This window comes from Sceloporus occidentalis, unplaced genomic scaffold (assembly GCF_023333645.1).
Source record: "Sceloporus occidentalis isolate IW3139 unplaced genomic scaffold, rSceOcc1.0.p SCAF_38, whole genome shotgun sequence".
NCBI classification, from domain to species: domain Eukaryota; kingdom Metazoa; phylum Chordata; class Lepidosauria; order Squamata; family Phrynosomatidae; genus Sceloporus; species Sceloporus occidentalis.
The window spans coordinates 5894727-6038905 of NW_028317018.1; the positions used below are offsets into that span (position 1 = coordinate 5894727).

The 144179-nt window shown below is 41.3% G+C and overlaps 2 protein-coding genes across 2 annotated transcripts; one reads left to right on the plus strand and one right to left on the minus strand.

The window, feature by feature from the left end:
* Positions 1–1072: 1072 nt before the first annotated feature.
* Positions 1073–48830, plus strand: LOC149290670 (integrin alpha-V-like). The gene is made up of 30 exons (XM_089488456.1): positions 1073–1224; positions 6464–6588; positions 7460–7551; positions 8123–8240; positions 8371–8432; positions 9213–9258; positions 9919–10044; positions 11597–11641; positions 15309–15352; positions 15449–15505; positions 16043–16095; positions 18461–18666; positions 19766–19957; positions 26739–26784; positions 27330–27431; positions 27668–27726; positions 27896–28050; positions 31044–31181; positions 31735–31802; positions 32532–32679; positions 33098–33190; positions 39193–39272; positions 43185–43265; positions 43570–43675; positions 45269–45427; positions 46347–46451; positions 47180–47293; positions 47984–48091; positions 48373–48495; positions 48735–48830. Exons 1-30 carry the CDS (start codon positions 1073–1075, stop codon positions 48828–48830), a joined length of 3099 nt encoding a protein of 1032 aa, XP_089344582.1.
* A 39372-nt stretch (positions 48831–88202) lies between these two features.
* On the minus strand, positions 88203–130086 carry LOC149290671 (forkhead box protein K1-like). The gene is made up of 9 exons (XM_089488457.1): positions 129716–130086; positions 114776–114958; positions 113331–113487; positions 112964–113110; positions 109674–109867; positions 96744–96904; positions 96366–96644; positions 95432–95662; positions 88203–88435 (listed from the first exon to the last, which is right to left on the minus strand). The coding sequence occupies exons 1-9, from the start codon at positions 130084–130086 to the stop codon at positions 88203–88205; spliced, it is 1956 nt and encodes a 651-aa protein (XP_089344583.1).
* Between the last annotated feature and the right edge of the window lie 14093 nt (positions 130087–144179).

Consider the following 144179-nt stretch of genomic DNA (forward strand, 5'->3'; position numbering starts at 1 on the left):
TGGTGAAACCTGCTGGCAGTGACACCTAGAACAACTAAGGTGGGGGAGTCCAGGGTCAACAAGCTCATAAGTTATGGATGCTGTGCTGGCTCTAGCCTCCATAAAATGCTTTAAATCTGTGCCTTTAAGTCATAGAGTGTTGGGATATGATGTCATATCCTGAAACTCCGCAGTAAGGATGGTAATAGTGGAGGAGGTGGCTGGAGGCACAACCCTGGGTGAGGCCTAAGGCATATGTCTCTGCTTGCTTGTGATGGCCCTTCATAATAAATAGTGAAGCAATGGATTTAAAACCACATTTTTAGAAAAACCAGTGATCCACAATGCTTGCAATATTCACCGATGCTCCCAGACCCTGTAGAATACAAACTGTATAATTCCATATAAAATTCCATATTCCAGGAAAAAATAAAATACGCTGAAACACACCTATCAAAGAGGATTTTGGTATATCTCTTCTCACATGACGTCTCTGGCATGCAAGTGTATACATTATATAGTATATTAAGGTATTAATTACATACCATAAAAAGCTACACTTTATGTATTAAATACATTGACAAACCGAAATAAATCCAAACCACGTTCAATTCATATTTACCTAAATCTCTCTGCTATGTATAGGATTTTCTACTCTTTATGTTCATGTCATTTTGCTATCAGACCTCCTCAATCTCTTATGGACTGCATATTAAGTAACTGCAAGGGAAAAGGGTAAGACCGAGAAAGAATACTGTAAAAGGACTGGCATCCAGTGTGAGCTGACATTCTCCGCCTCCCATTCCGACACATCAGGCTTTGCTCACATAGCTGAGGCTCCGAATCCCGTCTCCCGTCTTCCGCCCCTCTGTGAGTCATGCGGAAGTTTACTGCCCTCATCATTCTATGGGATCAGCACATTAGTTACAAGCACTAACATTCTTCAGCCCGACACCACTTTCCAGTCATTTCCAACACCCGCTACAGCAAACGAAAAGCAAGTCCTGACATATGGGTCACACGGAATAGGAGACACGGCCAAACATAAGCATCACCAGCGGAGAACCGAGGGCTATTTCACGTTAATAACGCTATGGCCGCCGCCGTTGTTCTGGGGCTACTATTTACGGGTTTGGGTTTGACTTCTTGTTTCAATCTGGATGTGGATAACCCCTTTGTTCAGTCGGGTAGCGAAGGAAGTTACTTCGGTTTTGCTGTAGACTTTTTCACGCCTGATACTTCTACGTAAGTCCCTCTAGGTTCTGCTATGTTCTGTAAACATGTTCTGATTTAATTAGCTTTTTTGTGTGTGTGTGTGTGGGTCGCTTGTTTATTTAAACTATTATTGTCTAAGGCCTTCCAGCCTGTGATTCATGGGATTTTTCGGTTATTTTTTTGTGCTCACTTTTAAAATATTTTCTTTAAAATGCAAAATACTGAGGAGTGGCATAAAGCTGTATTTTAACAATTATGGCAAAGCTTTTTTGTGTTCTCTCTCTCTCTCTCTATATATGTATGTGTATGTATATATATATATATATATATATATATATATATAAAACAATATTTACATGCAAAGCATAAATTAGAACAAGACAATGTCATTAATAATGTATGTATTGTATTGAGATCAAAACAGGTTTTTTTTTTGTAGGTTTGATTTCCTAAACAAGTACCATGGTTATATATAATTCTATTCTAAAATGGACCATGAAGACCTTAAAACATGGCTGTTTTGTAATGCTTTTTCATAGGACATAAACAGCTTAAAAAGGTGGCCACATTTGGGGGTTATGTCTAAAAGTTTAAAAAGTGTTCCTATCACTATGCAAACCAATGAAATGGTCCACTTATTGTTATGGCGATAAGGCCACATTTCAGAATTTGCCCTGATGCTCAAGCAAACCCCATCACTAAATTAAGCAATCCTTCTGTTCTGTAAGGAAAAAGCACACGGCCTGCAAGTGTTTGATGTGAGAGGTTAGTGAAACGAGTTTAATAAACTGCCTCAATACACAAAAAATATACTCATTCTCTCCAAATCTATCACTTTTGGAGAGTCTGTACAAGTTTATATTATTAAATGCCATTGATAAAGTCAAACAAAAACACAAAATATTGTTATGGTTATAAAACACCGGACTGCAACATATTGGTCATATTTTTCCCTGTGCTGTGTGGGGAAAAACCAAACCACAAATATATATATGGGAAACTGTTCTGTCACAGTTATTGGCACCATTGAGAGGAGTAGGCTGTGCAAGTGAGCCGCCCCAAATTCTGCTATTAGCGTATATTGTAGATAAGCTGCCATTATAGTGTTTGAAATATATGGCTCAGTCTTATTGCCATTGGCCTTGGCCCAAGCGTCACCCAACAAGCACTAGTGATGCAGCCATTGCACACTGTTGCTGTCCAGCTTTGTTATTAACATACTGTAAATCAGAATAATCTACAAAAAGGGCTCTCGGTACTAAAAGGTAAAAATGGCAGTGATAGACTTTCTGTTGGTTTATTATTTTATGGATGTCTGTGTTAATAAAGCGTTTTTCTGTCACAATTGAAAATGTCTGTCCTTGAAGCAAGAAATGATACTTTTGTAATCAATAACAGTCAAGCAATGACAGTCCCCTGAAGCCATGGTGTGGTGGTGTCTAAATTAATTTAATTTTATTTAGGAGTCTATAGAAGATATTGGTGAAATAGTTCTGCCTAATTTATGCAAATATTTCTTTAAAGTTGGAATTCTTTTTCCCCTTGAAATCTGATGCTGCTGTGAGACTCCATCTTTACCCCAGCAGATGTTCTAACTCTGTGTCCACTTCTGTCCTATGTGACATCAGTGTCAATTCTATAGTTTAAGTATGTCTGGCTTTGTAACATTAAAGTTTACGTGTTAGTTATTAAGCTAATCATCGCTACCTCCAATGGGACATGAATGCATTGATGCTATACAATTATTCAGTGTAACTTTAGGCTTAAGACTTACAACTCTTTTTTAGAGCTGGTATGTTTTTTGCTTTATAGAGGAGATACATTTGTTGTTGGAAGAACATGGACATTGGGCATTAAAATCAGTTAGTAGCAATGCAGATTGTGTCAAGTTAAGACACAATGTGAGCATACAAAAATGGAAAAATACCAGGATGTTTTACCATCTATGACAGGGGCGTCTAACATGCGGCCCGCGAGACCTCGAGGTGCGGCCCGCGTAAGATCGGCAGCCAGGGCAACTGATCTTACGCGAGCCGCACCTCAAGCCCTGCTACTTACTTGTGGGAGGGTCTTCTGGACTGCACAGAGGAAGCGGAGTTCACGTGACATCCTACTTCCTCTGTGCTTTAGCAGAGAAGGCAGAGGGAGGCCGCGCCCCCTGCTGAAGTCTGTGAGCGGCATCGAGGAGCTGCAGTGCAGGTAAGGGGGTGGGGAGGGTGTTAGAATGAGTGTGTGTGATTGAGGGAATGAATCTGTGAATGAATGATTATATGAATAAATGAGTGTCTGTGTGTGTGATAGCATGGATGTGTGCTGGAACCTAGGCATGATGGGACTGTGATTGCTGTTAGCAATCACACTCCTATCATGCCAAGTCAGCCAGTACATGCTGAAACCTGGCTAGCTGCCCCCCTTGTGTATTGATGCTGCCAGCAGTATGGGGTCTGCACATCACTTACAGCCACCCTGTACCAGCGTGTATTGGCTGACTTGGCATGATAGGAGTGTGATTGCTAACAGCAATCACAGTCCCATCATGCCTAGGTTCCAGCATTTACTGGATGGATGTGTAAGTGCTGGAACCTAGGCATGATGGGACTGTGACTACTGTTAGCAATCACACTCCTATCATGCCAAGTCAGCCAGTACATGCTGAAACCTAGCTAGCTGCCCCCCACGTGTAGTGATGCTGCCAGCAGTATGGGGTCTGCACATCACTTACAGCCACCCTGTACCAGCATGTACTGGCTGACTTGGCATGATAGGAGTGTGATTGCTAACAGCAATCACAGCGAGCACAGTCCCATCATGCCTAGGTACCAGCATTTACTGGTTGCCTGGGTATGATAGGAGTGTGATTGCTGTTAGCAATCACACTCCTATCATGCCAAGTCATATTGCTAATTTTGTCCAATTGTGTGTTACCTACTTTTATTAAACATGTGAGTTTTTATTATTATTTTTAAAGGTGGGGGTCATTTTCGATTTTGGCTAAGTGAACCCTGAATGTTTTGGTCCAGAATTTTTCATTTTAGTTCATCCCTAGAATAAATCTAGGGAATCCTGAATTTGTAGTCGCAAAACTTTCAAGGCCCAGAAATCAGTGAGAGGAAGAGTAAAGGTTTTGGGTCATTTTACTTTATTTTAATCTGCATATTTTATTAAAGGCCATATTTTTTGTCACAGTGAAAAATGAGTGCGGCCCGCGCACGTATACAATTCTGATGAAGTGGCCCACTGCAGAAAAAACTTGGACACCCCTGATCTATGAGATATAAGTTTCCAGTTAGCAATAGAAAAGTTAATGGAAATCATGTCTATATTTGTATGCATGTATATGTATTTATATATCTCACACATGATGCAAATGACTACTCATCTGAACGCATGAATGTTTTATAAAAAAAAAAGGAATAATAAGACTTTATTGAGTGTCAGATATTCTTTATACTAAAAGTGATCAGAAATGTGCTGTCTTGGCCTGTGGACATTTATTGCATGATATAACATGTCTTGATGTCTGCTTTGGTTTTGATGAATTAGTGAAATATGTGGCCTGTGGCAGAATGCTGCTTGGACCTGTTTTTGTAGGTGATATCTTTACTAAGCAGTCAAACTGGTATTTACTGCATCGATGCTTGGTGAGAAAGGATTTTCTTGTTTTATTATATATTTATATATATATATATACACACTCAAAAGTACTGCATTTCCAGAATGGTGCCTGTAAGCAACATTTTCATTGTAACCTTGCATGAGGAGCCCTCTTTACCTAATGTAACAATTTGTTTTAGTCCATCCATTTTAGTTGTATCATACCCTTTGAATGTATGTACTATAAGAAGCACTGTGTAAATTGTTGGCAATATATACAGTAAATAAAAGATAACTTCTTAGAAATGTAGGAACATAGAATTTGACAACACCTAAGAACCACCCTGCCCATCTATTTTTTCAGCTCTCCAAAGCTCTATGCTTATTTGGTCCTTGGTCCTATCTTATAATCTTTATAATACAAAATATAAAAATAAAAAAAAACCAATAAAAATAGTTTAATGATAACTAAGAATGTAATAAAGTATAAAAAAATAGACTCCTGTGATGTCGCCACCTAGTTTCAAGAAAATATTATATATATATATAAAAATAGAAGCCCAAACACCATGTACCCCTTCTGCTAGAAATCAATTTAGCATTTGTAGATGAGTAAAGGGGGTTCAAATAAGTCATATTTTATTATTTTTTAATATGATATGATCAAAATGATGGTGTCTAAAGAAAGCCCTTCTTGTCCTGAAAAAAATATAAAATTTGCATTGGTACACTAAACGAGAGAGAAGAAAATTACAGACAAAACCAAACACCACAGAAATTGTAAAATAGCCATTTTCACGAAACGTACAAAATTTGAAAAACAGTCTGGTCACGAAGGTGTTAAAGTACACTCCAGCCATTGCATTGATATAATGTTTTATGTTGTGTCCCGTTTGTAAAATGCACATGGAGATATACCACGAACGTTATTTAAAAAATGTATAATAATGTATAAAATGTATAATAAAGAAGATATTGTATTATGCATTCTTCTTTGTCGAGGCAGTCTGGAGCATTAAACCACCCCATTAAGTCTTCTGAAGTAATTATTCCCAAATCCCTTTTTTAGTTGTCAACAGCACAACACCCTTTATACTGTGTTTGGCCTTTGGATTCCTATGTCCTAAGTGCATTATTTTACATTTATCAACATTAAACTGCACAGCCACATTCTCTATTCTTCTGATTTAAATAAATCATTAGTCATTTTGCTTCTTCCAATAGTAATATCTACCGCATTGTGTACTTCTGTGTCACTTGTGAAAAGACTTACATTTGAGACCTTTTGTAAATCACTACAATTTGTTTGAACCTTCTGTTAGAAATATATAAACATAGGATATGACAATAGATAAGAACAATTCAGCCCATCTAGTCCGAATGGTTTTCGGACTAGAAAACTTGAATCAGTCCTAAGTCTTGACTAAATCTAAGTCTTGACTTAGATTTAGGATGTCCATATGCCCATACCACGCATGTTTAAATACCCTCACTGTATCCACGTGTGCTGGGGACTGTCCTACTTATCGACCATCCTCTTACTAAGGTAAAACTTCCATACATCTAAACCTCTTACCCTCTGTTAATGACCTTGTATTAGTCTCCGTTTTAAGCATTTTCCGCTTTGCTAGTGGTATTATTTTCTTAGTTTACGTATTCTATCCTTTATGCATAGGTCATTCTTGCTGATCGGGGCTCCAAAAGCAAACACCAGCCAGCCTGGCATTAATGAAGGCGGAGAAGTACTTAAATGTGACTGGAAAAATTTGAAGTGCCAGCCCATTGTTTTTGACTCAACTGGTAAGTCTTTATATGTTCTGTATAGTTCCTCTATAATACACTAGCAAATACATGCATCACTTTTACAATATCCTTGAAACAGCAGGGACACAAATAGATTACATGCTGAATTCAGGATTGATCATATCTTTTATTAACAGTCATTTATTCATACCACCCAAGATGTTAAATGGCCAAAGAGAGACACTTTTAGGGTCTGTGTGTGGTTTAAACTTTGGTTTCTGTATTTCTCATTTCCTACATGGTTGGGTATGTATGGAGGAATCGATATAAATACATACATGTATACATATCATTCTGTCTTGTGTTACCACATTCTCATGGTATGGACATGGGACAGGTCAATCATTTTGGGAAAGTTTTAAGTTACAGACCAAACTGTTTACGTGATTGGCCTAACTTAGGCCAATCTTGTTATGCTAGCCCAACAGCAAAGAACACCCAGTGTAACTAGTTAGGAGCTCCATAGCCTAAGTAGGGTAGGTAGGTGGTGTTGTACAAGCTGATACAAACCTAAACACTAACCTAGATCGTCTGCAATCTAGAACGAGCCAGATGTTGGGCCCAAGTCAGTGCTGAGGCACGCAGTTGCACTTTATTGTTACTATTATTATTTATTATGTTTTAGGATACCTAACATTCAGAGGTCCTGAAAAAAAGGGCCACTTCATAGCAGACATTTGAACTTCAAAGTGTTTTTGTCCATTTTAGGGGGGGCACACATGGAAAGTATGTATTGGGACAGAACAATATAATAAAGGATTAAAGGGAATTTGTATAGTTTTAGTGTGTGTGTGTGATTATGTATATAATTGTTTAACATGCGCAGCCAATTATTGCCAAAAAAAAGACTGTTTTACTTTTATCTTAGGAAACCGATATTATAGCCAAGATGATCCTATAGAGTTCAAGTCGCATCAGTGGTTTGGGGCATCCATACGGTCAAAGCAGAATAAAATATTAGTAAGTATGTTTTGGGTTTTTTTTCTTTCAAAATATTTTAACATAATGAACATTGTGGGCTTTGATTTGCTGTCCGTTGACGTTTAAAATGTTATTTTACAAAAACCTTTTATAGATTAAACATTTTTGTGCATCATTTTTAATTAACACTTTCTGAGTCTGAAGTTACTGTTTTGACATTATTACTGGTATTGTGGGGATTTCTAGGATTTGTAACAGTTAAACTAGTCTCGAGTACATATCAAATCCTTGAGTAAATCTTCCTCTGCCCAAATACCGTGGATGTTTGTTTAATCTCCTTATTTTATAGATGGTATGGCTAATCTGTTCCAGTTGCATTGGGTAACATGATAAGGGTTATTAAATGTAACACATTTCAGATGTGAAGTCGGTTCTGCGTATCACATTCTCATTTCAAACACTGTTTTTTTTTTTGTTTTTTTTTTAAATAAATAGTATTTTAGTGTCATAGGTGCATGAATACTTTAACATTGTATGTGTTTGACTTAAAACAAACTACTGTGCTAGAATAGTATTTATTTACATTGTTATATATTTCTGGCTTTCACAGGCTTGTGCACCACTTTATCACTGGAGGACAGAAGTAAAACAAGAAAGAGAGCCTGTCGGAACATGCTTCTTACAGGACGGAGATAGGGTAGTGGAATATGCCCCCTGCAGATCCAGTAGTATGTATCTAACATTGCCTTTTCTTTAAGTAGTTCTATCAGCTTAATTCTCACACAAATCGTGTTTTTCTTGCTATGAAAGTCACTGGATTTAATATTAATTCTGTAACTAATATATCTTTTTTTGTAGCAAAAAATGATGCGCAAGAACAAGGATTTTGTCAAGGTGGATTTAGCATTGACTTCACGGAGGTATTTTGTTTAGAATATTGTTTTTAACATATTAGAATTTAAGCTATAAATTAAAATGACAAAAACACAATTTTGAAATTTAAAGATGTTTAATGCCAGTGATATATTTAGGTTGGGAACTGCCCTAGGTCCAACCCCTCGTAACTTCCCTCTGCTCTATGTTGGCATATGCATTACTGTGATCTGAATTTAAAGGACACACAGCTCTGGAAAGGTAATATGGAGACTGGGCCCAGATTCAGCACTAAACCCAGCATTGTTCCTGCAAGGAATGTTAGTTTTCACTCAAATCAGTAATTAAGATGCTGTCAGTTGATTTAATTCCTAAAACTTATCATGATAGGATTTGTGAATGACTGCAAGCATGCTGTGTTAATAGAAAGTAACTATTAGAGCACAAGATGCTTTGTCAAAATTCCAAGTCCTTTCTAAAAATTGCTCTAGTGTCCTCCAAAGAAGACACAGTTTGGCGGCATCTCATAAGTAACATTGCAATCTTTACTTTCTAATGTAATTGTATTATTTACAGTGAGAAATGTCATTCAGTATTAAAATCGATGTGCTCTTTGAACAAGGCCACCGGTGATCTCTAAAGGCATCAATCAGGAAAAAAGTGTGATTTCAAGGAGGCTGTGTGTTCTAAGAATTTAAGTGGCAGTACTTAAACAGTGTTAGGCTTCATGTTAAATGTTTTTTTTTTCTTTTTTGTATAATTTTGCTGTCTTATATTAAATGGAATGCATTGTTTCCCTATGTTTAACGTGTTTTACTTTCCCATAGGCAGAAAGAGTTCTTCTTGGAGGTCCTGGCAGTTTTTACTGGCAAGGTACTGTAAATTACACTGCATGTCATTTTAAAGCAATTTAATACATTAATAAAATAAATCTGTAAAGATACCATTGTTTGATACCGTATTTTAAGTAGTCTTTGTGTATGACATTAAAATGTGTGTATTTATAATGCAATTTATACTGCAAGTTGATGTTTGTGAACGATTTTAATACCTATTCATGCAAAAACAACACATGCACACTGCAATAATGCTCTTTCGGTCTGGCGCATCAGTCATTGGCAATGTTCTTTCTAGGCTATGGGCTCACACACATGTTTTGTATCCTACACAGAATTGGGGGATAATGATGGTGGGGATGTGAATGAATTATAATGTGGGGGTTTGATGATGGTCAGGGACAGCGCTCCACTTGTGCATACATACAAACACACACACACGCTCACTCTTACACCTGACATATACATACACACACAGCCACTCTAGCATACATTTACTCCTACATATGTACATATACACACACAATCTTACAACGCACTCTTACACATACATGCATGCATACACACAGACACACAACTTTTGTGGTTTTTCTAACTCTTTACTTGTTACCGACTCTTCATTCTCCAGAACGAAGAAAGAGTGAAGTGTGTAACTGCAAGACACTGTAACAGTATAATTAATATATTTATTTTTCAGGTCAACTAATTTCTGACCCAGTAGAAGACATTGTGAATAAATACAATCCAAGAAAATACAGCATTATCTATGACAACCAATTGGCAACGCGCCCAGCTAGTCCCCAATACGATGACAGCTACCTAGGTATGTGAAATTCTAAAAAAATACATTCAGATGTGTTATGGTTTCTAAAATGATACGGATATGTTTAGGTCTTTCAGGGAAAACGAGTCACTAGGGAAAAAAGAAAACGCAACGTATATGTGGTTTTACTTGCACCACCAACATTTTATTTTCTATTCTTTCTTTTCGGTTTTTATTAATGAAGCCACATTAAAATTTGTGTTATATTCTCTTTAAAGGTTTTCTGATGTCTGAACTGTTTGAGGATATTAAAGGGGTGGTGCGGCTCAATCTTGTTTACTACATCTGGCTTTCTGCAATCTTAGCAGGGTTTTGGTGTGAAACACTTGGTAACTTGAATTGTGACATCCTGAGATCTGTCGGGTCAGCCAGGAGTGCTTTTTTGGTGCTCATGCATGCATGTTTAAATACTGAGAATGCACATAAGCATAGGTAAAACCTTACAGCTGGCTTTAGCACTGAGCCAAGTGGAGGCCCCCCGTTCTGGTCTTAGCTAAACTGAGGTCATTTTACTGATCAGGCTACCTGAGATGAGTCATTTGTTGACATCCAAGTTGACATATTACCTATATTTTCAGACAGCGTGGTTGACCTGGTGGTAGACCCAGACATTACTCATGTTGTGTGTTTAAACTGTGGGCATCCTCGATCAGCAGTCTGTCCATAAGCCAATAGTTGTATAGGCAGTAGGATTGGTGAAATTGTTAATTTGACTATTTGCATTCTATATACTTGCCGTATATGGGGATTTTGTAGAGATTTGCAAAACTGTTTGCACAAGTGTGCTTTCAGATGTTACTTTATTCTAGCATGGGGATTTCCACAGCATGAGTAATAAAAATTCTGCCTTTGTCTGGCTTTATCACTTGTCAGCCTTACACTGTTTGAGTCTTTTAGATGCTGACCTGTTTTGATCCAATTGTCATGTACTGAAAAGGGAATTTTTTATAAAATTTTCCCAATAGTTGTATTCCTCTCTTGGTTCATCAGCTACATTGTTTAGCTTGAAGTTTAGTTAACGATAAACCCAAATGAAAGGTGTGTTGCTATACTCCACAGCTTTCCAGACAAACATAGTCCAGATTGCTTGTAGGAGCTTGTTTTTCACATGTCCTTTACCGTAAAGAATGCATGCACGCTTATCAGCTTTCCCGAAACTCTTGCTTGAGTCAGCACTAGAACTGACTGGCAGTGAAGTGAGTATATGGTGTGTGCTCTTTTCAAAAGCAGGAGAAATGTTTGGCAAACACATCTGCTGTAAGGCTATGATCTTGCGAGCGAGGAAAGAGGCACATTTATAAGGTTAGATTCTGATGAACCCCTTCGAATTTGCAAAGGGGAGAAAAACCCTAATTTAAAGGGGACACTCGGCTATCATATGCATCAAAGTGCATATAACGTGAAGTGTTTCCTTAAATAAACTGCAATTTTGGTGACTAAATTGTTCCTTTAGCCAGTCTAAATATGGCATTTGGATAGAACTAGATATTGATGTTATTTAAATTGACCTATTGTAACACTTTATATATTTTTATTTATTTTTCTATTTCAGGATATTCTGTAGCAGTTGGAGATTTTAATGGTGATAATATAGAAGGTATTTAACATTTGATAAAATATTTTTTTATGCACCATGTTATACTATGTAGTTCAGGATATAGTATATTTTTCAGCAGTGACTTAATATGAAATACCAAGTTTGATGTAGTGGATTTGGTCTCCAGCTCCTTGATTCAGTGTCTCTGAACCTTGTTGAGGTGTCTCTTCTACACGATGCAATTTTATATTTGGTCAGTAAATCTTGCCTACTAAACGCCTGCAAACAATAATAGTCCTTGAAATAGAATGTTAATTCCACAAATAATAGAATCTCTCACATTCAGGATACGAAAACTGTGGAACATACAAGCCACAGCATAACTACATGACTTCCAGTATTAACCCCTTCAGGACCGGGATTTTGATACTAACGTGTCGCTAAAGGACCGGAGCCGTTTTTGTGTTTTTGCCATGTCTTTCTTCAACTGTAATTTCTCTCTTATCAATTGGTGCACCCACACAAATCATATATTGTTTTTTTCAGCACAAGTAGGGCTTTCATTTGAAACCATAGTAAGCTGGGTAGTACATTGTTTTGTTTGAAAAAAACTGGAAAATGTGGGGAAAAAATGAAAAATTTTTACAGTTTTGTATACATACAAATTGTACACACATTAAACCAATGGGAAAAAATTATCCCAAATATATTCATTAACTTGTCCTGATTTGGAAACCACCCAACATGGCCAGGATTTTTATCTATTTTGACCAGTATAGGGCAACTATTGCAAGTCATGCATCACGTTTTTGAAATGTAATTTTTTTCAAATTTGGCATGGTAGTCTAATAACTGCAATAGTTGTCACAGATACTGATTACCCCCCCAAAATTATATGTTTATGAACAGAAGATAAGTCAAGGTGTACAACTAGGGTCATTTTGACACTTTTCAAACAGGGATTTTATCGCCAATTGCTGCCAAATTTTGAGGTATTTTTATATTTTTGGTTTTTTTTTGCATATGTTGCAATGTTGCTTTAGATTTTATATTATATTTTGTATAGAATATGTGCAACTGCAGAACAAAACACCAAATTGTGTTCACCAACATCCCCCGGTTCCAACAAGGCCTCACATGCATGGTTCATGCATTTTTTGAGGAAGCTATGAGGGCAAAACTGGAACATGCGCATTTTCGTTTTCACATTTGGAATTTTCAGAAATTGGTTTCCTGGGCCCATATCCCATTTGGGACATTTTGGAAGCCCCCTGCTGTAAATTACCCCATAAAAGTATATATTTATGAACAGTAGACAAGTCAAGGTGTTCAACTAGGGTAGTTTTGACAGTTTTCAGCTAGCCTTTTCTTCACTGATGTCTGCCAAAGTTCACGGAAATTTTATTTTATTGCGTTTTTAACAAATACATTTCAATGTTAAAATTTATTTCTTGCACAGCATATGTGCAACAGTGGAAGAAAGCACCACATTTTGTTCACCAACACCCCCCGGTTCCAACAAGGCCTCACATGCATGGTTCATGCATTTTTTGAGGAAGCCATGAGGCCATAACTGGAACATGCGCAAGTTTTCAGAAATTGGTTTCCTGGGCCCATATCCCATTTGGGACATTTTGGAAGCCCCCCCCACTGTAAATTACCCCATAAAAGTATATATTTATGAACAGTAGACGAGTCAAGGTGTTCAACTAGGGTAGTTTTGACAGTTTTCAGCCAGCCATTTCTTCACTGATGTCTGCCAAACTTCACAGGAAATTATTTTATTGCGTTTTTAACAAATACATTTCAATGTTAAAATTTATTTCTTGCACAGCATATGTGCAACACTGGAAAAAAACACATTTTGTTCACCAACACCCCCCGGTTCCAACAAGGCCTCACATGTATGGTTCATGTATTTTTTGAGGAAGCTATGAGGGCAAAACTGGAACATGCGTATTTACATTTTTTAAAATATTTTTTTTCATCAGATTACTTGTAAGTGACAGGTTTAGGCCGCTGACATCAATCAGGGAGACCGATCCATAATCAGCGACTTAAAATGTCACCGACAAGTGATCAGGTAATAATTATGATTATTTCATTTATTAATAATTTGTGTTTTTTCATAATTACCCTAGATGACCCCTCTCTCTTTGTAGAGCAGGGTCATCCATGGGCTGCCATAATGATCCGATCACTCCTATTGGCCAGGAGCGATCTGATCAGCCCAGCATTTGACCTGGAAGCACCCTGGACTTTCAGGTCAGTGCTGTTATTTTTTTTTAATTATTATTATTTTTTACATTATTTTTTTTAACTCTTTCAATGCTGATGCTCCATTGAAGCACAGCATTGATTGATATTTAGTCCCCACAAGCTTGTGGGGACTAATATTAACCCCTCCAATGCTGCGATGGGGGTCATACACAATCGCAGCATTGAAGGGGTTAATTGAGGAAGAGGGGGGTAGGGGTTAACTGAGGAAGGGGGGGGGTCTGGTCTCCACACTCATGTGGAGACCAAAGAACCCTGTCTCCCTGTCCCTGAAGCTGCCTCTGGCAGCTGGGACACAATCTCCAATAGACTGGAGATTGTAGGGGAGGAGTCTCTCTGATCAGTCCTACAGGACTGATCAGAGGACTTCTGGGGGCTCGTTTTTGCTGTTGCTGGTCTGCCTGGGCTTCCAGGCAGACCACCAGCAGCAGAACCCCATAAAAAAACGGGAATTAACCCCTTCAATGCCGCGATCGCGGCATTGAAGGGGTTAACGCTGCACTGACGCTCTCATGGAGCGATCAGGCAGCAGGGGGGTGTTGGATCAGGTCCCCACACTTGTGTGGGGACCCATTCAATACCCCCCCCTTCCCTGAAGGTGCCTGTGGCAGCTGAAACCGCGATTGCAGATTTTTCTGCAATCGCAGTTTCTGCCTAGAGAATCACTCCGTGGGAGTGATCGTGGGCTTGGGGGGGCGGGCTTAGACAGGCTGTGCTGTCTGCCCAGGACTCATGGGCAGACAGCAGCAGCAGCGCCCCCACGATCACCGCGATTGTGGTGATGTGGGGGATTTTTTGGAGGAGACGTACCTGACCCTAAAAAAAAGTTTTCTATGTCGGCCTTAAAGGTTAAAGATGCCAATGTAGTTTGTCATATGCGCTTGCCCTGGTACATTCTTCAAGTGACAGGTTTTTTTTAAAAAAATTCTTTTTGTGGAAGGCTGTGAGCAAAGGAAGAATAAAAGGCTTTTTGCCAGTCTCCATCCATCAGCTATAGAGCATGTCCATCAACATAGTACAGACCTCAAATAAATATTTGTTTTTATTAAGTGAAAATGAATGTGCCATTGACAATATTTCTGTATCACTGATCCTGTAGATTTCTAGGATGAAGGCATGTTTCTCCCTGTCTATAAATGCCAGTCAGTCTAAGAAAGCAGCTTGCACTTTTTTCTGCATTGTGAAAGTAACCTTGGCCTTGGCCTCAAAAGCTAAACTTTTGTAACGTTAGCGGCGTTTTAATACAGGGACATGGTGGTAAAGCCACCGTAAATTACAGTCCAACATGTACTGCCATCTGAATTTCTAGAAAGAGTAAACTTGATACAATGTATAGTATAGTTATGAAATAGAACAATGAACCAAACTCTGAAAAGCATTAGAAGTCAAAAAAACTTTTGAAACAAAATACAATTTTCTTTTTTTCTTTTTAATTTGATTACCATTACAGATTTTGTGTCTGGTGTTCCAAGAGCTGCAAAAACATTAGGAATGGTAAGAATAGCATATTATTTTCATATTATTTGGTAATAGCATATATGGTTTTTTAGTTTGCAATTTTTTTTTAATCTCTTCCTTCTTTTAATACAGGTATCCATTTATGATGGAAAAGCCATGACATCACTGTACAATTTCACTGGAGAACAAGTAAGTTTAAGTTTATTGTAATATTTGTGGAGAATAACACAACAAATGGGTATCCTTAGTGCATTTTTTAAAATAAAACCCAAGGATCAGAAGAATCTACATCCCTGCTACAAATGAAATTGATTGGTTTAAAATGCTTCCATGTTGTATTCCAAGTCATTGTCTACTATAAAATCATTTACACCTACTGTTTGCCCCTATACTCTCCTGTATTTTCTCAATTTCTTTATCTGCTGTTGTTAATTGCACTTAACCACCTAAAGCATCGTCTGTTGTAAACATATGAATGTTTACTTCTTTTCTTACTATGGTCACTCCAACTTCCACCCAGTTTAACTCCTTTTCTAGTTTGTTGTTACGTTTTTCACTTGCCGTCATTTCTGTAATGCGCACCCTCCTACCATTTACAACTGCCTTTCATTCTAATTGTATTTTGTTTGCAAAAGATTTTTGACTTCTGCAGTTTTTTAGAGTTCAGTTCATTGTTTTATTTGATAATTATACTATACATTAAGTTTAATCTTACTTTCAATTTAGATGGCAGCATATTTCGGTTATTCAGTTGCCACAACAGATATCAATGGAGACAGGTAAGCATAGTTCTTCTTTTTTGTTCAGAATTATGTTCTGCTGGAAAACCTATGTAACCCATTGTGTGCCTCATATTTTTGTTTGAAAATTCAAACCAAAGCAAAAAAACTAATTATTTTTTCTTGTGTTTGTAACACCTGTTGCACATTTAATGAAATACTATCTAATAATAATGAATTTCATAAAAATATGGTAATTTACGGTGACATTACACAAGTCCATTTCATTGCAGTTCAGAACACTTATTTAGCTAAAGAAAAATCTTTCATCTAGGTATACATGTGTGTGTGTGTGTGTATGTATATGTATATATATATATATGTATATGTATATATATATATATATATACACACATACATACACTCACTGGCCACTTTATTAAATACACCCTGCTAGTACTGGGTTGGACCCCCCCTTTGCCTTCCAAACTGCCTTCATTCTTCGTGGCATACTTTCTACAAGGTGCTGGAAACATTCCTCGCAGATTTTGGTCTATATGGACACGATGGCATCACATAGTTGCTGCAGATCTGTCGGTTGCACATCCATGATGCGAATTGGAGTACAGTGAACTCATTGTCATGTTCAAGAAACCAGTTTGAGATGATGTGAGCTTTGTGACATGGTGCATTATCCTGCTGGAAGTAGCCATCAGAAGATGGGTACACTGTGGTCATAAAGGGATGGGCATGGTCAGCAACAAGACAGAGATAGGCTGTCACGTTTAAACCATGCTCAATTGGTACTAAGGGGCCCAATGTGTGCCAAGAAAATGTCCCACACAGCATTACACCACCAACAGCCTGAACCATTACAAGGCAGGATGGATCCATGCTTTCATGTTGTTTACACCAAAGTCTGACCCTGCCATCTGAATGTCGCAGCTGGAATTGACCAGGTAACATTCTTCCAGTCTTCCATTGTCCAATTTTGGTGAGCCTGTGCGAATTGTAGCCTCAGTTTCCTGTTCTTAGCTGACAGGAATGGCACCCAGTGTGGTCTCCTGCTGCTGTAGTCCATCTGCTTCAAGGTTTGACATGTTGTGCTTTCTGAGATGGTATTCTGCATACCTTGGTTGTAATGAGTGGTTATTTGAGTTACTGTTGCCTTTCTGTCATCTCAAACCAGTCTGCCCATTCTCCTCTGACATCAACAAGGCATTTTCGTCCACACAACTGCCGCTCACCGGATATTTTCTCTTTTTTGGACCATTCTTTGTAAACCCTAGAGATGGTTGGCATTAAAATCCCAGTAGATCAGCAGTTGCTGAAATACTCAGACCAGGCTGTCTGGTTTTAACAACCATGCCACGTTCAAAGTCACTTAAATCCCCTTTCTTCCCCATTCAAGTGCTCAGTTTGAACTTCAGGAAGTTGTCTTGACCACATCTAGATGCCTAAATGCATTGAGTTGCTGCCATGTGATTGGCTGATTAGCTATTTGTGTTAGCCTGACCTCGGGAGGGGCACACAAAGACACCACCAGACACTCATCCAACACCAACAAATCTAGAGATTCAACACACATATCCATACACTCAGCGATAAAACACAGACACTTGACACTAACACATATGCACACACACTAACATAGTCGCCCAGGCATATACCCAGATACATAAACTAACACAGCCAGACACACACATACTATTATACCCAAAGACACATGTTGACACACTAACATACCCACACTCACATAGCCATGTTCATACACTAAAATACCCAAGCAGACACACATATACCAAGACATACATGCATACCCAGAATGGCACACACACCCAGACATAGGCAAAGCTTCAGCGTGACCCCAGCTCCTGCTGGAAGTTAGGGAGATAAAGAGGTAAACCCTATAAAGATGCTCCTTATTTTTGTTGCACATGTTTTACAAACTGCATGTTATGTAACAGACAGTTTTGGCATGAAAGGCCAAAAATGCATTCCATCTCATTAATTCATCCTAAACCTTCCAATAGATTGTAACCTTACAAGATCAGTGTCTTCTTCTCTGTCTGTACAAATCCTGTTGTGAAATTGTATATTGTTAATTTTCCCTCTTTCCTATTGTGAAAGTGCTACAGAATCAGCTGGCTATCTATAAATAAATAGAAAGTGATGACTAAAAGTGGAGGGCAATGTGTATTCTACATTTTTATGTATCTGGTGATATTGTGAAGAATTATAAGAATGATTGGGGTAATGCTAATTAAAACCTTTATAAAAAGTCTACCTCCATATCCAGCGGGAAAAATCTTTAGTGAATCTGACATTTCTGTGCTCTATAATTAGCATTTAGTAACAGAATTTCTTTTCATATATTGTGTGTGAAACTATTAGGGTCACTCTTACATTTATATTTTCATTGCAGCTTTGTGGATTTGTTCATTGGGACACCACTTTTTATGGATCGTGCCTCAGATGGAAAACTTCAGGAAGTTGGTCAAGTATCTGTTTATCTTCAACAAAGAGCAGGTGGACCTCAGCTCTTGTTGAGGCTAACTGGCTATGAAGTGTTTGCAAGGTTTGGAAGTTGTATTGCACCCATAGGAGATGTGGATCAGGATGGGTTTAATGGTAAGGTTACTATTTCAACACATGTAAGTTTAAAATTATTCTTTGTGATGGTACTGGGGATTCCCCAGACCTAACCTCTGCCCTTTAGGTATTTGTTGGAAAGGTTGTGCATAGTTACAAAATGTTTGTCATTTGCATGCTGATTGACTTATTATATTATAATTTAATTTAAAATGGGCAAAAGAGCCATTTCTGTAAATTGAGGGCTTACATCTTTGCCATACAGAAGAATGTGTTTTGTAATATAAATTGACGTATAGACAATATTGATTTCTAGATAAACCTCCAAAGGTGAATTCTGAAAATATAGTCAAATTTGTGTTAAATAAAAAACCTCAAATTACTGGTAGACAACATTGCATGAGATGGTAGATATCGACATATGCCTACATAGTAAAATTTCCTAACTGAGGTGTCAGGATTGTATTTTCTGTGCAATCAACTTTGACTGGGTTAGTGCAGTTCTCTTCTTGTTTATGCGTACAAGGTGTGAAGTAAATACATTTATTTAAGGTATTAAATAAAGACCCTATTTCTGAATAGTTCCTGAATAGTAGCATGTTGCCTGTCATCATCCAGCCTGTTAAGGGCATTTATTATTGTGTTGTTAGAGGGCAACAGCAGCTCATAGAAAACATCTAATTCCGGGTATTAAAATTTGGCAAAGCAGTTCATGTGATATAGCTACTCCCACACAGAACATGAACTTGTCCTCAAAGAGAAAAAAAAATCCTTTAGATGAGATGAACACACAACTCCTATTAAAACACCTACAGATGTTTGAATCTAGAAGGTACAACACCATTCAACAAAGTAAGAATCGAATGGTTAAAAAAAAGAAATCAACAACAGTATGGGTTACGCTCAAAAGGTCTTGATGTTCCATGAATTACTTCCCCCTTATGATCTCAACGAATTGTAATTCTTAATAACCTCTTTTTTATTTTATATTTATAAAGCGAGCACAAAGGTTTCCTATTGGAAAATAGTTCTAGAATGTGTTACCACTGACCTGCATATGTTCTAAATAATTATTATTTTTCAGCTGTCGAAATTTGATTCATTAAGTAAATATTTTTATTTCATTTTTTTTATATAGATATTGCCATTGGGGCGCCTTATGGTGGTGATGGCAAGAAAGGGCTTGTTTACATATTTAATGGAAGAGCTTCTGGTATCAGCACTGTGCCTTCTCAGACTCTTGAGGGTCAATGGGCCTCAAAGGCTTTTCCATCGAGCTTTGGTTACTCCATAAGAGGAGATACGGATGTTGATAAAAATGGATATCCGGGTAGGTTGCTAATGCTTGTATGTTGGTAGTTTTTCAACTGTTTTAAATATTTACTACACAATATGGTTTTTTTGCCATCTGTCATGTTTAGTACTTGAATGTAATTCCTACACAAGTAGTGAGCGTGCTTAACTTTTCATTGCCTTTCTTTTGATTACTCTTCTACATGTTTTATGTAGATACATTCTTACAATACTTGTTTTATTAAGGAAGTAATACTGCATTTTAGCAAAACACTAATTTCCTTTTCTTATATTAATTCTATAAAATAGAAATTTTATAGCAAGACAGGAGGCTTCGTATTTTGCATTAAACCTTCTTTACTGTTAACCTCCAGCAGCAAAACAGTTAACAGAGAAACCTTAAAAAAAAACAACCAATAGGAACACATGAACAGTCTATAAATGTCAGCACATCCAGAAACTCCTCCTCTTTCTTTGCTGCTTAACCTCCAGGTGAGAACATTCCTTTTTATAGGTGGATATTCTTATATCCATTATTAGATTTTATGTGAATTATTTTTTCTGATTTGGTGTATATTTCTGTGTTTTTGGTTCCTATTTCGGTACCTTCCTATCGGATTTACTTTGATTTTAGTTCCCTTTTCCTTTTACTTGTGCTCCACCTTGTGTCTTTGGCCTTTACTTTATTTTACCTGACTTTTATCTGGCTCCGCTGTTTCAGCGTTTCCTCCGTTGCTATCTCTGCCTTCGGGTGTTCCTCCTGCTCGTTTCTGTCCTCCGCTCCGAGGCCACGTGCTGCCTCGCGCTTCTGCTACTCCCGTTCATTGCCTCACGCGCCGGCTTTCGGCCGGCCGCGTGTGTTTTTTGTTCGGTCTCCCGGTCTCCCGGTCCCTCGTTTCGGTGCCGCTTTGCGGTTTTTCGGTCCGGGGTCGGTTCTGCACCCCCGTCCTCGGCCCGCGGCGCGGTGATTTCGGCGGGCTTGTGCTGCGGCCGTTTATTTCGGCCGTGACGCACTTGTCAGTTTTTCACCGCGCTGCGCGCCATTTTGTCAAGTTGTTCCCCCATATCGGTATATTTATATATATATATATTTTTTGTGTAAGTTTATTTGATTCTGCTATTTTTCCCTGCCCTGCCATTAGTGGCATTTTGTAATTGCTTTTCAGGTTTTCTAGCAGGTGTTTTATTTTTAGGTTCATATCTCGGGCTATTAAGTGGTATTACCTCAGGGATTTAATTACTGGAATTACACTACTGCCTATCTTTAAGGTGGACCCCTGCTGCCTCTGCTTGGGGTGACCCCCACTGTCATTGGAATTTGATCCTAGCCTTCCCCGGCTTCGGAGTTTGAAATTTGCTTTACAGGTGCTTGCCACCTTGCTTTAGGGGTGACCCCCTACCATTACACCTGACCTTTGTGGGCGAACCCCATTTTCCTACGGGCGAACCCCGTGTTTTGTTCCAGCCATATGATTATGATTATTTCCACTCACCGCTTGCGTTTGTGTTATCCATAGAGTTTCACCTGGGTGTAAAATGGCTGATGATTCCCAAGCTCAGATTCCGGCCGCGGTCCAGGCCTGGCTCCGCTCTGCACTGGCCGTATCCTTCCCTGACCACGCTGAGGAGCTCCAGTCTCGCTCCATCCAACCTCCTTCCCCTACGGACGTGGAAGATGCGGAAGCTGGCGGCTCCGCTTCGTCGGTTGTGGCCAGGTCTTCTCTCAAACGCTCCTGGACTGATGCCCCCTCTACATCTGGCAAGGGGAAGGCTCCGCTCAAGAAGTCTGGCGGCGCCATTCTCCCTATCATCTCTCCAACTGAGGATCTCACAGAGTATGAGATATTGGACGAGTACAGTGCGGGCTCCTCAGGTCCGACCTCGCCTGTTCGGGCTCAGGGCCTAGTGCCTGAACTCCCTAAGACCCGGCACACCCCGTTCAACGCACCAGACCAACCTTTTGAGGTGACGGACGATTGTGGCACTCCACTTTTCGACCCCAGGGCCCTGCGCCACCCACGCTCCTCTGAATGGACACCTTCGGCCCATATTGCCGAGTTTCTAAGATTTTGGATCCGTCGTCCTCTTGACAAGGAGGTTCGTCAGCGGCTGCGTTCCGAGTGCCCTCGTCCCACCATTCAGGACAAGGTGTTGCACACACCGGAGTTTGATCAACCGTTTGTTACATTCCTCACCAAGAACGGCAAGGACCCTCGTAAGGGCATTGAATTGGGGCTACGTTCCGCACAGGACAAACTGTTGGATGTTTCTGGCCCTTTAACTCAGGTGTTCCAAATGGCAGATGAAGCCATAACTGACGGCTCCTCCTTGGATCCCCATTTGGTCCGTGACTGGACCCAGAGGGCCCTATGTCTATTGGGCAATGCAAACTGTGCAATCTCCACGGAGCGGCGCAAGGCAGCCTTGTTTAAGTTGGATGCCAAACTGGCAGACCTCGCACCCAAGGAACTCGGTGCGGACGCTAAGGGCTTACTCTTTGGTGAAAAATTTATTAAGGACCTTAGCCAGCATGTTAACGTGTTTACGTCACTCACGAAGGCCCAGAGCAACATGAGGCGAGTCTTCAACACGGGGAACCGTTTTTCCTCCAGAGCTGGTCGGCAGAGGGGTCGTGCCACCAGCAGATCGGCCTCGTATGGCGCAAGACCCCGGTTCCCGGAAGCCTCCACTGTTTACCGCTCACAGTACCGGCTCCCTTTCCCCAGAGGTGGATCCAGAGGCAGAGGCTATTCATCCAACAGAGGAAGATCAGCCTCAGGTAAGACTCACCTCTTTTCTTCCTCATATTCCTATCGCTGGTCGTCTCGCCCATTTTTCCCATGTCTGGTCCCGGCTCACGTCGGATCCCTGGGTTCTGCAGACCGTAGAGGGTTTCCGTCTGGACTTCCTCTCTCCTCCCCGTCAGGATTTTGTCCCTCGGTTTCCCAGGTTGTCTCGCGCGGCGGCGTCCCTGGTTCATTCCGAGCTTTCGTCCCTTTTGGTAAAAGGAGCCATAGAAAGGGCCGAGTCTCCGCCTCGGTTCCTCAGTCACGTCTTTCTGGTGCGCAAGAAGTCGGGGGATTTCCGCCCCGTCATCAACCTCCGGTCCCTCAACCGGTACGTTGTGTATCGACATTTCAAGATGGAGGGGATCCATCTCCTCCGCGATCTTCTCAGGGAGAACGATTGGTTCTCCCGTCTCGACCTCAAGGACGCTTACCTGACGGTTCCTGTTCATCGCGACGATCGAGGTTTCCTGCAGTTCCGCTGGCAGGGCCGCCTCTGGCAGTTCACTTGCCTCCCTTTCGGCCTCAGCTCGGCTCCATGGTGCTTCACGAAGCTCATGAAGCCGGTCATGGAGTTCCTCCGGGCGCGCGGTATCCGCTCCATCATTTACCTGGACGACATCCTTCTCATGGCCCAGGATGTCGATTCACTTCGGCGAGATACTTCTCTCACGGTTCATCTTCTGCAGGACTTGGGCTTCGTTATCAACGAGACCAAGTCGGTTTTGACCCCGACGCAGACCATACAATTCCTCGGTTTCTCGGTAGATTCGGTGGCGGCGGTTCTCCGGCTCCCTCGCGAAAAGGTCCTGGGCATCAAGAAGGAAGTTCGCAGGCTCCTTCGTGGCGGCCTGGTCTCTCTCAGGAGCTTGGCCAGGGTCTTAGGGCTTCTCTCTGCGTCCATTCAGGCCATCTTCCCGGGCCCGCTCCACTATCGGGCCCTCCAGCGTCTGAAGACACGACACCTTCGGGAGTCGACCTCCTACGACTCTATGATCACTTTGTCGGACGAGGCTCGGCTAGAGCTCCATTGGTGGTTGGTCCACATGGACGCGTGGAATGGCCGTGCCATTTTCGGGTCAAGCCCAGACTTTGTCCTAGACTCCGATGCAAGCCTATCTGGTTGGGGGGCTGTTTGCGGGGACGTGGCTACCGGGGGTCCTTGGACCACGGAGGAGCACGGTCTCCATATCAATTGCTTGGAGCTCATCGCTGGCTCGTTCGCGGTTCGCAGCTTCATGAAGGATGTCACTCATTGTTCTCTGGTGCTGCGCATGGACAACGTGTCGGCCGTCCGTTACATCAACAGGCTGGGGGGCTCGAGATCCAGGCTTCTCACGGAGCTCACCAAGGAGCTTTATCGCTTCTGCCTGGACAACCATCTGTCTATTCGCGCGGAATACCTGCCTGGCAAGGAGAATCTCGTGGCCGACTGGTTTTCTCGCCATTGGAGAGACGTGAGCGACTGGCGTCTTCGTCCGGATGTGTTTCACTCTCTCCACCTTTGTCGCGGTCCACTCCATCTAGACCTGTTCGCGTCCAGGGCGAATCGTCAGACCGACGCCTTTTTCAGTTGGCTTCCGGATCCGTTGTCTTCAGCGGTGGATGCCTTCCTGCAGTCGTGGCCACTCCAGGGAGCTTATGCCTTTCCCCCGTTCAACATGATCCTGCGGGTTCTCCATTCCGTCAGTCGTCAGGGTGTTTCGATCCTCCTGATAGCACCCCTGTGGAGGACACAGCCGTGGTTCCCTCTACTTCTGGAGCTCTCGTGTGCGGATCCACTGATCCTTCTTTCATCCTGGGATCTGCTTCAGGATCCGGGGGGGAACCCTCATCCTCTCATCCTCCAGAATCGTTTGATTCTGGTGGCTTGGACTGTTTCCGGGGATCCTGGCATGTGCCAGGCTTATCGGAGTCAGCTCGAGATCTGCTCTGGGGATCCTGGGCCCCGGGCACCAGGAAATCTTACCTCCAGGCTTGGCACGCCTGGGGTAGCTGGTGTCTGGTTCGACACCTTGATCCCCTTACGGCACCTGTGACGGCGGTCCTTAATTTTTTGGCCCATCTTTTTTCCCTCGGCAGGTCCTACCGCACTATTAACTTGTTTCGCTCGGCCATTTCGGCGGCTCATGTTCCGGTACAGGGGCTGGGCGTTGGTAAGGATCCTGCAGTCTGTCGTCTTCTTCGGGGTGTTCGCCTCTCCAGGCCCCCTAGGGCTCGTTATGACTCCTTTTGGGATGTCTCCCGTGTACTCCGTTTTTTGGAGGATTGGCCGGATAACGATGGTTTGTCTTTCCGTCAGCTTTCCGCCAAGACCGCTCTTCTTTTGTGCCTCGTTTCGTTTCGACGGGTATCTGATGTTCGTGCTTTTGATGTTTCCTCGTTTGTGTTTTCTCCCGAGGGTGTTTCGGTATCCGTCTTTCGGCGGACAAAATCTAACTCTACGTCGGTTTCTTACCCTTATTTCCCCGACCGTCCTCGTCTTTGTGTGGCTCGGTGCGTTCAATCTTACCTGGCCAGGTCGGCGGAGTTTCGCTCTTCTCGGTCAGGTCCGTTTTTCATCTCTTATGTGCGTCCCTTTCGCCCTGTCTCGGTTCCCACGCTTTCCAGGTGGATTCGTTGGCTTCTCATGCTGGCTGGCATTGAGGGTTCCTTCGGGGCGCATTCGGTTCGTGGTGCGGCCGCCTCCGCGGCATTGTCGGCTGGCTGCTCCCTCTCGGATCTTTTGTCGGCGGCGGATTGGTCCAGGGAGTCTACTTTCCGGACCTTTTATTTCCGGGCCCCGACGCATGCCGCTTTGGCCTTGATTTAGGGGCGTTAAAACTGTAAAATACGAAGCCTCCTGTCTTGCTATAAAATTAGGGATTAATCTAGCCTTGGTGCAGTATTAATCTAAATTTTATTAAAGACAGGAGGCGAGTATTTTCCCTCCCTTCATATTGTTTTTCCCTCCCTTCTTCTTGACTTCGGTCTCGCTGGTTTGGGGGGGTTAGTAGTTGGATCTTGGTTTGTTTCTATTGATGTACCTGTTATTTTATGTCATGCTCGACATTTTATTGCTTGGTACTGTCATGATCTCTGTCTTTTCAGGTCGTCCTCCAGTTGTTTGAGGTGTGGGAGCGATGGTTTTCATGTTCGGTTCTGCTCCTGGGTTCCTGAGTTCGTCTGCTGGGAGGTTATTCCTGTTGTTGCAGTTTCTTCGCAAAGAAAGAGGAGGAGTTTCTGGATGTGCTGACATTTATAGACTGTTCATGTGTTCCTATTGGTTGTTTTTTTTTAAGGTTTCTCTGTTAACTGTTTTGCTGCTGGAGGTTAACAGTAAAGAAGGTTTAATGCAAAATACTCGCCTCCTGTCTTTAATAAAATTTAGATTAATACTGCACCAAGGCTAGATTAATCCCTAATTATATTCAACCATGTTACTTGGAAATCTTGGGGTATATTTTAAAGCCCCGTGGGGTTTGTAAAATACAGTTCAGTTTTGCTGTTACAACACAGATAAATCCTTACAAAACGAAAGCATTTTGAGATAAATCATAACGGCACAGAGCATGGTTGCTATTTGTGAGGAGCATATAGAAGAGGGCCTATCCAGAAGCCCAATGTTATGACACCATAGCACATGATTATACTTGTGAAACATAAATAATCTTTGCCACCTGTGCTGCGCACATGTATGAGTGATGTAAATGTTCAGGATTTTGTGATGCCTGTACTATGTAACTGCCGCCTGAATGCCTGAAACCTAGATATTCCCTCGTAAATTGCCTCCTGTTGGAGACAGAGATGCAAGATTCTTATCAAAACCGTGTCTAGATTTTATTACATCAGGAACACAGAGTCAACACTGTTCTCTTAAATGCCAGCATGCAGGTTCAGTCTACATTGTTTCTTACTTTACTTTAGAACACAAGCATTGTTTGGTTTCTCTTATGATCGATATGGGTTATATTTGTATGGACAAAATAACTTTCTTAATTTCCAGGTAAATGTAATCTGTAATTTAACAGCTGCTTTCTTCTTTGCCCCCAGATTTACTTGTTGGTGCTTTCGGAGTTGATAAAGCCGTATTATACAGGTATCCCTTCACTAAAAATAAGTAAATCAGAGATATTGATATCTGAAATTGAAACAAAACTAGGACACTGAATTATTTAAAAGCTGTGAAAGAGTGTGGAATGCATTTCTATTTAATAGATCATACCATTACAATCTTTACCATGGTCTGTTTTTATGTAATTATCCTCTATGGCTCTGAAGAGACATTTTATTAAGTTGTATATCGATATATTTTTTTAAGCCCTTTTAAAATAGATTGACATCTATAACGTGGTAAAGATATAAAGAGCTACTCAGTGCATTGTTGCTTTTGCTTTGAATTCACATAGATATGGCAGTGATATCCCATAAAAGGTGTAGTAAACAAAAGCTATTTGAGTATCCTGCAAATAACTGAAATCTTCATTTAAAATTATTTTAATTAATTTATTACTGACAACAGCATTGTTTTGACTTGTGTCATAAACTGATATCTATAATGTAGTCTTACCAGTGATCTAAAAAGAAACCTACTATAATAATCTGTTTTAATCCATTATAAACATTTGAATATCTAACTCTCAGGGCTAGACCAGTCATCCGTGTAAATGCCATTCTTGAAGTGAACCCATCAATACTGAACCCAGATAGTAAAACCTGTAACCTGGATAATACGAAAGTTTCCTGGTATGTATTTTCTAACTGTACCTATTAAGTATTTGTTGTGTTTCAAAACTGGTAAACATGTTATCTTAATAATTTTTTCAAAAGATGTTAGTATTTTTTTCTTCACTTATCAGAATTTAGCATTTTCATATAATTAGTAGATTAAAATTAGCAATCTCACATAACAGTAATAATGTTTTGAAGTTTCTCAGTGTGATGTAGATGTTAAAGTAAGTTGCCCTGTTTTCCTTTTGCAGTTTTAATGTTAAGTTCTGTCTGAGGGCAACTGGTAAAGGGAGGGTCCCCAGTGATCTTAGTAAGTATAAATGTATATTTAAATGTACTTTTCAAATACAATTGAAAGAAAAATGGATGTCTGTTTCTGTCCTGCAATAAATTGCCCTGTTTGAAAATTGAAATTAATATTATTAAAAGGAAAGAAATATATATGGATTTTAAAAAAAAAAACATTTTCTGTTTAATAGCATTCCATGTAGAACTGTTACTGGATAAACTGAAACAGAAGGGAGCTGTACGCAGAGCATTATTTCTCCACAGTAAACAATCAAGTCACTCCAAGACTATGACTATTTCAAATGGAGGAATCATGCGTTGTGAAGAACTACAAGCATTTTTACGGGTAAGTATTGCAGTTGTTTTTTCCTTTGAGTATTTAATGCGGTGTTTCGTGGAGTTCAAAAACTTGTTATTGTAGTATTTTAAAATTCAGAAAAAGAGAGTACCCACATTAGCAAAAAAAACCAAAAAAAACTTAAAGCAGCCCATCAGTGGTAGGATAGTGCTCCCATTGAAATAAGTTGTTGCGCTTTCTAAACACGCATGGAGTTCTCATTAGACCGCTGCCCGGAACGCTGATCGACTGACAGTAAGTGTACCATGTGTCAGGAGGTGTGTTTTGCCAAACACATCTTCTGTAATGATTGTGGATTAGTTTTAGCAGAATGTTGCCCCTAGCGTACTGTATGCCTGCATGTCTCCCCTAATGAAATGTCCAGTTGTAATATCTAGGTCAGAGAGTTTCATTATCCTGTTTTTCATTGGCACGGAAGCAAATTTCATCATTAGCAAAACTCCCTCTCAGTCAGTGGCGTCGCTACAGGGGGGCAAGGGGGGACAATTGCCCCCCTGTTGCCCCCCCACCGAATTTGTAGCCACCCAGGACAGTCCCGCAATGGGACTTTAAACCCTTGACTGCTAACGACGGCATGGTGCCGTCGCCAGCAGTCCCAGTCAGGTGCTAACGATGGCACCATGCCGTCACTAGCACTACCCTACCTTGATGGAGGTCTGTGGACCTCCATCACCACCTACCCCGGCGATCTGCCCCTCAAACTGAAGGGCATCACCGGGGCCACCCGATCCGGCCGGTGACGTCTCGCGCAATGACGCGATGACGTCACCGCGCAACTTTATTAACAACTGACAATTGTCAGTTAAAGAGGTATGGGGGCATGCTGCTTAGATGCCTGTATCTCAGGCTTCTAAGCAGCTACAGACCCCCAACATATACCGTTGGAAAGGTAATTAGCTCACCTTTCCGGTATATAGCTTGTAAAACAATAATAAATAAGAATACAAAATACTAAGTTAAAAAAATAGAAATGTAAAAAAAAGTTAAAATTATTTAAACATAAAGTAGTTTAACTTTAAAAAAAAAAAAGTTTAAGTATTCTAGCTAAATGATCACTGTGGTAGCCAATGTTACCACAGCGATCATATAGCTATAAAAAGTCACATTCCCTTTTTAAAAATGGCCGATACTAATTTTTAATCCCACGATCCCTTTGATCATGGGGTTAAATTTAGCCAACAGTTGAGGGAAGCAAATTTTTGAAATCCTGATGAACTGCAAATATTATTAAAATCAGCCATTTAGCCTGTGTGGTACGTGAGTAACCATCTCATCCCTGCAGCGCCTTGCATTTTTACTGCAAGACTTATTTTTGCTGTAAAAGTGATTTTACCATCATTTACCATCATTTCTTTTGGATTGTAAGGGGAAAGAATGGTGTGTGCTTCTGTGAGTGAATGTATGGAAAGTATGGTGTGTGCTTCTGCGAGTGAATGGAGATATGAAAGGCGTGTGAATGATCAGTAATTAGGGTTGAAGCCTTGACGTGGCATTACTGCTCACATAGGAAGTTAAATTATGGCACAAAAAGTACACATTTGCAAGAACTACACCCCTTGGCGCATCAAATGAGGGGCTGTATGTGTTTCTAGTACAAACCTGGAGTGCGCAAGACACAAATGAACATGTCGCTATGGTTAGAAAAAACATATTTTCTAGCCAAAGCGACATATTCCATCATTATTTGTGCACTCAACTTTTGTCCTAGAAATACATGTAGCCCCTCATTTGAAGCTCCAAGGGACGTAGTTTCTTAAAATGGATGAATTGTCTGAATGAGGGAGAGCATGAGTTAATATGTGGATGAATTGTCTGAATGAGGGAGAGCATGAGTTAATATGTGGATGAATTGTCTGAATGAGGGAGAGCATGAGTTAATGTGTTTGTGTGTATCATAGATGTATAATTGTGGAAGGGCAAAGATGGCACTAGCAGGATGTTTGAGCCTTGGGGACCAAGATGGCACAGGCAGGGTGTATATGGGACAAAGATGGCAAATCTTATGTGTGTTATCTGGGTGCTGGCCAGGTTCTATGTGGGCAGTGTGGACGCCAGGGCTTGCTTTGGGGTGTGCAACCTGTGATCTATGCCTGTAATTTAGGGGGTTTTAAATATACTTTTAATGCTGTGTTTTTATGTGAATTCCAATTGATCTACACCTGCAAAGCTGGGTTTCTGTGTTATTCTGTAGATCCATATCTGCTATGCTATGTTTCCATACATTATTTATGTATACCTGCAAATACAGGGTTTGTATGTCTTGTTCAGTTGATTAATACCTGCAATGCTGCTTCCATGTATTTATTTGATCTATACCTGCGATGCTACGTTTCATATATTATTATTGTATACCTGCAAATACAGGATTTGTATGTCTGATTCTGTTGATTTGATATATACCTTTTAGTGCTGAGATCACAAGTGAATTTCAATTGATCTATACATGCAAAGCTGGGTTTGTGTGTTAATGTGTTGCTCTATACCTGCTATCGGCAGCAGGGTCAAATATTTATGTATATATTTATATATATATAGTCAGCAGGGACTAATATTAATATATATATATCGGCAACTGGGGCTAATATTAATATATATGGGCTTCCCATGTTGAATGATCAAGTATTGTACTGTTCAATAACAAAAGTATCATTCCATAGCACATTACTTTTGGCAATATATATATATATATATATGTGTGTGTGTGTGTGTGTGTTTTTTCAGTGGTATGATTAAATGGTGGAAATTATTAATGACCCTCCCAGTTTGACTGTGGTATCTTGTGTATCCCTATATATTGTTTCTAGAGTCGCCGCTGCTCTCAGTCCTAGGCCCGCAGAATGACCTAAAAACGTAATGCCCTTTCAGAATGTCCGTTCTGCAGAATTTGTTCTCGTGTGGCTTGTACTCTGCGCCCTTCTTACATTAAGATATTTAATAATCCAACATGATGTTTTTTATTTTTTCCTTCTTTTATTCTGTAGGATGAGTCGGAATTCAGGGATAAACTTACACCTATAACAGTTTTTATGGAGTACCAAATGAACTCAACTTCAGCAGCAGATTCATCTGGATTGTTACCTATTTTAAACCAGTTCACTCCAGCCAACATTACAAAACAGGTATTTGTAATCAGTTGTTCCCTTTAATGTTTCATTTTTTCCATCTTAAACAGTCAGTCAGTACAAATTACCTTTGTACAGTGCTTCGAAATTGACAGAATTCCATTAATACTGTATAAATACTCCCCATTTCGCTTATTTTTAGCACTCCTAAATGTACCAAAATGTCACATGAACGTGATGATATTCCCCACGGCTATGCAAAGAAATTCAGTAAGCACATGCTGCATTCTGACCGGTGCCTGTCCCTCTCAGCGTTTTAGGTCCCATGATGAGAGGTATTTTATATGAGTCTCATGACATCTCTCCGTGACATCCCAGTCAGGTCCTTTTTCAATGAAAAAGTAAACTTTTTTTAGAATTATGTTATTTATTTAATAGTATCCTTCTAATGTGGTATTTGTTGTGTGATTACAAAATATCAATAAATATAGCAGACAATATAAAATTTGCAGAAACCCAGAAGAGGATTGATCCAACAAATAACAGTTGTCTTAAAGTGAATAGTTGTAATGCAAGATATAATATAATGTTTTTGTTGTATCATTCCCAGGCACACATTTTACTGGATTGTGGTGAAGATAATATATGCAAACCAAATCTGATTTTATCAGTAGAAAGGTTAGTGATTGTACTTATTTAGTTACAAAATATCTAAAATGTTGAAGGTTCAGAAAGGGATACACAGAATGACGCATTTTTCAATGAGATTGTTTTGGATGCTTCCCATTGAATCCTTCGTGTCAATATCTTTTACTTATCTTGTTTTTTTTTATCATTTACTTATCTTGTTCTTTCTGTAGTGTGCTACATATTACCATCTGTAACTGATTTCTTTTTGCTGTAGTTTTGGAAATTATTGCAAGGATATGATATAAATAAAATATCAGTTTTATGAGGTAGCATTTATGATCAAAGTTTTTTTTTAACTAAGTTGACAAATGTTTGTCCACCATCACTGGTAAAAACAGCATACCTCCTAAGTGTGCTTCTTGATGTAGTACAGTCCCTACTATGATGTATGTATAAAAACAGCATAAATCTGTAGTATAATAGTATACAGTAGTATAATATAAGATAAAATTTGCTGCGTTTCTCAGATTCATATTGACAGCCACTCTTTTAAATAAACACAGGCTGATTATTAATCTCAATATATGAAGTCAAATTAGCATTTGGTAACACACCAGTACAAAACTAAACGATAAAAACATTGTGTTTGTAAAAGCTTGATTTGATTAAAGATGAAAAACAGAATAATAAAAAAAAAAACAGTCAATAAAGGGATAAAGATTGATTTCTTTTGTCTGATTTCTTTCATGATTTATCTTGTCTGATTTCTTTCAACAGTGAACAAAAGCAGATTTATATTGGTGATGATAGTCCATTAACATTGCTCGTACATGCTCAGAACCAAGGGGAAGGAGCTTATGAAGCAGAGTTATTTATACAGATTCCAGAACAGGCTGATTTTATTGGTGTCATTAGAAACAATGAGGTGAGTTAAGATTTGTTTAGTTGTTTAGATCCCCTCAACCATAAAAGTATAAGCCGTATGTACTGTGACTTGAGTTCCTCTAAATATCAGATCAAAACTTATTTAAAATATACGTATTTGTATATAGGCATCGGCCATTTTGTGGTTTTATATGTTAATCCCCATGATGCTGCATTTCGACAATCCTTATTCTGGGTCTTGGTTAACTGTGCCTGTGATACCTTTCCTTCAGACCATATATTTTAAGATCTTTTCCTGTTGACACCTATTCTATTTGTAGCATCACGCATTGATGGACTGGCCTTTCAATTTCTTCTAATGTATAAATACAGAATCATTGTATTATTATTAATACAATTTCGGCATGTTGAGTAATATATAGGTTTTTTTTTTCGTTTTTTTTTTCCTTATTTTCTAGACTTTATCTAGGTTATCTTGTGCATTTAAGACTGAGAATCGAACACGCCTTGTGGTATGTGATCTTGGAAATCCAATGAAGGCTGGAACAAAGGTAAAAAAAAAGTGTATTGTTCTGGTATGAAAATAAGTTAGCTGTACAAAAAATCAAAATGCATGTATTGTATCTTTTTTTCAGTGAAGGTTTTTTACTTTGACTACAAACAAAAACAAACATTCACATTATATGAAAGTACAAACAAGTGTATTTAAGTGGCCCACATGTTACTAGCATCAGGCCCGGACTGGGACAAAAAATAGGCCCGGGCATTTAAGCCCGAGCAGCCTATTTTTATTTATTTATTTATTTATTTATTTATTGTTAAAGCCCACCCTTCATGTACCATCTTTGCATTTACTCATTCACACAAATCGTTAACACATTCATTAATGCAGTCTCACAAATCATTCAAGCAATTCATCCACACATGAATTCATTAATTGTCATACGCATTCACACAATTCATCCACACATTTATTCATTCATTCATTCTCATACGCATTCACACTACCCCCTCTCCCCATCTTATCTGCCCCTTCTCACTATGTTCCCCCTTTTCACTATGTACCACCTCTCACTATCTATCCCCTCTCCCCATTTATCACTATCTAACCCCCCTCTGCCCCTTCTCACTGCACCCCCCTCCCTCACCCTACTTACCTTGTTGCCGGAGCAAGCAGCAACTGCGGCCGGGCCCGCGGCAGGACCGGACTGACTGGGCCTATGCGGCCTCCACGGCCGCATTAACGGGGGCATAAGGGGCACTAGCCCCTTAAGCCCGCCGCAACTGCGACCGGGTCCGCCACTCTAAGGGGACGGGAAGCCCCCACCAGGGCCGGCCTTAGGGGTCTGCGGCCGCACAGGGCTTACATTAAAACATCGGGGGTTTTTTAAACTTTATTTAACATCCTCCATGTTAAATAAAGTTAACAAAAACTTTATTTAACATGGAGGATGTTAAATAAAGTAAAAAAACAAAAACCCGATGTTTTAATTTAAACCCTGTGCGGCCGCACACCCGTAAGGCCGGCCCTGGTGGGGGCTTCCCGGCCCCTTAGAGTGGCGGACCCGGTCGCAGTTGCGGCGGGCTTAAGGGGCAGGTGCCCCGCCTCAACTGCGACCGGGTCCGCCACTCTAAGGGGCCGGGAAGCCCCCACCAGGGCCGGCCTTAGGGGTCTGCGGCCGCACAGGGCTTACATTAAAACATCGGGGGGGGGTGTTTTAACTTTATTTAACATCCTCCATGTTAGTTTTTGTTAACTTTATTTAACATGGAGGATGTTAAATAAAGTAAAAAAAACAAACCCCGATGTTTTAATTTAAATCCTGTGCGGCCGCACACCTGTAAGGCCAGCCCTGGTGGGGGCTTCCCGGCCCCTTATGCCCTTATGAGGCCGCATAGGCCCAGTCAGTCCGGTCCTGACTGGGCCTATTTTAAGGTAGGGGCCTGGAGCTGCAGCTCCATCAGCCCCTAAGTCAATCCGGCCTTGCCGAGGCCCGGCCAGTCCGGGCCTGACTAGCATCCTCCATCAAGACCATCAGAAAGGTTTTCTTAAACCAATAGGAACCCATTCTTAAGTTTTATCTTTGTCTCAAAAAGAGGAACTCATACCAATAAAAATATACTGATATCAGTTAAAAATAAGTTTTAGGTGAGAACATATGCTGTTTTTATGAATTATGAATGCATTCAAAAACTGACAAATTGTAACAAATGTAACAAATTGCAAAGTAAGTCAACAGAAAAAAATCTTAATCAGTATTTGGTGTGGCCACCCTTTGCCTTCAAAACAGCAGCAATTCTTTTAGGTGCACTTGCACAAAGTCAGAGATTTTGTACGCATATAGTCAGGTGTATGATTTATTAAGCAATTATACCAAATAGTTGCTATTGATCATTAAATCAAAATGTAGGTTGAAAAATCACTAACTGAAACAGAAACAACTGTGTAGGTGAACAGTGAGCAACAGCCAAGCTCGATATCAAGACAGTTTAGTGGAAAAGTCATAGACCGTAGCAAGACTAAGCACAGCAACAAGATACAAGGTAATTCTATTGCATCAGTGAGGTCCAAGCTTCTTTTGAAGAAACACAAGGACATGGGCAATATTGATGACCGTAGATGCAGTGGTCAGCCAAGGAAACCCAGTGCATCAGATAAAGGCACATCATGCTTACTTCCCTTTGCAATCGGAAGATGTCCAGCAGTGCCATCAGCTCAGCATTGGAAGAAAACAGTGGGACCCTGGTACACCTATCTACTGTCCAAAGAAAGTCTGGTCAGATGTGGTGTTCAAGAAATATTTGCAGCCAAAATATCATACCGATGCGACTATTCACAAAAAAAAGTGGAAAATTGGCAGCAGGTGCTCTGGACATTTGAAATATTTGGCTGTAGCAGAAAACAGTTTGTTTGCAGTTTGAGTGTTTGCAGGCAACAGCGAAGTTTGGGGCTGGATTTCTGCAAAAGGAGTTTAGTTAGAAATAATGGTCTCCTTAATGCTGATAAGTACAGGCAGATACTTTTCCATCAAGCAATACCATCAGCAGTGGCGACTCTAGAAACAATATATAGGGGGGGCACACAAGATACCACAGTCAAACTGGGGGGGCATTAATAATTTCCACCATTAAATCATACCACTGAAAAAACACACACACACACACACACACATATATATATATATATATATATATATTGCCAAAAGTAATGTGCTATGGAATGATACTTTTGTTATTGAACAGTACAATACTTGATCATTCAACATGGGAAGCCTGAAGCCACAATTTAGTACAACTAATCCTTGAAATCCTTTAAACACAATACCTTAACTTTTCCACTAAATGATTTCAGGGCCTAATATTAGTCCCTGCTGCCGATATATATATATATATATATATATATATATATATATATATATATATATATATATATATATATATATATATATATATATATATATATATATATTAGACCCTGCTGCCGATAGCAGGTATAGATCAACACATTAACACACAAACCCAGCTTTGCATGTATAGATCAATTGAAATTCACTTGTGATCTCAGCACTGAAGGTATATATCAAATAAACAGAATCAGACATACAAATCCTGTATTTGCAGGTATACAATAATAATATATGAAATGTAGCATTGCAGGTATAGATCAAATCAATACATGGAAACAGCATTGCAGGTATTAATCAACTGAACAAGACATACAAACCCTGTATTTGCAGGTATACATAAATAATGTATGGAAACATAGCATAGCAGAAGAACACACAAACCAAGCTTTGCAGGTACAGATCAATTGGAATTCACATGAAAACACGGCATTAGATAGATCACAGGTTGCACACCCCAACCATGCTGCCCACATAGAACCTGGCCAGCACCCAGATGACACACATAAGATTTGCCATCTTTGTCCCATATACACCCTGCCTGTGCCATCCTGTTCCCCAAGGCTCAAACATCCTGCTAGTGCCATCTTTGCCCTTCCACAATTATACATCTATGATACACACAATCACATTAACTCCTGCTCTCCCTCATTCAGACAAATCATCCACATATTAACTCATGCTCTCCCTCATTCAGACAATTCATCCATTTTAAGAAACTACACCCCTTGGAGCTTCAAATGAGGGGCTACATGTATTTGTAGGACAAAAGTTGAGTGCACAAATAATGATGGAATATGTCGCTTTGGCTTGAAAATATGTTTTTTCTAACCATAACGACATGTTCATTTGTGTCTTGCGCACTCCAGGTTTGTACTATAAACACATGCAGCCCCTCATTTGATGCGCCAAGGGATGTCGTTTTTGCAAAAGTGTACTTTTTGTGCCATAATTTAACTTCCTACGTGAGCAATAATGCCACGTCAAGGCTTCAACCCTAATTACTGATCATTCACACACCTTTCATATCTCCATTCACTCACAGAAGCACACGCCATTCTTTCCATACATTTACTCACAGTAGCACACACCATTCTTTCCCCTTACAATCCCAAAGAAATGATGGTAAAGGGAGAAGAAAAAATCACTTTTACAGCAAAAATAAGTTTTGCAGTAAAAATGCAAAACTCCAGGGATGATATGGTTACTCACGTACCAGGCTAAATGGCTGATTTTAATAATATTTGCAGTTCATCAGGATTTCAAAAATTTGCTTCCCTCAACCGTTGGCTAAATTTAACCCCATGATCAAAGGGATCGTGGGATTAAAAATTAGTATCGGCCATTTTTAAAAAGGGAATGTGACTTTTTATAGCTATATGATCGCTGTGGTAACATTGGCTACCACAGTGATCATTTAGCTAGAATACTTAAACTTTTTTTTTTTTTAAAGTTAAACTACTTTATGTTTAAATAATTTAATTTGGGGGTCTCTAGGCAATTTTGATCTTTTTTTATCTGCCTTTAGAGACCCCCAAATATTTTTTTTTTACATTTTTATTTTTTTAACTTGGTATTTTTTATTCTTATTTATTATTGTTTTACAATCTATATACCGTTGGAAAGGTGAGGCGATTACATTTCCAATGGTATATGTTGGGGGTATGTAGCTGCTTAGATGCCTGAGATACAGGCATCTAAGCAGCATGCCCCCATACCGCTTTAACTGACAATTGTCAGTTGTTAATAAAGTTGCGCAGTGACGTCATCGCGTCATTGCGCGAGACATCACCGGGCAGATCGGGTGGCCCCGGTGGTGCCCTTCAGTGTGAGGGGCAGATCGCCGGGGTAGGTGGTGATGGAGGTCCACAGACCTCCATCAAGGTAAGATAGTGCTAGTGACGGCATGGTGCCGTCGTTAGCACCTGACTGGGACTGCTAGCGACGGCACCATGCCGTCGTTAGCAGTCAAGGACTGTCCTGGGTGGTTACAAATTCGGCGGGGGGCAACAGCAATTGCCCCCCCTTGCCCCCCTGTAGCGACGCCACTGACCATCAGGGAGGCATCTGATTGGCCCCAAATTTATGACAATGACCCCATACATACAGCCAAAGCCATTAAGAACTATCTTAAGCATAAAGAAGGAATCCAGGTGTTGGTATGGCCCACACTGAGCCCTGATGTCAACATCAAGTCTACCTGGGATTATATTAAGAGAGAGAGAACAGAAGAACTGTGTAGTTCTCGAAGATATATGGAACAACCTAACTACCGACTGCAAGCATACTTTGAAGAATTGATGCTGTTTTGAAGGCAAAGGGCAGTAACACCAAATATTGATTTGTTTTAGATTTTTCTTCTGATCACTCACTTTGCATTTTTTTAAATGATGAAAATAAACTATTAGCATGTCTATTTTTTTTAATGTGTTTTAAGCATTCTTGTTTTGTTTTCGAAGGCAATGGCCTTTCCTATCAAATCACGATGAGGCCTATTCACCCCCCCCCCCCCCTTTAGCTTCTATTGCAGGAGAAACGTGGCTTATCCTGTATAATGCATAGTAAAGGTAGTGGCATTTCTTTGCCCTTTGCCTTACACATTATACAGGGCCAGATCAGCCTTTTGCTGGAGGAACTTGCCAGTGTTGGCACTGCATAGTGAGTAGTGGTAACTCGGCCCTTATTGAATAAACACCATGGTTTCTGTGGTGTTCAATCCTGCTTCCATGCACCAACAACCTTGCCTGTCTTGCTGAGTAGCATGACAATTTCATGTTTTTTAAGCTGAATTCTGCTTGCCTTATATGGACAGCAAAGCAAAAAGTATGACAATTTTTTCATTATGTATATTTCATATCAATACCTTGAGTGCTTAGAATAATTGCAACTAACAAACATGGTAATATTACAAAAAAAAAAATCATGTCATTAGGGTATGAAAAACAGCGGTCCTAAAGGGGTTAAATATTAAATGTGTGTATATGTGTGTATGTGGTGTGTGTATATCTATATATATATATATATATATATATATATATATGTGTGTATATATATATATATATATATATATATATGTGTGTTAAGAATTAGAAAAAAAAATATTAAAATCAGAATTCCATAAATGTTCCATATTTTTATAACTATCTCAGGTATTGGCAGGCCTGCTTTTCAGTGTTCATCAGCATTCAGAAATGGACAACTCTGTTAAGTTTGACTTACAGATTCAGAGGTATGTTAAAAAAATGAGTAAAATTAGTTTAATAATTTTCAATCCACCTGTTTAACACTTCAGAGCAGTCATATATTATGAATGTAAGGGCCTGTGGGAACATGGAACTCATTGCCTGCAAAAGCATCATACAGATCCTCACTGCAGCTGGAGTACAATGGAGTATCGTGATAAATTATATATTGTATGTTATATTATTATTGGGAGAGGGTTTTTTTTGTCTTTTTTAAAAAAATGTCTATAAAAGTAGACATTAAGAAAGTAACCCCATCAAGCTGCAAAGGGCACATTTATTCAGAGGTGTACCGAGAGTATTTGGCACCTGGGGCGGATCCTATATGTCACCCCCCCCCCCCCACACACACACACACACACTTCACACTTTAACCCCTTAAGGACAATGGGCGGTCCCTAAGCCCATTGAAAACAATGCATTTTTAGCCCGTACATGTACGGGCTTTGTCATTAAGGGGTTAAAACAGCATAGCTATTATCATTATATATTGAGGCACGCATGACAGTGGAACAGCATATCTACTATCACTATACACTGAGCCAGACATTGATGGTGGTACAGGAAAACTGCTATCATTATATACCGAGAGTAGGGTGACCACATCAGCCATGTTTTCCAGTACAGATATAATTTTTACATATTGCTGACAACACCAGCTAAAGAGCTGCACTGCAGTATGGATAATGTATAACCGACTAATTGGTCCCTCCCATGAGTCTATATATCCCACATATTTCAGGGCTGCATTTTATCTGGGCTGGTCAGCAATATGAAAAATGTATACATGTCGATGTGGTCACCCTGAGTCAGACATTGACGGTGGTATATAGTTTATAGGAGTTATGCTGTCAGCTAGATTTTAAGCTTGCAAGAGCAGGGCACTCTTCTCCTTTTATGTGGGTGTATGTGATTTTAAATTTTACTGACTGAATGTAACAGCGCTACATAATCTGCTGTCGTTATATACATTAATATAATGTAATGTCTTAGTATAAAGTGATGGGAGCAGAGCCGTAGCTAGCTCCTTTTGCGCCCGAAGCAAGAATGGAAAATTGTGCCCCCAACTATTTTTTTTAGAGGTTATTTTATTTACACTGTCCTTACACACACCTGTCCATAAACTCACATTTACACATACATACTGCCTTTACATACACATCTGCCCATTAACAGGCATATACGCATGTACTGCCCTTACACACGACTGCCCATATACACATACACTGCCCTTACACACACACCAGCTTACAAACATACAAATACCTGCACTACTCTTGCATACACACTGCCTTTACACACACACACACACACATGCCCATAAACATACATATGCACATACACTGCCCTTATACAAGCCTGTCGATACACACATGTATACACATACACCGCCCTCATACTCCCCCGCCTTTACACACACACATATACACACACTTATAAACTAGCTTATAAACACTGCCCATACACACACACACACTGCCCATACACACACACACTGCCCATACACACACACTAGGGTGACCACATTGAGGGAAGCACATGAGATTACACACTGTATATACGGTGTGTATGTGTGTGTGGGTATATATATATGTGTGTGTATATATATATATATATATATATATATATATATATATTACACATATAGTAGAGGTTGTAGCCATATTAGTCCAGTGGTGTCAATATCAAATAACAGATGGAATAATTATCTTGTGATAATTTTTTTTTTATTCGACTAACAAAGTTTTGAAATGACAAGCTTTCGGGAGAAAGGGAGAAGAGCTCCGAAAGCTTGTCATTCCAAAATTTTGTTAGTCCAATAAAAAAGTTACTATCACAAGATAGTTATTCCATCTGTTATTTGATATATATACGCTAGACATGCATTTGTAGCTACCTAATATATACTTATCTCTTTGAAGTAAAGACTGTGATTCAAAAATCACTGTAGTTTTCATTATTTAGTATTAGATCCTGCTGCCGATGTATATTAATATTAGCCCCTGCTGACAATATATACTGTTAGCCACTGCTGACAATATATATAAATATATATATATTGACCCTGCTGTCAATTTTATATTGAAATAATGGACCCTATGCAAGCATTTCCTTGGGCCCCCACTCCACACTCCCTAGCATGCAATAATTCCCTCCACTACCACACCATAAAAATATATGCCACACTCACTACAGATTAGATGAAGACTGTGAGAGTCAGTGCAGTCTTCCCTCCTTCTGACCCTACCGTGACATTGAGAGGTCTTCTTCCCCATAATCATCCCCAAAAATCTCTTTGTCCCCTCATTCACTAAGCCATACGTCTCTTTTACTTACTCCCTGTAGTTCTGGTATAGATCAAATAAACACATAAAACAGCACTTCCATGGATAGATCAACTGAATAAGACATACAAACCCTGTATTTGCAGGTATGCATAAATAATGTATGGAAACATAGCTGGTACAGATCAACACATGAGCACACAAACCCAGCTTTGCATGTATAGATCAATTGAAATTTTCATGTGAACTCAGAATTTAAGGTATAGATCAAATAAACTGAATCAGACATACAAATCCTGTATTTGCAGGTATACAATAATAATGCATGGAAACATAGCATTGCAAGTATTGATCAATAGAACACACAACCCCAGCAGATCAACTGGAAATCACATGTAAACTCAGCACTGAGGGTATAGATCAAATAAAAACCACGGAAACAGCTTTGCAGGTATTGATCAACTGAATAAGACATTCAAACCCTGTATTTGCAGGTATAAATAAATAATGTATGGAAACATAGCATATGGAATTCACATAAAAATTTAGCATTAAAGGTATAGATAAACCCCCTAAATTACAAGTATAGCTCACAGATTGCACACCCCAAAGCTCGCCCTGGCGTCCATGCTGCCCACACAGAACCTGACCAGCACTCAGATTACACACATAGGGCTTGACATTGTTGTCCCCAAACATCCCATCAGGAGTTAACTTTGTCCCCAAACAGCCCGCCCTGTGCCATCTTGGTCCCCAAGGCACAAACACCCTGCTTGTGTGATCTTTACCTTTCTACAAATCTATTATACATCTATGATACACACAAACACTTTTACAGTCACTCACTAATTCACACAATAATTTTATTTCACTCATTCACACTATTCATCAACACAATAATTCCTTCTCTCACTCATTCTCACTATTTCAGTATTCTTACTACCCCCTTTCTCTCTAGCTACCTCTCCTCCCTTTCTCTCTAGCTACCTCTCCTCCCTTTTCTCACTATCTACACCCCACTTTTTCTTACTATCTTCCCCCTCTCCCTCCTTCTCACTATCTACATGCTATCTATACACAGTCCTTACAACCCTTTCTCCCCATCATATGCTTTAAACATTTCAATGCCCAGTCTTTACTGTGTGTGATAATAATTCAAGTCGGTGAATCTGTCCTGTAAGAAACGCTATGTTGGTGTTTTATAATGCATAGTTAATTAAATTTCTTAAAAGTATTCTTACTGATTTAACTATGCATTGTGTAGATCCTACTCAGTGGGTCTTTTAGAAGATGCCTGCTGTGGATATTCGGGAAAGTGAAAGCAAGCAAGAGTCAAAAGGCATTTTACAATTAGAGATGTGTTAGTCCTGTAATATTGTCATAAAATATAAATATAGAATTGTCTATAATGTATGATTTAAAATTATGGCTGCCTTTGACACAAAATTTGCATTCCAGCATACTTGTTTAGCCCCTCCTGTCATTCATTCTGATGTTGTAAAACCAATATGCAAAAAGAGTGATATGCAGACATGCGTTAAAAATGTATAGTTTTATTTATGTATGTATTAAAGTTGCTCCACGTTGATGATTCTGCATTTTCTGTACATTTAGCTCAAATCAGTATGACAATTTGAGTCCAGTCCAGTCAATCCAGATTGCCCTTGCTGTGTCATCGGCTGTGGAAATAAGAGGGTAAGTGTGAACACAGATAATATTGCAAAGAATGTGTATAAAAAAAAATATTTTTAAAAGTTGTATCCAGTTTCACATTTGTTACAGTGATATATGGGTTTTTTGTATTTTTCCAACACAAATCTTTGTGAAAAATATAGTCACGTCCAGCCGATATCTTTAGTAAGCAAAAGGGTTTTTTTTAATTGTTAGTTTAATAGGGAAAAAATGTTTGTGTCAATACTTTGAACAAAAAAAGATGTAAAGCTATAAAATATTAGTACTTGTTTCCACATTTAACATTTTACTGTATATACCTATTCAGGGTCTCAACTCCAAATGAATTATTCTTGCCAATTGCAAATTGGGAAGCAAAGATGAATCTGGTCACAGAAGATGACATTGGTCCATTAGTTCAGCATGTCTTTGAGGTAACATTACATGCTTACAGGGATATAAATGAGATTTTATTCAGAAGATGGTGTCCCCCCCCCCCCCCCAGTGATCTCTGAGAGTTAAAAGGGGTTTACCATTTGAAATGCCATTCATTTACTCTCTTGGCTGTTGCTGCCTCCTGTCAGATGGTGACATTAGACGTCTGCACGCACGTGATGTTTCATTGTGTGCGCAACCATTGACGTGCTGCCAATGGTTGCGCACACAATGAAACATCACATGCATGCTGCATTCAGGTTCTCCCAGAAAATATTCCCAATCAGCCATAACATTATGACCACTGACATGGGTGGGATATATTAGGCAGCAAGCGAAAATTTCACCTTCAAAGGTGATGTGTTCAAAGAAGGAAAAATGTGCAAGCGTAAGGATCTGAACAACTTCAACAAGGGCCAAATTGTGATGGCTAGACGAGTGGGTCAGAGTATCTCCAAAACTGCAGCTCTTGTGAGGTGTTCCTGGTCTGCAGTGGTCAAAAGTGGTCCAAGGACGGAAAACCAGTGATTGATACATTTGGAGGGCGAAGGCTGGCCGGTGTGGTCGAATCCAACAGACAAGCTACTGTATCTCAAATTGCTGAAAAAGTTAAGGCTCTGATAGAAAGGTGTCAGAACACACAGTGTATCACAGTTTGTTGAGTTTGGGGCTGTCAAGCTGCAGACCAGTCAGGATGCCCATGCCGACTGACCCCTATCCACTGCCGAAAGCGCCTACAGTGGGCAGGTGAGCAAAAGAACTGGACTACGAAGCAATGGAATAAGGTGGGCAGGTCTGATGAATCACATTTTCTTTTACTTCACTTGGATGGCTGGGTGTGTGTGTGTTGCTTACCTGGAGAACACATGGCACCAGGATGCATCCAAGGAGGCCCCACCTCGTGTATTACAGGACTGTAAGGATCTGCTGCTAATGTCTTGGTGCCAGATACCCCAGCACACTTTCAGAGATCTAGCGGAGTTCATGCCTCTGGGCTGTTTTGGTGGCAAAAGGGGGACCTATACAACATAAGGCAGGTAGTCATAATGTTATGGCTGATCCGTGTATATAAGACTTTTTTCATAAGCCAATCTTTAGCAAAACTTTCTCATAAGCCAAACGTATATATTTATGTCTCAGTGCTACATTTTTGTTTTTTGTACCCTGAAACAATGTGACCTGCTAGTAAGATTTAGCAAGATATTTTCGATTAAGGTCAAAACATGGATTTACTAAGATTTGCCTAATACTGGTTGGCTAAATCCACTTACCAGCAAAGCAAAAGATATTTGAAAAGTAAATGCACAAGGAAAGTTAAAACCAATTTCTTCAAAAAGATGTGATTTATTTACACTACTTGACCTGATGTATTGCCTGCTGGGCAGAGAGAGAGAGTGTGTGTCTGTAGCTGTCCCCTCACATGATGTGACGATAAATTTGACCACTATGAGATTTCTTTTTTTGTAAAAGAGATATTTATCACAATTAATCTTAAAAAAATAACCTAGGGAAACGTTCATTCATTTCTTATAAACAGTCTATTTTTACTGTTAATGCTATCAATAACTTATTGATATTTTTGTTCATGCTAGCTGAGAAACAATGGCCCAAGTGCTTTTAGTAAAGCCATCCTCACTCTTCAGTGGCCCTACAAGATTAACAACAATACCTTATTGTATGTTGTTACATATGATATTGATGGTCCCATGGAGTGCACTTCCAACCTGGAAATCAATCCATTAAATGTGAAGGTAAATACATCTTGTTCATTTTTCTTTGTTTCCTACGTGTTGTTTGACATCTCAGTCTCTAGTGCAGATGCTTGGTGTTTTGTTCACCATTCCAGTTTCTGAACCGTTCAGTTAACATCTTTTCCAGAAGCTTGATACTCGGAGCTTTTCAAATCTCTCATATGCCCCACCACATTTGGTCCTTCTTTATTTTGACCTGTAGTATTATTGTTCCTGTAGTTATTGGTGGTTTGACAGGGCCATTTCTGGCTGTTATGGTGGGAGTTCCAATAGTATGTGTGCAGAAGGTTTCATGGGATGGTAGTACATCAATTTGCATGTCCTTTCATTTTTTATTTTTCCAATGTCATGCAAAACTCTGCAGCAGCACATTTGTTTTTAATTCAGTTTTTTGATATTACTGTAGCTCCTCCAGAAGTTTTCTTCAGTAAAATAGTAAATTAGAGAAACCTATTGACATTTCTGTTTCTCATACATTTTAATTGTGCAGGAGTAATGGGTTGGGCAGGTATGAGATCAGCAGTTACCTCTGCAGCTGGTTCCAGAAGGTAGTGTATGGCCAGATTACCTGGTATTTATATCAGGGTCATAGACCACAGTGACTGGTATTGATGTAATTTGTGATCTAAATTCTGCAGCACGCTCGTGGATAGACTGTGCCATTGAGTAATTGGGAAAAAGTAATCTAACCAATATTTAAGGCAATTGAGAAAAGCATATCAAATGACTGGAAGTTAATTTTTCCAGGCATGCTCCATGTACTAATTTCTTGCTACAAGTTTGTGGCTGATTGGTCTCCCTTCAGATTTTCCAACAGTGAGCTTGAGACTTTACCATCCTTGCAATCTGTGATGCTACTGATTTTGTTATATCAAAGTTGATAGTTCCCAAGAATAATTTTCTCCTTTTTGTTTTATAGCTTACAGGATCACAAGGTGATGATAAAAATGAAACACGTATTACTGAAAATCGCCAGCGTAATCGTCGTGATTTAACTGTGACCGAAGGAGAGATCCAGACTCTTGTAAGAACTTTGATACGTGAAATTGTAGTTGTACCTTTTCTGTATATAACCTAGCAGCATCATGTAGAAATCTGTATACATAATGCTCTCTCACTTTAAAGGGATGGTTTAATAAGCCAGGCAGCCTCACCAAAGATGAATGTACGTTGTGAGTACTTTAATATGCATTATTAATAAATCTTTCGCAGGAGAGCAACTTCATTAAATTCATTAATTTCAGTATAGGCAAAATATCACAGTTTAACCTATTAATATTACATACTCTGCTGTTATCACCAATAACAGATAATTTGAAGACCTGCAGCAGCCAATAGGAAACGCTTCTGTGCATGTGTGACTGATATCTGATTCTCTCTGCCTCACTCTGATTGTGAGCCAGACAGATCCATGATACAGTACCGTGGTGAGTTTTTTTTAGGAATTTGTATTTTAGCTGGTATTTTCATTCCATGGCATAATTAAATCGATATCAAAAGATAGGAATGAAAATGAAATAAGCTAGTCTTTGAGCCAGCCTCTGACTAATGCATCATGCGTGTGACATCACATATGTGGATTGCATGTAGGGAAAGACCAGTCTGCTCATCCTTTGGTCCTTGTTTATTGGCACCGGCAATATACTTACAAAAAGCATTACATTATAAGTGGCAAGTGGTGCGACTGTCACACACCCTGTGCAATCCTGTATGTATGGGATATACCATTCACAGCTGTTTCTTTCGATTTAGGGCTGCGAAACAGCTGATTGCCTGAAAATTGATTGTCGTGTTGGACGAGTGGAAAAAGGAAAGAGTGCAATTTTATACATTAGGTCAAGACTGTGGACTCCAACTTTTCTAAATGTAAGTTATTGTATTTCATATTTTTTGCTTTTAGTTTTTTAAAAGTTACACACAACTAGATACCAAATTTTATTGTATAGCATTTATATACTCTGGTTATAGCAGTCTTTCAATGGTGTGTATAATGTTTTTTTAAAAGATAGTTGAAAGAGAATACAAAGGGCTGACATGCACCAGTTAATTTTTTGCATTTTTTGGGTTGTTTTTGCTTTCACCTAGTGAGTTACACAAAATTATTGTAAAAATGTGTGTCTGGTAAAGTAAATTGCACTTTACAGTTTACACTATGGTATAGCAGGGCGTATTGTAGTTTGGTGGGAAGGAGTTCCATAAATCAGTGAGAAAAATTATCTGCAATCATCCTCTGTCACTGAAGCTGCATGCTGTGAAGTGAGGTTATTTTGGGGCGCACAAAGTCAGTAAGGGAGGATGACATGAGCAGATCATTGCTTCATGGGACAGGTTGAGAGTTATGGGCTCATCTGAAAGCCAGCAATTGCTCCACCATTAATCAGGCCCTGGCCCTATACATAATTGTATATATTATCCTGCATTCACTCTTTTTTACAGTATTCATTTTCTAAGTTGAAGGAATTTACTCTGAATACTTAAAATGCATTCATTTAAATGACATTTATGGTTAAGCACCACTGCTGAAGGCACAAATTTCTATTTTGTTTTCCTTCACAGACGGAGAACCAGAATCATTCATATTCACTGAAATCAACAGCTTCTTTTAATGTTCTAGAATTTCCCTATAAAAACGTGCAAATGGTTGATATAGCCAATAACACAGTGGTAAGTGTTTTCAAATATCACAGTTATTGCATGCAACACCAAGTAATATGTACTCTAATTATATCTAAATTGTAGCCAGTAGTTTTTAGGGGAAATGGGTGTCAGGTGCCAGTTCTATAAAACTTTAACATGGGGGGTTAATATATCAGTGTATATCGGTAGACTAATTTTGACTTTATTTCACACACCATCACTGCAGCAGGGCATGAAATGCTGTGTGTTTTAAATGTAGTTGGTTAGAAGTCATTCTGTAATATTTTCATGTATTCACCCTTTTTCAGGTTACTACAAATATTTTATGGGTTAATCAAACGGCCAGTTTGCCTGTACCAGTGTGGGTGATTATACTTGCAGTGATATCTGGTTTACTGTTGTTGGCACTCATGGTTTTCATAATGTATAAGGTAAGTAAATGCCTTTATATATTATATATTTATATTTCATGTGTTGAACTGGATCCATCCCTAGATGGTGTCAATGACATTCTGGGAGTGAGCAAAAAGGTATGATATCGCGTGTATAGAGTTGGTCTCTGGAAAGCTAAACCGCTTCTGCGAAATACACAAATCTTAAATGTATCTATTTTAATATTTTGTTAAGTACCAATTTTTGTATTTCAAATTTGCTTTCACAACTGTTTTAGGTTGGCTTCTTTAAACGTGTTCGACCTCCACAAGAAGAAACAGAAAGAGAGCAGCTTCAGCCTCAGGAGAATGGAGAAGGAACAACAGATGCATAAACACATGTTTTTTTTATTATATTAAGGATATCTAACTCTTAATACTTATTGGTACACCAAAAATCAAATGCTTTCAAGCACTCCAATGTACATTCTGTAATCTGGTTATCCATTCATTATGTGGAAATAATAGATTGATCTACTTTTTTTATTTCTGTAACTACTTTGTGGTAAACTTTGTAATTCATATTTTAGGTACTGCACTGTAAGATGCACAAATGTATAGTTTTGTAGTGTAAATTATACTACTTTGTAATGTCTCCACAAATATTTTGTAACACTGGGAAGATATTGTTTTTAGAAATATTATTTTACTTTGTAATCTTAGAAATAGCACTGGGCTATGCAGCACCACTGTATCTTCTGGGAAGTATTAATTTAAAAAATATGTCTTTGTGCCTTCAGTAAAATGGCAATATGATGCAGCTCATGGTAAAGGAAAGTTCCAGGTTTGTTTCTTTTAAGCTTTTTTCTAGTTTGTTTTGCTAACATTGCATGGGTAACTACTACTTAAAGACTTCCAGTTTCTCCATCCTGAAAATTCACACAGCCATGCAACTCACTGCATCCCGTTCCCTGAATCTGAGAATCTTAAAGCTGATCAAATAGATTATCTAAAGATCCAAGATCGAAACTATCAGTGCTATTATCTACAATGCATTTTTATACTTTAAGTGAATTGAACTTTTTCAGCTGTCTTAATTCAAGGAGTTCATTTGTAGCACAAAAACTGGTTCTGTAGGGACTTAAACAAAGATAAAATTATCTGCTGTCTATGTATTATGCACATTTGGTACAATTCTGTACATTACATGGAGATTAACATGATGGTGTGGTAGGTGGGCCAATTGTGGTATATTAGAGAATTATGAGCATTATTGGGCTTTCCTTAAAGGCCCATAGCAGCCTTACTAATTTGTTAAACAGTGACATACTTGTAATGTATTTCATAATTGTTTGGAAGAATGTTGTATTCATCAACATAAGTCAATGCACACAAAACAGGTTACAATTACTATGTACGTTTTCCTTAAATTCCTTAATTTGTGTTCATGTTTGAAGGCATTGCAATTCATTTTCGTTCACAGTAGTTTTTATTTAATTCAACTCCATGCAAACCAGGGTATTTTAAAATCTGGTACAATGCTTCCATATAGTAGAATACTGATTACAAATAGGACATTCATGCTCAGTTTTGTAACTGAATTTGAAAACATGCCTTGTCACATGTATCAGACTTTATTTCAGACTGTACATTAAAACAAATATATTTCTTTACCTTTCATATTTTATAGGATTTCTAGTTGCTTATGTATTAAATAAAATAACACAATTGATTTTTTTATGTGAAAAACTGCACTGCTGTAACTTTATACTTTTGTAGTTTTTGTAGAGAAATTCCTTGTGACAGTTTCAGTTTCAATAAGGTTTGATAAAGTCACAGACCAAACTTTCATCTTGACATGGTGACAATAAAAATAAAGAAACTACTGGATTTAGCAGTTGGTTTTTTTTTTTTGTTTTATAGAGAAGTTGTAAAAGATTTGATGTCTTTATTTCCAGTCAAAATCATTTTTTCCAGTTTTACTTGATGAAGACTATATTTAATAAGAGGTAGACTAGGCGGAGACAACCAGTATACCTGGAAATACATTATATGCCACACAGGAAATCGGAACTGTAGCGGTTTTAAGCACAATACCAAGTGAAGGATAATGGGACATCTTAAAGACTTTTTTAATGTAAACTGGAACATTTTATTTGTTTAAGACATTTATATACTCTTAACCTCCTGGTATCTCTTTTTACTCACTTCGACAAGCTATATAGTGGCAGGATGGCCCGGTTACAAACAAGAAACTCCAAATACCAGCAGAATAAAAGCAAAATGTGGTTTATTGTAGCTTTCTTTAACCCCTTCAATCCCATGGGTTTTTGGTACCTCAAGTCCCAGAGCAATTTTGCCATTTTTCGGTTCAGCGATTATTCTCCTTTCCTGTGAATAGTGTACCCATGTAAACTATATAAGTTTTTTCTAGGGGAGAGAGAAAGAGCTTTCTTTTGATACCATAGTTGGATGATTAGCTGAAAATTTAGAATGAGAAATTTAGTAAAAACTAGCCAAAATTAGAAAAAAACACCATTTTAAAAAAATATTCCCTCCGAATCCTCACAAAATGTGATGGAAAATCCCCTCCAAGTTTATCAATTCAGGTGTCCTGATTTCAGAAATACCTAATTTATATAGATTTTTCAAACTTTCCCATCACAGGGAACATACTATAAGGTGTACATTTTTTGTACAATATTTATGCTTATGGCTTAACGGGTTTGGGGGTTGTAAATGGGGTCAGGAGGGTTATACTGGGTAGATGTTATGCTAGGGCAATGGGATGTAAGGTTTTAAATTTTTTGGGGTATTTTTTATTTATATATATATATATATATATATATATATATATATATATATACCGTAATGATTATAAGACGACCCCCCAAAATCTGAATATTAATTTATGAAAAAAAGAAAAAGCCTGAATATAAGACGACCCTATAGGAAAAAAGTTTTACCAGTAGATGTTAATTCATATAAACTATTTTTTTAATAAAAGCTATGATTGAGAAAAATATTTTGGTTTTATTTCCTTCTATTTTCCAACCTGCCCCCCCCACCCAGTTATGCACATCTGCCCCTGAAATGCCTTATACCCCCTATATGCCTCTGTACCCCATGATATGCCTTTTGACCCCCTATGTGCCACTCTGCCTCTAGAAATGCCTTATACCCCTATATGCCACTCTGGCATTTAGAGGGTTAAAAGGCATATTATGGGGTAGAGTGGCATATAGGGAGGTTTAAGGCATTTCAGGAGGCGGAGTGGCGTATAGAGGGTTAAAAAGGCATTTCTGGATGCAGAGCGGCATTAAGGGGGTTAAAAGGCATTTCACAGAGCACTCTGCCTACAGAAAGGCCTTATGCCCCCCATTTAACACTCCCTTACCCTGCCCCCCCAACTTACCGGAGCTTCTGAGTCCCCTGTCATGTAGCCGGGGCAGCGTGTATAGCTCTACGTGATTCGCATAGACAACTTACGCTGCAGCCGGAAGGAGGTGCAGCTAGAAGCGGGGGTTGTCTGCGTCCATCGCGCAGACCTTCCCCGAATGTCAGAGAGAAAATGCCGCACCGGTCCTGGGAACTCTGATCTCTGACAGCCGGGGAAGATCTGCGCGATGGACGCAGACAACCCCCGCTGCTAGCCGCACCTCCTCCCGGCTGCAGCGGAAGTTGTGTACGCGAATCGAGTAGAGCTCTACACGCTGCCCGGTGCTTAGTCTGGGCAGCGTGTAGAGCTCTACGCGAATCGCATAGACATCTACACGCTACCCAGGATATACACCGGTAAGTGGGGCGGGGGGGGGACACAGGAGGATCCAGGTCCCCTGCAGCTCTGCGGGGGATCTGAATCTTAGTCGTCTCATAGTCAGACCTATTTGAGGTCTGATTATAAGACAACAACGATTATAAGACGAGGGGTCTTTTAAAAAAAAAAAAAAAAAAAAAAGTTTTTTTCTTTAAAAAAGCACAAAAAAAACATGCTGCCACTGTCCCCCCCCCCGAGATATGCTGCCACTGTCCTCCCCCCCCGAGATATGCTGCCACTGTCCCCCCCCCCGAGATATGCTGCCACTCTGCCCCCCCGACTTACCAGAGCAGACTCCCGGGTGTCTTGCGGGGCCGGCGGGGGACATCTACGCAATACACGTATACAGCGTGTTGCGTAGATGTCCCCCGCCGGATCCGCAAGACACCCGGGAGTCTGCTCTGGTAAGTCTTGGGGGCAGAGGTAAAACGCATCGTGCGGACGCTCACCGGCTGCGGCGATGCGGGTAAACAACCTCCGCCGCCGGGACATCTGCACGATGTGCTTTAACAATCTCCCTTGCCGGGACTCCCCCTGCCGGGAATTCCCGGTGACCATCCGCACGATGCGCTTAGACAACCTCCAGTGCCGGCACTCCCCCCGTGGAAAGTGCTGGCAGGGGAGGCTGTCTGAGGGTATCAGAGAGCACCGCTGCGGGGGATCTGTATCCTAACCCTGCTGCCTGCCCGGCGCCCGGGACATATAGTTACAAAACGTAAAGAATTCTAGTGGTGTTTCTCGTTCAAAAAAATGTTTAGCCACTGGCTTATCAGTTGTTCCATCACGGAACGCTATATCGATAGCTGGTGTCCCGACCGGTAGATATATATATTTAAATTTTTTAGAACTGGAAGGTTCCCCTGATGGTGACGTCAGTAGAAAATTATTTTTACATGTTATTTTTTTAACTTGTTTTTTCTTTCTTTATGTTTTTTTTTCACATTTATTTAACTAATCACATAGTAATTAGAAAGCTTGGCTCCATTGACTTGCTTGGTTGAATGCAGTACCTGTATTCAACCTGCAAGGGGAGTCAGACTTCTCTGGAGGGTCTGGAGAGACCCTCTGTGAAACTTTTTCAACTTCCATCTTGCGAGTGGCAAAATCGCAACCACCACTGCGAGTGATTTTGCCAGTTTGCGTCCTGGGGTGGGTGTTCGCTATCGCTGATCGCCTCCTAAACTCTTTTGAAGCGGGCGTGTATGGCGGACGTTGACACCCCTGATGCCGATCTCAGTGTTGCTGAATGCCTCAACATCGTAAATTGCTTTCTGCACCCGTTTAAAGCCATGTAGTCAGGCAAGCCGGGTCGGTACACAGGAGCAGGTAGTCAGGCAAGCCGGGTTGGTACACAGGAGCAGGTAGCCAGGTTCGGTACACAAGAGACACTGGCAGAAGCACAGAATCACTAGGCAAATGGGAGGTCAGACAGGCAAGGGTCAAAAACAGGAATCAGCAATAAACATAGGTAAAAGACCACAACAGGTTGCCTGTGAGAAGCACAGCAAGGGTTTTTAAATCTGGCACCAATCAGAAAGCCCCGCCTCCAAGCTGCGTCAAGACCACGCCTCCAGACATTCATCACGTCCACAGCACCAGCCAGGAGGATTAGCTACGCCCCCAGTGGACGGACCGGAGACCTGACAGCAGGTAAGGGAACCCTTCCGGGAACTCCTGCATTGACGGGCAACCTTTGATTTGCCCATCGAGGAGTTCCCGGGACCGACCTTCCATCCTTCCATGGATGTTAACCCAGGAGGGGTGGATGAGACTACGGTCTGGGTCCTCAGAATGCTGGGCAGTCCGCCCAGTTCCCCAACCCCCAGCTGAAGCATTGACAAGAGGTCAGAGCACCGCTGGCCTCTGCCTTGCACCAGTTTTGGGAGGGCATTGATGTGCCAAATGAACTGACTGACTACGGAGTCAACCCGTCTGCGGTCTCCTCCTGGGTCAGTCCCATTCGGAAGGAGAGAAATGTGACAGAACTCTCCATCACTGGGCCGCTGGAGAGGCCTGAGAGCCAGCCTTCTCCCTACAGACTATAGGCCCTGGCTTTGTAAAGACTTCTCTATCTACCCCCAGAAGTATATCATCCCATTACTAACTGAGGGTAGTATCTGTGACAGACCGCCAGGATCTGCAACCAGGGAGTGACAGCCAATGTTTCAGTTTAATGTCAGACCTTCCCCCACCCCAAGGTTCCTGTATAAGTTACATAGTTAGGCTGAAAAAGGACATGCATCCATCAAGTTCAGCCTTTCCCATATCCGTTTATTTCTTGCTGTTGATCCAAAAGAAGGCAAAAAAAAACCCCAGCTGTGACTCTTTCCAATTTTGCACAAACTAGGGGGGAAAAATCCTTCTTGACCCCAGAATGGCAGTCAGCTCTCCTTGGATCAAGAAGCTGTTTCCCCATAATTTAAAAACTATATCCCTGCATATAATGTTACAACAAGTATGCATCCAATTGTTGTTTAAATGTCTGTACAGACTCTCATAAAAGTACCTCTGCAGGCAGAGAATTCCACTATTATTGTCCTAACTGTAAAAAAACATTTCCTTTGCCTTAGACTAAATTTCCTTTCTTCCAGTCTAAATCTGTGACCACGTGTCCTATGCATAGTCCTGTTTATAATTAGATTTCCACACAATGGTTTGTATTGGCCCCAAATACAGTTATATGATGCTATCATATCCCCTCTGAGGCGCCATTTTTCTAAACAGATTTAAATTAATTAACCTTTCTTCATAACTAAAGTTTTCCATTCCTTTTATTAATTTTGTAGCCTGCCTCTGCACTTTTTCCAGTGCTATAATATCCTTCTTTAGAATAGGTGCCCAAAATTGCACAGCATATTCAAGGTGTGGTGTTACCATTGATTTATACAGAGGCAAAATTATATTTTTATCCCGCGAATTGATGCCCCTTTTTATACATGACAATACCTTACTGGCCTTAGCAACTGCTGATTGACATTGCACATTGTTTCCTAGTTTGTTGTCTATAACAATTCCCAAATCCTTTTCATTTGTTGTTATTCCTAATTCACTACCATTTAGGGTGTTAAGTTGCTTGTGCATTCCTTACCCTGAAGTGCATAACTTTGCATTTATCTACATTAAATTTCATCTGCCATTTGTGTGCCCAGTCCCCCAGTCTATCTAAATCCCTCTGCAGCAAAGTAATATTGTGTTACTTTACAGAGTTTAGTGTCATCTGCAAACACAGAAACATGACTTTCAACGCCTATTGCAAGGTAATTTATAAATATGTTGAATAAAATTGGTCCCAGGACAGAACCCTGAGGAACAGCTTGAAAATGTACCATTTATGACAACTCTCAGTACTCTCTATCACTAAGCCAATGTTCACCCAAGAACATTTGCATCTAGACCAATTTTTTTCACTTTGAATACTAACCTATTGTGTGGAACTGTGTCAAACGCCTTTGCAAAATCCAAGTAGATTACATCCACTGCAATACCCTGATCTACACTTCTACTTACTTCTTCATAGAATGCAATTAATTTAGTTTGACATGACCTATGTTTTTTTTAAAACCATGCTGATTTTTGCTAATGACACTGTTCTTCCCAATGAATTCCTGAATATTATCCCTTAATAGCCCTTAAATTCTTTCCCAGCCACAGACGTTAAGCTGACAGGTCTATAATTTCCAGGCAAAGAGTTTGAACCCTTTTTGAATATAGGAACCACATCTGCCTTCCTCCAATGCAATGGTACGATTACTGATAGAAAAGAATCCCGGAAGATTAGAAAGAGAGGTTCACTTATTTCCAGACTCAGCTCCTTAAGTACTCGAGGGTGAATACCGTCGGGCTTTGTTAACATTAACTTTCTTTAGTTGCTGCAGCACCTTGTCCGGAGTCATCCAATCATGCTTTGTCTGTAATTTTTTTTGCAGTAGTCATTTGCAGGGGAGGGCTGGCAGCCTAAGGCCTGGGGGGGCAAGTCTAGTCAAGTGGCCCATTGCGCCACCAAAGCGGCTGCGAGCGACATTGAAAGCGGCCATTGCGCGGCAGTCACTCCACCGGCGCCTAATGAAATTAAAGCGGCCGGCGTGCACGCACCGCGCCGCTCAATAGCCGTGCCTCAGCTCTTTATCCCACCCCTTTTAAGACGTGGGACGAAGAGCTGAGGAATGGCCATTGGGCCTGACTGCCGCACAACGCAAGGGCGTACCTAAAGTATTTGGCACCTGTGGCAGATCCTGTATGTGGCACCCCCACACACGCTTTAAAACTGCATAGTTTCTATAGTTAGGCAAACATTGACAGGGGTACAGCAAAATTGTTATCATTATATACTGAGGCACACATTGACGGTGGTACAGCATACCTGTTATCATTATATACTTAGGGATTATGCTGTACCACCGTCAATGTGTGCCTATACTTTGAGCCAGACACTGACAATACTGCAGTACAACCCCTATCACTATATACTAAGCCAAACATTGATGTGGTGTAGGCCTAATACTTCAGTGACTGACTTAGTACATAGTAGGGATGCACCAAAATGAAAATTCTAGACCAAAACTGAAAATTCAGCATTCATTTGGCCAAAACCGAAAAAAAAACTTTTAAAATACTTTATTAAAAAAAATCAATAACAATATTAATATATATATATACATATATATAATTAACAGCAATCACAATCCTATCATGCCCAGGTATTAGCATGTACTGGCTGACTTAGCATGATAGGCGCGTGATTGCTTTTTGCAATCATATATATCTATTAATACTGTTATTTAATTTTTCTGTCCAATTTTGGTATGTAATTTACTTTTAATAAAAAGTTAACACACCACAGTTGGACAAAAAAAAAATTGATAACAGCAATCACACTCCTATCATACCTAGACAGCCTCCCTATGCCATGCTATCCCCCCCACACTTCCATGCAATCTGAAACCCTCATTCGCAAACATTCATTATAAACTACAGCATAACACCCATCACTCTCACACACTTACTAATATTTTCCTACCTTTCCTCTGGCACTGTCACTTTCCCTCCTCCTCCTCCTTCTTCCTCTTGTTCTTCCTCTTCTGTGTGTCGTCCTTCCGGTGCAGAGAGCGCGGAAGACGGTGAGCGTGGCTTCAGTGTTGTGCGCCGGGATTTGACATCAAGTCCCGACGCACAGCCACAGTTGCCGCGTGCATCGTTTTTGGAGGCATGCCGGCACCCCTCAGTGAGCGGCACTCCAGGCGGACCGCCCCCCCGCCAGGTACGCTACCGGCACGGCAGCTGGTCCCGGTGGCAGCCGCTTAGTTTTTAACTCTGCTGCTGCCATGAATGTTCGTCTGCCGGCCGACCGGCCAGCCCGCCAGCAATTGCCCCCCTGCCCCCCGGCCCAGCCCGCCCCTGGTCATTTGCATATCAATTGCCATAGGTTCCTCCTTAATATATACTAAGGAAAAATAGTTACCGTATTTGCTCGATTATAAGACGACCCTGATTATAAGACGACCCCCCAAAATCTGAATATTAACTTAGGAAAAAAAGAAAAAGCCTGAGTATAAGACGACCCTAAAGGAAAAAAGTTTTACCAGTAAATGTTAATTCATGTAAACTATTTTTTTAAATAAAAGCTATGATTGAGAAAAATATTTTTTTGGTTTTTATTTCCTTGTATTTTCCAACCTGTCCCCCAGTTACGCACATCTGCCCCCAGGCTTGCCACACCAATATGGCACTGTGGCCCATGATATGCCTTTTAACCCTCTATATGCCACTGTGCCCCATGGTATGCCTTTTGACCCCCTATGTGCCACTCTGCCTCCAGAAATGCCTTATACCCCTATATCCCATTCTGGCATTTAGGGGGTTAAAATGCATATTATGGGGCAGAGTGGCACACACACACACACACTTACCGGTGCTTCCAATTTCCTGCTGTATTGCCGGGGCAGCGGGTTGACGTCTCCTTCCGCTGCAGCCGGAAGGAGGTGGAGTTGGCAGCGGGGGTTTGTCTGCGTCCGTCGCGCATACCTTCCCCGGCTGTCAGAGATCAGAGTTCCCCGCACCGGTGCGGGGAACTCTGATCTCTGACAGTCGGGGAAGGTATGCGCGACGGACGCTGACAACCCCCGCTGCTAGCCACGCCTCCTTCCGGCTGCAGCGGACGTTGTCTATGCGGATCACGTAGACGTCAACCCGCTGCCCCGGCAATACAGCAGGAAGCACCGGTGCTAAGTGTGTGTGGGGGGGGAGACAGGAGGATCCAGGTCCCCTGCAGCGGTGCGGGGGATCTGGATCTTAGTCTCATAATCAGACCTCTATTTGAGGTCCGATTAGAAGACGACCCCGATTAGAAGACGAGGGGTATTTTTCAGAGCATTTGCTCTGAAAAAAACCTCGTCTTATAATCGAGCAAATACGGTATTTAAAGTTTCTGCCTTTTCCTGGTCCTTGTTAACTAACACTCCGATTTCTGTTTTTAGTGTACCTACACTTTACTGATTTTTTTTTTAGAATTTATGTACTTAAAGAATTTTTTAATGGTTGCTTTTGCTCTCTTTGGCTATCCCTCTCTCATTTTCTAGTTTAGCCCATCTAATCACCTTTTTGCATACATTATTGGCTTCCTTATATCTTTTATAAGATGCCTCTGATTTTTCTGATTTAAATGCTTTAAAAGCCCTTTTCTTATTATGAATTTCTTGGTTTACTTCCCCACTTAGCCACATTGGTTTCAATTTGTTTCTTTTATATTTATTACCCAATGGTACATACTGAGAAAGTGTACCTTTCTAATATTTGTTAGAGGATACTCCATTTTTCCTTATGCCCTTATCTTATTGAAATTGACCTTTTTAAAATTATATGTTTTAGTATTCTCCATGGGCAATTCCATTTTTGAGTTTATTTCAAAAGACACCATATTGTGATCACTATTACCCAAGTGCTCCCCCACAAATGTTTGACAGTAAATCAACATTGTTTCTTATAACAGGATCCAGACAACAATCATTTCTAGTTGGTGCTTGTAGCAGTTGTGACATGAAGGTGTCATTTAACAGGTTCAAAAACCTGAATCTCCTTGCAGAACTACTAGTCCCTCTATCCCAATTTATGCCCGGGTAATTAAAATCTCCTATAATTAACGTGTTACCCAGATGTGCAGGTTTCTCATTTTGCTGTAACAGGAATACTTCCTCATCAGTATTAACATTAGGTGGTTTATAACATATCTCAACCAGCAGTTGATTTCCTTTTTTTTTTGCCCAAAGCTGATTTCTACCCATAAACCTTCAACATTTTCCTTGTCACATTCAAGTTGCTTAATATTTGCTCATTGTTAACATACAAACATACTCCATCTCCCTTCCTGCTTTTTCTATCCTTCCTTACCCATTTAAGTTAACAGCCCAGTCATGCGTCTCATCCCACCATGTTTCCGTTACGCTGTTATGTCTTGTTGCTTAGTGTATGCTATTGCCTCTAGTTCCCCCATTTTGTTATTTAGGCTCATTGCATTAGTAAGCATACATTTATTATCCTGAGTCTCTTGTATTTTATGTGAATTTTTATTATTACATACCTCCTCTGTTCTGATCTTGCCCATCCCCCCATCTCCGCCCCTCTTGTTCGGATCTAAAGCCCCTCTCCTTTCTGTGCTATCTCCATTTTCTAGATTTCTGTGTCCCTCCCCCCCACCACTAGTTTAAAATCCCCTCCGACCGTCTAGACATCCTGTCCCCTAGCACAGCAGACCCTCTTCCGTTTAGATTGTACCCAAGCACAAAATGAGTCCATTGCTCTAAAAAGCCAAAACCCTTCTTCCTACACCATGACTTTAGCCACGCTCCCTAATGTCTCCCTAATGGGACTCCCTAATGTCCCGCTGCCTTTCTACTGTTGCGCACAGGTAATATTTCTGAGAATACTACTTGGAGGTACCTGGTAGCCACATACTGTGACTGTGTCTGGTCTACCAATTCATGGCTGAGCTATTGATAGATATACATTCATCAAAACACAAGTTGCTTGAGCATTAAGTGAACGATGGCTTGGGAGGAGCTGTCAGACTTATTATATTGCTTTATATTGTTTGTTCTTTTCTCTTTCTACTTATAGGATTTCTCTTACATCTGCCCTTTTTTGTAAGCAATGTAAATTGTTAACTGTAGCTAAAACACTACTACAATGTTTGAGCTTTATATAACCTTTGAGTATTACATTTGTTTTTAAATTGGCTTTATAGGCTTCCCTGTAATACCGTATTTGCTCGATTATAAGACGACCCTGATTATAAGACGACCCCCCAAAATCTGAATATTAATTTATGAAAAAAAGAAAAAGCCTGAATATAAGACGCCCCTATAGGAAAAAAGTTCATGTAAACTATGTGAACAATTTTTTTTAATAAAAGCTATGAGTGAGAAAAATATTTTGTTTTTATTCCAACGTGCCCCCCAGTTATGCACATCTGCCCCCAGGCTTGCCACTCTGCCAGAAATGCCTTATACCCTCTAAATGCCACTGTGCCCATGATACGCCTTTTAACCCTCTATATATGCCACTGTGCCCCATGATATGCCTTTTGACCCCCCTATGTGCCACTCTGCCTCCAGAATTGCCTTATACCCCTATATGCCACTCTGGCATTTAGGGGGTTAAAAGGTATATTATGGGGTAGAGTGGCATATAGGGAGGTATAAGGCATTTCTGGAGGCAGAGTGGCATTAAGGGGGTTACAAGGCATTTCACAGAGCACTCTGCCTCCAGAAATCCCTTATACCCCTCATTTAACACTCCCCCCCCTCCAAACTTACCAGTGCTGAGTTGCCGGTGCTTCTGAGTCGCCGGTGCTTAGTCCGGGCTGCGTGTAGAGCTCTACGCGCTTGAGCGGAAGTTGTCTATGTGAATCGCGTAGAGCTCTACACACGCTGCCCGGACTAAGCACCGGGGACTCAGAAGCACCGGTAAGTTGGGGGGGCATAACACAGGAGGATCCAGGTCCCCTGCATCTGAGTCCCCGGTGCTTAGTCCGGGCAGCGTGTAGAGCTCTACGCGATTCGCGTAGAGCTCTACACGCTGCCCAGACTAAGCACCGGGGACTCAGAAGCACCGGTAAGTTGGGGGGGGGCATAACACAGGAGGATCCAGGTCCCCTGCATCGCTGTGGGGGATCTGGATCTTAGTCTCATAGTCAGACCTATTTGAGGTCTGATTATAAAACGACACGGATTATAAAACGAGGGGTGTTTTTCAGAGCATTTGCTCTGGAAAAAACCTTGTCTTATAATTGGGCAAATACGGTAGTTAAAATAGACTTTGAGAAGATTTGGGCTTTTATAAATCATTAAACATCCTTAAAAAGTTACTTTGGCAACTGGTTCAGAAACCAGGCACTCCAGGATAGATCATACCAAAGGTTATGTGATGCCGATGCTCCATCATAGCATCGCACAGACGACTGCTGGCTGTCAGGAGGATCCCCTGCAGTGCTGCGGTGGTATCTGGCTCTTAGAGTTAGTATCCGACTTCTATTTGAGGTCGGATTATAAAACGAAGGGTATTTTTCAGAGCATTTGCTCTGAAAAACCCCTCATCTTATATTCAATAAAATCAATTCAACTAATCGATAATGAAATTCGTTGGCAATGAATTTCATTATTGATTATTGATTTTATCGATTAGTTGTTGCAGCCTTAATATATGTATATATATATGTGTGTTAGAGATGCATTTTTATCTACATAATATATGTTTTCAAAATAACAGCTGAACTGGCAGTTCGTTTTCATTCTTTAATATTAGCCCCTGCTGCCGATATATATAAATATTAGACCCTGCTGACAATATATATATATATATATATATATATATATATATATATATATATATATATGAAGCACTCTCAAAGGATGGTCAGCACTCCAGGCACTTCAAGTTAACAACTTCTCTTTATTCAAACAAAGTCAAGTCGACGTTTCAGTCATTGCTGACTTTCGTCATAAATAAAGTCCCAAGGGTTATGTTTAAATGCGTTCCATAAACCTCCTCACTTGCCAGACCTGTGGGGGCTAAGTCTATCGGTTATCTGGGAGTTCCCAAACGCCCTGCCTCTTTCTATGATCTGAATTACAGACCATTGATTAAGAGGCTTTTAAAGGAATTAACGGAATGGCGAAACTTGCCGCTTTCTTTCTCGGGGAAGATTTGCCCTCATTAAAATGGTATCCTTTCCCAGATTATTGTATTTTGATTCAGTCCCTTCCTCTCTTTATTTAAAAGATGGATGATACCGCTCTGACAACAGCCTTTCGGAAGTTCATCTGGTGCTCTAAGCGCGCAAAAATAGCTACACCCACTTTACTGAGAAAACAACACCTAAACTCCTCCTCAACTATAATGTCGAGGCTCATTATCATTACGTGGCAGATTGGATCTCGTATTCGAACACTTACACTGATACTCACTTAGACCATTAATTTAGCCCGGATGTAGCGCTTCCAGCACTTTTACACATTCCCTTGCCGCAACCTCCATCCTTGATTGTGGAAAACCCGCTCCTGCATGCGACTATACGGGCATGGAAGGTGGTAAGACTAAGACCGGGACTCTAGTGGAAGGTTTCTTCGTTTCAACCCTTTTGCAATCATCTGATTTTTCAGAGAGGGGTGGCAACCCTACGGGGGTTGGGCAAGCCACAGTGTTCGAAACTTGATTCTTTTTGTGGATTTTTGTAATTTCGCTCTACTGTCTTTCTCAGCTTGTAGGGATAGTCTCTACATGATTAGTGTCTCATGGTTTGCCTACTTACATAGTTTTGCTAGTTCCCAAGTGACGTTTTTTGAACGGGTGGACTGGACTAACCCTCCGGATAGGCAGCTTTGGTTGTCTTCCTCAAGGCATATCACCACTAAATTTGTTTATGGGTTACTGCGAGACCCCTCTGGTGGTGCCCACATTTCTAAAGGCCTGAAGGCGTGGATGACTCGCTACTCCGATGTTGACAGGTCAGATTTCATCAGCTCTACAGTATCGACGTGTAGGCTGCTTCGGGCCAGCACTTATGTTGAAATGCAGTTAAAGATTGTTCATTAGGCATATCTCTCTCCCCATCACAAATTTCTTATGGGAATACTGCCCTCAGATTCTTGCCCCAAGTGTGGTCTGGCAGGAGCAGACCTTTACTATAACTTCTGGTCGTGTCCCCCAATTTGCTGTTTCTGGCGTAGTGTCCAAACTTTTCTTTCCGCCCTGCATGGCCGTGCTCTTCAAATTACCCCAGAGGCTGCGATTCTTGGACTGTTGTCATTACCTGTTTCTCTTACCCGTATCATTCTGGCTGTGGCCAGGAAGACCATACTACATCAGTGGATACACACTCATTGCTTCTATTACGTACAAAGTTATTTTTTCTGTTTAGAATGGACTGGTTAGACACGTCATTGAACAAAGAAAGAGACACGAAATCTTTTTTTAATTTATGGGGACGTTTTATTGACACGTTGGACAATGCCTTCAAACTTCAGGTATGACAAACATTCCAGGATACGTCTTGGTTTTGTGTACAGTTGCTTCAGGGAAGAGACCAGTGTGCGTAAAACGTCCAATGGTTTACTTGACGACAGACTTCGTGACTACATAATTATCTTTTTTTTATTACCATGATGCAACGGTTTGTTTGGGGGAGGGGGGATTACTGTTTGGAGTTTTCTTGTTAGCCTCCCTGTATTGCAGTGTTCTTTTTTTTCTCATTCGGTGGACATTTGGGGGATGTTACTGGGGTACTTCGTCATTTTGCTCTGCTATTTGTTTCCTATTATGTTGTACCCTGGTTTCCTTGTTTTTGTTTTTATCTTTGAAAACTCAATAAAAATGTTCAAAAGTAAATCTCAGGAATAAAGTAGATGTCTTCTGAAGGGCCAAATTCTAGAGGTCTCCAGCAAGATGTGTTTAATCCAGGGATTAAGAGCTAGGCTTTCATAAAAAAAAAAAAAAGCTGTTGTGGCCGTGTGAACCTTCAGAGAGACAGGAGACTCCTGAAAACCCAACTGTAGAAATTCCAGAATGAGGCTGTAACGATTGGATGAGGAGGACCCCAGATGGCGGAGTGAGCCAGGCAAACAGGAACCAGGAGTAGCCAGGAGAGAATCAGGTCTGGTAACCAGTAAAGCAGGAAGCCGAATCAAATCCAGAAGAGTAGTCAAACAAGCCGAGTCAATACCAACAATCAGAGAACAGGAGCCAAATCAGAAAACAGGAGCAAAGTCAGCAAGCCGGGTCAAACGAAGAAATAGTCGCAGCAACTCACACAGGAAAACCACAGAATACACCAACCAAGGGTGACCCAGAAGAGGAAGTCCAGGTTTAAATAGGGACAGGTGGAGGTGTGTCCTGCATTAAGGAGGTCACCCGAGGTTATAAGAACACGTTACAGATATAACGTGTAATATGTTTTGACCATAGCGGTGGCGCTGTGCTACCTGTTTGCCGTGTGGTCGGCCACGCGGTGAAGACACCGACCGGGTAGCGGTGGTACTCGCGGCCCAGGAAGCCGGCCAAGGAGGAGGCGTTGCGGGACCGGCCATGGCGCGGGACCGGAGAGGCAGGTAAGTCCTTACAAAGGCCATGAGGTATATCTCTGGTGTGCCCCACTTTTCTGAAATCTTCCGGAAGATCGAGTGGGGAGCAGCTGAGAGACATCGACCTTTGCCCAGCTTGTTACGGTCTGAAGAAGATTTCCCAGTGGAAAGCTTCTTGTACCTCCTTGTCAGTTAATATACGCTAACACGGTGCGGTTGTCGGATAGCAATTTTATTGCTTTTCCGCAAAGTCTGTTTGGCCAGGACCAAAGAGTTTCCCAAACTGCCAGTAGATCGAGAAAATTGATGTGAAAATGACTTCCCTTGAAAGATCGCTGACCTTGTAGGAATTGCCCTTCCAGATATGCACAGGGAGTATCATACTTCTGTAGGAAGCACAAATCTCTTTTCCAGAGAAACAACCAACCAGTCTCGTACCCTGGGGGTGAAGCACTGAAGAAGTCACATGTTAAGTAATACCCAAGGAAGGGCCAGTCTGGCCAAGGTCATCAGTCCTAAGAGTCTCATCAATGGTCTAAAACCACAACTGTGATAGTTCAAAACCGCAAGGGTAATTTCTGTACCGTTTCTTCTGCAGGTTTGTATCTATCATTATATCCAAAAAAGATTACTCTTCTAGCTAGTTGTAGACATGACTTTTGGAAGGTTATAATCAGGTTCTAAGAAAGGGACACAGTCCTTTGTATCTGGAGTGCCAGAAGTTTCACAGAGCTTTGCTGCCAGAAGCCAGTCATCTAAACAGGGAATGACTTTCAGACCTTGTTTTCTGAGAATGGCCATGATCTGGGTAGACCCGAAAGTAGAAGCTTGAAACTGCAGATGGAGGATCCTGTAGAAGAAGGTACTGTCATCCGTAGAATCTACTAGAATTCGCTTTTAATAGGTATGTGATGGTCCAGGGTAGCTATGAAATCTCTCTGAGAGAGAATCTCTACTGTGGATTTGTGGAGAAATTTAGTAAAAACTAGCGAAAATTAGAAAAAAAACAAATTTTGTTTTAATTTTCCCTCTGAATCCTCACAAAATTGGGTAAAGTGATAGAAAATCACCTCCAAGTTTATCAATTTAGGTGTCCTGATTTCAGAAATACCTAATTTATATAGATTTTCCATACTTTCCCAGCACCAGGGAGCATACTACAAGGTGTACATTTTGTGTATAATTTTTATGCCTATGGCTTAACGGGTTTGGGGGTTTTGAACGGGGGCAGGAGGGTTATACTAGCTAGATGTTATGCTAGGACAATGGGATGTAAGGTTTTTTGGTATTATCTTTTTTATATATTTTTTTATTTTATTTTTTTTATTTGTTTTGCATTTTTTATATATATTTTTTTACACACAAATGGTTAGAGGTCCTCTTAGGGACCTCCTGAACATGCCAGTGATGTCACAATGACATCACAGCTCACATTATTATTTTAATTATTTATATTATTATTTTAATTATGTTTTTATTATTATTTTTTAAATGAATTAACGGCTTTTTTTTTTCCTTCACTGTTTCAGGGCGGGAGGGGGAAATTAGCGGTATATCTTCAAACAATTCTCACATGGAAAGAGTTAAAATACTGGCACGTTTAATGCCAATGGGGTTTCGACCAATTTGAAAAATTCACATGTCCCAAATGTGGCCTTTTAGCTCCCAAACAACCCCATGCATGTGGGGTATCACAGTACTCAGGAGATGTTGCTGAACACATATTGGAGTGTTGTGTGATATAGAAACATAGAAAGTGACGGCAGATGAGAACCATTAGGCCCATCGAGTCTGCCCAACCTCCAGTGGCGTCGCTACAGGGGGGCAAGGGGGGGAAATTGCCCCCCCTAGGTTATTCCTTGCCCCCCCTGTTGCCCCCCCGTTGCCCCCCCGCCGAATTTGAAACCCCCCAGGACAGTCCTTGACTGCTAACGACGGCATGGTGCCGTCGCTAGCAGTCCCAGTCAGGTGCTAACAACGGCACCATGCCGTCACTAGCACTATCTTACCTTGATGGAGGTCTGTGGACCTCCATCACCACCTACCCCGGCGATCTGCCCCTCACACTGAAGGGCATCACCGGGGCCACCCGATCTGCCCGGTGACGTCTCGCGCAATTACGCGATGACGTCACCGCGCAACTTTATTAACAACTGACAATTGTCAGTTAAAGAGGTATGGGGGCATGCTGCTTAGATGCCTGTATCTCAGGCATCTAAGCAGTTACATACCCCCAACATATACCATTGGAAAGGTAATCGCCTCACCTTTCCAATGGTATATAGATTGTAAAAAAAGAATAAAAAATATTAAGTTAAAAAAAATAAAAATGTAAAAAAAATGATTTGGGGGTCTCTTAAGGCAGATAAGAAAAGATCAAAATTGCCTAGAGACCCCCAAATTAAATTATTTAAACATAAAGTAGTTTAACTTTAAAAAAAAAAAAAAAGTTTACGTATTCTAGCTAAATGATCACTGTGGTAGCCAATGTTACCACAGCGATCATATAGCTATAAAAAGTCACATTCCCTTTTTAAAAATGGCCGATACTAATTTTTAATCCTATGATCCCTTTGATCATGGGGTTAAATTTAGCCAACGGTAGAGGGAGTAATATTATTAAAATCAGCCATTTAGCCTGTGCGGTACGTGAGTAACCATATCATCCCTGGAGCGCCTTGCATTACTGCTCACGTAGGAAGTTAAATTATGGCACAAAAAGTACACATTTGCAAAAACCACATCCCTTGGCGCATCAAATGAGGGGCTGCATGTGTTTCTAGTACAAACCTGGAGTGCGCAAGACACAAATGAACATGTCGCTATAGTTAGAAAAAACATATTTTTAAGCCAAAGCGACATATTCCATCATTATTTGTGCACTCAACTTTTGTCCTAGAAATTTATGTAGCCCCTCATTTGAAGCTCCAAGGGATGTAGTTTCTTAACATGGATGAATTGTCTGAATGAGGGAGAGCATGAGTTAATATGTGGATGAATTGCCTGAATGAGGGAGAAAATGAGTTAATGTGATTGTGTGTATCATAGATGTATAGTTGTGGAAGGGCAAAGATGGCACTAGCAGGATGTTTGAGCCTTGGGGAACAGGATGGCACAGGCAGGGTGTATATGGGGAAAAAGATAGCAAATCTTATGTGTGTTATCTGGGTGCTGGCCAGGTTCTATGTGGGCAGTGTGGTTCGGGTGTGCAACCTGTGATCTATGCCTGTAATTTAGGGGGTTTTAAATATACCTTTAATGCCGTGTTTTTATGTGAATTCCAATTGATCTGTACCTGCAAAGCTGGGTTTGTGTGTTATTCTGTAGATCCATATCTGGTATGCTATGTTTCCATACATTATTTATGTATACCTGCAAATACAGGGTTTGTATGTCTTGTTCAGTTGATTAATACCTGCAATGCTGTTTCCATGTATTGATTTGATCTATACCTGCAATGCTACATTTCATATATTATTGTATACCTGCAAATACAGGATTTGTATGTCTGATTCTGTTTATTTGATATATACCTTCAGTGCTGAGATCACAAGTGAATTTCAATTGATCTATACATGCAAAGATGGGTTTGTGTATTAATGTGTTGATCTATGCCTGCTATCGGCAGCAGGGTCTAATATTAGGCCCTGAAATCATTTAGTGGAAAAGTTAAGGTATTGTGTTGTTTAAAGGATTTCAAGGATTAGTCGTACTAAATTGTGGCTTCAGGCTTCCCATGTTGAATGATCAAGTATTGTATTGTCCAATAACAAAAGTATCATTCCATAGCACATTACTTTTGGCAATATATATATATATATATGTGTGTGTGTGTGTGTGTGTGTGTGTGTTTTTTCAGTGGTATGATTTAATGGTGGAAATTATTAATGCCCCCCCAGTTTAACTGTGGTATCTTGTGTGCCCCCCCTATATATTGTTTCTAGAGTCGCCACTGCCAACCTCTGAGTACTTTCCTTAGTACCTGGCCTTATTCTATATCTAGCTTGGCCTTATGCCTATCCCATGCTTGCTTAAATGTCTTAACTGTGTTAACATCTACTTGCTGGAAGGCTTCTGCTGGAAGGCTATTCCATGCTCCCACTACCCTTTCCGTAAAGTAATATTTCCTGATGTTACCTTTAAACCTTTGCCCTTCTAGCTTATGGCTATGTCCTCTTGTTGTTGTAGTATTTCTCCTTTTAAATAAACACTCTTCCTTTATCTTGTTGATTCCCTTTAAGTATTTAAATGTTTCTATCATATCCCCCGTCATGTCTTTCTTCCAGGCTATAAATGTTAATGTTACCAATGAACCATTTTAGTAGCCTCTCTCTGAACTTTCTCCAACATATCTATATCCTTGTGGAGATACAGTCTCAAGTACTGTACACAATACTCCAAGTGAGGTCTCACCAGTGATCTGTACAACGGCATGAGCACTTCCCTCTTTATACTGCTAATACCCAGGGCCGGCCCAACAATGGAGCCGAGTGGGGCAACTGCTCCAGGCAGCACTTTTGAAGGGGCGGCACTTTGTCGCCCCAAGCCCTTTTTTTTTTTTTTTTTAAGCCGAGAAGAGAGAGAGAGTGTTAGAGATATTAATGAGACAAAATAGGCAAAACCAATATTTTATCACCCACGCAAAATAACGACGCTATCAAATATTGTAGTACCACATCCACAATATTAATACATAGAGATACCCTATATTTTATCTCCGATCCTAAATTCTTTCAGAACGCCGAAAAGTATAATTCAAATTAGATATATATCATCGCGATAGTCAATCAAAAAAATATTATTTATTGTATACACATGCTATTTCTTCATGGATGTCACAACACTACCTGAAACTTAATCTTTCTAAAACTGAACTCATTATCTTCCCTCCCTCCATCTCCACTCCACTACCTGAATTCTCTATCACCATTAACAACACGACTATCTCTCCTACTAACCAGGCCCAATGCCTTGGGGTCATCCTTGACTCAAACCTCTCCTTCATCCCTCACATTCAGTCCCTCGCCAAATCCTGCCGCTTGCACCTAAAAAACATCTCTCGTATCCGCCCGTTCCTCACCCAAGAATCCACAAAAACACTCGTTCATTCCCTTATTTCCCGTCTTGACTACTGCAACACTCTTCTGGTTGGCACTCCACTGTCTCGACTCTCTCCTTTACAGTCTATCCTAAATGCCGCTGCTAGGCTCATCTTCCTTGCACGTCGCTCCTCTTCTGCTTCCCCCCTCTGTGAAACCCTCCACTGGCTCCCAATTACCTTTAGAATTAAATTTAAGATCCTGGTACTGACATATAAGGCCATCCATAATACTGCTCCTCCGTACATTTCTGACCTCATTAGCAAATACTCTCCTACTCGATCCCTACGTTCCTCCCATGGGCTAAGGCTCTCCTCCTCACTCATCACCTCTTCCTTTTCCCGTCTACAAGATTTCACTCGAGCTGCCCCATATCTCTGGAATCTACTCCCAAGGAACCTTCAGCATTCTCCCTCCCTCCCAACTTTCAAGAAACATCTAAAAACCCACTTCTTCAGAGAAGCATACCATCTTAGCTGCTAGAACTTCCTTGTCATCGATACAACCCCCACAATACCTCTCACCCTTTCTCTATGCCTTATGTTTGTCACCCCATTTCCCTCTAGATTGTAAGCTTGCGAGCAGGGCTCTCTCCACCAAATGTATCGGTTTGTCTTAGTCTGTCAATTCTTGTCTTGTCATATCCCTTTAATTTATGTATTGTATTAAGCGCTGCGTAAACTGTTGGCGCTATATAAATAAAGGATAATAATAATTTATAAAATATATATACGAGTCACACAGTGCATAATATAAAACACAAAATTCTTAAAACATGTCAAATTGAATCAGTTCCAAATACAGTATATAATCGAAAGTTATCAATATGAATTACTACTTTGAGTCTAACACACAATTAATTTCCAGTCCACTCAGCAACCAATAATGATAATAATCAGGGCAGTAATAAAAAGATCACTAACTATCTATATATTAGTTCTACTAATATGACATTAAAATTATTAGTGAAGTTCCTAATAGATGCAAATAATGTCAAACTTCTTCTACAGGTAAAAATACCTTTTCATTATTGTCATTATCACGGGTTATAAGCTGCAGTCTCACAAGCCGTCATATACAATAATATCAAATACTTGCTATTTCCCAGAAAAGGGAATTCTATATGAAGAAGACAAAATTCACCTCTATTCAGAATAATAAAACAATTATAATTACCACCACTTGTTGCTGTTGTCCAACTGGTCCTTGTAGAAGTTAATCCAGGTTCAGTGGCAAAAAAAATTAAGTGGGAAGAAATATAACTTTCTAAAAGTTATATATGTTAGTACTCCAAGTAACTCTGAGAATAAAATATGGTGCCAGGATCTTAAGATGTTCCAAATTCTCTGGGGTAAATTTGGTGAATAAGTCCGTCAAGGTCTGTCTGTTTCAGGGTGCCTTTGTTTCAGGGTGCGTTTTAGGGTGAGTTCCGTTTGTTTAGGTGAGTCCCCCTCAATTATTAAAGACATAAGCTTTTAAAGACAGGGCTTATTATCATAACCTCCACCTCTTGATTGGAATTCTCCAATCATAACGGTGGGTTTTACCCATTATAATTAGGACTTCTACTCATATTTACACTGTTGTAATTTCTTAATTTACCTCAGAGAGACGCTCTGATCTAAGAGACCATTACCCTATGTGTTTGGAATTTATCCATGGTCACCCTTATCTTTAGATGTTACCTCCTAGATAGTACCATTACATAAGTTATGGTGGGTAAAAGGTGATGGAAACCCTTCCACTTAAATGTAAGGGGTAGTAGAAATATTATTAAACACTCATCTACAGACACCAGACAAGCCAGAAGGCTTGTTTTTCCCTCAGAAATTATTATTATTATTGTTAACCTTATTTGTATGTGCCTACCCAGAATCCCTTGTGGTTGTGAATGCACCATGAGATTTCTGAGGGAAAAACAAGCCTTCTGGCTTGTCTGGTGTCTGTAGATGAGTGTTTAATACTTCTACTACTCCTAGATAGTAAATCAGGTCTTTGTAGTCACCCATATCTCTAGACCAGTGATGGCGAACGCGTGGCACGCCGAGCCGTCTCTGTGGGCACGCCGTGACTACAGTCATACACTGTAGTCACGGCGTCGGCTCCCGCGGACTACATCTCCCACAGTTCTCTGGGGAGAACCCTCCCCAGAGAACACTGAAGCCACGCCCCCGCTCTCAAACATCTGACGCACCTGCGTGCAGTGGCGTCGCTACAGGGGGGCAAGGGGGGGGCAATTGCCCCCCCTAGGTTATTCCTTGCCCCCCCCTGTTGCCCCCCTGCCGAATTTGGAACCATCCAGCGGATTGCCCAGGACAGTCCCGCAATGGGACTTTAAGTCCTGGGCAGCCTGAAACGCTTTTTTTTTTTTGGACCGCTCGGCCCCCCTCACTCTCCTCCACGAGGCCTCTACCTCCGCCGCAGTGCCGACGTTTCATACTGAGCGCCGGTATATGACACCATATCCAGCGCTCAGGAGTGAAGACAGAAGCCTCGTTCTCCCGCCGCAGGACTTTAAAGGTGAGTGAAATACAAAGGGGGTGAGTAGGGAAAGAGGAGGGAGAGGGGTTAGAAAGTGATAAGGGAGGGAGAAGGGGTAGAAAGTGATAAGGGAGGGAGAAGGGGTAGAAAGAGATAAGGGAGGCAGAAGGGGTAGAATGTGATAAGGGAGGCAGAAGGGGTAGAATGTGATAAGGGAGGCAGAAGGGGTAGAAAGTGATAAGGGAGGGAGAGGGGGTACATGTTAATGAGTGAGTATGAATTAATATGTGTGGATGCATTGTGTGAATGCGTGAGAGTATGCATTAATGTGTGAATGAATTGTCTGAATGAGGGAGAGCATGAGTTAATATGTGGATGAATTGTCTGAATGAGGAAGAGCATGAGTTAATATGTGAATGAATTGTCTGAATGAGGGAGAGCATGCGTTAATATGTGGATGAATTGTCTGAATGAGGGAGAGCATGAGTTAATATGTGGATGAATAGTCTGAATGAGGGAGAGCATGAGTTAATGAGTATGTGTGTATCATAGATATGTAATTTCAAAGATGGCACTCACCGGGGAATTCTCTCTGACAGCGAGTCGCCACTGCCTGCGTGGGATATCACCTGACACACGGACATCACAGGAGCAACTGGGGACTGACCCCACACCGATTCCCGCAAATCAAGTAAGTTTTATAACCAATTTAAAAAAATACATGCACGTGTACAGTTGTTTTTTATTTTTTTTTGTTTTTTTCAATAAAAAAAATGTTTAATGGAAAGCTCTGTTATTGTGTTTTTCTTTTTAAACAAAAGCTGTTAATTAGTTTGAAAAACTGTACGAATTGTTTTTTCTAAACTAAAACCTCGTTATTCAGGTTTAATTGCAGTGTTGGCACTTTGAAAAAAATAAGTCGTTTTGGTTTGCAGTTTGGGCACTTGGGCTCAAAAAGGTTTGCCATCACTGCTCTAGACGTTGCCTCCTAGGTAGTAAATTAGGTTTTGGTGGTCTTACGACGTATCCCCCATTCCAATTTACATTCCTAAGGATATGTAGTGTCTACTCCTTGACTTTCTCATGGAAGATAACGTTAATTAGATCATATATACTGAAGCATCTATATACATGTATACTTCTTTGTTCTCAATTATAGAGAACAGAAAGAAATAATCATTATACGATTAAGTAAAATAAAATGGCTCTGACTCCATTTTGTGTTCATGTATAATACTGTTACAGGCCTCAGTAGAAGTTAAGGTTAATGACTGTTACAGGTCTCAGTAGAAGTTAAGGTTAAGGATTTAACTACGCAGTACTAGTAGTTTCTGCTACATAAGATTTTTTTAATGTTTTAAGAATAGAATGTTTTGGCTATTCTATAAAAATGATCAACAGCTTAGCCTTGGTGATTTTCCTCTCCTGAGTTTTTTATGACCGTTAGTACTCTTTTTGAGGTAGCGATACGCAGGTCTAGTTACAAAATCTTATATATATGTAGACTTTTGTTTATACTCTGGGGCAGACCGAGAGACTGAAGCTAGACTTCATATCGAGACTGACTGGTATGTTTATTTTTATTTTTTATGCATATAAGCTTTAACAGGCATTCTATGTTATACTCTGTTTTAATTTTGGATTTCTGTAATTTTTATTATTATTAAATAAATAATTACTATTTTGAATTCTCAGTCCTTTCTTATAATTGTGCTCACGATTTCATCTATTGAATGTGAGACCTATCCACATGTATAAAATTGAAATTTGGTAACTTATCACTTAGGGTGGAGAATAACCTCTTTTTAAGACATTACATGGGAGGAAAGGTGTGAACCTATCACAATACATATATAGAATACATGTTTTTCATCATAAAATATCTGACAAGAGATGACGTCTTTCCAGCGCTCAGCATTTCAAGCCGGCACCGAGACCGAGCAGGGAGACTCACCGCAGGACTGCTGAAAGGTAAGTACGGGGGGGGAAGGGTAGATAATGGGGGGGGGTATTTTAAACTTCGCCCCAGGCGGCATTTTGTTTTGGGCCGGCCCTGCTAATACCTTTCGCTATACAGCCAAGCTAGCATTACCTGCTGCTCTACTACATCGTCTACCTACCTTTAAATCCTCAGAAATAATTACCCCTAAATCCCTTTCCTCGCACATTGAGGTTAGGACAGCATCAAATATTCTATACCTTATTGAGGTCCCATTCCCTCATTTTCATTTGTAAAAACTGAACCAAAATATTCATTGAGGCAGTCAGCTAGACCTTTATCCTCTTCTACATACATTCCTTATTTTGTTTTTAATCTAACTAATCCTTGTTTTACTTTCCTTTTCTCATTTATCTATCTAAAAATGTTATATCTCCCTTTTTTACTGACAGGGCAATTCTCTCTTGTGCATGTTATTTGGCAGCACTTTCTGCCTAATTTTATATTTATCTATCTTCCTCACTTTTGGTATTTTTGTATTTACTAAAGGCTAACTTCCTGTCTTTTACGATTTTGGCCACTTCTGCAGAGTACCACAGTGGTTTATTTAATTTTTTTACTCTTACTGACCAGCCTAATACAAAGTTTCTGTTATCTTCAGTAATACAACTTTTACATAATCCCATTTCTCCTGGACTCCATCTGATGACTCCATTAATTATTATTATTATTATTTATTGTTTTATATAAGGCCATCAAATTCCGTAGAGCTGTACAATGTTCTCATTTTAGAATTGTGGTCAGGGCAAATTAATAGAATTAGTGGAATGGAGACATAATGACGAAAGGGCCATTCGGTCTAAGGTATGCCAAACCCGACGTACCAGGTAAGCCTAGAAGAGGGCAAAAGGAAGAAGACAAAGTTAGTCCAACCATAACTTGGTCATAAGTAAACATGACAATATGTAACAATAAACAATAGAGCGAGTGACATAAAGGCATTGCGAATTTCAGATGTATTTTTTGGAATATATAGTGAAAAACAGGAGGATTGCCATCTGCCTAGCTGCTTGATTATAAGGGCAGGAACTATATTCTTCAAAGCCGCCAAGGCTGCCCTGAAGGAGTGACCCAAGTATGCAAGCAGGTTAAGGCCTGGTTAGTAATAACCTAACATATCTTATGAACACAACTGACGATAATGGCTCCCTGGGAAAGGGCAAAATCGGTTTACCAGCTCTCAGAACTGCTACTGGGCACCAGGGGGAATTAGTAGGAAAAAGACATAATTTTTGTACTCAGACCGGATGTATTCGTCTTCTTATAACTGAGGGACAGCACGTAATGATCAGAGATGCAACACAAGTTGGAATTTTTTTCGAAACAAAGTCGAATTCCCAGTCCTCTGCCCACTCATTTTTGTCCCTCTACCAACAGCCCTCCCTCCACTATCTCTGCAGGAACATCCGCTCCTACGCCCCTTAAAACGCATGATAAGTTGGGTAGACCTATCTCTTTTTGTAGGCGGGTCTTAGATTCGTAACACCTTCGACACCTCAGGTTGCCATTTTTGTCAGTGTAGGCTACTTGATGCATCATGGTGGGTAGGTAGGTACAGACAGGCACCCAACAGACAGAAAAGCAGGACTGGAATCAAAGAATAAGGGGGAACTGTAGCGAGGACAGGGGAACTGTAGCGAGGACCAGGGAAACCAGAGTGGCAGGGCACATGGCTTGGAAGCCCTCAGACAGGGCACACGGCTCGGAAGGTAGGTAAGCCTGGGACACGCTGGGGTCTGCTACACAAATCAGGATTGAGAACGTAGCCAAGGTCATACACAGGAAATCAGAACAAGTAAACAGATCTTTAGCTGAAAGCAGACTAACAGGGACCCAAGCCAAACAAATGCACGGGCCAAGTCTGTAGGGCAGAGCAAGAATATAAGGGTAGGGCTAAACTCAGGTAACGTGGCTCAGCTGTCCCAAGTAATTACAAAGGGGTGCTCCAGAGAGGGAAGGGTGGCCACTAGTAGCTGCAGGTAGACATGTGAATGAATAATTTTTACATGGTCCAGGCTGGTAGATCTGTGGAAATCATAAAAGGCATGACCCCCATATCTGCAACCCAATTCCACAATTTTAAATAAATAATGGTCGAATTCCTCCCTTAGGGAATGCTAAGCAGATAACGTCCCTGTAAAGGCTGAAAGCCAGGACAAACTCGGGAAGATAATTTCTCTTTTCCTTTCAGGACCCCTGAAGGGGTAGGTCCAAAATTAGGTAGGGGATGGGCCTGCCCAAGCAGGCTGGCTTCCAAATTGGCCATGTTCTCGTGAATGGAGACCGATGCCACTAGTGAGGTGAGCATGTCCCTCATTTGAGCCAAGTCCACAGAACAAGATTGTCGAGGGCTGGACCTAAGAGAAGGAGACAGGCCTAAACAGTAGGCGAAAAAGTTCTGCTATCCTAGCCGAGGCCAAAAATGGAATGCCTCTCCTTGTTAATTCTGCCATCAATTTGGGAATCCTCCAAGCACGTAGAGAAGGTGAGGCAGCAATGTCTGACCCTTGCGCGGGTGAGTGGGGAATGGAAGACCTTTCCTCTTGTTCGATTGATATGGCATTAAATGAATATATAAAAGGAGCCACAGACAGATACCACAGGCCCTAGGATCTAAAACCCTATACCTAAACGAGCTATGCGATAAAGTGGGATGAAAAACATAGGGGGAGGCCTACCTAATAGTGAGGCACAAATGACTAGCTCGAGTGACGTAACCTCCAAACGAGGAGGATAAAACCAGTACCTGAGGTGGAGGTCCCCTCTGTCACTGTTTGAGAAGTACCTAGGTAAAGGAGACCTATCGCAGAATAGTACTGGGAGACCTAAAGCAAAAAAATACACAACCACATGACCTGGGACCTTAACCTAAAGCTGACAGGGTTAACCGCCTCATCAAAACCCCCAAAACCTAAAGCAACCGTCTCTGTCCCTAACAACAACACCACATAAAAGCAGAACCAGCACAGTGAAAACATGAAACAATCACACGGACAAGCTGTAACGTATAGTTAGTAATGTGAAGAAAGATATAGCGAAGGAATGTAAACACACTAAAAGTGCAGACATAGTAACATGAACCCAGCAGTATAGAAGTATAGTATAGTATAAGACGTATTGCCAACAATATTATGTAATATAAGTGCACAAAGGCAAGTGGGCGTGCTTAATAATGTGTAGTGCAGGACTATCAGAATTGAAAGGGATAAACAAGCTTGGGAAGGTTTATGTTTGATGAACAGCCCCTGTGTAGTGCCATGCATACACAATGGAGTCTGTACCAACAACAGAACCCTGCATAGACCCCGCAAATGAGTCAACAAACAAGCAACAAGAAAACAAAGTATAACAGGAAGGTGGTGCCCCCCCCCCTCGAATAACCTGGAAAAACCTGATTTACAGGAGTTGTTTGGCTTGTAACGGTTCCTGAAACACAGAACCGCCACACTACCAATACTAGCCGAAAACCGCGATGCCACTTCTGGAAGTTCCTTGACATCACTTCCTTACAGCATCAGCAAACGTGAGACGCTGCAACCACAGCCCCTCCCACAACTACAGGCTAATGCCAATTAGCCTTAAATCAGCTTTTCTAAAATCTAAAACTTTTGTTTTTGTATGATGCGATTCGGTTCTGATCATATATTAAACCCTTCAAGACCGGGACGTACCTGGTACTTCCTGGTCAAAGGTCACCGGCTGACCGGGACGTACCAGGTACGTCATCGATGATGCGCGATCCAGCGTCGCTATGAACGCTGGGATCGCAAGGAGCGGCTGCTACTGACCGCTGGGTGTCCCCAGCGATCCGTAGCAGCCACTCCCCCTCAATTCCGTGCACGTGATCGCTTTGAAGCGAATCACGAGCATGGAATTTAAATATTTACAAAAAAACTGCGCTCTTCAAGGGACCTGCGTCGGACCTGAAGGGGTTAAACCACACAGACTGATGATCACTAGATCCTAAACTTTTCAAATTAAAGTCACCCATGATTATAACATCCCCTTTCACTGTCATTTAGCTATTTCCTCCACTAGTAGATTATCTCATTTTTCTACTTGTCCTGGGGGTCTATAAATCACACCTACACGAGTTACTTTACTTTTGCCAAATTGTACTGTAACCCAAACCGACTCTATGTTCTCCTCACCAACTTGTGTTAAGTTAGATTTTATGTTATTTTTCACATATAGGGCCACCCCTCCCCCTTTCTTGCCCTTTCTGTTTTTTCTATATAAAGAGTACCCCGTTATTGATATGTCCCAGTAACAGCTACTATATCAACATTCTCAGTTGCCACTACTGTTACAAGTTCATGGATCTTATTCACTAAACTGCAAGCATGACCTTTAGCTTGTCATTTAACACTAATGCTGTAATCGCTTTCTGTCCTTGCGTCTCCCTATTATCTGTATAGACCAAGCCCCCAGATCCACCCACCTGGTTTCTAAGTAAATCACCTTCCCTTTCTATACCGTCTAGCCCGGTATTTATTCCCGCCCCCCCATTCCTAGTTTAAAATCTCCTCCAACCATCTAGCTATTCTCTCCCCAGGTACATTGGACCCTCTTGCATTTAGGTGCAATCCATCATGACTATACGAGATCATACCCCAAAGCAAAATCAGCCCGGTGCTCTAAAAACCCAAAGCCCTCCTTCTTATACCAAGACTTCAGCCATGCATTTAGCTGCGTAATCTCCTGCTGCCTTTCTGGTGTAGCGCATGGCACAGGTAGTATCTCTGAGAAGACTACCTTAGAGGTCCTTTTTTAATCTTACTCCATAAATTACCTTTTAGGACACTCCATCTTCCTGTGTCATTGGTGCCAATAAGCACCAAGACAGCTGGGTCCTCACCACCCCCTCCCAATAATCTATCAACTCTGTCTGCAACAGAGAGTGACATTTACCAGGGGCTGTACATTCATACCTAAAGTACAACTGAAAAAGGCTGGTGGTAAAATGTGTGCATACAAAGAGTTAAAATACCAACATTTAAAATACCCTGGGGTGTCTCATTTTCAAAAATATATGGTTTTATAGGGCACATTGAATTGGCCAGGCTCAAAGATGTACGTAATAGGGCATGGGCACAGGATCACCAAATGTCAAAGTTCAACACTGAAAAATGTGGGGTATCACTGTACACAGGAGATGTTGCTGAACACATATTGGGGTGCTGTGTGACAGTGACATATATCAGGCGCTATAAATTTATACTTAAAGTACAACTTGTGTGGGAAAAATACACACAAAAAATACTACTACATACGTTGACAAGGGCTGGTGATAAAATGTGTGCATGGAAACAGTTAAAATACCAGCATTTGAAATACCATATCTAGTTTTCAAAAATATATGGTTTGATTGATTAAATTGCATTGGCCGGCTTCAAAGATACCCGAAATAGCACATAAAGGCAGAATTATCAGATTTGGAGAAAATGGTTTTGAAATAGGAAAACACTACTTGTACTTATTGCCCAATAACTTGCAGAAAAAAAGCAAAAAGAAAACCAAAACAAAACATAAAAAGCAGGCTTTTTCATTAGTTTTTAAAGATGAGTAAAAGATTTTTCAAGTAAGTTAGAAAAAGTCCTTTTTTCTAAATTATTCACCATAATTTATTTATTAAATGATATGATACAATCAAAATAATTACATCTAAAGAAAGCCCTTCTTGTCCTGAAAAAAACCCCAATATATAACTCGTGTGGGTTCAGTAAACGGGAAGAAACTTACAGCTAAACACGAGCACTGCAGAAATGTTAAAACAGCCATTGTCACAAAGGGTACAAAAATAAAATCAGCCATTGTCACAAAGGGGTTAATTGTTTTACGTAAATTGGTTTTTCTACATTTTTGACTTGTCCAATGTGGTACTGTGCGTTACTGAAGTGTCCATAAGCTGTAGTCAGCTTAAAATATAACTTGGTGGTGGCAGCGTATTACCAGTCTGGGGTGGTATGTGTGGAGTGTTTATGGGTTAAGTGAGGGACCAAAGGGGTGGTATCGTTAACCCTTGCACACCCTATGTGTCCGGTTATCCAATATAAACGTGACACCATCCACCAAAAATAATAAATATATATATATAAAAAATACACTTTTTATAAGTGCTAAAATTATTCCCAGAACTCCTGGCATGGAAAGAGTTTAAATACTAGCATTTGAAATACCCATGGGGTGTCCAGTCCTCAAAAATATACAGTTTGATGGGGTAAATTGAACTTGCCTGCTTCAAAGAGGTCCCAAAATGTAGCAAAATGCTTGCACTCTTTTCCCTATAACTTGCAACATAAAAACATTGGGTATTTCTAAACTCAGGACAAATCGTTGAATCTATTTAGCAGTTTTTTCATTAGCTTTTATAGATAAATAAAATATGTTTTTAAATAAAAGTGAAAAAGGTGCCTTTTCACCATATTTTATTATTTCTTTTATAGGAAATTAGATGAAATGATCAAAATAATTGTACCTAAAGAAAGCCCTTCTTGTTCTGAAAAAAAAGGAGTATATAATTTGTGTAATTACACTAAACGAGAAAGAAGAAAATTACGGCTAAACACAAGCACCGCATAAATGTTAACAGCCTTGGTCACAAAAGGTACAAGAAGAAAAAAACAGCCTGGTCCTTAAGGGGTTAAACGGGTTAGGCCAAAACTGAGGAAGATGTCTTCTCCTGAGTAAATAATTCTCATCCCCAGTAGTTATCTTTAGAATTACTTCCCCAATAATTCTTTACCCTCAAAGGAGATGCTACACAAACAATGTTTAGACGCTTTAGCTGCTGCCAAGGATTTTAGTCATAGATTCCATCGCTTAGAATATCTTTCTTCTTTGTCTTCATTGAATCTTTGAAAACAGCAGTAACATCATCATAAGCTTTAATGCAGGAAGAGCATAACTTCCTAGTGGGGTCAGATAAAGTAGCCTTGCAATTCTTACAGGCTGTATGTCCCGTTTCAGAGGTAGCTTTTTTAGGATCTCCAGTGTCTTCAGGAAAACCCCAGAAAAAAACCTAGCCCAAAACCACTGGAGTCAAGCTATCAGACACTTTCAAATCAGTGGTCATGCCATCAGACACTTTTTCTTTAGATTAGCAAAAGGTGCATTAGACCTGCAAACGTGATAATAATCATATGTTACAATTCTGAGTGGATTATGCAGAGTTCTCACACAAATATATCTCCCTGTAAAATCAAGCTAGTGAACCCCAAGGCTCCCACAAGTCCAATAGAAAATAAAAAAAGGCAGAAGCCCCTACCCAGGATAGGGCCGAAAAAAAAAGGTTTCAGGAGTTTGATTTTCTGCCCTACCTGGATCGGCAGAGACTTTCCCTCTGCTACAAGAAGTGAAGTAGAAAAATATAATATAATACTGAAACCAAATGTAAAGGTAATTGATTTAGCTTTTTGTATATTGTGGCTTATGTGGTTTGTTCACTGAAGCTGTGCTATTAGGTGGGACAATACATTTCACAGGCAAGGTCTCCCCCTCCCAAACTCAAAGCCTCACTCACATGCCGTGACACATATTAAAGTACTTTGTAAATAACCTTTTTAAATACCTTCTTTAGTTGTGCAATCGAAGTCAAAGGGGGAGCATTTGTGTGAGGTGTCTTGTTAAAAACCCTGAAACTATTGTTCAAGCTGGCTGGCGGCGAGTCTATTCTGCATAAGCAGGAACAAAAAGGAAATATGTTTGACTGAACATATCTAGAGCTAGAGGACATGGAAAGAGTGAAAATGCATAATGTGGATTCGAAAGTCTTCCATAGATTAAATGATAATTTAAAGGGTACACTCAGCTATCATATACATTAATGTGGATATGATGACTGTGTCCCTTTAGTTGATATGTCAACATATGCTCTTAATCATCCCCCCAAAATGGGCTATAGGCAAAACTTTAGCTTCTTGTTCTACTTTATTAAATACAAGTGAAGCTGAAAAATAAACCTAATTAGTTGCCTTTTGTCCATCAATGAAAATTTAGGGGTTGCGACCACTCACAGTGCTTTGCAAAAGTATTCACCCCTTGGCATTTTTCCTATTTTGTTGCATTCCAACCTGGAATTAGAATGGATTTGGGGTCATGAGAGGTGTTGGGTTTGCGTAAGACATAGCGTTTTCCTTGATGGCCAAAAAGCTCAATTTTAGCCTCATCTGACAAAAGTATCTTCTTGGGGAGTCTCATACATACCATTTCGTGAACAGCAAACATGTTTGCTTATTTTTTTTTCTAATAATGGAATGTTCTAAGTTTTGGATATTTATAACCCAACCCTGATCCGTACTTCTTCACAACTTTGCCCCTGATCTGTTTGGAGAGCTCTTTGGTCTTCATGGTGCTGCTTTCAGAAGAGGTGAGAATATACTGAGATCATGTGACACTAAAATAAAGCCCACCTGCATGTGCTATAATTACATAACTTCTGAAGGCAATTGGTTTAGGGGCTTCACAGGAAAGAGGATGAATTCATACGCATGCACCACTTTTACGTTTTTTTTGTGATAATTTTACTTTGCCAATTTGGACTATTTTGTGTATGTCCATTACATGAAATACAAATAAATATCTATTTTAATTCCATGTTTTAATGCAACAAAATTGGGAAAAATGCCAACAGGGGTGAATACTTTTGCAAGGCACTGTACCAACTATCTCACATTACTGCATTACACATGCTGCATTTAAGTTTCACAGTGTATTACATTTTACCTTTAAACACTGAAACTCGCTGAATTGTTGCAAGAAGAGTTGTTTTAGTTGGTAAAAAAAAATAAAAATATATATATATATATCCATCCAACCCTGTGTTCTGGAAGCTGCCTAGTAAGTTGCCCCAAAAAGAACACTTTTACCATATCGCTGACCTTCATCTGTGAACCACAGGCTCACTAGTGACAATGTGCTGTCAAGTTTCAGGATGGAATCCTAATTATTGTAGGATCATAGGTCAGGGTGTGAATCTGAAGGAAAATGAATACCAAATAACTGAATATGGATATGAAGTAACACAGATGCACAAATTACACACAAAAAAACAAAAATATCCAAGTGGTTGGAACCGGCTTTTCAAAATGCGCTATCCCTACAGTGAAATATGATGATGGCAGCATCATGTTTTTGATCTGCAGGGGGTATAGGATAGCACAAGATAATGCATAGGGCAGGGGCGTCCAAGTTTTTTCTGCAGTGGGCCACTTCATCAGAATTGTATACGTGCGCGGGCCACACTCATTTTTCACTGTGACAAAAAATATGGCCTTTAATAAAATATGCAGATTAAAATAAAGTAAAATGACACAAAACCTTTACTCTTCCTCTCACTGATTTCTGGGCCTTGAAAGTTTTGCGACTACAAATTCAGGATTCCCTAGATTTATTCTAGGGATGAACTAAAATGAAAATTCTGGACCAAAACATTCAGGGTTCACTTAGCCAAAACCGAAAATGACCCCCCACCTTTAAAAATACTAATAAAAACTCACATGTTTAATAAAAGTAGGTAACACGCAATTGGACAAAATTGGCTGACTTGGCATGATAGGAGTGTGATTGCTAACAGTAGTCACAGTCCCATCATGCCTAGGTTCCAGCACTTACACATCCATCCAGTAAATGCTGGAACCTAGGCATTATGGGACTGATTGCTGTTAGCAATCACACTCCTATCATGCCAAGTCAGCCAGTACATGCTGGTACAGGGTGGCTGTAAGTGCAGACCCCATACTGCTGGCATTATCACTACACAAGGGGGGCAGCTGGCCAGGTTTCAGCATGTACTGGCTGACTTGGCATGATAGGAGTGTGATTGCTAACAGCAATCACAGTCCCATCATGCCTAGGTTCCAGCACTTACACATCCATGCTATCACACACACACACACATTTATTCATATAATCATTAATTCACAGATTCATTCCCTCAATCACACACACTCATTCAAACACCCTCCCCACCCCCTTACCTGTACTGCAGCTCCCTCGATGCCGCTCACAGACTTCAGCAGGGGGCGCGGCCTCCCTCTGCCTTCTCTGCTAAAGCACAGAGGAAGTAGGAAGTCACGTGAACTCCGCTTCCTCTGTGCTGTCCAGAAGACCCTCCCACAAGTAAGTAGCAGGGCTTGAGGTGCGGCTCGCGTAAGATCGGTTGCCCTGGCTGCCGATCTTACGCGGGCCGCACCTCGAGGTCTCGCGGGGCGCATTTGGCCCGCGGGCCGCATGTTGGACGCCCCTGGCATAGGGGGATTCCACAGAATATATGCTGTTCAGCATGTGATACACCTTCAGTCAGCCCCATTGTGGGCAGGAGTCTTTAAGCGGCCAATCAGTTTTAAGAGAGATCAGATGACAGACAACATCTGCAGGGCTCCAGCTTCTACCACAAGCCAGTGCTTAATTTTGCTCACGCTTGGAAATATGCATTCTGCTTTAGTGTGAAACCATTATTGGCATGGCCGTCTTTAACACAAGGGAAAAGCAACCACGGTCACAGGGGGTCGCAACTGCGACCAAGCCTGACACTCTGGGGGGGGGTCCAAGTGACACCCCCCCCGCACCCACTTCCGTACAGACCTGCTGCTTAACTCAGCGTTGCTCACACACTGTGGGAATGCATATGGGTGCAAAAGAGCGTGAAAAAATTAAAAATAAAAGTGAATAAATGAGTATGCGTGATGGCATGGATGTGAAAGTAGGGGCAAAGATGGAAGTCCTACGCGTCCAATCTAGGTCCAGGGACAAGTCCTATGTGTGAAATCTGAGTGCCAGGGCTGTCCTTTGGGGTGTGCAACCTGGGACCTATGTCTGTTGCGTTACAGGTTGCAGGCATTATTTATTTGATCTCTACCTTCAATTCTGAGTTTGCTTGTGATTTTTCAGTTGATCTATACCCAGTGTCGGCTGGTGGGTAATTCCAATGGGGTTTCGCGCCTTGCGTTGTTAGACCCACCTCCCCGCTTGCATCAGTCACTGGGCTGGGTGGTGAGTGTGTTGGCTGGGAGTGCCTTCCCCGTTCGCACAGCCTTTACGGTGTGAACGGGGATCAAATGAGCAGCTCAGCCAGCGCTTTGTAATGTAAGCAAGGTTCTGGCAGAAATTGAGCAAATAGGGTCTTTCTTCTATCTCACGTGCGCTGCAGCAGTGCGTTAGAACTATGAACAGGCTGCCTGTTCATAGCTCTTTCTTGCATAGGCAGGCAACATCAGTGGACAGGAGGCTTTATATTAAACATATATTTATTATAATACTTATTTCTATTTAACTTAGATTAAAATGGATTTTTTTTCCTTTTGCGCTTGGGGGTTCATGTGCACGTGTGCTACTATGGAGGAGCCTCCACTGTCTATACCTGTAACACTGGGTTTGTGTGTTACTCAGTTGCGCTGTATTTGCAATGCTATGTTTCATGTGTTATTTATTAATACCTGCAACTACAGGGTTTGTATGTCTTGTTCAGCTGATCTATACCCACAATGCTGCAATTCCATACCTGAACTACATGAGGGATTAAAAAAAAAAGTTTAGACAGAATTAAATTTCCATTTAACATTTGTGATTCAGCAGGATAAAAACGGTAAGGATTTTGAATACCTTTGTATAGAACTAAACAGTTACACGTAATTACATACAGAGTAATGGTTAATGTATTCTTAGGAACAAAACAAAATCGACAGAAAAGGTAATTTGTGAATAAATTAAGCCCAAACGAAAAAGGGAGATAGCTTTATTCTAATACCGTATAGCCACTGCAGGTAAATGCACCCAACTAGCATTCTTTAGGTGCTAACTAACACATACAAAGAAGTGTCCAGACCCAAGGTATAAAGGGCCAAAGCAAACATTTTATTCATGTTTTCCATGTAAAATACGGAGAGAATTATCTTATTTACTAAAAAAAAGTCTTGCATACCTTATTAAAATAAAGTAGTGTTTATTCCTTGTGGTGAACACTATACACCAAATCTATATATCTATTATATAAATATAATCTTTCCGGGTTCCATTAGTGAATGTTTTTATTTGTGCTACTGCTGCCCAGAAACAAGACTAGTAAAGCCACATTATCCTCTAGTGGCAGTTTTAAAGTGGTATAAATCATGGCGATCAGTCAGTCTGTTCATTTACTTTGCAAATTCCCACGTTAAGAAAGGGTGGACAATTATAGTTACGTGATAAAATCATAGACCCCAGGTACACAACATATTTTAAACTACCAGCTTTGTGAAATTATATACTACAACTTCACGTTATTTGGCAATAAAAGTGTTGCATACTTGGATTTTTGGCTACTCAAAACTGATGCTTCATATTTAGAGGAAAACATTGATATTTAGTTTTTACAAAGGCTTATGTTTCAGGGAGCCTATTCTGCTGGCCCAAGCAACTTCAATACTGCAGGTCATAGAAAGATCACATACACAAACTAGAACATCTGAATGGGCTACAGCCCAAAAATATCAGTTCATTAACAGCCTAAATACACTAATGACTCAATATGGCATATGGTTTTTAATACATTATGTTATGGGTGGTTGGTTTAGTAAGCTGGAAGAATGAGGACAAGCACTGAATGGATGGTATCAAGGATGAGCATGTAGGAACTAAAAGTGCACATTACATATATTTAAAAAAAAAAAAAAAAACAAAAAAAAAAAACACACAAAAAAAAAACAAAACCCACAACACAAATATGTAGGTTGTGAGTGAGACTTTGAAAACAAACACAACATGATTAGATCTTAAGTTAGAATACACTGCTTATATTTAGGGTTTCAATGTGTGATATCCCAAAATTCAGATATTCATTTTTTATGGCAGTCAAAAGGACAGAAAGCACATACATTAAGAACCAGTAATATCTCAGTCACTTTTAACCAGGGAGCGAAGAATGTAATATAATGACACTCACTTATTCAACAACGTACAGGCTCTCTAAACATCTTAAAGGGGGTAAACAAGGACATGCATTCGGCGTAAGTGGTGCTGTAGACAAGATATCACTTTGCTATTTAAACCAAATTAATTCCAATTCAACAAGCAAGCAATGCAATGTCCTACAGAAAACCTAACAAGCTTTCCTAACGGACAGAATACATAAAATGTCACCAGACATTCATTAATCTATAAATTAATGCTCATTTTTAAAGTTGAAAATGACTCCTATTAAAACACCAGTGGTGTCTTAATTAAAATTATATAGTCCCTAGTTTGCGAACATTCCTGAAAGCAACTCATCATACACAAACTCACACAATACACCCTTGAGACAATGCCTCTGGGCACTTCCTTTAATGTTGGTAAATTAGTGTTACAACTTCCAACATGCTTTCACACAACACCAACTGGAGAATTCTACAAAACATCTCTGGAATACAACCACTCTTTACGCTTCATGTGCCCCTTGGCTGCATACAAACAAAATGATCTTGAAATGTTAAAAGGATGGATTTGGTAAAGTTCCTCCATATTTTCACAAATTATGGGAAAGTAGGTAGCATTTTGGTTCTTAACTCTTGCTATGCCAGTACTCTGCTAACCTATTTCCTGCTTCAATAGCAACATTGATTTGGCTTTTAACTCTCTCAGTGCTGACATGGCTTATAATGGTACATTCTCTGCTTCATGAGCAGTAAACTTAAGACACTTATTTCATGGGCAGTAAGCATGGTGATCTTCTGAGAACAAGATATTCAGTTCCTCATGGTTGTGCCTGGTACTGTTAGTTTGTCCAGTTTGTATTGTATGATTCTGTGTCATTGGTTCTGATCTGTCACCCAACCAGTAGATTTATCCTAAACATTCTTCTGCACATCCTCATATTCTCTGTTCCCATCAACTTGTGTTGAAGTGGATGTGATCACCCCTGCCTGTACCACATTGTCCTCCTCCAGACGTACTTTCTTGGGGGCAGGCTCTCCCCGAAGATTTGGAGGAGTTTTCCTGTCTCGGTCCGTGCCACTGATAACGCATACAGGAGGAGATGAGCTAGCTTGATTAGCCAGTAGATGCAGGGGGCTGGTAAGAGCTAAAAAGAGGCAAAAGGACTTTATCAGGTAAATAAAAAAAGCATTGTCCATCAAATTAAGCATACTTTAAAAAAAAAAAAAAGTGTCTACACTACAAGCATCTATTGAATAACTAGATGAAAATGTAATACTTGCATTTAAAAATATAACTGTATAGAAAACAGGACATTACGCATTTCTCAGCTAAATGGCGAAATAGGATGGAGAAACATACTTAAGAGCGAATCTTCAACCATGCACACAAGGAGACACTAAGATCACTTTTTGTTATATCTATGGGAAATTGCCATTTATATGAATATTCTTTTCACACACCATCTGCTTATACATTTTCAAAACTGTTGTGACAACATATAGTTAAATATTGTAGCAAACATCTGAGTAGTATTTTTTCTTAACAATGAACACCTGATATCACTTCTATAAATTAGAGTCCCACTTATGTTTCTGTTACTGCTCTTGTAAGGAACTTTGAAAAAGGCCATCTGTTGAAATACCATATCACGTCAACATTTATGAGTTTAGTGAAGCAATTCAGTAGGGCTTTCTGGAGGCAGAGTGACATATAGGGGGTTAAAAAGAATATCAGGGAGGCAGGGTGGCATATAGGGGGTTAAAAGGAATTTCTGGGCGGGCAGAGTGGCATATAGGGGGTATAAGGCATATCTGGGGGCAGGTTGGCAAATAAAAACAAAAAATGCATATTAAATAGTTTACATGTGAATTAATATTTAGTAAAACTTTTTTCTTATAGGGTAGTCCTAAATTCAAGCTTTTTTCCTAAATTAATAACATTTTGAGCAAATACGGTGTATATATATATATATATATATATATATATATATATATATATATATATTCATAAATCGATTAGTTGGCCGATTATTTGTCGATTTGGGTTTCCTATCCCACTACACAGGTTTTACATAACCCCCCACCTGCTATATGTACTGTATTTTTAAGTGCACCATGTTCATCTATATGTACCTGTATATATGATAACATGTGTAGACATATACATTCCCATCCCTATATTCATCACTGCACTCCTATTCCCTGTATGTGAGCACTAGCATCTTATGGTATTTTTTTTTGTCTATTTATCTTCAGCAGTGCTAAAACCCCCCCTCAAAATTCCCCACTCAGAACATTTATGACCCTCTGGAGGGACACATACTTTTACAACATCTCACCCTCTCTTATCAGATCTGGGTAGTAAGCCCCCCTCCCCTGCCACACAACATTGAATTCTATGTGTCGTTTTGCTCAGAAATGTTTTAGACTTGAGAAAGGGAGAAGAGCTCCCGAAAGCTTCTCATTCCAAAATTCTGTTAGTCCAATAAAAAAGGTATTATCACAAGATACTTATTCCATCTGTTATTTGAGAGATTATATATATATATATATATATATATATATATATATATATATATATATATATATATATATATATATATATATATATGGGCTGCAACAACTAATCCTCTGACAAATACCCCTCGTTTTATAATCCAACCTCAAATAGAGGTCGGATAATAACACTAAGATCCAGAGCTGCAGGGGACCCGGATCCGCTTCTCTGAGAGGGGGGGGGGGTGCCTGTGCGATGCTCGCAGACAACCTCCGGTGCTCCACCATAGAAGCCCCGGCGGAAGTATCGGGCAGCACAGCGGAGGTGGTCTGTGCGCATTGCGCAATGTTCGCCGGCTGCCAGAGAGGAGGATCCGCCACAGCGCTGCAGGGGACCCAGAGTCTGGAGCACGGGGGTAAGTTTGGGGGGGGATATCAAAGGCACAGTGGTATATAGGGGGTTATAAGGCATATTTGGGGGGGCACAGTGACATATCTGGGGGTATGTGGCATATAGGGTATAATAGGGCATATGTGGGGAGGGCAGAGTGGCATATGTGGGGTATGTGGCATATCTGAGAGGCAGTGTGACAAACGTGTATAACGGGGGGGGGGATAAAACAATTTTTGTTAAAAGTAACACCAACAAAAATTTTTTTGTTGGTGTTACTTTTAATAAAAATTGTTAACACACCAAAATTGGAGAAAAAAATGCTATATATATATATAGTCACACTCCTATCATGCCCTGGCAGCCAGCACATCCTAGAACCTGGGCATGATAAGAGTGTGATTACAGACTCCCTATGCCATGCTACCCCCCCCACTTACACACTCATTCACAAACATTAATTCATGCATGCTTGCTCATAAACTCCCCCACCCCTTACCTGAACTGCAGATCTCTCACTCGCAAGGGCCCAGGTTCTTCCCTCTGCAGCTTCTCTTGTCCCACCCACAGGGGAAGGAGGAGGGGACCAGGGTCATGTGACGCGCATTCACGTGACTTTGCTGGGTTCCTGTTCTCCTGGCTGGCACAAGAGATGCTGCTCGCACAGGTAAGCAGCCTGGCCCCTGCAGCCGATTATTTTCGGCCGTTTTTTTTTTTTATTTCGGTATTTTGCCGACCATGCCCTTTTCGGCCAATATATTTTGGCCACCGATATATCAGTACATCCCTAGTAACACACTATTCTGCAGAGACATTTCAGCTCTTCTAGCTTAAAGTTGTGTGAAATTTGATTTTCCAGTAGGACAATGACCCTAAAACACACATTGAAACTGTGTCAGCATTCATAAAGTGGAAAAAAAGAAAAAGAGTGCTAACTTTCCCACCACAACCCCATTTAAGATTATCGGAAACATTTGAAAATGTGAGACACACCATGACGTCTCTAGACACTCTCTGGGATCCTCTAACAGGGAGTTGGAATAACATGGATTATATTGATGTAAAAAAAAACAAAAAAAAACCTAAACATCTAAACATTGAAAGGGACACCAGTGATAACACCATGGCTACAACATCTAAATACAGTGGGGCAAAAAAGTATTTAGTCAGCCACCAATTGTGCAAGTTCTCCCACTTACAAAGATGAGAGAGGCCTGTAATTTTCACCATACTCCATAAATCACATTGTCTGATTTTTAAAGAATTTGCAAATTATGGTGGAAAATAAGTATTTGGTCAATAACAAAAGTTCATATCAATACTTTGTTGGCGATGACATAGGTCAAACGTTTTCTGTAAGTCTTCACAAGGTTTTCACACACTGTTGCTGGTATTTTGGACCATTCCTCCATGCAGATCTCCTCTAGAGCAGTGATGTTTTGGGGCTGCCCCAAAGCATGATGTTTCCACCCCCATGCTTCACCATAGGTATGGTGTTCTTTGGATGCAACTCAGCATTCTTTCTCCTCCAAACACGACAATTTGAGTTTCTACCAAAAAGTTCTACCTTGGTTTCATCTGACCATATGACATTCGCCCAATCCTCTTCTGGATCATCCAAATGCTCTCTAGCAAACTTCAGACGGGCCCGGACATGTACTGGCTTTAACCCCTTAATGACAATTGCCGGTTCTGGCACGGCACGGAAAAACAAGTCGTTTACGACAAATGACGTGCCAGGACCGGCACGTCTTTAAACGGGTGCAGAAAGTGATCTACGTTCGCTTTCTGCACCTCGAGGCATTCAGCAACGCCGCGATCGGCACCAGGGGCCATGTCTGGCCCCTCCCCGGGGCGGACGCCCGTTTTAAAAGCGTTTAGGAGGCGATCAACGATCACCTCCTAAACTTAAATGGTGTCGCTGGAATGCCTCGATCAGGAGGCATCCAGCGACACCAAACACTTACCTCTGGATGGACTGTGACCGCTCCGGAGAGCAGTCACAGCCGCTGCTACCGGTGATCTTCACCATCAGCAAGATGGCGGTGGCTGATGAAAAAGTTCGCTAGACGGTCTCCAGACCCTCTAGAGAACTCTGGCTCCACTTGCAGGTTGAATACAGGTACTGCATTCAACCATGCAAGTCAATGGAGCCCAGCTTTCTAATCACAGTGTGATTAGTAAAAATAAATTAAAAAATAAAATTAAATTAATAATAATTAGAAAAAAAATAGTAAAAAAAAAACAAACAGTAAAATGTAAAAATAATTTCCCACTGATGTCACTATCAGGGGAACCTTCAAGTTGAAATTTTTTTTTTTTTAAAAAGGCAAAAAAAAATAAATATATATATATATATATATAAAAAATATATATTTTTGTGAGCAAGCCCTAAAATTAGCACATTAGCTTAAAACAATTCTCGCATGGAAAGAGTTAAAATACTGGCATATTAAATGCCCATGGGGTGTCTACTTTTAAAAAATGTATGATTTGATGGGGTAAATTGAATTGGCCGGGTTCAACAAGGACCTAATTAACACGGGGGGGGGGAGGAGGATTGCCACACATCTAATTTCCAATTAGAAAAATGCACACGTACCAAATGTGGCCTTTTAGTTCCCCAAAAAATGACAAACCCATGCATGTGGGGTATCACTGTGCTCAGGAGATGTTGCTGAACACATATTGGCGTGTCGTGTGACAGCGGCATATACCAGGAGCTGTAAATTCATACATAACATAGGTGTGTGGGGGAAAAATACACACAAAAGAATACTACTGCAAACTTTGAAAACATTCTGGTGGTAAAATGTGTGCATGCAAAGAGTTAAAATACAAGCATTTAAAATACCCTGGTGTGTTTAGTTTTCAAAAATATATGGTTTTGTTGGGCACACTGAAATGGCCCGGCTCAAAGATGTACCGAATAGGGCATGGGCAGTGGATCCCCAAATGCCAAAGTTCAACATTGAAAAATGCGCATGTCCCAAATGTGGCCCTTTTGCCCCCAAACAGCCAGGCAAAATCATTCACGTGAGGTATCGCTGTACTCAGGAGATGTTGCCGAACACATATTGGGGTTTTTTGTGATAGTGACATATACGAGAACCTTTTAATTCATACCTGAAGTAAAATGTGTGTGACAGAACAAATGCAAAAAAATGACTACCACAAAGTTTGACAAAGACTGGTGGTAGATATGGTGCATGGAAAGAGTTAAAATACTAGCATTTAAAATACCCTGGTGTGTCTAGTTTTAAAAAAATATATGGCTTTATTGGGCATACTGAAATGGCCCGGCTCAAAGATGTACCAAATAGGGCATGGGCAGTTGGTCGCCAAACGCCAAAGTTCAACATTGAAAATGCGCATGTCCCAAATGTGGGCCTTTTGCCCCCAAACAGCCAGGCAAAATCATTCATGTGAGGTATCGCTGTACTCAGGAGATGTTGCTAAACACATATTGGGGTGTTTTACGATAGTGACATATACCAGAACCTGTTTATTCATACCTGAAGTAAAATGTGTGTGAAAAAACAAATGCAAAAAAAATTACTACCATAAAGTTTGACAAAGGCTGATGGTAGAATTAGTGCTTGGAAAGGGTTAAAATACTAGCATTTGGAATACCCTGGGCTGTCTAGTTTTCAAAAATATATGACTTGATGGGGTAAATTGCATTGGCCGGCTTCAAAGAAATGGCACATGGGGGGAAGAATTACCAGATTTGGAAAAAATGGCTTTGAAATAGCAAAACGCTACTTGTACTTATTGCCCCATAATGTGTAGAAAAAAACAAAAACACATAAAAACATTGGGTATTTCTAAACTCAGCACAAATAGAATCTATTTAGCAGGTTTTTTCATTACCTTTTATAGATGAGTAAAAGATTTTTCAACTAAAAGTTAGAAACAGTAATTTTTTTCTAAATTTTACCATATTTTTAATAGTAAATCATATGATACAATCAAAACAAATGTCATCTAAAGAAAGCCCTTCTTGTCCTGAAAAAAAACAATATACAATGTGTGTGGGTTCAGTAAACGGGAAAGAAGAAAATTACAGCTAAACACGAGCAGTGCAGAAATGTTAAAACGGCCATTGTCACGAAGGGTACAAAAAGTAAAATCAGCCTTTGTCACGAAGGGGTTAAGCAGGGGGACACGTCTGGCACAGCATGATTTGAGTCCCTGGTGGCGTAGTGTGTTACTGATGGTAGCCATTGTTACTTTGGTCCCAGCTCTTTGCAGGTCATTCACTAGGTCCCCCCCCTGTGTGGTTCTGGGATTTTTGCTCACCGTTCTTGTGATCATTTTGACACCATGGGGTGAGATCTTGCGTGGAGCCCCTGATCGAGGGACATTTTCAGTGGTCGTGTATGTCTTCCATTTTCGAATAATTGCTCACACAGTTGATTTCTTCACACCAAGCTGCTTGCCTATTGCAGATTCAGTCTTCCCAGCCTGGTGCAGGTCTACAATTTTGTTTCTGGTGTCCTTTGACAGCTCTTTGGTCTTGGCCATAATGGGGTTTGGAGTGTGACTGTTTGAGGTTGTGGACAGGTGTCTTTTATACTGATAAGTTCAAACAGGTGCCATTAATACAGGTAACGAGTGGAGGACAGATGAGACTCTTAAAGAAGATGTTACAGGTCTGTGAGAGCCAGATATCTTGCTTGGTTGTAGGTGACCAAATACTTATTTTACCGAGGAATTTACCAATGAATTCATTCGAAATCCTACAATGTGATTTCCTGTATTCTTTCCCCCCATTCTGTCTCTCATAGTTGAAGTGTACCTATGGTGAAAATTACAGGCCTCTCAAATTACGGCTGACTAAATACTTTTTTGCCCCACTGTAACTACAAGAAGGACCTTGTCTCTACACGTCACTCAGGGGGATAATTTGCAATTATGGCACTAATTCCCACAATGAAAGATCTTATAGCTGAAAAGGGCTGACCAACTACATATTAATGTCTATGTATTTAGAATGCAATGTCAAAAGTCCCTGTTGGCGAAATGGTCAGGTGTCCAATACTTTTAGTATATAGTATAGTTTGTTTTTTTTTGCATTAACAATGTATAATTTATAAATGGGTGAAATGGTGAAAAATCCCCTCATGTATAAAATAAAATGAAAGATTATCTTTCCTGAAAACAACTGTAGTGGTCCCAACAAAACCATGATAATTGTCATGCTTTTATATTTTTCTGCTCTACTGCTGAATAAAAAGAAAAGGACTGTTACCATAAGCAGCTGTGCTGTTACTGGTTGGAACGTCATTCCCATTGGATGTCACCGTTCGCATGGGCAGTTGGTGTGGACTCAGGGTCAATGGTGCAGCCTGCTTCAAGAAAGCAACGGTTTGGCCAGGAACTCCTTGAGACATCTGGCTGGCTACAGTCTGAATAACTCTACTGGTATTAGGGAGGGTAGGAAGTGTAGCAAAAGTGATGGTCTTCTTCTCATCCTGGCTTCCTGCAAAAGTAACAATGTTGCGTCAAAAATTGCGCTCACTGAGGCAAAAATGCCACTTTGAAAATGTTTTGGTTTTTTTTGTGCTTATTTTAAATTATCTCACGCTACCTAATCCGCCCATAAAGTAGTCAAATGTCACACGGCAGAACCCAATAATTTATTAGCAATATTTATAATAAACAAGATTTATAAATATACACAGTTGTAAAGTAGGGGATGCTACTAGATAACACTTCTATGACACATGAACTATATGAGATGTTGCCAAAATATGTAATGCTTTATTTATTAAAAAAAGAAAAAAAGTTGGTGGGAGTTTCCTTTTAAATTCGTACTGAACGTTACAGCTCAACAAGTTTACTTGCTAACGCAGGGAGCAAGCAGCTGTGTGTGCCTGGTGTTTTGTGGGGGCTTAAACTCCCAGAGTTTTTTCATATAGAACACTGTGCAGGGAAGAAGAACTTAGATAAAAGGAAAGCATGATATAACACAGGAACAGAGCTTATGAGTCTAAGCTCACATAAACAGAGGCCTATGCACTACATTCATGGAAAAAGCAAATTGGTTACTGGGTTTTAGAGTTCCTATGTCATAGCACATATTTATCCTTAATCGTGAAATAAATCTTTAATATACACAGAACATCAAATAGAAAAGGATCCTGATATCACTAAACAATATTATGCGAGTACAACTCAGTTACCTTTTCCTTCAGCATTCACATCCAATATAGTTCCATGTATCTCTTGCGTGGTACATGTTGACCCTGGATTTGTAATTATGTATCCATTAGCAGAATTATTGGACGTCGTCAATACACGCACCATGGTGACGGTGGGTGCTTGTTGCATCACGTGGATTGTGGGGCCAGCAGATTGTGACGTTACAATTGAAGCAGGCACGTATGCCATTGGCTTTGCCATAAAACTGGGCTGTCGTTGGGGTAATGCCATGATAATGGACTGAGAACTCACTGGAGACCCTGAAAGATAAAATGTGTTGAGGCGAAAAATAATTAGTTTGAAATGCTGTAATTGATATATGCTATAGAACTAATAAAAGCCAATTAAGAAAATGTTACCTGGAGCACTCTGGGAGTATCGGTATTCTGGAACAGAACTTAATTTAGAGCCAAAGTCATGTGGCATAGGGGAGCCCTCTCGAGAAAGACATTCAGGGGTCTGTACACCACTGGAACTAGGGGACATCAGACCAGGATGTGTGGGGGAAGCAGGAGCGCTCCTAAGACAGATATTTTATTATTTGTACAGTCATTTTAGCAACTTACTAGGAAAAACCCTAATATTTATAAACAGTATGATCTAAATATCCCACCTTTCCCAGTTAGTCCTTTGAAATGGACATTTGCAAACATGTAGCCCAATTAGCTTGAGTTTTAGACTTTGAAGCAATTTACTATAAAATGCATTATTCACAAGCAAATATGAGAAATATATAAATTGTAATTGCAACAAGCATTTTTACACTGCAGATTTATGGCATCATGGTGTCTAAACATATAATCTGAGTACAAACGGTATTCTAAAAATACACATAATTCTATTTTTTAATATAAAGTCTGGTTTAAATTGATCAAAATAAAAATAGCTTAACCCCTTAAGAACAGAGATGGGTTTTTTTTTTTTTTTTTTATTTGTTTTGTACAATGGCCATTTTACATTTCTGCGATGCTCATGTTAAGGTGTAATCTTAGTACACAAGCTATATATTTTTTTCCACGAAAAGGGCTTTCTTTAAATATTATTTTGATCATATATAATTTACTAAAAATATTTCTGCCTTTTATTTAATAGTTAATAAAAAAACCTGCTAAATAGATTGATATTTGTCCTGAGCTTAGAAATACCCAATGTTTTTTTTTTTTAAAGTTATACGGCAATAAGCACAAGGAGCATAATGTTATTTCAAAACCATTTTCTTACATGGTCATACTGCCCCCATGTCCCATTTGGGACATCTTTGAAGCCAATTATTTCAATTTACTCCCATCAAACTATATATGTTTGAAAACTAGATACCCAGGGTATTTCAAATGCTGGTAAATGCTGCTCTTTCCATGCACACATTTTAAATCCAGCTTTTGCCAAATTTGCAGTAGTATTTGTTGCGTGTCCCCACCCCAACATGTATTAAACAACATCTCTTGAGTACAATGACACCACCCATGCGTAGGTTTGACACAAAAGAATCAAATTGCAGTGTGTGAAGAATGGTTGTAGTTAATGGTGAAGGTGGTCTTGTTAATATTAATATTTTATTAACCATATCACAAACGGTATTAATGGTAAGGTACCACTTAATGCATTTGATATAAAGGTTTGCAACTGAGTAGACCTTCCTGGTGGAACAAGCAAAATAGCAAATGATTGAATTAAATTAGAGAGCAGCAGCTACAATTTAAGGCTGATCAATTGAAAATAATGCACTTAGGATGTAAAAATCCAATGTCAAACCAAAGACCTGAGGGCACTGTTTTGCCAGAAACAATAGATTATTCCTGAGGACTTAAAAGTAAGCAGGAAATACAATAAAGCATTGGAAAAAGCAAGTAGGACACTAGGTACAGCTAGAGGGATTAGTAGAAGAAGGGAGGTGGTTTTGCCATTTCACAGATCTCTGATCAGATCTTGAGACCGCATCTCCAGGCAGATATTTAAACTCAGAGGAGAGAGTTCCTAATCTCTGCTCGTTACCTGTATAAAAAGACACCTGGGAGCCAGACATCTTGCTGATTGATAGGGGAGTAAAATGCAAACCAATGTTAATGAATTTATTTGAAATGCCTTATTCTGGATTGTTATTCTGTCTCTCACCATTAAAATTAAAATAGACTGATCATGTCTGTCAGTGTGAAATAGTACAAAATCAGCAGGGGATTAAATATTTTTTCCTTCACTGTACATGAAAGTGCACAATAGATGACTATTCTACAGAGGGACTAGCAAATGCTTTTTCTTCATGCGTCAATTAAAAATTGTTTTATTTGTCAACCCCCCACTAAGCTAACAATGATTATATAGCCAATCTCATTGGGCTATACCGATATAAGCAACAATTCATAAACAGACAATTTTGACATTAGATAAGAACCATTTCTACCCTTTTATCCTGATGTAAAGATTCAGACTTTAACCCATTGACGGTTCAGGCATGTTACGCAAAATGGTCACTTAATGACCAATGACGTGCCTGACACGTCATTTCATTAAACCAATCTACGATCACTTTCTTCGCTTAAATGGTGTTGCTGTAATGCCTTGATGTTGAGGAATTCAGCAACACTGAGGTTGGCTTCAGGGACCATGTCTGGCACCTCCCCGGGGCATCAACATCCGCCATACACCGTATGGTGACGGGCGTCAACATCCGCCTTACACCCTATGGTGGCGGACGCCCGATTTAAAAGAGTTTAGAAGGTGATCAACGATCGCCTCCTAAAACTTCAATGGTGTCTCTGAAATGCCTCGATCACGAGGCATTCAGTGATAACGAACACTCACCCCAGGACGTGCTGTGACCGCCACTGCAAGTAATTTTGCCACTCGCAAGATGGCGACGCGTCCTGTAAAAAAAAAAAAAAAAAAGGAAAAAGAAGTTGGAATAGTTCGCCAGACCCTGTAGAGAACTCTGGCTCCACTTCAACCATGCAAGTCAATAGAGCCCGGCTTTCTAATCACAATGTGATTAGTAAAATATATATATATAGGGAAAAAAGCTTTAAAAAAAAAAAAAAAAAAATAATAAAAAGTGGTAACATTTAAAAAATTATTATGCATCCAGCAAAATGTCAAAAAAAAAAAAAGTCCAAAAAGAATAAAATAGTTTATAATGAGCACTGTATCTTCCCAAAAATCTTGACATGGAAAGAGTTAAAGTAAAAGCATTTCAAATACATAAGGAGTGTCTAATGAATGGTTTGATGGTGTAAAATTGGAGTGGCCGGCCTCAAAGATAGGGCATAGGCACAGACTGACCAAAATGGGGAAAAAAAGCGCACTTCCCAAATGTGGCATTTTAACCCCCAAACACCAGACCGTGCTGGTGTGGTATCACTGTACTCGGGAGATCTTGCTGAACACACATTGGGGTGTTATAAGATAGTGATGTATACCGGGAGCTGTAAATTCATACCTGAAGCCCAATTTTAGTGATAAAACCCCCCCCAAAAAAACAATAAATTACTACCACAAAGTTTGACAAAGAGTAGAAGTAGAATTGGTGCATGGAAAGGATTAACATACCAGCATTTGAAATACTTTGAGATGTCTAGTAGGGCTGCAACAGTGAATAGATAAAATCGAAAAAAATCGATTCAACTAATCGATTAATCGATTTATAAAATGAGTTTTTTCAGAGCAAATGCTCTGAAAAACTCCCCTCCTTCTATAATCCGACCTCAAATAGAGATCGGATTATAACACTAGAATCCAGAGCCCCCTTTCTGCCACCGGGTGAGGGTCTGTGCAAAACGCGCAGACACCCTCCGCTTCTCCCCTCCCCTCCCCTCCCGCTGGGGCTTCTATTACTGAACCCGGCGTCACGTGACCTTCTGGTGCGGCTTCCATCACAGAAGCCCCAACGGAAGCGGAGGGGAGAAGCAGCTGTCTGCGCGGATCGCACAGACCCCTACCGGCTTCCGTGCAGCACTGCAGGGGATTTGGATTTTAGTGCGCGATGTGCGTAACCTCCGTTACTTCACCTCACCAGTGGCGTCGCTACAGGGGGGCAAGGGGGGGCAACTGCCCCCCCTAGGTTAATCCTTGCCCCCCCTGTTGCCCCCCCTGCTAAATTTGGATCCCGTCTTTCTTTCTTTTTTTTTATTTATTTTTTTAACGGGGAGGAGAGAGAGGGTGCGGCCTGAGTAAGATTGGCAGCCAAGGCAACCAATCTTACGCAGGCCGCACCTCGAGCCCTGCTACTTACCTGTGGGAGGGTCTTCTGTACTGCATAGAGGAAGCGGAACCTAGCAGAGTTCACGTGACATCACATGACTCTGCTCCAGTCCCGCTTCCTCTGTGCTTTACCAGAAAACGCAGAGGGAGGCCGCCCCCTCTGCTGAAGTCTGTGAGCGGCATCGAGGAGCTGCAGTGCAGGTAAGGGGTGGGGAGGGAGTTTGAATGAGAATGTATGATTGAGGGAATGAATCTGTGAATGAATGAGTATATGAATGAATGAGTGTGTGTGTGTGATAGCATGGATGTGTAAGTGCTGGAACCTAGGCATGATGGGACTGTGATTGCTGTTAGCAATCACACTCCTATCATGCCAAGTCAGACAGTACATGCTGAAACCTAGCTAGCTGCCCCCCTTGTCTATGGATGCTGCCAGCAGTATGGGGTCTGCACATCACTTACAGCCATCCTGTACCAGCATGTACTGGCTGACTTGGCATGATAGGAGTGTGATTGCTAACAGCAATCACAGTCCCATCATGCCCAGGTTTCAGCATTTACTGGTTAAATGTGTAAGTGCTCAAACCTAGTAATGATGTGACTTTGATTGCTGTTAGCAATCACACTCCTATCATGCCAGGTCAGCCAGTACATGCTAAAACCTAGCTAGCTGCCCCCCTTGTGTATTGATGCTGCCAGCAGTATGGGGTCTACACATCACTTACAGCAACCCTGTACCAGCATGTACTGGCTGACCTGGCATGATAGGAGTGTGATTGCTAACAGCAATCACAGTCCCATCATGCCTAGGTACCAGCATTTACTGGTTGCCTGGGTATGATAGGAGTGTGATTGCTGTGTGGGCAGTGTGGACGGCAGGGCCGCCTTTGGGGTGCGCAACTTGTGATCTATGCATGTAATTTAGGGGGTTTTAAATATACCTTTTAATGCCGTGTTTTTATATGAATTCCAATTGATCTATACCTGCAAAGCTGGGTTTTTGCGTTATTCTGTAGATCCATATCTATATATTTCCATACATTATTTATGTATACCTGCAAATACAGTGTTTGTATGTCTTATTCAGTTGATTAATACCTGCAATGCTGTTTCCATGTATTTATTTGATCTATACCTGCAATGCTACGTTTCATATACTACTGTATACCTGCAAATACAGGATTTGTATGTCTGATTCTGTTTATTTGATATATACCTTCAGTGCTGAGATCCAGTGGCGTCTCCAGCTTTCATATTTAGGGGGGGCACATGGGGGCCAATTATAAAACGGTACATATACACTATATATATATATATATATATATATATATATATATATATATATATATATATATATATATATATACACACACACACATATACACACACACGTTAGGCAGTTATTTCTCATTCTTTAATATTAGCCCCTGCTGATGACAATATATAGAAATATTACACCCTGCTTCTGATATATATTAATATTAACCCCTGCTGCGGATATATATTGATATTAGCCCCTGCTGCGGATATATACTTATATTATACCCTGCTGCCGATATACATAAAAATTATACCCTGCTGCCGATATATATTAATATTTGACCCTGCTACCAGTATATATTAATATTAGCCCCTACTGCCAATATATATTATTAGTCCCTGCAGCCAATATATATATAAACTTAGCCCCTGCAGCCAATATATATTAATATTAGCCCCTGCTGCCGATATATATATAAATACTAGACCCTGCTGCCAATATGAATATAAATACTAGACCCTGCTGCCAATTAATATTAATATTAGCCCCTGCTAATATATGTTAATATCTCCCTCTCCCTCCCAAACTATCCTAACTACCCCCTCTCCCTCCCAATCTATCCTAACTACCCCCTCTCCCTCCCAATCTATCCTAACTACCCCCCTCTCCCTCCCAATCTATCCTAACTACCCCCTCTCCCTCCCAATCTATCCTATCTACCCCCTCTCTCCCTCCCAATGTATCCCTATCTACCTCTTCTCACTTCCTATCTACCTCTTTTCACTCTCTAACCCCCTCCTAACTTTCTACCCTCCTCCCCCCCCTTTGAAGTTCACTTACCTTGGGCTTGTAGAAGTCCAGCGGCGGGATCGCGAGGTCTCTGTCTTCCTGGTTCTGCCGCAGTGTGCGCGGCTTCATTGCTGAGCGCCGGATATGACATCATATACCGGCGCTCGGCTTGAAATGCCGGCACTGCGACCAAGGCAGAGGCCTCGCGGTCGCGGAAAAGAGTGAGAGGCGCCGAACGGTCGCTGAGAACTTATTCCTCAGCGACCGCTCGGCGCCTCTCTCTCTCTCCTCCGGATCTATTAAAAAAAAAAAAAAAAAAAAAGACGGCGTTTCTATTGGGGGGGCACACCGGGGGGCACAGCATGATTTAGGGGGGCCATGGCCCCCTCTGGCCCCGCCCCTGCCGACGCCACTGCTGAGATCACAGGTGAATTTCAGTTGATCTATCCATGCAAAGCTTGGTTTGTGTGTTAATGTGTTGATCTATACCTGCTATCGGCAACTGGGGCTAATATTAATATATATGGGCAGCAGGGGCAAAAACGCTAAGGGGGGTATTAACGACAATGCAGTGTGAAAAATTCATCCTGATGCAAACGTCTGTGACGTGGATTGTGTCCTGCTGTTTGTGTGTTTTTGGTTATCAGTGTAGCAGAGCCTGTCCTCGGGTGTGTGTATAGGTGTTGGTGTGGCAGAGCCTGTCCTGGTGTGTGTTCAGTTGTCAGTGTGGCAGAGCCTGTCCTAGGGTGTGTGTTTGGGTGTCAGTGTGTCAGAGCCTGTCTGTGTGTGTGTGTGTGGGTTTGGATGTGGGTGTGGAAGAGCCTGTCCTGATGTGTGTTCAGTTGTCAGTGTGGCAGAGCCAGTCCTGGTGTGTGTGGGTGTCTGTGTGGCAGAGCCTGTCCTGGTGTGTGTGTGTGTGTTTGGATGTGGCAAAGCCTGTCCTGATGTGTGTGGGTGTCTGTGTGGCAGAGCCTGTCCTGGTGTGTGTGTGTATGTTTGGTTGTCGGTGTCGCAGAGCCTGTCCTGGTGTGTGTGTCTGAGTGTTGGTGTGACAGAGCCTGTGTTGGTGTGTGTGTGTCTGGGTGTTGGTGTGACAGAGCCTGTGTTGGTGTGTGTGTCTGGGTGTCTGTGTGGCAGAGCCTGTCCTGGTGTACGTGTGTATGTTTGGTTGTCGGTGTCGCAGAGCCTGTCCTGGTGTGTATGTCTGAGTGTTGGTGTGACAGAGCCTGTGTTGGTGTGTGTGTGTCTGGGTGTTGGTGTGACAGAGCCTGTGTTGGTGTGTGTGTCTGGGTGTTGGTGTGACAGAGCCTGTGTTGGTGTGTGTGTTTGGTCATCTGTTCCTGGCACTTAACTTACAGTAGGAATTATGTAATTTATATTTATCCAGAGATAAAATGCCCTCCTGAAGTTGTAGTGACTTCAGGGGACAAAACGTTCAAGGCCCTGAAATCATTTATCAATCAAGTTATTTATTGTGTTATAATATTTATTTCAAGGATTAGTCGCACTCAATTGTGGCTTCAGGCTTCCCATGTTGAATGATCAAGTATTATTTTAGCCCAATAACAAAAGTATAATTCCATAGCACATTACTTTTGGAAATTATGAATGCCCCCCCAGTTTGACTGTGATATCTTGTGTGCCCCCCCTATATATTGTTTCTAGAGTCGCCACTGCACCTCACTGCCACTTCCATCTGCCCCACCAGGGGATAATATATCAACAGAAGAAAAGCAGGACAAGTAAGCAGAACTGGGTAAGGTAAGCCTGGACTATTATCTTTATTTTTATGCTCATTTGCCCTGTGTTTCTTCTGTTGATATATTAACCCCTGGTGAGGCAGGTGGAATTTTTTTGGGATCTATTAATTATGTGCATTCTTTAATTTGTGATGTCTGTAATATTTGATTTATTGTTTATATTGTCTATATATTTATATTGTATTGTGTATTTATTTTTTTGTCTGTATTTATTAACCCCCTTCAATCCCCTCCAAGTTTATCAATTCAGGTGTCCTGATTTCAGAAATACCTAATTTATATAGATTTTCCAGACTTTCCCAGCACCAGGGAGCATACTATAAGGTGTACAATTTTGTATAATTTTTATGCCTATGGCTTAACTGGTTTGGGGGTTGTGAACGGGGGCAGAAGGGTTATACTGGCTAGATGTTATGCTAGGGCAATGGGAAGTAAGTTTTTTTAATAATTTTATTATCTTTATTAATTTACATTTTTTTTAAATTTTTTTTTAATTTTTTATATATTATTTTTACACAGAAATTGTTAGAGGTCCTCCTAGGGACCTCCTGAACATGCCAGTGATGTCACAATGACATCACAGCTCACATTATAAATTTTTTTTGTATTATATATATTATTATTTTAATGATTTATTTAATATTATTTTTTAAATGAATTAACTTTTTTTTCTGCTTTTCTCTTTCAGGACGGGAGGGGGAGTGAGAGAGATGGTTTCTCACTCCCCTCCCCGCGATCCCCCTGCACCGATCACACTGTGATCTCTATGCAGGTCCTCACAGACCTGCATAGAGATCGCAGCGTCTCTGTGCCTCAGGGGATATCCTGTCCTCCGATGACCTTCTGAGTTACGTCAGCAGTGACGTAACCGGGAAGGGAATGCCCGATCGCGCGTTTGCAGCTGTGCGATCGGGCACTTTCAAGCGTAACAGCTTACCGGCTTTCATGCCGGAAGCTGTTAGTTACGGGAGATCGGGCAGCAGAAAGCCGGCGATGCCGGCTTCTGCTGCCAGGGGGGAGTCCAGGCTGTCAAACGACAGCCTGGTCTCCCGTGCAGCGGCAGGGATGTGTCCCTGACGCTGCACGAAGGGCTGGACATACTGGGACGTCCATAGGGGTTTCTTTGTGGGCTTTTTTGGACGTCCCGGGACGTCTATAGGGGAATGAAGGGGTTGAAGTATATATATTTTTATACCTATTTTAGCAATGTCAGTTTTTCTTATATCGGGGGGCATAAGACATAGTGGCATAAAGGGGCTATAAGGCGTATCAGGGGGCACAGTGGCATAAAGGGGCTATAAGGCGTATCAGGGGGCACAGTGGTATAAAGGGGCTATAAGGCATATGAGGTGGCACAGTGGCATAAAGGGGCTATAAGGCGTGTCAGGGGCACAGTGGCATCTCAGTGGCATATAAGGGTAAAAGGCTTATCAGTGGGCATAGTGGCATATCAAGGGTAAAATGCATATCAGGGGGCATGGTGGCATATTAAGGGTAAAAGGCATATCGGGGGCTATAGGGCATATCGGGGCACAGCGGCATATATGGGGCTATAAGGAATATCAGGGGGGCACAGTGGCATATACGGGAGGTATAAGGCATATTAGGGGACAGAGTGGCATATCAGTGGCATATAGGGGGCTATAAGGCATATCAGGAGGGGTATAAGGCATATCAGGGGACAGAGTGGCATATAGGAGGTATAAGGGGGCACAGTGGCATCTCTGACATATAGGAGGGTATAAGGCATATATAGGGGGTATAAGGCATTTCTGGGGGTGAGGTGTGCATAACTGGGCAAAAATAGTTTACATGAATATTTATTAGTAAAGCTTTTTTGGGGTTCTTGTTAAAATATAGCTTTAATTATTATGTCAGTAAAATAAGAAGGCAAATCGTGAAATGCCATTGTAAATCATACGTTTTTATTTTAAATAAACAAAAAATTTGCATAGTTTTTTTTTTTTACCCGATTAATCGAAAAAATTATCGGCCAACTAATCGATTATGAAAATAATCGTTAGTTGCAGCCCTAATATCTAGTTCTCAAAAATATATGGTTTGATGCAAAGATACCCGAAATACCACATGGGGCAGAATGACCAGCTTTGGGAAAAAAATTGGTTTTGAAATAGCAAAGCGCTACTTGTACCTATTGCCCAATAACTTGCAGAAAAACATAATAACATTGTGTATTTCTAAACTCAGGACAAATAGTAGAATCTATTTAGCAGGTTTTTTTCATTAGTTTGTGCAGATGAGTAAAATATTTTTCGGTTAAAAGCCAGAAAATTAGTTTTTTCATATTTTTTATGGGAAATTAGATAATATGATCAAAACAATGGTATCTGAAAAAAACAATATATAAAACTTGTGTGGGTACACTAAATGAGTGAGGAGAAAATTACATCTAAACACGAGCACCGCAAAAGTGTTTGGTCCCAAAGGGTATAAAAGGTAAAAAAACAGCCTGGGTCCTTAAGGGGTCTCTCTCAGCAAAGTAAAACTTCTTTAACCCCTTCGCGACCTTTGCCGGTTCAGGACCGTCATAACAAGAAGGTCACTAAATGACCTTTGACGGTCCTGAACCGTCAAAAAATTAAATAAGCTTAGAAAGTGATCAAGGATCACTTTCTTCGCTTAAACGGCCTTGCTGCAATGCCTCGATGTCGAGGCATTCAGCAAGGCCGAGATCGGCATCGGGGGCCATGTCTGGCCCCTCCCCGGGGCGTCAACAGCCGCCATACATTGTATGGCGGCGGACGCCCGTTTTAAAAGCGTTTAGGAGGCGATCAACGATCGCCTCCTAAACTTAAATGGTGTCGCTGGAATGCCTCGATCAGGAGGCATCCAGCGACACCAAACACTTACCTCTGGGTGGGCTGTGACCGCTCCGGAGAGCGGTCACAGCCGCCGCTGCCGGTGATCTTCGCCATCAAGCAAGATGGCGGCGGCCCGGGAAATAAAACAATAAAGACGAAAAAGTTCGCTAGAGGGTCTCCAGACCCTCTAGAGAACTGGCTCCACTTGCTGGTTGAATACAGGTACTGCATTCAACCAAGCAAGTCAATGGAGCCCAGCTTTCTAATCACTATGTGATTAGTAAAATATTCAAAAAAAATAAAATAAATAAAAAATGGAAAAAAAAATTTAAAAAAAATGTGCTAACATTTAAAAATAATTATGCAGTGATGTCACTAGATGAACCATCCAGTACCAGCAAAATGTGTAAAAAAAAATATAAAAAAAGTATTAAAAAAATAAAATAAAATTAAAAAATAAAAAGTTTATTATTTTGAGCAAGTGCTAAAATTTCTCAAAAATCTCAACAAAGAGTTAAAATAAAAGCACTTCAAATACCCAAGGGGTGTCTAATATATAAAAAAAATGGCTGATGGGGTAAATTGGAGTGGCCTAGCTCAAAGATAGGGCATAGGTACAGACTGACCAAAATGGAGAAAAAAAAGCGCACTTCCCAAATGTGGCATTTTAAATCTGAAACAACCCGACAAACCCATGCATGCCGGGTATCACTGCACTCAGGAGATGTTCCTGAACACACATTGGCATGTTGTTTGACAGTGGCATATACCAGGACCTGTATATCTATAACTAAAGTACAATTTGTGTGAAAAAAAAATAAAAAAAATTACTATTACAAAGTTTGACAAAGTGTAGTTCTATAATTGGTGCATAGAAAGGGTTAAAATAACAGCATTTGGAATACCCTGGGGTGTCTAGTTTTCAAAAATATATGGTTTGAATGGGTTAAATTGAGTTAACCGGCTTCAAAGATATTCCAAAGAGGAGAGGGAGGCACAATGACCAAATGACCACCTGAATTACGCATGCCCCAAAAGTAGCCTTTTACCAGCCAAACAATCGGACAAACCCATGCATGTGGGGTATCGCTGTACTCAGGAGATGTTGCTGAACACATATTGGGGTGTTGTTTGACAGTGACATATACCAGCACCTGTATATCTATAACTAAAGTACAATTTGTGTGGAAAAAAAAAGAAAAAAAATTACTATTACAAAGTTTGAAAAAGTGTAGTTGTATAATTGGTGCATGGAAAGGGTTAAAATAACAGCATTTGGAATACCCTGGGGTGTCTAGTTTTCAAAAATATATGGTTTGAATGGGTTAAATTGAGTTAACCAGCTTCAAAGATGTTCCAAAGAGGAGATGGAGGCAGACTGACCAGATTTGTTAAAAAAGATTTGGAAATCATAAAACGCTGCTTGTACTTATTGCCCTATAACTTACAAAAAACAGCAAAAAAACATAAAAACATTGGGTATTTCTAAACTCAGGACAAGTAGTAGAATCTATTTAGCTAGTTTTTTTACTTGCTTTTTTAGGTGAGTAAAAGATTTTTCAAATAAAAGTCATAAAATGTGTTTTTTTTTCAATTTTGCACCATGTTTTTTTTATTTTTTTTATAGTAAATAAGATGATACGATCAAAATAATGGTATCTGAAGAAAGCCCATCTTGTCCTGAAAAAAACAATATATAACTTATGTGGGTACACTAAATGGGTGAGGAGAAAATTACAGCTGAACACAAGCACCACAAAAGTGTCAAAACAGCCTAGGTCCCACAGGGTACAAAACGAAAAATGAGCCCGGTCCTTAAGGGGTTAAATGACATTTAAGTCGGTCCCTAGTTTTAGATTCTGACCTCTTCTAACATGTCTCCACCTTTAAAATAAACTTTCTTGGACAATGTAATTCTCTTTCCTACAAGCTATACATTGACAGCAGTGTAGGTGGAATGTCACCTTAAGATACTTTTTTTTAGTATTTAGGAGAGTTGTATGATGCTGCCACTATGTTTACAAAATGGTTTGGAAATGCAAATTTCAGACATTACACATACACTCAAAGTGTAGTATTTCTAAGTCCAGGGATAGCAGCAGACTTTGGGCTTTGGTGGTGTTAGCAATCTGTATAATATTCATAAATATGATCTTGTTTTTCAGAACAGTTGTCTCCCCAGGAACTAGGTTACTGCCTAGCAGAGAACTTATAAATATAAAAGATAAAAGATACAACAGTCTTTATAATGCTTGGAAACTTAGTTTTACAACAAATGTGATTTATATGAAAACAGTTGGGCCAATAAACATGAACAGTAACAAAATAACAGGACAGAATCAAAGAGGTTGCCAAAAAAGCGCCAAGTTTTCCTTTCATCCATTTGACTGCAATTATAAAAACACACAAACAAGTAAAAATAATAATTAAAAAAAATAAATAAATATATTATATATATATTCTAACCTGGAAGATAATGGGCCAAAAGGAGTGCGGAAGCAGGATGCCCCCCTTTGTCTTCTCTTTCTGAATGCTTGTTCAGCTAATTTAGCTTCTGATGTAGGGTCAATCCTCCAAAATGAACCTTTCCCAGGCTCCTCTTGGGAGCGTGGTACTTTAACAAAGTATCTGTTCAAAGAGAGGTTATGACGAATGGAGTTCTGTGGAAAAAAAAAAAATATATATATTTTTTTTTTTAAATAAAACATAAGCATGAGAATCTGAAAAGATGATGGTCTTGTTTTTCAAAATGAACACAAATAAACATCCGGTATCCCAGGCAGCCTCCTCAAAAAATAATTTATATTAAAGCACTTTGTAGGTATTTTAATGGGTATTCACTAAACCTGTAGAAGAAAAATGATAATAATATATATATATATACACACACACATACATATATACACACACACACATTTAGGCGACACCTCATATAACAATATTTAGCAGAGATCATCTAGGAAGAAGTTAGTAAAAATATAGATCTGGGTGTGGCTGTAGATGTGATTTATCTGGACTTTGCTAAGGCATTTGATACAGTGCCACATAAAAGGTTACTCTACAAATTAACAGAAATAGGCTTAGGGGCAAATGTCTGTATGTGGATTAGGGCTGCAACTAACGATTATTTTCATAATCGATTAGTTGGCCGATTATTTTTTTAATTTATTTAAAATAATTTAATAAACAAATGATGTTAAAAACAAACAGCAGAATAAAAAAATTTCCCAACCTGTCCCCCCACCCCAGTTATGCACATTTGAGCCCAGGCTTGCCACACTGCCTCCCACATATGACACATACCCCCAGATATGCCACACTGCCCTCCCCACATATGCCACTCCACCCCCAGATATGCCTTATACTCCCCCGATATATCACTCCGTCCTCCCCAGATATCTCATAGTCCCCTCATAGATTCACAGACCCGTTCACAGCATACTGACAAAAATACTTTTAAACATAAGTATTTTATAGATTAATCTTCACTGCCCCCAGGATTTAGATTCCCCTTAGTTTGCCCCCCCCATTTACCTCTAACTGCACCTTAAGTTAACTTTATTAAATTAAATTAACCCTCAGTCCTCATTAAATTAACCCCAAACACCCCATTAACCACAACTGCCCCTAAATTAACCCTAAACACCCCATTAACCATAGCTGCCCCTAAATTAACCCTAAACACCCTATTAACCACAACTGCCCCTAAATTAACTTTCAGCAGCCCAAATATAAATGTTATACTCACAGTTAGATGAGTGTCTTAGCCATGTGGGCCTGGGAGAAAGGAAGGGGCGGGACCAGTTGTCAGTTACTGCAGGGAGGGACTGGTAAGTAGTAACCGCTGCTGTGAGTCTCACTGAAACGGATTATAAAACGAGGGGTATTTTTCAGTGCACGTGCTCTGAAAAAACCCTAATTTTATAATCGATAAAAATCGATTGAAAACTAATCTATAATGAAATTCATTTGGCAACGACTTTCATTATCGATTAGTTGTTGCAGCCCTAATGTGGATCAGAAATTGGCTAAAAGATAGAATGCAGGGAGTTGTTGTGAATGGATGTCTCTCAGCCTGTACGCAGGTATTAAGCAGAGTGCCTCAGGGGTCTGTCCTTGGTCCTCTTCTTTTTAATTTATTTATAAAATGATCTCCCAAGCTGCATTGAGAGCCATGTCACAGTTTTGGCCGATGACACAAAATTAGGCCGGGTAGTTTAGACTAATCTTGATGTTTCTTCTTTGCAGGAAGATTTAGACAGAGTTGGGGACTGGGCGTGCAAGTGGCAGATGAGGTTCAATATAGAGAAATGCAAAGTTATGCATTATGATAAAACTAATAAAAATGCAACCTATTCTTTAAATAGAATATCCTTGGGGGAAAACCAATGAGAAGGATTTAGGAATAACAGTTGACAACAGACTTGACAACAGTGCACAATGCCAGCAGCAGCTGCGAGGGCCAATAAGGTTTGGGCATGCATAAAAAGAGGTATTGATTCAAGGGAGGAGGATATTATCTCGCCTCTTTACAGGTCATTGGTAAGACCTCACTTGGAATACGTGGTACAATTCTGGGCACCGGTCCTTAAAAAGGATATTATGGAATTGGGGGATTGGGAAATACTAGTTATGAATAGAGACTAAAAAAGTTAAAATTATATACGCTAGAAAAACAGCGTCTCAGAGGGGATATGATAACATTATATAATTAAACGCAGGACCAATATAAAGAGGTCTTCAGTGACCTCTTCATTAACAGAAATGTACAAAGAACAAGAGGTCACCCTCTGAGACTGGAAGAGCGCAGGTTTCATAGACAACAAAAGGAAGGGATTCTTTACAATGAGGACAATAAAAAGGTATGGAATTCACTGCCAAGGGAGGTGGTGTTATCAAATACACTAGATGCCTTCAAAAAGGGGTCTGGATATTTTTTTTTATTTTTTTTATTTTTTTAAGAACGGCATGACATACAGGGCTATTAATAGAATAACATTAATATTTTAGAGCTTCTTGATCCAAGGAGAAATCCGATTGCCTTTTGGAGTCAAGAAGGAATTGTTTTCCCCTGATGGCAGAATTCGAAGTAGCTTAATTAGGGTTTTTTTCTTTTCTTTTGGATCAAGAATAGGAAGGTTAGGTAGAAGGGTTGAACTTGATGGACTTAATTCATAAGGTTGAAAAAAGACCTATGTAACGTTTCCACTATGTATTAAATCTGAGGTAAAACATTACAGACTACTGTTTAGGATGGCCATGCACCTGGGTTTAAATGCCCAGAAGATCTAATGCTTACCTATCTGCAAATAAATAATTTTAAAAAGCAGATGCTCACTACTGGAAGAGAGGGCAAATAAAGTAATTATTACAATAGTGCCTCGGTTAACCCGACTCCTGTTTTTATGAGGTATCACAACATTTCCAACATGTGGCACAACTCCTGACAACAGGGGCTGCAAACACAAAAACTATGCCCTTGAAAAAAATCTTTTTTTATAGTAAGGATGGTCTCAGGAGATGCTAAAATACAAGTAACTACAGTACACCTGTTTCTGGGTTAGGATTAAATGAGTTAATTTTAGGTTGACAGATTCATTATGGTTGTTCAAAAATATAGCCCCACAATTAACCCAACAACTTTCACCTGAGAGATAAAGCCAGGCTTTTTTATTTTTGGGAGTTCTGACAACCACCACTTGTATTTGTAGCGTCAGAAAATTATATTTCATGGGAAACATCCATGATGGTCTCACCTGCCAGCCCTTGTCAGCAGATCTGTAGTAAGGGTAATGCTTTGTAATATGGGCATATATTCCGCTCAGAGTAAGCTGACGATCTTGGGCAGACGAGATGGCTTGAACGATCAGCTGAGCATATGAAAATGGAGGCTTCGCATCATCCTGCATGGAAATTAAAGTGATGTCACAAATAAATAGATATGACCAACCTGACAAAATCCCCTGCGGAGCATGAACCCAACAATTAAGTCACGGAAACGACTACAAAAGACCTTCATTAGTAATCTCAAGTTTGACAAACAATGCGAAATGTTTACCTATCTTAGAGAAAACTTAACTATGTTATGATGATGGAGTTCTGATACAAACATTGCCTATGTACCTTTGGACTGTCTTCTTTACATGAGTCTGCTTGGTTATCTTTCACGGCCTTTGCTGCATATTCTGCTGCTAACTGAAGATCTGAAGCAATTTTGTTGTTGAAACGGTAGCCAGATGACCCAGCTCCACGTGGGCTGGCAGGGCAGGAGTTAGGAACACTGGGAAAAGGGAAAACAGCTGTAACTTAGGTAATATTGCAAAAATAAATAAAAATAAAACCCACAAAACAATGTGTCATTTTGCAATGACTGGTATTCTCTGTCATTCTCCACATCTGGTGTAATTTATCCAAAAGAAAAGGCCAATCAAGTGACATTTACAGTACTAACAAATCCCTATTTTGTCAAATACGGGAGCCTCCGTTTCAGTTTTAAAATACTGTTTTGCTATAACTAAACAATCTGTTAAAACAGGGCTCGACAAATCCGAGGCCTAGGTTTTGTCAGCCTCTTGTGGATGTAAGAGGCTGAGTAACCACTCCCACGGAGTGATCCTGTAGGCTGAAACCGCGGTTGCTGCAAAACCAGCAATCGTGTTATCAGCTGCCACAGGCAGCTTCAGGGAAGGGGGTTGTGTGTTGATTGGTTCCCCACACAAGTGTGGGGACCTGACCCAACACCCCCCTGCTGCCTGATCGCTCCATGAGGGCGACAGTGCAGCGTTAACCCCTTCAATGCCACACTTGTGTATGACACATTCGTGGCATTGCAGGGGTTAACATTTTTCCCCACAAGCTTGTGGGGACTAAATATCAGTCAATGCTGTGCTCCAATGGAACATCAGCATCGAAAGAGTTAAAAAAATAATAATTTAATAATAAAAAAAAACCAGCACTGACCTGAAAGTCCAGGGTGCTTCCAGGTCAAACGCTGTGAGTTTAGTAAGTGGGCTGATGATGATCCGATCACTCCTGACCAACTGTTAGTTTAAAAAAATCCTGGCTCCTAACTTTTTTACCTGGCGCCTAGATTCACAACAAATTTGTCAAGCCCTGTGTTAAAATTAGTACAAAGAGGTCAGAATCCAACAATAATCCCACAGAGCCAGTATAGTATTAGCAAACTACATACATCTATCTATAAGTCATTTGTTAACACAACAAAATGCCACATAAGTGGAAACATGTCAAGGGGGAAAATATGGTGGTAAAAGAAGCCTTGGCAGAATTTCATTATGCACCTATAATGGTATAAAGACTCTGATTAATATTAACGTACAAATATTCTGCTCTGTACATCATACAAATGTACTAATCATTAAGAAACAGACTCATTTTTTATATGTCTTGCAAGGCCAATTCATACCTACACTAACAGAGAAATTTGTAACCAAGCATTTTAGGGAATGCACACTGTGGTGAAAACCTTTTATTCTGCAGTAACGCACACAGCTTTAATAAAGCACTATTCCATATAGACAGAAGTGCCCATAACACTTGTTCCTTACCTCAGAGTCCCTGTAGGCGATGGGAGGGGACTGATAAGGCTTCGTATATCAGGCTCAGGGATATGAATTTTCAAAGGCGAAATGCGAGGATAAACAGGAGCTGGTATAGCAGGTTTCACTTCCTCCTGATAGAGGGATGTAAACTGCATCTTAATGACTGTGCTAGGAAATCGGAATGTGCACCTATGAAACATAAGAGTAGTAAGGTTATTATGCAGAAAGCTAACAGACTTAGTTTTTGGTAATCCTTTGATTAAAACACATAGTATGCCCACTCGACACTCAAAACTTTAAAATGATTGTTAACCAGATTAGACTCATAAAAAGGCACAAACTGAATTATCAAGGCTAAAATAAAAAGCACGATTAGCTTATGTATTTTTTAACATATGTATAAAATGTGATTGGACCATGTGATTGTGTGTATTAGTTTGTGTGTACATGAGCGTAGCATGTTAGTGTGTATTATTGGAAGCTTTTAGAAACAGCAGTAACTCATCCATAAAGTGCAAAACTTCATTAAGTCACAAAGCCGGGTCACCGAGTGCAGAGGTACATGGTGCGTACAAGTTGCCAATGCTCTGGTGATTCCATACCTGAAGAGTTCCAAACTTCCACTGGCATTAATATCAGCTAGGGCTGCAACTAACGATTATTTTAATAATCGATTAGTTGGCCGATTATTTTTTCGATTAATCGGATAAAAAAAACCAATATGCAAATTTTGTTTATTTTAAATAATTTAATGAACTGGATGTTAAAAAAACAACTTCAAATTTACATTAACATTCTTATTTTGTTATGATGTAATAAAAAACAATATTTTCAAAGAACAAGAACCCAAACACAATATTTATGAAACAAAATAACCCCAAACATTCTGAAAAGAGGTGGACTATTACTGTTCAAGAAACTTTGCCCCAGCCCTGGAACTTTGCACCCAGCCCTGGCACTTTGCACCCAGCACTGTGCCCCTGCACCCAGTCTCCAACTCTGCCCTGCACCCAGCCCTGCCCCCACATTCTGCCCTGCCTACACACTCACACCATGCACCCACTCTGCCCTGCACCCACACCCTGCCCTGCATCCCCACCCCCACTCTGCCCTGCACCCAGTCTCCCACTCTGCCCTGCACCCACACTCACACCCTGCACCCAGTCTCCTGCCCTGCCCCCACACTCACACCCTGCCCTTCCCCCCCACCCCCACTCTGCCCTGCACCCAGTCTCCCACTCTGCCCTGCACCCACACTCACACCCTGCATCCCCACCCCCACTCTGCCCTGCACCCAGTCTCCTGCCCTGCCCCCACACTCACACCCTGCCCCCTCACCCCCACTCTGCCCTGCACTCAGTCTCCTACCCTGCACCCCCACCCTGCCCTGCACCCACACTCACACCCGGCATCCCCTGAAACCCCACCCCGCCGTGGACCCCCACCCCCGCGAATCGCTCTGTGCGAATGGAGCCACTCGCACAGAGCGAATCGCACAGAGCCACTCGCACAGAGCGAATCGCTCTGTGCGAATGGAGCCACTCGCACAGAGCGATTCGCACATAGACATGAAGAATACTTACCTCCGGAACGTGTCACATCCGTCACGTAACTAAAAGAAGGCGGAGACTGCAGAGCGTGTAGCAGAAGCGGGGAACGCTCGCGGAGGTAAGTAAAAGGAGCCGAGTGCTCCAACAACGAATCGATCACTCGATTAATCGATAACGGAAATCGTCGACAACGATTTCCGTTATCGATTTTATCGATTCGTTGTTTCAGCCCTAATATCAGCACAAAAAAATTGCATGGTGAGAGCTTCGCAGAATGAGTTTCCATGGCCGAGCAGCTGCATGTGAGCCTTACATCACCAAATACAAAGCCAAGCGTCTGTGGATTGAAGAATCACGGTTCTCCGTTTGGCCGCCTAATAAGCAAGTCTGGGTTTGGCAGATGTCAGGAGAACATTACCTGTCTGACTGCATTGTGCTGTTTGGTGAACGAGGGATAATGGTATGTGGTGACACTAAAGATAGACTCCTCCGTACCAGGACTCCAAACAGTTTGGAGGTATTAGGATACCTGAGACAAGGTCGTTCTTGAGCTTCTGCAGAACCTTGTAGATCAGAGAAAAGGGAGGGAAAATGTAGGCAAGCCGGAAAGTGGTTTCTCAATGATGCAGGGCATTTTCCAACGCAAGCAACTCCAGGCAGTTGGAAGGAAGGAGTTGAACAGCCAGAGGCCGAAGACCTTGAACAAATCTGTCTTGACATGTAGCTCCCCATCCTCTGATGTTTGCGTTGGTGGTGAGGAGTTCCTTGGCTAATAAGGACCACCTTCTCACTGCAGCTACGGTGTCCCTTTGAAGCCACCAGGTGAGAGATGCTCTGACATTGAGATGGAGGGAGATGGACGAGCTGGTCCAAAGCGAACAGGGGGTGTTTCTCAGGGATTGGGCTAGTGAAGGGAAACAGCAAGTTCTACTTCCCGAGAGCTTCTTTTCCCTGCCGATCCCTGGTGACACTAAAGATAGACTCCTCCGTACCTGAGATAGGGCAGGACTCCAAACACTTAGAAGCCCCTCCCCTCCCAGATAGCTTCAGTGAAAAACAAAGACCACACAGGGAACAAATATGATGCAAAAAAAAAAAAAAAAAAAAAAAAAAAAAAAAAAAAAAAACTTTATTCAAAGGAAGGGAGGAAACAAACGTGTCACCAGGGATCGGCAGGAAAAAGAAGCTCTCATAAAAAAACATTGAGAAAAAAAAAAATGAACCCCAGGACTTTATGACCAAAAAGCGAGTCTTCCTGAGCCATCTTATCAAGTCTGTAATGCTGGGCAAAGGTATGGATATTCCCGCAAGTAGCCGTCTTACAGATCTGTTCAGGAGAGATGAGACACCTTTCAGCCCAGGGGGTGGAGACTGCTCAAGTAGAGTGGGCCTGGAACCCAGCAGGTAAAGACTGGCCGGCTGCAGGAGTATGCCAGGCTGATGGTCGACACAATCCACTTAGCGATGGAGTGCTTGGAAATGTTCACACCTCTGTGGCCGGATGAGGCCCCAAACAGGTGAGAGGACTTCCGCAGGGGCAGAGTCCGTTCCAGATAAATGGCAGAGTATGTAGAGCCTTTTCTTCAGATGATCGGGGAGATGGAAAAAGTTGGCAACACAATCTCCTGGTTCTTGTGGAAGGCCAACTGCACCTTGGACGTAAATCCTGGAGGCAGAGAGAGCACAACCTTATGAGGGGAAAAAAAGCAGAAACGGTTCTTTCATAGACAGAGCTGGAAGTTCTAGCAGAGGTAATGGCCACCAAAAAGGCAGTCTTCAGAGACAACACATGTAGGGATACAGACTGAAGAAGCTCAAAAAGGCGGCAACAAGAGTCTTCAAAGGACGAGATTAAGGTCCCAGGGAACCATCTTGGTGACAGGACAAGGTCATATACAGACGATGGCTTTAGAAAAATGTCTGACGACCGGTAACTAGACGAGATCAAATCCAAGTAAGATCTTAGTATACCTGAGGGAGGTAACCACCTTCCTACTGCGAAGAATAGTCTGAGCCACTGGAAGAGAGAAGCCCTGAGCCCTCGGAATGTTACGTTCAACCTCCAGGCCATCAGCTGGAAGATCTCCGGGTTTGGGTGTAGAAACTGGCCCCGATGAAGAAGGTCTCTCCGAGCAGGGAGCCTCAGGGGGTTTATTGAACTGAGGTTGATCAAGTCTGTATACCAGACACGCTTTGGCCAGTTTGGAGCTATTAGGATACCTGAGACGAGGTCGTTCTTGATCTTCCACAGAACCTTGTAGATCAGAGAAAAGGGAGGGAAAATGTAGGCAAGCCGGAAAGTGGTTTCTCAATGATGCAGGGCATTTTCCACCGCAAGCAACTCCAGGCGGTTGGAAGGAAGGAGTTGAACAGCCAGAGGCCGAAGACCTTGAACAAATCTGTCTTGACATGTAGCTCCCCATCCTCTGATGTTTGCGTCAGTGGTGAGGAGTTCCTTGGCTAATAAGGACCACCTTCTCCCTGCAGCTACGGTGTCCCTTTGAAGCCACCAGGTGAGAGATGCTCGGACATTGAGATGGAGGGAGATGCACGAGCTGGTCCAAAGCGAACAGGTTTCCATTTAAATCATGAAGAATAAAAGTTCTGGAGAATCCTCATATGGGCAAGGGCCCAAGGAACTTTGTGGAGGCCATTCTGCCCAGCAGGGACATACACGTCCTTCCGAAGCTTCTGCACACAGAGAGAACACTGCGAACACATCCCGTTGATCTTGGAAGGTGAAAGAAAGGCCTTCCCTGAGCGAGAATCCAGACACAGGCCCAGGAACACAGTCTGCTGAGAGGGAATGGTGCTGGACTTGTTCCAATTCAGAATCCAAGCAAGCTCCTGCAAGGTGTTGATCAGTCTGGAAAGGTGAGACTGTAGAACAGGAGCCGAACAGGTAAGGTAAGGAATAACCGAAATCCCCTGAAGTCTGAAATAAACCGCCACTACTGCCAGGAGTTTTGTGAAGACTCTGGGAGCTGCTGTTTCAGGACCAAATGGAAGGGCCTGAAACTGGAAATGCTGGATCCTCAAACCCTGAGGAATGGCTAAGAGCAGAAATTGTTGATGAGACAGATGGATAGGAACGTGAAAATAAGCATCCTTGAGGTCTATAGAGACCATGAAGTTGTGGAGGCATAAGTACTCTACAGCAGATCTTATGCCACCTGAGAAGAGGAGCAGGAGCGGAGAGGATGCCGTCAATGAGGTAAGAAACTATGGTCGGCGCGGCACCAGCCACCTGGCTATGGTGCAAGAGGCATCCCCCACTAAGCGGGCTTAGTTCGGGGAACCGGCACAACCTAGAGCCGAGAACAAATAATAAACGGGAGACGAGTCCTCCCTACCTGATGTAGGACAGGGAAAAAAAAAAAAAAACCAGACTCGGGGGGGTGGAGGGACTTTTAAGTGTTTGGAGTCCTGCCCTCCTCAGGTACGGAGGAGGAGTCTATCTTTAGTGCAGGGCTTGATAAATTTGTTGTGAACCTAGGTGGTCAGAAGTGATCTGATCATCATCAGCCCACTTACTAAACTCACAGCATTTAAACCTGGAAGCACCCTGGATTTTCAGGTCAGTGCTGTTTTTTTTTTTTTGATAAATTATTATTTTTTTTAACTCTTTCAATTCCGATGTTCCATTGGAGCACATCATTGACTGATATTTAGTCCCTGCAATGCCATGGATGTGTCATACACAATTGTGGCACAGAAAAAGGCAGCAGGGGGATATTGTGTCAGGACCCAATCAACACACAACCCCCTTCCCTGAAGCTGTATGTGGCAGCTGAAAACGCAATTGCTGGTTTGCCGGCAATTGCGTTTTCAAAGGCTAGGGGTGGCTGTGCCGGTCTGCCCAGACACCTGGGCAGACAGTAGCAGTGCCCCCGCGATCACCATGATTGTGGAGACGTGGGGGCATTTTTGGGGGGTGTAACAGGCTGACAAACACCTAGGCGCCAGGACAAAATTCTCAGTCGAGCCCTGCTTTAGTGTATGGTAGGGAAATATGAATGCTTCCGCATACAAAGAAATTTTGGACAATGCCCCAGTGCACAAAGCAACATCCATAAAGACGTGGTTGTGTGAGTTGGTTGGTGTGTGTGTGTGTGTGTGTGTGTGTGGGGGGGGGGGACTTGACTGGCCCACATTGAGTCATGACCTCAACCCCATCGAACACCTTTGGGATGAACTAGAACAGAGATTATGTATCTGAACAAATGCACTACTGGATGAATGGGCAAAAATTCCCACAGAAACACTCCAAGATCTTGTGGAAGCAGTTATAGCTGCAAAGGGGGACCAACTACATATTAATGTCTATGTATTTAGAATTTGAGGTCATAAAAGTTTCTGTTGGTATAAAGTCACCAAAATCAAGAATCTGCACCCACTCCCCACAGGAACTCAGGTGCCTAGCTGTGCCAGGAAGGACCAGCTCCCCAGTAAATCAAAATAGAAAAAGGCTCCAGGCACTCAAGGGTTCCATCAGGCAGATTTATTGAAGGAGAAAGACAACGTTTCGACCTCACGATGAGGTCTTTATCAAGTTCTGTTGGTATAAAGGTCAGGTGTCCCAATCCTTTTGTCCATATAGCGTGTACATTTGTTAGATATCTATACACACACACAACTGATTATATAGCCTCACTGGGCTGTCTGTACATTTTATATACTGCCTACATGGAAGTGGGTACACTAAATGAGAAGAAAAACAAAACAAGAACTATAATGTAAAATGTTTTTATATGGTGCGGTACCTTACGAAGGGCATTTTCTTCCCTAATCATTATTAAACCCTTAGATTAATTAATATATGATACATCTGCTTATAAGTGTATTTGCTTAACACAGCACACAACAGAATTAATGTGGAATAAATGGAGGTACAACCCCAGTAAGCTTCTGCTACAGGAAAGGCTTGATTTCCTCATTCACTTAACTGTGAATTATGCTGGAGAAATTTACAAGAACCACAATTTACACACAAACTATCCTCACTAAACTGTGGGTATATAGGTGAGACCAGTGTAAGTGAAACATTTCCTCACACTAATTCATTGACGCATCATGAAGGGACTTCCTGAAAGATGGATACAATTGGTCCTTCACAATTTAAACTGAACATACATAAGCACCAATAAATGAACTCTACTATCCACATTGCCTGTATGCAGCCTGTCCAAATAATATATATCAAGATAATACAATCAAACCACATTCATTTCACTCTCTAAACATGAAAACATTTTACTTCAAAATTTGGCAATGTTGTCACAATGACACTGGACAAAACACCTATATACCATAACTTCTCCAGATGCCCTATAGCCATATTGATATTATGATATTTCAATATTCATATTTTTATTTTTTTTTAACATTACTACACAATTAGTATCCCTATGTACATTTTTTCAATGTAACATTGTTTGCCAGATCATCACACATACAGTATATGAACATACACCTACACATCACAAGGCCTGTACTTGACAACAGATATTTATAGTGTCATACATTTCTGTAAACTACCAAGCACAGATTTCAACATGGCCTCCAGATGGTGGATAGATTGAAAGTGGAAGACAGGCAAGCTATCAAGCAATACTGGATATCGGCTGCACAATCATGTTCAGCAGAACATCTGTTTTCTGTTAATTGTACAGCAGAGATCTCTCACATTTAAAAATCAGAAAGCAGCTAGATTACAGATTGATGAGCAATGGGCTGTTTGGAGTCTTATTGGTACAGCCATAACTGGATCTTTTTTTTTTTTTTGTGATTTGTGATGCAAACAGTGTTTGTTTAAGGCATGCACCTTGTTAAATCAAACAAGTGTGTTTCACTTAGAAATTACGTGTTTATTTTACCACTACTTCCTGTCTTTTTCAGAGAGCTGCACTCGTCTTTTAGCCATGATGGATTGAGATTTGAGCTGAACATTGACCTGTCCTTGTCAATGGCACACTAGCCTATTGAATAGGCTAGCATGCTTGATCACACAGGGGGGTGCCCACAGCAAGCAGCCCTGTATGTTTCTCATAAAACCCTTTGCAGAGACTTATTTTTAGGGTTAGCACGAATGTTTCTTTATTCTGACTTGTTTTCAATGAAAGTACACTACAGTTACATGCATTCCTGGAATGGCTGCAAATTGCATGGGTGGCAAAACATTAATTTATGATACAACTAGGTAGGGCTGCAACTAACGATTATTTTAATAATCGATTAGTTGGCCGATTATTTTTTCGATTAATCGGATAAAAAAAACAATATGCAAATTTTTTGTTTATTTAAAATAATTTAATGAACTGGATGTTAAAAAACAACTTAAAATTTACATTAACATTCTTATTTTGTTATGATGTAATAAAAAAACAATATTTTCAAAGTACAAAAACCCAAACACAATATTTATGAAACAAAATAACCCCAAACATTCTGAAAAGAGGTGGACTATTACTGTTCAAGAAACTTTGCACCCAGCACTTTGCACCCAGCCCTGGCACTTTGCACCCAGCACTTTGCCCCACCCCTGGCACTTTGCACCCGGCACTTTGCCCCAGCCCTGGCACTTTGCACCCAGCACTTTGCACCCAGCCCTGGCACTTTGCACCCAGCCCTGGCACTTTGCACTGTGCCCCTGCACCCAGTCTCCAACTCTGCCCTGCACCCAGCCCTGCCCCCACATTCTGCCCTGCCCCCACACTCACACCCTGCACCCACTCTGCTCTGCACCCACACTCACACTCTGCCCTGCACCCAGTCTCCAACTCTGCCCTGCCCCCCCACCCCCACTCTGCCCTGCACCCAGTCTCCTGCCCTGCCCCGACACTCACACCCTGCCCTGCATCCCCACCCCCACCCTGCCCTGCACTCAGTCTCCTACCCTGGCCTGCCCCCCCACCCCCACTCTGCCCTACATCCCCTGAAACCCCACCCCCACGAATCGCTCTGTGCGAACGGAGCCACTCGCACAGAGCGAACCGCTCTGTGCGAACGGAGCCACTCGCACAGAGCGAACCGCTCTGTGCGAACGGAGCCACTCGCACAGAGCGAACCGCTCTGTGCGAACGGAGCCACTCGCACAGAGCGAACCGCTCTGTGCGAACGGAGCCACTCGCACAGAGTTATGATGTAATAAAAAAACAATATTTTCAAAGTACAAAAACCCAAACACAATATTTATGAAACAAAATAACCCCAAACATTCTGAAAAGAGGTGGACTATTACTGTTCAAGAAACTTTGCCCCAGCCCTGGCACTTTGCACCCAGCACTCAGCACTTTGCCTCACCCCTGGCACTTTGCACCCAGCACTTTGCACCCGGCACTTTGCACCCAGCCCTGGCACTTTGCACCCAGCACTTTGCCCCAGCCCTGGCACTTTGCACCCAGCACTTTGCACCCAGCCCTGGCACTTTGCACCCAGCACTTTGCACTGTGCCCCTGCACCCAGTCTCCAACTCTGCCCTGCACCCAGCCCTGCCCCCACACTCACACCCTGCCCTGCATCCACACCCCCACTCTGCCCTGCACCCCCACCCCCACTCTGCCCTGCACCCCCACCCCCACTCTGCCCTGCACCCAGTCTCCTGCCCCCACACTCACACCCTGCCCTGCACCCCCACCCCCACTCTGCATCCCCTGAAACCCCACCCCCACCCCCGCGAATCGCTCTGTGCGAACGGAGCCACTCGCACAGAGCGATTCGCACAGACATGAAGAATACTTACCTCCGGAACGCGTCACATCCGTCACGCAGTGCAGAGCGTGTAGCGGAAGCAGGGAACGCTCGCGGAGGAAAGTAAAAGGAGCCAACAACGAATCGATCACTCGATTAATCGATAACGGAAATCGTCGACAACGATTTCCGTTATCGATTATTATCGATTCGTTGTTTCAGCCCTAGATACAACCATGTTGTCACAAATTCTGGGACAGTGAACCTTCGGATTATTTGCTTACCTTCTACAGAACTGTTGATCTTGGTAGATGTGACATTTTAAGTTTGTGACAGAATACTGTTTGTGCAAAGTGATCATGGCATGAGAAGCTCATAATGGGGATTCTGGACTGGAAATATTGTGATATATTAAGAATAAATAGAAAGAGTAAAAGCACTGTCAAATATTTCTCAGTTTATAATGTTTCCTTAAGACTGCTTAGGTTGTATCTTTTTCAATATTTGTAATATGTGCTATAATCAGCCTGGATTGAGGACGTCTTTCAGCCATTTAATAATGCAACAATTACAATATCGCAAAAAGCCACAACTGAGCTGCTGTTCTCATGTAAAAAATACATTCCTTACACATTAGAGAAGTGTAAAGGCAAGAATAAGACTAAGGAGTGTCGGGCAAGAAATGGTACCAATATGTATACACTGCCTCCAATATGTTTGTGGTAACATTACAGCACTGTCACAGGCTCTCTCAACCACAGTCTCAATCAGGATAAATCACCCAATGTGACAGAGCAAGAACAGAAAATCAGATACTGTCACCACATGTCCCTCAACACCTTATCAGCTAGAGATACAAATATTTACATATCCCTGTTTACAGGACGTTCTACAATTCAATTTAAAGAATTTTGAATCTACAACCCCTATAATAAATAAAAAAGAAAATTCTACATAATTTGGTTTACAGAATCTTTTACAATTAAATTATTTTATGTAGTCTACCTTACACCACAGCTGTCAGGATAACTAAATACATTTACAAAGTGTAACTATATAGCATATACATTTTGTTTGAAAATAGTGGTGTTTTTCCTTATGAACCAAAAAGATCTATGGCAGAGTGGCAACGATACAGTGCAAATATTATGCCCACAAAACAGGCAAACAGATCAAATAAGTTGCCACAACAAAAAAAGAAAAGAAAAAAAAAAAAGGGAGGGGTAGTAACAGTTCACGTCCTTTTCCAAGATTTGGACATACATCTATATTGCTTATTATAATATGCAGACACCATTGCAAAGATTTATTATGCCTGGTAAAAGCTAAAATGCCATACATGGGGGGGGGGGGGGCGTTGGGAAGCTATAGATCGTCCATAAGAATTATTATTCTTATAAAAATGGCAAGGTGTCACTGCATAGGACAACAAAAAAAATAACTCTTCATATTACCGTATTTGATAGATTATAACACAAGGTTTTTTTTCCCAGAGCAAGTGCTTATAATCGGGGTAATCTTCTAATCGGATCTCAAATAGAGGTCTGAGTATGAGACTAAGATCCAGATCCCCCACAGCGCTGCAGTAGACCTGGATCCTCCTGTCTGGTAACCTCAGCTGCTGCCGGCACTTCCACCGGCGTCTATTACCAAGCACCGGCGAAAGTGCGGATAGCAGCGGGATAGCCCGCCCGCTGCCGGGGAAGCAGAGCTGGTCGAGAGATCAGAAGAAAGACCAGCGGCACTGTGCCGTCCCAAAGTCATCGGTGGATCCAGTAATTTTCTGGAGGAGGCGGGCCTAGCGGGGTCACACGGCGTCATTGTGTAATCCCGTGGGAGCTCCAGTAAGCGCCTGCTGAGCCGTCACAGTGAGTGAGTGAGTGAGTGAGTGTATATTAGGGTCTGGGTATCTAAGTATCAAAGTGGGTATATTAGTGTCTGGATGTGTAAGTGTCCTCCTATATGCCACTCTGCCCCGTGTTATAAATATGCCTTTTAACCCCCTATTTGCCAGAGTGGCATATAGGGGTATAAGGCATTTCTGGAGACAGAGTGGAAAATAGGGGGTTACAAGGCATAACATGGGGCAGAGTGGCATATAGGAGGGTAAAAAGGCATAACAGGGAGGCAGAGTGGCAAATAAAGAAATAAAAAGCCAAAAAGATGGTTTACTCGAATTAAAATGTACTATTAAAACTTTTTTCCTATAGGGCCGTCTTATAATCAGGCTCTTTTTTTTTTAATTAATATTCAGATTTTGTGGGATCGTCTTATAAATCGAGCAAATACAGCACATTAGTGATTTTATTTGCAAGTGTAAAGGCATATAAAAACAATGTATAAATATAAAGTACAAATATTAAACACCTACTGGCAACTTTATTAGGTACCCCTTGGAAGTACCGGGTTGGACCCCCTTTTGCCTTCATTCTTCGTGGCACACTTTCTACAAAGTGCTGGATACATCAGATATTTTGGTCCATATGCACATGATGGCACCACGCAGTTGCTGCAGACTTTTTGGCCGCACATCCATGATGCGAATCTCCCGTTCCACCCCATCCCAAAGATGCTTTACTGGATTGAGATCTGGTGACCATGGAGGCCATTGGAGTGCAGTGAACTCATTGTCATGTTCAAGAAACCAGTTTGAGATGATGTGAGCTTTGTGACATGGTGCACTATCCTGCTGAAAGTAGCCATCAGAAGATTGGTATACTGTGGTCATAGTCAGAAACAATACTTGGGTAGGCTGTCATGTTTAAACCATGCTCAATTGGTACTAAGGGGCCCAAAGTGTGCCAAGAAAGTGTCCCACACAGCATTACACCACCACCACCAGCCTGAACTGTTACAAGGCAGGATGGATCCATGCTTTTGTGTTGTCTTTGTGACATGGTGCGTTATCCTGCTGGAAGTAGCCATCAGAAGATAGGTACACTGTGGTCACAAAAGGATGGACATGGTCAGCAGCAATACTCAGGTAGGTTGTTGCGTTTAAACAATGCTCAGTTGGTACTAAGGGGCCCAAAGTGTGCCAAGAAAATGTCCCCCATACCATTACACCACCAGCCTGAAGCGTTGATACAAGGCAGGATGGATCCATGCTTTCATGTTGTTTACACCAAAGTCTGACCCTGCCATCTCAATGTTGTAGCTGGAATCGAGACTCCTCACACCAGGCAATGTTCTTCCAGTCTTCCATTGTCAAATTTTGGTGAGCCACTGCGAATTGTAGCCTCAGTTTCCTGTTAGCTGACAGGAATGGCACCCGGTGTGGTTTTCTGCTGCTGTAGCCCACCTGCTTCAAGGCTAGACGTGCTGTGCGTTCAGAGATGGTACCTTTGTAACGAGTGGTTATTTGAGTTACGGTTGCCTGTCATCTCAAACTTGCCTGCCCATTCTCCTTTGATATCAACATAGCCTTTTCGTCCACACAACTGCTGCTCACTGGAATTTTTTACTTTTTTCGGATCATTCTTTATAAACCCTAGAGATGGTTGTGCGTGAAAATCTCAGTAGATCAGCAGTTTCTGAAATACTCAGATCAGCCTGTCAGTCACTTGAATCTCCATTCTGACGCTCGGTTTGAACTTCAGCAAGTTGTCTTGACCACGTCTACATGCATTGAGTTGCTGCCATGTGATTGGCTGAATAGCTATTTGTGTTAACAAGCAACTGAATAGGTGTACCTAAAAGTGGCCAGTGAGTATATTGAGATTAAATATTATAGTGCATCTGGAGAGCTACGCATCCACAATACTCTCTGCATAGGGTCATAAAGCTTTGTATTCAAGTCCTTCTAAGAAAAAGTCAATGGCAAGCCACGCCTACAAGGTTTAGGCATGTGTATAAATGTAAGCACGATGTGTGTGTCTGTGGATGACAGGTCTACTTTAAAGGTGGTCCAGGTCATTATCAGCTAAGATTTTAACAGACACTGGCCCAAGTCACCACTTCGTCACTAGGGATTCATTCCTAGGGAATTAATTGCAGTCTACAAACAATGTGTCAATCATTACTGGAAATAATTGCACCATTATTGGTAGTAGAAAGTTTAACCATGACCAATTTGAATTACCCGTAAAAAAAAAAATAATAATAATTCAAGCAGTGAGAACGGGTCTGTCTACAAAAACACAACTTTTTTTTTTCTTTTCAACTTTTGCAGGTCTGGCTAAACATAAAAAAGGCACATTTGAATCAATTGAATAAACACTATGTATCCCATTCAAACATGGAAAACATCTGTGGATTTGCTTAAACATTGAATAATCCCTGTTTACTGGAAAACAAAAATGGGTACTTGCGTCAATACCGGTAGCTGTGTTGACAATAAATAACAGTTCTATCCTACGCCGAGGACTTATTTCTGTTGCAGCAAATAAGGGCTTTGGATGAAGGGCACTGGACGTGGAGACTTTTGTGAATTTAATACTTTTTTTAATGAACAAATGCAAAACGGGGTAGTTATGTAATTTAATGTAAATACAACCCTGGCAGAAACCCCCCACCAAAAACTAGCCAAACAACATTTGCTCTAGATTGTAAGCTTGCGAGCAGGGCTCTCTCCACCAAATGTATCGGTTTGTCTTAGTCTGTCAATTCTTGTCTTGTCATATCCCTTGAATTTATGTATTGTATTAAGCGCTGCGTAAACTGTTGGCGCTATATAAATAAAAGATAATAATAATAATAATAATAATTGTGTACATGTATCCGGCAAAATAAACCAAGTTGGCACCAAAGAAATGGTAAACATTGAAAGTAATGTGTGACTTTTGTGACTATAGGGCAGGAAGTACCGGGGCACAACGTGGCATTTGGGTTTTTATTATATATAATTGGTTTGTTTTTTTTTAGACAATCTGCACGTATTTAACATTTTCAGTCACCTGGGGCTAAACTTCAATTCACTCACATGCTAAGCATGGCATCCATTAATACAAGTACTAATTCTGAAAAATTGTTTACAGAAACAAAACCTAAAAAGAACTACCAACCGACATAAACGGCAGCAGTCATGGCCTAGCATTCACATTTCGCATGTTTGTTGTCCTGTCTTGTGAATGCAAATGTACTGCAGTGAACAGAGGAGGCCTAAAAAAGGTCCGTCCAATGGCACAGTGGGTGTACGTTACTGAGAGTCAAACGTACATAAACAGACGTTAAAGCGGGTATTAGCTGCTACTGCGGCAGTCAGAATAAACATATACAAAAAATAAGCATTCTTAAGGGTGCAGCACGAAGGTACGAGCTTTAGATACGACCGAGGGGGAAACGCTTTCTCTGTTACACTTCCTCAACGTCTTTTGTTGTTCTAGGAAGTGGAGATGTTACCATGACTGGGGTGAGAGCTCTCCATTTTACACCATGCTACTACGTGTTGCTCCGCAGACGCACATGGCATGTCACTTTCAGCATATGGAGCGTCATGCACGTTAAGATGAAGACGTGAAACTTTGTTTATGTGGAGGCAAAGGCGTTAGTGACATTTTACATTACCACATTAGTGGTTTGATAATTAAACGTGGGGGTCATATTTTATATATTAATTACCATGGAAACCTGTGTAATATTCTCCCCCATAACCCGCACCAGAATAACTTTTTAAAGATGTGTTACCCCTCACTAACTTGTACACCCCACCCCCAACAACAAATCCAGCACACGTCGGGGGTCTCGCGCTGTCCCAAAACACACTCACTGTATGGGAAGCTGAAGTGGGGGAGCCCCCCTCCGCTGGAAGGCCCCGTCAACAAACACCCCGTTCTTGCCGATGCAGCGCAAGTAGAAGTGCGGTTCCTCGAAAGTGATGTGAAGGTGACGGCGGGAAATGAAACTGGATCGACCCATGTTTACATCCACTGAGCCCTGGCTGGAGTCACGTCCGATGGTCACTGTCGGAGTCCGCATTAGAAATTCGAAGTCCCGTCCTTCCAGTCGGGCCAGCACAGGAGGGGAATCGCGTACTGACGAATTTAGGGTTGGAAAGGTCCCCCCGACCATCATGGGGCTGCATGGTGCAGAGCGAAGAGCCAACAAGGCCCGAGCCCCAGAGTCCTCTCCGGTCTCCATGGCGGATTCTGCCTATTAATAGTTTTGACTGTTTTGGTTTAGTGCCTCCGTGAGGCTGAGAAACTCGCGGCGGATCCCGAGGCGGAACAAGTGAGATAGGCGGGCCCTCGTCGTACAGAGAGGAGGGCCATTGGGCCTTAGCAGAGCAGTGTACAACAGGGCAGTGTGACGCCATTCACACCCAGGCCACTGTCTCGCTTACTAAACACATCGGCATTGGCTGCAAGTCACGGGCGAGCAACAGGAGACGTAACTACCCCTTAGGAAAGTCACCGGAGGTTTTTGGTTTTTTTTGTCTCTTCTTGCCCTCAGCAAGATTTATGTTTGCTCATTTTCGTACTATTAGTTGTGGCACCTGCGGAAACTAGCAACTTAAAGCAGTGAAACGTGAAATAAGTTGTATTAAATATCGCGTCACTGGTGTTCATTTGCATTTGATGGTGCACTTTATACATTCGTAACAATTAAATTGAAATGGTAAAAATATGTTGAGTTTGTAACATCACAAAAAACATACTAAAGTCGAGTTATTACCCACTCTAGCCATAAACTTCCAGGCTGCAGCCATTTATGACCAGGTAGGGTGGTGAGGAACAACAATGGAAAATACCACATATTGTGCCCATGCAGTGCTTGGAATTAACGCGGTAAGGACACAGGCTAATTGACACAGTTTCAGAATCTTCACTAGGTGTTCGTTCAACCTTAATTTCTATTATCAGGGCCGGAGCGCCTATCTGGCACACTGGGACCTGCCATCGATCCATGCACACCCAATTTATCACTACAGCGATCAGGGTGCTGTAGTGTGCGGCTTCTGGCTGGATATACAGAGCCATATTATGTGAGCGTAAAAATGTAGCATGAGGTCTCTCATATGCAGCTATTGGCTGCGCAGAGGTCATCAGGTGGCTGCCCACCTTAAAGTTCCAGGGATGCCTTGTTATCCCTGGTCTGGCCCTGTTTATCTTATTTAGCATATCCACACAAGACTATATGTTGTTGACTTTTTTTTTTAAATCACACCGGTATAAATACCATTTAGTATGAAAAAAATATTTTGGAAAAATGTAAAAAAAACAAACAAAAACATTTTATCCTTTTACCCATTTTATTTGTATACAGCCATTGCACAAAAAAGTTTTATAAACAATGTTAGGACTCAAGCTTTAAGAGTGCTCTCATATTACAAAATCACAATTCGGCAATATATTTTTTAAAAGCAGACAAGCTTGGCTGGTTCTCAAGGGTTATCCTACCACTTTTCAAACAGCAATTCCTAAGCAAACCTAATTGGAAGTACAAAATACATTTTCTGTACAGCCGTTGCCCGTTTGCTTAGGTCTTCCCCAACAGGCTGGGTGACAATAGAGAAAGAAATTGAATTTATGTTCAGTAATATTCCAAAAATATAGCAGCAACCAAAGTGCATACATCATATATTTAAGACATATTAAACAGTTCAATTCCATTCAGACTTTCTGCCTCATTCGCAACTTTCAAAACCTCTCTGAAAACCCACCTGTTCAGGGAAGCGTACAACATTCCTTCCAAGTACTCCCAACCATCATAATCAAGCCATCTGAACAATCAACAGCTTCAACACATCGTTGGAACCAGATCAACTCATCCCCATCCAAGCAGTCCTCTCCTGTTGTTTCACTTCCATCTCAACCACCAACTAGATTGTAAGCCTGCAAGAGCAGGGCCCTACTCTCCTTTGCACCAGTTTGTTAGTGTATGTGTTTTTGTATGTGAAATTGTTCTACTGACTGTAACAGCGCTGCGGAATCTACCGGTGCTTTGTAATGTTATATACAAACAGAAAGCCAATAGCCATTTTAGGGCCCTCCTTAATTCATAATGCACCTTACTTATAGATATGCCCCTCTGTCCCCTGATATGCCACTGTGCCCCCAGATATGCTTTATGCCCCCTAGAAATGCCCACCTTCCCCCAGATATGCTTTATGCCCCCTAGAAGTGCCACTCTGCCCCCTGATATGCCACTCTGATTCCTAGAAGTGGCACTCCTCCCCCCAACTTACCAATGCACCCCCACACTCCCTGGTGTCTAGCGGGGCCAGCCGGTGGCGCAGACAACCTCCGCTGCCGGCACGTCCGCGGGGCATCTATGACCGAGAAGTGCCGGCAGTGGAGGTTGTCTACGCGCATTGCCGCAGCCAGTGAACGTCTGCGCGATACGCGTAGACAACCTATGCTGCCGGCACTTCCGCTGGGGCTTCTATGGTGGAGCACCGGAAGGTTATGTCACAATTGGTTGATGTCAGAGGTGTCCCCTGCAGGCGACCAATAGAGTCGCATGCATGACCTTTTAACTCCTGACGGCGAACCTCCGGATTTCCACTCCCGTTAACCCCTGCGTTGATGCGTAAATAAGGTAGGCTAGATAGGGAAGGGACCAGGGAGATTAGTAAACGAAGACGAACATGAAGATTCTTCGTGTTGTGTGTGTTCGTCTACCTATATGTTTTGCCTCTGCCATGTTTGTTTGGTATTCAGGGTGAACAACGAAAACACACCCTTCGTGTTTGTTTTCATGTTCACCCGAATACGAATGCACAAGTCTACTTAAATCCAATAAGCCTTCAAGTTTATACAGCTTGGAGTTGGAAAATATACATAAAAATGATGATATGGTCAAAATACTCACTTGCCAAATAATTGTGCACACAGTTTACAGGCCCAAAGTTTTTGGTTATGATTCTTAGTCATGAATCAGCAACTATTTCACAGGTTGAACAATGGAAACAAACATGCACATTTAAAGACATTGGGACATGGAGAGAGTTTGTGTTTAATGCATAGATTTAAACTTTTTTGACAGCATGACATAGCAGCTAGAAATAAAAAAAACACTCAATGTTTAAAGATTTTACATCCTTTGCTTCCTTTTTTTTAAAAAAAACACAAAAAAACTGCGATCTCCTAGCATTTTTTGATGACTTTATTGGGTGCTTGGGGCATAGGAGAGGGCTGCGTAGTTACGGTTATTACTGTGGGTGATATAACCCAAGTTTATACTATACACTTTGTGATGGGAAACCCTGTACCCCGACTAGGTACTCCCACCAAGTTGAAGAGCTAGATAATCTACTAATTAAGGAAATAACTAAAATGAAGTGAAGGGGAAGGTTATAATCATGGTTGTGCCCGGAGTGCCAATCTTCTTAACTCCCTAGTAGGAGGAGGCCATATTAGATTTAGGGTTCACAAATGGAGATTTGTTAACGGATATTTCTGCAGGTGAAAGTTTGTGATCTAGTAATTATCAGTCTGTGTGGTTTAATATACAAACAGTGACTGAGTCACACTACACAAAAGCAAAAGTTTTAGATTTGAGAAAAGCTGAGTTTTCTAAAATGAGAATATGTGTAATGGAGTCTCTCCCTTTGAATCAAGTAAAAAAAAAAGATGGGTCGAAGCTGTGGATCAATACATCAATACTGGCATCTGGACCCTGTGCATAGAAAAAAGTAATAGAGAAAATTTCTTCTTTTCTCTTTTTTTTTTTTTATAACTTCTTTATTACAAGGAGAAGACAAAGCATACAATATAACAAAACAATGGTACACAGAGACATGGTGACAGATGAGATGCATACAGGTACAAGTAATGCACAATTCCAAAAACACATACAGTGCAGGTTAGAAAAACCCTTCCTCAAGCACAGAACACCTAGCCACAACACAAATATGTCGAGATCCGTAACTAGATCAAAACCCCGGTACGGGGCGAATACCTTTGAGGACCTGAAGACAATACCACTCCGTGGTATTGAACGTTTGAAACAGGGACAACCTGGTGGCGTTGTCTAAAGTTGCGATATATGGGGACCAGCGACCGAAAAGATATTTAACTTTGCTTTCCTTATGAAGGACAGCCTCAAGCCAGTCCATATGGAACAAAAATTGCAGTCGCAACAGAACCAGAGGAAGCAACGGAGGTTGAGGAGCAATCCATTGGGACAGTATCGCCCGTTTTGCCACTGCGGAAAGTATAAGCAAGAGAAATTTAGCCCTCGCTACAGGTGGGGGAGTGTGGTCAGGGAATATACCAAAAATAGCCCATTCAGCAGAGATGGTAAAGCGAATGCCCAGAGTGTCGTTGATATATGTTTGTAGGGCATCCCAAAATAGGGCAATAGAACTGCAAGACCACAAGCCATGCGTAAGATCGGCCTCAGGCAATTGACATTTTAGACAGGGGGAGTGATCCGCTAAGCCCGTTAAAAACCGAAGTTTAGGGGTGACATATGCTCTATGCACAATCTTGAGGAACATTTCACTATAATCCCTAGAAACCAGGACCCTAGAATTGAACACATAAGCCCGGAGAATCTGGCTCGGAGGTAGGTTCGGAAAGTCAGCCCTCCAAGAGGGAAGACCTGCGCCGTGAGACTCCCAATCGAGGACAGGCCGGAGCAGACTATAGATAGTAGATGTCTTGAGCAGTATGGCAGGGGAAAACACCGTTACCTGGTCCAAGGGACTGTTAGAATTAGCCCCTGAGAGATGAGGGCGCAGGGAATTAATATAATGACGAAGTTGAAAATAGTGAATAGGGTGAACACGAACAGTAGGGAATTTAGATTGGAGCTGTAAAAAGGACAACAGTTTACCCCCACGTGGATCCAGAAAATCGCCAATGGTGCGACCCCCCACCCGGGCCAGGCGTCGAAAGACAATATCCTCCCTCCCATGCTGGAATTGCGGGTTACGAATCAAAGGCAGGAACTTAGAATATTGGACCTCCAGGCCCAAGCGCCGCCTAACACGCCCCCAAGCCTTAACAGTATGATACAGCAACGGGTTGGATACGACCTCTGCGGGCAGGTCAACTGTAGATAGATGCAGGAGAGAGGCCAAAGAAATGGTAGGAGACAAGCCTTGCTCCAATGACACGTTGGTAAATTTAGACCCTCCACTCAACCAATCAGCCGCAAAACGATAATTAGAAGCCAAATTATAGTCTAACAGATTAGGTAAATTCACCCCCCCATTGCGAGCAGGCTGTTGGAGTTTAAACAGGGAAATCCTAGCCTTTTTATTGCACCACAGGAATTTACGCAGCAGTGCATTATGATGTTGGATATCTTTCTTCCTTAAGGTAAGAGGTAACATATGGAGCGGATATAAAAGTTTGGGGGAAAAGGCCATTTTGTACAAGTGGCAGCGTCCCAAGAAGGAGAGGTTAAATTTGGACCACGTTTTGAAAGAATCCTCCATGTGACGCAGCAGAAGAGAAAAGTTAAGTTTATAGAGGTGCGCCAAATTGGTAGGAATAGTGAGACCCAGATATTTTAAAGAGGGAAATTGGGTCCAATTGAAGGAGAACGTCCCTCCCCAGCCACGTTTAGCCTGAGGAAAAATAGGCAGCGCCTCTGTTTTGAGCTTATTTATGAGAAATCCGGAGGCTTTATGAAATCAGTCAAACAAATTAAGAAGGAACGGCATGGCCGCTTTGGGGTTGGAAAGGTATAACAGAAGATCGTCAGCAAAGGCAGCGATCTTAAGCTCAACCTCACCGACTCGGATACCCTCAAGCTCAACAGAACGCTCAACAATTCGTATGAGGGGCTCAAGTGCTAGATTAAACAGAAGTGGGGACAGAGGACAGCCCTGACGAGTACCCCTGCCTAGAGAGAACCAGCGGGAATTCACATTATTCACTGTGACTTGGGCCATAGGCAGATGATACAGTGCACGAAACATCTGTATAAAGGGCAAGCCAAAATGATGGAATTTAAAGAAACTAACAAGATAAGGCCAGGAAATTCTGTCAAAAGCCTTATCAGCATCACAACTAATCACAATGGAGGCTTTACTATCTGTAATTTTAGCAGTAAAAATTGCGGAAAAAAGTACTCTAATATTCCGCGTAGAGTGGCGGCCCTTAACAAAACCCGTTTGAGAGGGGGAGGTAAGCTTCATTAATACAGGTTATAGTCGAGAAGCCATGATTTTAGCATAAAGTTTAAGATCCTGGTTCAGCAGGAAGATGGGGCGATAAGAGGACAGCAAAGCAGGGTCCCTGTTGGGTTTCGGAATAACTATAATGCGGGAAGCCGTAAACTCCTTCGGGGGTATCTTTCCCTGTAGAAATCCATTAAAAACATCAGTAAGATGTGTCGGTAAATAAGTAGAAAGTAATTTATAATATTCGGCACCCAGGCCATCTGGTCCCGGGGATTTACCGTTAGGGAGGGACTTTATGGCAGCTGCAATTTCTGAGGGGGTGAAAGGCGTAACCAAACGTTCTCGATCTTCAGGCGTCAATTTAGGAATACCAGCCTGGCGAAACAGGTGAAGCATCATATCAGGATCATTGGATTCAGGGGAATAAAAAGCCTCAAAATAGTCAGCAAATAGTCGCGTGATTTTGTCTGGTTCAGTCACGACCGATTGAGAACCATCACGAAGCTGAGTTACACTATGATATTTAAATTTAGAGTGGCGGATAAGGTTGCCCAAGAGCTTACCGGGCCTGTTACCCCAGCGAAAAAAGGCGTTGCGAGTATAATTATGGGAAAGCTGTGCCTTCTCAGAAACCCAGGCATCGTAGAGAGATTTGATTTCCTTATACGTTTTCAGGGTATCAGGACTAGGATGGGTTTTGTGAGCAGCATACGCCGCAGAGAGATCGTCCGTAAGGCGGACAAGTTTAGCTTCGGCCTCCCTCCTGCGTCCCACCACATAAGCAATAACATGGCCCCTGAGAACTGGCTTAGAGGCACCCCAGAATAAATCCGGGTCATCAAGATGGACATGGTTATCATCAGCATAGTCATTCCATTTGGCAATCAGGAATTGCTTAAACGCTTCTGAAGTATAAAGGTAGCTAGGAAACCGCCAATTACGGGACACCTGATATGGGGAGGTTAGCGAGATCTCTATCCAGATGGGGGTGTGATCAGAGATCACTATCTGGCCCACGTGGGCAGCCTCCAACCTATGCAGCAATAATTCAGGCAGGAACAGATAGTCCAGCCGGGAAAACGAATTATGGGGATGGGAGTAGAACGTGTATTGTTTGTCTGTTGGATTAAGAAACCTCCAGGCATCCCGCAAACTAAGGTGATCCAGCAAGGGCAGGGAGAAGAGCCCGAGAGGGCGGGAGGAAGGGCCAGAGACATCCAAAGCGACATTAGCCACTAAGTTAAAATCACCCCCCAAAATCACATTAGGGGCCGCAATCCCCAGTAACAGCGAGTAAACTTTGGCCATAAAAGCGGACTGGTCGGAATTTGGGGCATATAAATTGACAAAGGTCATTAAACAATTTGACCCTAAGAATAATGTATCGCCCTTCCGGGTCAGCAATCTCTGATTCGACAACGAAAGGCAACTTTTTGGAGAGGAGGATAGTGGCACCCCTGGATTTCTTGGTGTACATAGCGGAATAACAAGCGCGCAACCATGGCGCCTTTAGCGTATTTCTGACAGGAACTTTTTTACGCTTAACAGGGGTGTTCAAACCTTCTACATTCCATGACGCAATACGCAAGGAGGACGGCGCATCACACCTAGTATCGGCTTGCATCAGAACTATTATGGCAACGGAGCCAGGTTTTCACCCGATGCCCCGCGGAGGAAGAGACCGAACAAAAAATAGGCCGGAACAGGTCGGTCCAGGGGGGTCCCAGCCAGCCCTCCCAGACACCTTACAGACAGAACATAAAATGGAATCGTACACCACCATTTGAAAAGAGCTAGGCTTCTCCCAATTTTTTTGTTTTTGCATAAACCAGAACTCGGCACATGTAATTTTGTGCCTAGAAACACAATAAATTAACCAAAAACAATACCAATAACCACGAGCAAACAAAACAGTGCATGGTAGAAAACGATGACTCGTACGATACAAAGCCAGGCACCAACGGCTGACTGAAGTCTCAAGCCCTAGGAGAGACAGGTGGAGAGGAACCAGGCAAAGAAGCAGGGCGAGAGCGAGAAGGAGGGGAGGAGGCCTCAGGCACCGCCAAACTGTTATCTGGAGCTGGAGAAGACCTGGAATCCGCACGTAGAAATTCCTTGGCCGCCGCAGGGGTGTCAAAGAAATAGGTTTGCCCCCATGGGTAATCCTGAGCTTAGCCGGATAGAGAAGAGCGAACTTCACTCGCTTGTTATAGAGTTCAGTACAAATTTCGGAGAACTGACGTCATTTGACCGTTACTGCAGCAGAAAAATCTTGGAAGAGTAACAGCTTGTGCTTGTGATAAAAAAGAGCCGTGACCTTTCGATAAGCGTCCAGGAGCTTGACCTTGTCAGTATAGTTGAGGACCCGAAAAATCACCGCCCTAGGACGAGACGAAGCAGCCGCAAGGAGTTGACCAATACGGTGTACCCTCTCGATGACCAATTCACCCTGAGGAAGCACCAGGTCTAAAGACTTGGGAAGCCAAGTCGTTACAAGGTCATGTAGCGCTGTGCCCTTAACCTCCTCAGGCAGGCCAACCAAACGTATGTTGTTACGTCTACTACGGTTTTCTAGATCGTCAATACGGTCTTGTAAGGACGTGATCAGACGATCTTGTGAGCGAAGAGAGGCAGACATGGAAGCGGTCCCGTCCTCTATATCAGAGACCCTGGATTCCAGAGAAGTGATCCTCTGTCCCTGAGAGACCAACTCAGCAAGAACGGCATTGATGGAGTCAGACAGCTTCTCAAGCTTTGACAGTAGACCACCGAAGCAGTGGTCTCAACACGGCGACCACAGATAAAAGGAAATAAACACAACCCCCAAAAAGAAGAGAGAAAAAAAAAAAAAAAACCCGTACCCTACCACCCCACCTAACTAGAGCCCAACCTTCCCCCAAATCTAACTAAGTGCCAGAAATGTCAGTAAAGCAGAGCAGGAGCAGTCAACCAAAATGTGATCCTGGACACTGGAAGCTCGTCGCAGTCCCACTTGTGATGCACACCCTTCCCAAACCGAACCCCAACCACCCAACCTAACTATAACCCACCCTGAACCCCTACCTAACTAATGACGGACCCAAAACCCTTCCCTACCCTCCCAACCTAACTACAACCCACCCGAACCCGCCACTAACTAATAGCCAGTGAAAGAACAAAAACCCCAAAATGAAAAAAAAATAAAAGAACAAAATGAGCCCAGCCTTGCAGGTGCACTGCCGGGGCCTACCAGACGAAGAGGTCAGCCGCTAATAGCGACGCCGTACGGTGTAGCGCGGAGCACAACCGTGGAGAAGCAACCGCGGATGCGGTAATCCACAGCCGCGGACGTGGTTAGGCCGACAACGCCAATCCCCGGGTAGACCAACGGAGAAGCCAACGATGGAGTAGAGGCCCCAACCAGCACACGTGGGGAAGGGAAACAGCCCCGGCCCTCCGGCCGGCACGAAGGCCACAGCGGGGTCAGCGCAGGCCACAGGAGGAGAACGGCCGCGGTACGTACCACAGCCTCCTGAAGCAGGTAAGTTCGCCGGTCCAAGCCCACTCCTCCCCGTACAGTGCGAGAACTCCTCCGCTATGCGAGGGGGGGGTCACGGATGGGCAAGAGGCAGCAAGACGACTGGAACCAAGCGGCAGAGTAGAGGCAACACCTCACTCCAGGCCCAACACGTGCGGTCCGCACACAGCTCCCGGGGAGTATAGGAAAGAGGGCAGCGGATCCAATGAACCCACGAGCCAATGCTGGGTAGTATGTCCACAGCAGCGGTGATGAGTTGGGTCTAAATTAATAAGCGTAATGCGTGGATGGATGTTGATTGCGCTAGCCCTCAAGGAGCTCATCTAAAAAGCGGCCATCTCAAGGGCCCGCCTCCCGGAAGTCGTTCTTTTCTCTTTTAAGGGAGCAAGATTGCGACTACCCCCCTTTCCCCTAAGGTAGCCTTCCCTGACCGGCATTGCATGTATTTGTGTGCTGTATGACATTATATGTATTTGAGCATCTTGAGAAAATTGTTGATGCTAGTTCAATTTATGTGTATGTATGAATTTACTATTTTTGTAAAATTGATAAATTAATAAAAAAAGAAGATAACAGAAAATTGTATTAGGCTGGTCAATAAGAGTAAAAAAAAATTAAGAAACCACTGTGGTACTCCACAGAAGTGGCCAAAATAGTAAAAACCAAGAAGTATGTCTTTAGTAAATACAAAAAAAAAAAGTGATGAAGATCTATAAGATTCTATAAGCAAAGGAAGTTATAAGAGCTGCCAAATCACACGCAGAAGAGAGAATTGCCCTGTCGTAAAAACAGAGATTCCTCTGAATATATACCATTAACTATAACCTTCTGCCTCCTATCAGTCAACCATTGGCTTATCCATTCAACTATTCTGGTATCCATACCCATAGACTGCAATTTATTTATATGTCTTCTATGAGGGACAGTTTCAAATGCTTCTCTAAAATCTAGATAGGCAATATCAACAGTTCCTCCCTGGTCTATTATCTTAGTTACCCAGTCAAAAAAATTAGATTACGTTAGATGACAAGATCTTCCTGTAGTAACCTTGTGCTGTTTGGACAATCCTATCTGTTTTCCATTAATTTGCCAACTACTGATGTAAGGCTTACGTAACATACAGTAAGCATCTCTCTCCCTTTAAGGGAAGAGGACTCTGGACAGGAAACAGGAAGTGGGGGAGTGGCTTGCTGGGAGCTGGGACATGGAAGGAGGAGTATGGTGATGTTAAGAAACAAAATAAAGAAAGTTGCTGTTAAAAGCCATCTCTGAGCGTCTGTAGTTTATTACAATATTACAGCTTACTGGTCTATAGTTGGCCAAGTTTTCCCTACTTCCTTTTGTGTGCAGTGGTACTATGGTTGCCCACTTCCAGTCTTCTGGAACTATTCCCATCATCAGTGACTGGTTAAATAGATCTGCTAGTGGTTTTGCTAGTGGTTTTGAAGCTCTTTTAATAATTTTGGGTGTATCCCATCAGGTCCTATTGATTTGTCTGTTTTTACTTTGCAGAGTTCAAGTATAACTTCTTCCTCTGTAAACACAGCTGTGTCATGTGTCACCCCATGTCTCTTAGCTAACAAGGGTCCCTCACTGTCATCTTCCTGTGTACAAAACGGAACAGAAATATTTATTTAAGCAGTCGGCTAGCTCTTTATCCTCATTTACATACTTCCCTTCATTTGCCTTTAGTTGAATTATTCTTGGTTTATGTTTTCTTCTCTCACTTATATATCTATAAAAGGGTTTATCACCCTTTTTTGCCATCCCGGCAATTTTCTCCTCAGTGTGTTCTTTGGCACAACTCAGCTTTGCCTCCCTAAGCTTAGCTTTGTATTTACTCCCATCTTCCTCATTGTGTGTCTGTTTATAGTTCTTAAAAGCTCGCTTCTACTCACTCAATATATTAGGCTTCCTTTTTTTCAACTCTTGCTAACAATTTGAACGCAATATTCTACTGCCTTTAGCATGACATCTCCTAAATAGCTCATCTATTAACCTTTTATTAATGAATTATCACCTATTAATACGAATAATAATAATAATTTAACAACACTATTTTGCCACCCTTACAGTTACTTATATCCAGTGGGGTGTATTCACTAAGGAGATAGTTATGTACGTAATTACTAACATGTAATAATGAAGTTTGTGGCAAAACTAGCAATTTCAGGAGAGCACACAAAGCTTTGATTAGTAATTTATTCTATGTCTGTCTTTTTTTTAAGATGATACACTTGACTGCAGGACAGCTGAGTTGATGTGAGTTGAAAAACTGGGGGACTCCCTGTGTTACAAATAACAGTCTTCACTTAGTCGCTGGTGAAAGCAATGCATCTTCTTACCACTTGGGGCCACTGGAGCATTGTAATATATAAACACATCTTGCAAATTGAGCAGTTGTTTCAAAATATGCTGTTAGATCAGGAATCATGAATGGATTTCATTTTGTTTGTTTAGTAAAAATTCCTTGCTTGCTTTTCTCAACTCACATCAACTTGACTTTCCTGCATTTGAGTGTATGTGTTGAATATAATTTTTTGAGAGTTTACACATCAGGGTGGTTAGAAGGATGTCACATATATCAATACACAAATGGGGGGGGTTAATACACATGGGTGTGGGGGCCATTATATTAACCATTACAAGGGGTTGGTGCATCAATACACAAGGGAGGGGGGCTGGCTGGGGGCATCAAATAAATCAATACACAAGGGTGTATTGCAAAAAATGCACAAAGGGGGTGGCTGGGGGGGTACAAATACACAAGGGTCAATACACACAAACAACAAAGCAATGTGGAAGGCATTTTTTATACTATTAGTAGGTTATCCCATCCTGATGTGTGGGGGTCCATGTGGCAGCAGAGCCTGTCCTGGTGTATGAATTTGGGTGTCAGTGTGGCAGACCCTGTCCTGATATGTCTTTGGTCATCTGTTTCCTGGCACTTTACTTGCTGTAGGGTTAAATAGAACTTTGTAATTTTTATTTATCCAGATTTTGTGGTCACTTCAGAGGACAAAACTTTCTAGGCCCAGAAATCAGTGAGAGGAAAAGTAAAGGGATTGTGTTATTTACTCTGTTTCAATCTGAATATATTATTAAAAAGGAAACTTAGATGTTGGTTCAGAGTTTGTGAAACTCAATTCTTGATTACAGTATACAGGACACTATTCCCCTTTGGTTTCACAGGCCTTCACAGACCAAGTGGTATTCAGCTTAGTTATATGCAGCTGTATGCATTTTGTTATCTGTGATGAGGTGTTCATTTGGTGACGCAGTGCTAAGATGGTTGTGTTGCATTAATGGCTAAAAGTTTTGTTGAAGTTTCATATTTCGTTTTCAAGAATATTGTTAAGAATAATGCTATCACTGTTTTGTTGCGCTGTTTGATTCCATTATGTCTAATCTTAATTTATTTGGGCCTTTTAACTTTTAATAATGTGATAAAAAAGAATGATTTATAGTTGTTTGGATGTCAAATAGTGTGTAAAATTCTGTTGATCTGTATCGGCTAAGTTTCCATACATTATCTATGTATACCTGCAAATACAGTTTTTTTTTTAAATCTAATTCAGTTGCATGTGCTGTTTCCATGTGTTGTTTATTTGATCTATACCTGAACTACAGGAAATGCTTGGGTAGGGTCCAATTTTTTCACTATAAAATATATTGACAGCAGGGGCAAATATCTATATACCGTATTTTTCGCTCTATAAGACGCACCTGCTGATAAGACGCACCTAGATTTTAGAGGAGAAAAAAAAGGAAAAAATATTTTGAGCTAAAAAATGGGCTAAAATATTTATTACAATAACTGAATAAGCTATGAACACAGTAAGACACACACAGTAAGACACACAGACACAGTAAGACACACACAGACACAGTGAGACACACACACACACACACACACACACAGTAAGACACACACACACAGTAAGACACACACACACACAAACACAGTAAGACACACACAGTAAGACCTCCCTCCCTAACCCCCCTTCTCAGTATCTCCCCTCTAACTCCCTAACCCCCCCTTCTCAGGATCTCCCCCCCCGCCCCGGTCACTTACCTTAAACTCCTGTGTTGGAAGCGTGAGGCGTTTGTCTCGGGTGCCGGCGCTTCACTGCTGAGTGCCGGCGTCTGACGTCATATGCCGGCGCCCAGCGTAAAGCGCCGGCACCCGAGACAAACGCTTCCAACACAGGAGTTGAAGCGCTGAGGCAGGCGGCGGCCGCCGCCAGCAAAGGATTCCTGTATATCTGTCAGGCAGGGGGGCCCGAGAGTTGCCGAGCGGTTGTCTTCAGCAACCGCTCGGCACCCCTTGGGCCCCCCTGACTGGCAGAAATCCAGGACTCCTCTGCTGGCGGCCGCCGCCGCCTGCCTCAGTTGCGACCCCGGATTTATCGGCGTATAACACGCAGGTAGGGTTTAAGCTCCGGATTTTAGTTAAAAAAGTGCGTGTTATACGCCGATAAATACGGTATATCGTTGCCCCCCCCCCCTCCCTCCCTGCCTGCATCTTCGCTCCATAAGACGCGGCTGATTTTTCATCCTACTTTGGGAGGAAAAAAACTGCGTCTTATGGAGCGAAAAATACGGTATGTTTTGGCAGCAGGGGCTAATATTTATTTA

Bases quoted from the DNA above. Each gene is read 5' to 3' on its own strand.
- LOC149290671 (XM_089488457.1), bottom strand. From the start codon at position 130,086: ATGGAGACCGGAGAGGACTCTGGGGCTCGGGCCTTGTTGGCTCTTCGC. The intron at 109,868-112,963 runs GTGAGACCATCA...TTTTTTCCACAG, and splicing joins CTGCTGACAAGGGCTGGCAG to AACTCCATTCGTCATAACCT. The intron at 96,645-96,743 runs GTAACATTTTCT...TTTATCTTTCAG, and splicing joins ATACTCCCAGAGTGCTCCAG to GGTCTCCAGTGAGTTCTCAG.
- LOC149290670 (XM_089488456.1), top strand. From the start codon at position 1,073: ATGGCCGCCGCCGTTGTTCTGGGGCTACTATTTACGGGTTTGGGTTTG. The intron at 8,241-8,370 runs GTATGTATCTAA...CTTTTTTTGTAG, and splicing joins TGCCCCCTGCAGATCCAGTA to CAAAAAATGATGCGCAAGAA. The intron at 43,676-45,268 runs GTAACATTACAT...TGTTCATGCTAG, and splicing joins TAGTTCAGCATGTCTTTGAG to CTGAGAAACAATGGCCCAAG.